We start from the raw sequence: 124334 nt of genomic DNA on the forward strand, positions 1-124334 counted from the left end.
GGGACTCCTGGGTTCTCTCCCTGGCCCTGGGAGGGAAGTGGGGTCTAGTGGGTTAGAGCAGAGGGAGCTGGGAGCCAGGACTCCTGGGTTCTCTCCTGGCTCTGGGCGGGGAGTGGGGTCTAGTGGGTTAGAGCAGGGGGGGCTGGGAGCCAGGACTCCTGGGTTCTCTCCTGGCTCTGGGCGGGGAGTGGGGTCTAGTGGGTTAGAGCAGGGGGGGCTGGGAGCCAGGACTCCTGGGTTCTCTCCTGGCTCTGGGCGGGGAGTGGGGTCTAGTGGGTTAGAGCAGAGGGGGCTGGGAGCCAGGACCCCTGGGTTCTCTCTTGGCTCTGGGAGGGGAGTGGATTCCTGTGGGTCAGAGTAGGACTCCTGGGTCCCATCCCTCGCTCCATGAAGGCGGTGTCCTGGGGGGCCTCACTCGGCTCCATGTCCCTCCCACGCAGGTTTGTGGGGGGCGGCGGCGAGAGCTGCAGCCTCATCGCCGAGGGGCTCAGCACGGCCCTGCAGCTCTTTGACGACTTCAAGAAGATGAGGGAGCAGATGTGAGTGTGGGGCAGAGGGGGGGAGCCCGGGATGGCGGACGGTGGGTGTTCCAGCTCTGGGGCTGGGGGCTCAGGGTGGGCAGCCCTGGGGCGCTGGATGGGGTCGGGTTCGGCGCTCCGGGCTGCGTTCCCCATGTGCTGCATGCTGGGAAGTGGAGGCTCCGTGGCATCTCCCCCTCCCTGTCGGTCTCTCCCCCTCCCCGCCCGCAGAGGCCAGACCCACAAGGTGTGCATCCTGATCTGCAACTCGCCCCCCTACCTGTTGCCAGCTGTGGAGAGCACCACCTACTCCGGCTACACCACCGAGAACCTGGTGCAGAAGATCGGAGAGGTGAGGGGGGCCCGGGAGCCTGGATTCTCCCCCAGCTCTGCGAGGGGAGGGGGTCTAGTGGTTAGAGCAGGGGGGCTGGGAGCCAGGACACCTGGGTTCTCTCCCCCAGCTCTGGAAGGGGGGTCTAGTAGTTGGGGGAGGGGAGGGGGTGGCGTGTCTGGGAACCAGGACGCCTGGGTTCTCTCCCCGTTCCTCGGCCTCCACTCACCCCGTCCCTCCCCTCCCCAGCGCGGGATCCACTTCTCCGTTGTGTCCCCCCGCAAGCTGCCGGCGCTGCGGGCGCTCTTCGACAAGGCCACGCCCGGCGGGATGCTGGAGGCCCAACCCAAAGACTTCAGCCAGGATCCCCGGCACATGATCCTCATCCGCGGCATGGTGCTGCCGGGTAAGGGGGTGGAGGGCGATGGAGGGGGGCTGGCGCCTTCACTCCCCACAGCTCCGCCGGGGGAGGACAGCGGGACCCCTCCCTACAGGTGGCCCTGGGGGGCAGAGGAGACGGCCTGGGGCGCGAGGAATGCAGGGCCGCGGAGCCGTGAGCAGGACGCCCGGGCGGGAGGGGGCAGAGAGGAGCCGCGATCCTGACGCCCTGTCTGGGCTGGAAACTAGGAATCTATAAGGCCCCAGAGGTCACACTGGGGGCATCCCTTCTCGGCAGGGGGTCTGAGGTCATGAAGGGGTCACCCCTTCCTGGTGGAGGGTCAAAGGTCATGCTGGGGTCACCACACCTGCCAATGGCTTAGGGGTCACGGCAGGGTCACCCCTTTCAGAGAGTGAGAGGTCATGCTGGGGGCTGTTCCTTCCCGGGTCACCCCACCAGGGGGTCAGAGGTCATGCCAGGGTCACCCGTTCCCAACAGAGGGTCGGAGGTCATGCTGGGGTCACCTCCTCCTGGCAGGGAGTCAGAGGTCCGCCTGAGGTCCCACCCAGGGGTTGGGGGCATTAGGTGGTGCCGGCCTCTCCTGGCTGCTGACCTGCCTCCCATCCCCCAGTAGGTGGCAGCGCAGCCTCTGGTGCCATCCAGCCCAAGCAGGTGGTGCCCCAACCGCAGCTCCCCACCGCGCCCCCGCAGCACCCGCCGGCCCCGCAGCAGCCCCTGCCGCCCGCCTCCCAGCCCTACCAGGTACGTCCCCCGGGGGGGGTCCCAGCCCTGCCGCCCGCCTCCCAGCCCTACCAGGTACGTCCCCCGGGGGGGTCCCAGCCCTGCCGCCCGCCTCCCGGCCCTACCGGGTACATCCCCACCAGGGGGGTCCCAGCCCTGCCGCCCGCCTCCCGGCCCTACCAGGTACGTCCCCCCAGGGGGGTCCCAGACCTGCCGCCCGCCTCCCGGCCCTACCGGGTACATCCCCACCAGGGGGGTCCCAGCCCTGCCGCCCGGCTCTACCGAGTACGTCCCCCAGGGTGGTCCCAGCCCTGCCACCCGCCTCCCGGCCCTACTGGGTACATCCCCCCCCCCCCCCCCCCCAGGGGGGCCCCAGCCCTGCCGCCTGCCTCCCGGCCCTGCCGGGTACGTCCCCAGCCCGGGTCACCTTTGCTTCGCCCTACATGTCCCCCAGCCCAGCTCCCTCAACGCCGCCCAGGCCGCAGCGCAGTCTGCCGTGGAGGCCGCCAAGAACCAGAAAGCGAGCATAGCCTCGCGCTGTGAGTGCTGGGGAAACCCGGGCGGGGGGGTGTGTGTGTGTGGAATTGGGAGCGGAGGGGGAATGGGGGTCTCACAATGGAGTGGGAGGTTGTGGAGCAGGTTCCTGGGGGTGAGGTCTCAAGGTGAGGCTTGGGGGGTCAGGGTGGAGGGGAGGGGTCTCGGGAGGGCCTGGGGAGAGGGGAGTGGTCTCGGGAGGGTCAGGGCGGAGGGGAGGGGTCTTGGGAGGGCCTGGGGAGAGGGGAGTGGTCTCAGGAGGGTCAGGGCGGAGGGGAGGGGTCTCGGGAGGGCCTGGTGGGAGGGGTGGGATCCTGACTGCTTTCCCCCTCCCCCTCACAGTCACCCCGCTGAACGCCTTGCCGACGCCCTTCAGCCAGGCACCCGCGCAGCCGCTCCCCACCGGCTCTGTCCCAGCCATGGCCCCCAAGCTGCCGCCCTCCTCCCAACCCAGCCTGGTCTCCACCGTCACCACCAACCCCAGTCTGCTGACCCAGCCGCCCGGCCAGCCCCCCCCGCAGCCTGGGGCCCCAGCCATGGTACGTGCAGCCCCGCGGGGCCTCTGTGAACTCTGCTCACCAGCCACGTTACCAGGTCACTGCTAGTTTGGATCTGACTGTGATGGGTCCCCCCCGGGGTGCCACCTGGAACTGGGGTACCCCCCCACCGACGCACCAGCCTGGGCTGCAAAGCCCTCCACGCCAGCACTTTTCCCCGCATTCGCACAGGTAGGGACCCCCCCAGCTGCAGGCTTTTCATCTTCCAGCGCTTGCTCGTGTCCACGAGGTGTGTGCACCGGTGCTGGAAGTCTGTCCCTCAGCCGTATCTGTAGGGGAGCGGCAGTGGCGCCCACATGACACGGTATAAGGGGCGCCGACGGCTCCCCCACCCTCACTTCCTTCTTGCCGGAAACTCGGACAGCGGGGAAGGAGGATGGGTCGTGGAATGGGCGTGAGCACCACATCCTTAGGGAACCGGTCACTGTCTTCTTCCAGCCCGGAGCCCCAGAGCAGAACCGAGATGACAGATCTTCATGTCCCGCAGAGCGAGACTTTTCGAACGATACCTCAGCAGACAGACTTGGCCCAAAACATCCCCTCGTTCCATGACCGTGGTGAATACAGGGTGCCGGGGTGTCACCCCCAAAAGACCCCGCTGCCAGCCCACCCTTTAGTATCTAACCGTAAAGGGTTTCATTAGAAAAGAAAGAAGAGAGGAGTTAGCGGTCAAAGCTCCGATCCGTACGCGTGGTGTCACGGAGTGCGGGGAGTCAGGGCCCTGCACCCCCCACTTCCTGCGATGCACCAGGACTCTCCGCCGGCCGGTGACACAGACGGTTTATTAGCCGACAGGAACAACCCAAACCAGAGCTTGTGGGTACAGAAACCAGGAGGACCCCTCACTCAGGCCCATCTTGGGGCGTGGGGAGCCCAGACCCCAGTTCTGGGCCTCCCCCTGTCTCCCCAGCCAGCTCCAAACTGACACCCCTCCAGCCCCTCCTCTGGCCTTTGTCTCTTTCCCGGGCCAGGAGGTCACCTGATCTCTTGGTTCTCGAACACCTTCTGTCGGCACCTTGCAGGGGAGGGGCCCAGGAGACAGTTCCTCTTCTGTCAGCAGATATCTGTGAAACCCAGTGGCAAAAAAAGTGTCTCATCCCCCTATAGAGCTGATCTATCACATATAGGATGACAACCTACTACCTCTGCCATCACTTACTCCATTAGCTCACGTGGCAGAAGTCTGTGCAGTGGAGCGGATCGTATTTAGCCGCTCAGCCCTTTCCCACTGATGTACCAGGGCGTATCTAGGGTGACTCTCTGCGCTCTTCTCACATCAATAGTCACAATATTATCAACGGTCAGTCATATTCCATACAGCGTCACGGCCTGTCCCCTCGGGGGGCGCCGGCTCCCACCCGGCCCCAGGGCAGGGACTGGCTGGCTCAGGGGGGCGGGGAATGGGGCATGGGGCCTTTCCCCTCTGGGGGGCACTGACTCCCATCTGGCCCCAGGGCAGGGACTGGCTGGCTCAGGGGGGTGGGGAATGGGGCACGGGGCCTTACTCCTCCAGGGGGCGCTGACTCCCACCCGGCCCCAGGGCGGGGACTGGCTGGCTCAGGGGGGTGGGGAATGGGGTGCAGGGCCTTTCCCCTCTGGGGGGCGCTGACTCCCACCCGGCCCCAGGGCGGGGACTGGCTGGCTCAGGGGGGTGGGGAATGGGGTGCAGGGCCTTTCCCCTCTAGGGGGCGCTGGCTGGCTCTGGGGATGGGGCCTGGGGCCTTTCCCCTCTTAGGGGTGCTGGTTCGGGGGGGGGGGGCTGGCTGCCTCTGGGGGGCAGGGAATGGGGCACAGGCTGGTTCGGGGGGCACCTGGGCTGGGTCTGACCGTGCTCTCCCTTCCCCAGCCTAGCAGCGTGGCCCCCAGCGGCGTGAGCGTGACCCCCCCGGCGGCCCCCCAGCTGCCCGGGCCCCAGCAGTCGGTCACCAACAAGGTGCTGGCCTGGAACGGCGTGCTGGAGTGGCAGGAGGTGAGAGCCCGCCCCTGGGGGGTGTGTGGGGGAGCCGTGACCCGGCCCCTCTGACCCCCCCCTTCCCCCCAATATCTGCAGAAGCCCAAACCGGCCTCAGTGGAGTCCAGCACCAAACTGACCCGGTCGCTGCCCTGCCAGGTGTACGTCAACCCCGGGGAGAACCTGTGAGTGCCGGGGGGGGCACGGGCAGAACCTGTGAGTGCTGGGTGGGGGGGGCCCGTGTCTGTGCTGGGGGGGTCGGTACCAGGGGGGTGTCTAGCTGGGCAGGGGGGGTCGGTGGCTGGGGTCTGTGCCTGGGGGAGTGTGGGGTACGGTTGGGGGTGTGGCTGGGGGGGGGGAACACCCGGGGGTGCCTTTCTCCAGTCACTGACTCCCTTCCCCCGCCCCCCCCCAGGAAAACGGACCAGTGGCCCCAGAAGTTGATCATGCAGCTCATCCCGCAGCAGTTGCTGGTAAGGGGGGGGCCGGGCTGGATCTTTAACCCCCCCCCCGCTGGCTGTGGGGGGGCCGGGCTGGGTCTCTAACCCCCCCTCTCCCCCGCTGGCTGTGGGGGGCTGGGCTGGGTCTCTAACCCCCCCTCTCCCCGCAGACTACGCTGGGCCCCCTGTTCCGCAATTCCCGCATGGTGCAATTCCACTTCACCAACAAGGACCTGGAGTCGCTCAAGGGGCTTTACCGCATCATGGGCAACGGCTTCGTAAGGCTGGAACCCCCCCACCTCCCCCGGGACCCCCCCACCCCCACCGCCTCATGGGCAACGGCTTCGTAAGGCTGGGACCCCCCCACTGCCCCCGGGACACCCCCACCCCCACCGCATCATGGGCAACGGCTTCGTAAGGCTGGGGCCCCCCTGGGATCCCCCCCCCCACCTCCCCTGGGACCCCCCCACCGCATCATGGGCAACGGCTTCGTAAGGCTGGGGCCCCCCTGGGATCCCCCCCACCTCCCCTGGGACATCCCCACCCCCACCGCATCATGGGCAACGGCTTCGTAAGGCTGGGGCCCCCCTGGGATCCCCCCCACCTCCCCCGGGACACCCCCACCGCATCATGGGCAACGGCTTCGTAAGGCCGGGGCCCCCCTGGGACCCTCCCCACCGCCCCCGGGACACCCTATCCCCACTGCAGGCTGGGGGGTGGGGTCTCTATGGGGGTGTGGCCTGAATCATTGCTGTGTGCCCTCCCCCCACACCATACTCTGCGAGGGGGCGCGGCCTGGCCTGGGGGCGGGGTCTGACATGGCTCTGCCCCAGCGGGCTGAGAGGGGGCGTGGCCTGTCCTGGGGGCGGGGTCTGACACTGGCTCCCCCCCCAGGCGGGCTGCGTGCACTTCCCCCACACGGCGCCCTGCGAGGTCCGGGTGCTGATGCTGCTCTACTCGTCCAAGAAGAAAATCTTCATGGGGCTGATTCCCTACGACCAGAGCGGCTTCGTCAACGGCATCCGCCAGGTCATCACCAACCACAAGCAGGTGCAGCAGCAGAAGATCGAGCAGCAGCGCAGCGTAAGGGACCCCCCGGTTGTGAACCCTGACCCCCATCCCCCTGTCCTGACCCCTGACCCCATCCCCCCGTCCCTGACCCCTGACCCCCATCCCCTCGTCCTCTCCACTGTCCCCCAACCCTTGAACCCCATCCCCCACCCTGTCCTTGACCCCTGACCCCCATCCCCCTGTCCTGACCCCTGAACCCCATCCCCTCTCCACTGTCCCCAACCCTTGAACCCCATCCCCCACCCTGTCCTTGACCCCTGTCCCCGTGACCCCTGAACCCTGTCCCCATGACCCCTGAACCCCATCCCCTCTGACCCTGAACCCTGCTCCCCCTCTCCTGAACCCCGCCCCCCCAACCCTTGACCCCCCCCCCCCCGCCCAGCCTGGGGTGCCCCCTTCCTGACCCCGACGCTCACCTGGCCTGGACCCAGCTTGCAGCATCTTGACCCACCAGGTCAACTTCAACCACATGTAGGGGACCCAGGTGCCCGCTCCCCTTCCAGGACCTGGCGGCGCTTCGCCCCCGACCCCTCCTCGTGACCTCAGACACAGCCTGGCCTGGATCGGCCCCCCCGCGACTCCTCCCGTCCCCCCTCCTGCTCTCCCAGCAGCTGGGGGGCTCCGTGCCAGTGCCCAACGCCAAGCCCTTGCTGGCCAAGCAGCCGGGGGCCCTGCCTGGGGCCCAGGGGGGGCAGTGTGCCGGGCTAGGGGGGCGCTGCCTGGGGCCCAGGGGGGCAGTGTGCCGGGCTAGGGGGGCGCTGTCTGGGGCCCAGGGGGGGCAGTGTGCCGGGCTAGGGGGGCGCTGTCTGGGGCCCAGGGGGGCAGTGTGCCGGGCTAGGGGGGCGCTGGGCATTAGGGGGGTGGCTGATCGTGATGGGGGTGGTTGGGGGGGCAGGAGGGTCCTGCCTGCTGACAGCCAGAGCCCTGGTAGGGTTTGGGGGTGCAGCCCCCCCACTGCCGTTCTCACCTGTCCCATCCCCCCCAGATGGCCGGCCAGCAGGTGAGCCCCGCCATGGCCCCGGTGCCCATCATGGACGACCAGCAGCGGCAGCAAAGTCTGGTGAGTTTCTGCGGGGGGGGTCCCTCTCTGTAGCACCCCCCCCCCGCTGGGGGATCTCCCCGTGGGTGGGACCCAGGGTGAGGGCGGGGGGGTTGCTCAGCCCTAGTGTGTGGCAGGAGGGGGGAGGACTCGGCGCCTCTGGGGGGGCTGGGAATTGGCTGACCCCTCCCCCCGCTCTCAGTTGCAGCTCCGGGCGCAGCAGCAGGCGGCAGCCACGCAGCAGCAGCAACAGGCGGCCCCAGCTGCCCCCCAGCCCCCCCCCGGCCCCTGGCCCCCCCCAGGCCGGGCCGCAGGCCACGCAGGGGGGGGCCCTGCTGCGACCCCAGAACCCCGGCGCCAACCCCCAGCTCCGCAGCCTTCTGCTCAGCCAGCAGCCGGTGAGTAACCCCCTGCAGCCCCCCCTCGACAGCCCCCCCATAGCACCCACCTCCTCCCTGGCAGCGCCCCCCCCCCGCAGCGCCCCCCCGCAGCCCCCCGAGACTGCCGGCATCCCGCCTTGGGAGCCAGGTCCCCCTTCCCCTTCCTGCTGTGTGTGTGTGTTGGGGGGGGCTTGAGGCTCCCGTACAGGGAGGGGTTCGGGGAGGGGCGCCCATGCAGCAGAGCGAGTGTGGGGGGGTGTCTCAGCTCCCCCCTAACAACCCCTCTCTGGTTTGTTCACAGCCCCAGCCCGGAGTCCCACAGTCCCAGCAGCCTTTGCACCACCTGCAGCAGGCGTCCCAAGGGCTGCTGCCCCATCAGGCCATGGGGCAGGCTATGGGGCAGCAGCCGCTGCAGCTCCCTGGCCAGCCCCTCATGCACCAGGCGCCCGGGCAGCAATGGCCGGGCCAGATGGCCCCGCGGGCCCCACTGCCAGGTAAGGGGGGGGAGCAGGGTCTGAACAACCCCCCCATCCTGCCCCAGCGCCGGGCGAGGGGTCCCCGTGTACCCAGCCCCCCCCATCCTGCCCCAGCGCGGGGCGAGGGGTCCCCGTGTACCCAGCCCCCCATCCTGCCCCAGCGCCGGGCGAGGGGTCCCCGTGTACCCAGCCCCCCCGCCGGGCAAAGGGTCCCCATGTACCCAGCCCCCCCATCCTGCCCCAGCACCAGGTGAAGGGTCCCCGTGTAACCAGCCCCCCCATCCTGCCCCAGCGCGGGGCGAGGGGTCCCCGTGTAACCAGCCCCCCCATCCTGCCCCAGTGTGGGGCGAGGGGTCCCCGTGTACCCAGCCCCCCCCCATCCTGCCCCAGCGCTGGGCAAGGGGTCCCCGTGTACCCAGCCCCTCCATCCTGCCCCAGCGCGGGGCGAGGGGTCCCCGTGTACCCAGCCCCCCATCCTGCCCCAGCACCAGGCGAGGGGTCCCCGTGTACCCCCCATCCTGCCCCAGCACTGGGCGAGGGGTTCCCGTGTACCCTGCCCCCCTGCACCCCCCCATCTTGCCCCCGTGCGGGGCGAGGGGTCCGTGTCCCCCAGCGCCAGGCGAGGGTTCCCCGTGTACCGTGCCCCCCCCCCAGCCCCAGCGCTGGGCAAGGGCTCCCCGTGAACCCCGACCCCCTCAGTGTCTCTCCTCTCCCCAGGTCAGATGCTGATGCCCCCGGGGCCCCGCGGCCCAGGCCCCCAGCCCGGCCTGCAGCAGGTGCAGCCGCCCAGTGTCATGGAAGACGACATCCTCATGGACCTGATCTGAGAGCAGCGCCCCCTGTCTGTGGGGGGGTGTCAGCACCTGTCAATAAACCTCCTGCTGTCCCCGCCCCCCTCTGCTGCCTGTGCTGTACCCCCCCCCCCCTCCCTTCCAGGGACGGAACCCAGGAGTCCTGGCTCCCTGCCCCTCTGGGAGGGGTTTGGCTGTTGCTCAGAGACCTGCCCCAGCTCCACACGACACCCCCACATCTGCCCTGGAGGGGCCACAGCACAACCGTGTCCTGCCCCTTTCACCACTGCAGGGCACTGTGTGGGGGAAGGGCACACAGCAGTGACTCAGGCCACGCCTCCAGAGAGACTCCACCCCCCCACAGGTGGGGGGGAGAGAGAGAGAGAAATGCTCAGGGAGCCCATCCCAGTACTGGGTGGTTCGGGGCTAGGGGGGGTCACAGCAGGAGAAATTCCTGCCCCAACCCTTCTGTCTTCTCCCATGAGCCAGGTCCTTTTCCACCCCCTGCATGGAGCAGGGCAAAGCCTACAGGGAAACTGAGGCACAGACCACCACCCCCGAACAGACACCAGGAGGCGTGGTCACTGCTCTCTCTTTATTGAGGTGCGGCTGCAGGGGCCGGCTCGGTCCCCCCGTGGCTGGGCCCAGCTCAGCCCTCGGAGAACTGGCGGTAAAGCGCCTCCTGGCGGGCGTCGGCAAAGCGCGGCACAAAGTGAACACGCAGGATCTGGGCAAAGCCCTCGCTCAGCGACGGCTCCACGAACTTACTCCTGGGGGGGAGAGGGAGGCAAGGGGTTAACGGGCAGAATCCCCCCCCCCCCCCCCCGTCCACTAGGGCCCCCCCACCCCCACACTCACTTGTAGCTGTTCAGCACGATGTCGGTGACGGAGACGTGGCCCGAGGCCGTCAGGTCCCGGAACTGGAACCAGAAACGAGCTCTTGTCACAGGGGACAGGGGCCCGGGGCCCATCCCCTCTCGGGGGCCCCGGCTCCCATCCGGCCCCGGGGCAGGGACTGGCTGGCTCAGGGGGGGGGCAGGGAATGGGGCCCGTCCCCTCTAGGGGGCGCTGCTCACCCGGTTGTTGTGCTTGGCCTGCTCCAGTGTGGCAGTGAAGAGGAAGCAGCGGCAGGGGACCCCGGCGTCCTGGGCACATTCAATGTACCTGAGAGGGAGGCAGAAAAGATGGGGGGAGGGGAAGACAGTAGTTCTCTCCCCGGCCCCCCCATGGGCCCTCCCCTACCTGCGGCGAGACTCGGGGTCGGGGTTGGTGTTGTCCACGGCTGCGCTCTTCCCCTGGCGCAGTGCCGCCGCCACCAGCGCCACACACTTCTGCCAGGAGCCCAGCGTGTCCTGGGGGGAGGAGGGAGGTTAATGGGGGGAGCCCAGCCCCTGCCGGCAAGGAGGGGTGCAGCCCCCCGGCCCCCCCTTACCCGGTTGGCGTAGGCATAGCCCGCCGGCACCAGCTGGCTCTTCAGGAAGGTCGACTTGCCTGCTGTGGGGAGGAGAAGGGGGGTGTCAGTGCTGGGGGCAGGGAGGAGGATCGGGGGGCATGTGGGGGGCGTCAGACTCACCTGCAGGGAAGCCCACGGCCACCACCAGCTCGGGCGTGGGGGACACCAGGGGAGCGTCGGGGGGGTCGTAGAGGTGCCCCTGGGGGTCCAGCTCCCGCTGCAGGGAGAGATTGGGCGGGTTAGACAGCCCCCACAGTGGGGGGGGGAAGGGGAGCCCCATGGGGTGTGAATGGGGGGGGCACTCACCGGGTCAAAGGGGGGCAGCTGATAGGGGGCGGGCGCCCAGCCCAGGAAAAACTCCTCAGGGGTGTAGAACGGCAACCCGGCAACCCGGCGTTCAGGGCAAACTGGGGGACAGGAGAGACTGTCAGAGGGGGGTTGGGAGAGCAGTGGTGAGGCGGCGGCTGGTGGGGGGTGGGGCAGGGACTGGGGGAGGGGAACGGGGTTGGGGCAGAGGGCACTAGAGTGGTGGGGGGACAACGGGGTGAGGGGAGCAGAGGGGGAGTTTGGGAGGATGGGGATATGGGAGTGTGGCAGGGAGCTGGGGGGCCGGCAGGGGGTGGGGATGTAGTGGGGGGCCGGCAGGGGGTACCAGGCGGTCGCTGCTGGAGAAATCCTTCTTCTTGTGCCCAGGAGCCCAATTGGGGGGCCGCCCGGCCGCGTCTGAAAGAGAACATGGGCAGGGTTAGAGGGAAGATCATCCCCGCTGCGCACCCAGCCCCCTCGACCAAGATATGGGGTTGACAGTGGCAACCCCCCCCCACTGCCCCCAAACCACCGCCAGGTGTGTGTGGGGGGGGTGACAAAGCGGGGATTGTCCTAGTGTTGTGCATGAACACGGTGTGTGCCTCAGTTTCCCTGTGCGCTGGGGGCGTAACGGGGGGCAGCACAGGGGGGGTCGTTGCTGCAGGGGACCCTGACGACGGCCTGGAGATGGGGGACCCAGCGACTGGTGCCTGGGAGGCCCCCCAGCTTGGGAGCAGCCGGGTCGGGCCAGGGGCCCTGCTGACTGGACCAAGGCCAAAGGGCGGTGTGGGGGAGGTGATGTAGGGGGCCCAGCTGGAAGGAGGGGGGGGACTGTGGGCAGGGGAGGATACGGGGCCCAGCTGGAAGGAGGGGGGGCTCTGGGGAGGGGATGTAGGGGGCCCGGCTAGAAGGAAGGGGGGCTGTGGGGTGGGGATATGGGGCTGCCCCTCCCTCACTCACCTCCCACGTAGACGCTGCTCTTCAGGGCCACAGACGCAGCACCGTTTGCCTGGGGAGGAGGGGGGTGGTGTCAGACCCATGGGGAGAAAGGGGGGGCTGGCCGAGGCCCCGCCCCCTGTCCCCACCCCCTCCCCTGCCCCCGACAGCAATTGCGGCCCCCGTGGACCCACGGCCGCCTGGCACTTGGCCGGGGTTGCATCTGCGCCGGCTGGTGCCTGGGGCGCCTCCCGGCACGGCCAGGCTCCCTCATGCCCACCTGGACTGCCAACCGTCTAATCACGCAAACCCAAAGCCCCCCGCCCTGCCACTTCCTTGAGACCCCGCCCCTGCCCCTGCCCTGAGGCCACGCCCCTGCCCCACCCCTTCCCCGAGACCCCAGCCCCTGCTCGCTCTCCCCCACCCTCACTCACTTTCACCAGGCTGGGGTTTGGGGTCAGGCTCTGGGAGGGAGTTTGGGTGCGGTGGCTGGGCTCTAGGCTAGGGCAGGGAGTTGGGGTGCAGGAGGGGGGTCAGCCCCCAAAAGCAACCAGTACCCCCCGCCCCAGCAGCAGCTCCTAGGTGGGGAGCCCAGGGGGTCTCCTCGCACTGCTGCCCACAGACACCGCCCCCGCAGCTCCCATTGGCAGCAGTTCCCAGCCAATGGGAGCTGCGGAGTCGGGGCTTGGGGTGAGGGCAGCGCATGGAGACCCCGTTCCAGCTGCATCCGGGAGAGGCGCGGAGCAAGGGCAGGCAGGGACGCACCTTAGCTCTGCTGCGAGGGGCCCCCAGGCCCTGGGTAATTACCCCCTTTGCCCCCCCCCGCCCCCTCCCCCACCCATACCTTCTCACACAGATACTCCCACATGCCCAGCAGCGGTTTACGGTAGATCCCGGTTCCAGTCGCCACGAGCACCTGGGGGCAGAATGGGGCAGGGGGGGGGGGTCACATTCTGGTCACCGCTCCCCCCATCCCCACCCCCACAATGGGGGACACCTCCTGAGACAGGAACGGAGCCCCCACCTGCCACCCCTCCCCATTGCGGGAGGTCACTCAGGGCATGGGGGGGCAGTTGAGGGGGGCCCTCCACAGGGGCTGCCGGGGGGGGGGGGCAAGTCCCCGGCCCCGCTTAGAGATTTCCCCTTGCCCCCAACCCCCCACGTTCCCCTGCCTCCCAACCCCCCATCGACACCGGGAGGGGCCCCAGGATTCGGCGCCTGCAGCCCCCCTACCTGCATGGGAACCCCCAGTCGCTCCACCACGGCCTCCGCCTTCGCCTTGAAGACCTCGGGGCGCACCCGCCCCCGGCTGATCCCCAGCTGGTTGGTGAAGACCACAATCTGGGGGGGGGGAGGGGGACACAGGTCAGGGGACAGTCAGAGTGGGGGGGGGGTTCCGGGGGGAGGGGGAAAACGAACCTTGTACCCCTCGTTCTGTAGCTGCTTCAGCTTCCGGGGCACCTCGGGGTACAAAATCCTGGGGGGAGACATAGGGGTTACCCCAAAACAATGCCCCCAATTCCCCCCCCGCCCCCCTCACGGCTTCCCCCAGCCCTGCCGGTGCCCCTCAGTCCCGCCCCGCAGCCCCTGCTAGCCCAGCCCTGCCGGTGCCCCTCACTCCCAACCCGCAGCCCCTGCTAGCCCAGCCCTGCCCCCTCCCAGCCCTGCCGGTGCCCCTCACTCCCGACCCGCAGCCCCTGCTAGCCCAGCCCTGCCGGTGCCCCTCACTCCTGACCCACAGCCCCTGCGCTCACCTCCAATCATCGGGGCTGGTGGGAAAAACCTTCCCAGACTTAGTCGTGATGATGGTTCCATCCAGGTCAAACCCAGCGACCTGCAGAGACAGCGAGGGGAACCGTCCCCCTGTCAGAGCAATGGACCCATCCGTCCCCCCCGTCAGAGCAATGGACCCACCTGCCACCCCACTGTTACAGCAATGGATCCATTCGCGCCCCCGCCCCCCCATCAGAGCAATGGACCCTCCCAGTGCCCTGCCACCCCCCCAATAATAGACCCATTTGCTGCCCAATAACTCCAGCCAGGTACCTTGGTGCTGGGCACCACACCCTCCTTGGTGAAGACCAGCAGTTTGCCATGCTCCTCCCAGGAGTCCCTGGGGTGGGGGGGCAGCCCCGAGGACCCCCCCTGGGGCAGGCGGGGTGCCCCACCCTTTGCCCGCTCAGCGCTGGCTGCTGTCTCCTGCAGCTGGCGCAGCTTCATGGCCACAGCAGAGTCCTCCTCCTCCCCCTCCTCCTCTGGGGGGCTGGGGGCCTTCGGCCTCTTGGGGGGCCGCCCCTCATCGCCCTCCTCCGGCAGGTGGCGCTTGGGGCTGAAGAAGTCCAGCAGGCTCCGGCGCGGGGAGTGGGGGGCCGGCAGGAAGCGCAGGGTGTAGGGGTAGCGCCCGTTCACCAGCCACAGCGTCTGCCCCTCCTGCAGCGTGCTGCTGTCGCCCGGCTGCAGCTGCAGCTCCTCCACCGACGTGGGGTTCACGCCCCGCTGCAAAACAGGGGGGCTGAGCACAGGAGAGGGGTCTCCCAAGAGCCACCCCGGCGCCCCACCCCAGGGGGCTGCATCTCGGTGCCGGGCGAGGGCTCCCCAGATACCCAGGCCCCGCACCCCACCCCAGGGGGGTGCATCTCCACAGCAGGTTTGGGCCCCCCGTGTACCCAGCCCCCCACCCCAGAGGAGCCAGCATCTCCGTGCGGGGCGAGGGGTCCCCGGGTCCCCAGCCCCAGCACAGCTTCCCGCTCACCTGCGTGACTCTCACCGCTTGGTGTTTGTAGTCAGCCAGTAACTCCACTGCAAGAAGGAGGGGGGAGAGGGGGCGATGAGTGAAGGGGAAACTGGAGCCCCCCCTTTGCCCCCTCCCCCCAATCCACCCCCCCCTCCCCGAGCCCAGTGACACAGGCAGGGCCCTGTCCTGGCAGAGCCCGTGGGGGTGGCTGGTCGGGGGAGCACCGGTTCCCACCTTGCGTCCGGGAGCACCTCTTATCCGCCACGCGGGTGCGGGGGCCCCTGCCCAGCACCACGGGGACCCCGTCGGGCAGCGCCACGGGCTCGTGCCGCCCGTCCCCGCTCACCAGCGAGCACTGCATGGCGCCGGCACCTGGGCATGGGACAAGGGGGGAGGGAGTCAGGGTCGGCTGCCCCCCCCCGGGCTGCGCCCCCCGCCCCCCATCGCTCCCCGGGCTGCGCCCCATCGCCCCCCGGGCTGCGCCCCCCCCATCACCCCCCCCCCGGCCCCGGCCTGCGCCCCCCGCCCCCCATCGCCCCCCCGGCCTGCGCCCCCCGCCCCCCCGGCCTGCGCCCCCCCCGGCCCCGGCCTGCGCCCCCCGCCCCCCATCGCCCCCCCGGCCTGCGCCCCCCCCCGGCCTGCGCCCCCCGCCCCCCATCGCCCCCCCGGCCTGCGCCCCCCCCGGCCCCGGGCTGCGCCCCCCGCCCCCCATCGCCCCCCGAGCTGCGCCCCCCCCATCGCCCCCCGCCCCCCGAGCTGCGCCCCCCCCATCACCCCCCGCCCCCCATCGCCCCTAGGCCTGCCCCCCATCGCCCCCCCGGCCCCGGGCTGCGCCCCCCCATCGCCCCCCCCGGACACCCCGGAAATGGCCCGTATCCGCACCCAGGGAGGGGGGCGGCCCCTGTTTCCAGGACAACCGCGGGGTGGGGGGGAGGGGCCAGCCCGGCTCCCCGGCCCGGGACCGTCTCAAAAACCTCGGGAACTTCCGGCGCAAGCGGCACTTCCGGCGGGGGCAACCGCCACTGCCGCCCGGCGCCGCGCGAGGGGGCCTCGCGCCGCGGGTTCCGCGGAACTTTGGTTCCTAGGCCGGGGAGGGGGCGGGGCTCCTCAGACGGGGGCGGGGCCTCCCCATCCATCCTACGTGACCCGCCCCCAAAAGGGGTCCAGGCCCCAGGGAGGATGGGAGTCCCGGGGACAGGTTTTAGTGGGGTGGGGCGGTAGAGTTGCAGGGTTCAGGGGTGCACATTTTGGGGTGCAGGCTGGGGGATGCAGTTTGAAGGGGGGTTGGATCTGGGGGTGCAACTTCTGGTTAAAGGTTGGGGGGGGCTGCCGTTCAGGGGGCTCTGATTGGGTGAGCAGGTTTTTTTGGGGGGGTGCAGCTTGAAGTGCCAGGTTATGGGGAGCAGTACGGGGGGGTCCCACACGCCCCCCCCCCAGCTTTTTGCCACCTGTAAGATCCCTTTGGGCAGCCAGACCCAGGCAGCAAGGGCAGGAGGCTGTCGAGTTTGAGGGGGGGACAAGGGGTAAAGCCAGCAGAGTGCAGAGGGGGGACACCTGGAGCCCCCACTGGCATCTGGCCACCCCAGGTGCAGAGTCACCCCACTCCATGTCTCCCCCATTCCCCCATGCTGGGTTCCCCGATTCTCCCTCCCCACATCCGGGCCTCTCTGTGCCCCCCATTACCCCATGCCAGGTCCCCCCATTCTCTCCCCATGGGGTGATGGGCAGAGCTGAGGTGCTTTCACGGACTCACAGATAGGGCCCACTCTTGGCCCCGTGCGGTCTGTGGGGGGGGAACTCAGGGCCCTGCACCCCCGGCTTCCTGTGATTCACCATGACGCTCAGCCAGCCAGTAAAGCAGAAGGTTTATTTGGATGACAGGAATACAGTCCAAGACAGGTCTTGCAGGCACAGACAGCAGGACCCCCCCAGTTAAGTCCAGCTTGGGGTCCCAGGGCATTCCAGCCCACCCCCCTTCGGGGGGTCAGAGCCATCTCTGTCTCCCAGCCATCTCTCCAGCTCGCTTCCAGCCCTCTGCCTTCAGCGACCCCTCCCACAGCCTTTGTCCAGTTTCCCGGGCTCAGGAGTCACCTGGCCTTCAACCCCTTCCTGGGTTCTCATGTTACACACTCAGGTATGCGCCTGGGGAAACTCCCATCCCCCAATGCAGACTATCCCAGCCCCACTCCCCTGTCAGCATTCACAGACCACAGTGAGAACAGGCCCAGTTCGTCACATCTCCCCCCTTCGAGACCGAACTGAGCAGGGTTACTTTAGCCAGTGACCTGGGGAAGTTCGAACCTACCCCCGTTCCCATGGATGCCCCCGCATCCCTCCCATTCCTTGGTGAGAATTACACCAGGCCCCTCCAGTTTCACGCCCCCCCTTAGGTCGGGGGTGCTTGATGGCACTCGCAGTTCGCATGTGGGAAGGTTTATGCGGCCTGTGCCCTTTTCCCACCCCCATACCTCTGGGGTTCCAACTGGGCTGTGGTCTTCTCCCAGCGCTCCAGTCTGGAGGTCTGTGCTTTGGGCTCTCTTGGTTCAGAGCCGCCCTTTTAACCTTGGCCACCCTCCGGAAAGGATCCTTTATGCTGGGCAAGGGTCCTAAAGCTGTTTTCCCCTTGTCCCAGGCCTTCCTCCCCCTCTGACAGGGGTCACAGGATCCGCAGTACTGTTGGACAGTAACAAAGACCCCAGGCCAGTAAAAGCTCCGTAGCAGCCTCTGCTGGGTACGCCAGGTTCCCTGGTGCCCTGAGAGGGGAATGTCATGGGCCCGGCACAGCAGCTGGCGGCGATACTTCTGGGGTACCACCAGCTGCCTCCTGATCCCCCCTGACTCCATTTTCCCTGGGGGAGCCCATTCTCGGTACAGGAACCCCTTCTTCCACAGGAACCTTTTCCGGCCACCTCGTCCCATGGTCTCTACCGCATTGAGGTCGGCCAGGTCCCTTATCTTCCGCAAGGAGGGATCTCTCTGTAACTCGGCCTGGAACTCAGCAGCTGGGACGGGGATGGCCACCTGCTCTTTCTCGCCCGCTGGGTCCGAAGCTGCAGCCTCCCTGAGCCGCGTCCCTGGGCGTTCCCTCCCCACCAGGTTAGGGTCCTGCGCCTCAGGCAAGGCACCCCCCCCAAGGCCAGGGCGCAGTGCCCCTCGCCGGCTCTGACTGCGGGTCACAACTAAGGCGGTCTGGGGGCTGCTTGGCCAGTCCTCTAGGTCCCCCCCCATCAACACCTCAGTGGGCAAATGGTAGTGCACTCCCACGTCCTTGGGGCCCTCCTTGGCCCCCCATTTCAGGTGTACCCTCGCTACGGGAACCTTGAATGGGGTCCCGCCCACCCCGGTCAGGGTCAGGAAGGTGTTGGGCACCACCCGATCTGGGGCCACCACCTCGGGCCGGGCCAGTGTCACCTCTGCGCCCGTGTCCCAGTATCCATAAACTTTCTTCCCATCCACCTCCAGGGGAACGAGGCACTCGCTCCGCAGGGACAGCCCCGCGCCAACCCTGTAAACGGAGAACTTTGAATCCGGAGCATCTGGCCCCCCAGAGAAGCTGGCCTGGGGCCCTTCTCTCTCTTGAGCAGTTGATAAGCTGCCAGCCCCTCTTGCGTTAGAAGCCTGCCCCTCGTCCGTCTGGGCCTCTACCAAGTTAACCCGGTGCGGGTTCGGTCTGCTCAGTCTGTCCTTGAGCTTGGGGCACTGGGCCCGAACGTGGCCTCTTCGGCCGCAGTAATAGCAGCTCATGTCCCGTGGGTCCCCTCGAGCTGGTCGGTTGTCCCTGACGCTGGGCATTCCCCGTGGGAGGGGGTTCCCCATATTCCCCCTTTGGGAGGTCCCAGGGTGACTCTCTCTCTGCATCGCGGCGGGCCTGTTCCTTTGGGGCTCCTCCCTGCCACCCCCTGACCGGCTCTTTACAAACTCATCAGCCAGCTGCCCTGCGTGTCGCGGGTTCTCTGGCTTTCTGTCCACCAACCACAGCCTCAGGTCGGATGGGCACCGCTCATACAGTTGCTCCAGTACCAGCAGTTTAATCAGGTCCTCCTTCGTCTGGGCCCCACCAGCCCACTTGCTGGCGTATCTTTCCATGCGGACGGCTAGTCGCAGATATGAGATCTCAGGGGTTTTATCTTGACTCCGGAACCTTTCCCGGTACATCTCAGGAGTCAGCCCAAACTCACGTAGCAGGGCCTTTTTGAATAGTTCGTAGTCCCCTTTCTCTGCCTCTCCCAGTTGGCGGTACAATGCCACAGCTTTGGGGTCCAGTAAGGGGGTAAGGACCCGGAGTCTGTCCGCGGGATCAACCCGGTGCAGCTCGCAGGCCGTCTCAAAGGCCTCCAGGAAGTCATCCATGTCCTCCCCCTCCTTGTATGGGGCCATGATGCACTTATCAAAGCTCCGTGCAGTCCTGGGTCCCCCCTCACTCACCGCAGCCGGGGGTTCGCTGCCCTTCAATCTCGCCAGTTCCAGGTCATGCTGACGCTGTCTCTCATTCTCCTGTCTCTGTCTCTCTTTCTCCTCCCGTTCATGCTGTCTCTGTCATTCACGATCCTCCAGCTCTCTCAGTTTTAGCTCTTTCTCCCATTCCAGCCAATTCCGCTCCACGGATGCCGAACGTCGCCGGGAGGATCTTCTGCTGGCCGGCGGGCTTCGCCGGGGGGATCCCCTGCTGGCCGGGGGGGTCACGGCGCCTTCGGTATTTGCTGGGCTCCTCCCCACCCTTCCCCTAGGCATAGGAAGGAGGGGTCTCGGGAAGCCCTCAGCAGCCGGCTGACCACTCCCAGCTGGGACAGACACTGGTGCCTGCGCTGCATTTGCCAGGCTGCTTCCCTGAGACACAGGGATCAGTTCATTCGCGCGATCTTCCGCCTCCAGCTGGGCAATGAGCTGTTCTTTGGTGAGCCTCCCAATGCGCAGCCGCCTCTGCTTGCACAGCTCCACCAGGTCGCTCTTGAGCCGCTTGGCATACATCTTCCTGCTGGCCACTCACCGGCCTGTGTGCTCACAGCTCCCCACAGTTCCCAGGGGGCCCCCTAGTGTGCCAGCCCTTCTCGAGGTCACCGCCTCTCTGCCAGGGTCGAGCTGCAGACTCCTCCGCCCCTGGGACCACTCGCTGCGATCCCCACGGGGGACCCTGTTGCTGCAAAAGTCCTTCTCGCTGGTCACACACTCCCAGGGGTAATAACCGTCTCTCTCCCACTCTTCAGCAGGCCTGGTCCCCGTCAATCCCCCTTCGTTTTACTCCTCCCCAGTCACTTACTGCAGGAAGCGCCGTCCACGGGGTGCAGTAGATCCCGCCGCTGCCACCAGTTGTCACGGAGTATTGGGGAACTCAGGGCCCTGCACCCCCGGCTTCCTGTGATTCACCATGACGCTCAGCCAGCCAGTAAAGCAGAAGGTTTATTTGGATGACAGGAATACAGTCCAAGACAGGTCTTGCAGGCACAGACAACAGGACCCCCTCAGTTAAGTCCAGCTTGGGGTCCCAGGGCATCCCAGCCCCCCCCCCCCTGGGAGGTCAGAGCAATCTCTGCCTCCCCACCATCTCTCCAGCTCGCTTCCAGCCCTCTGCCTTCAGCGACCCCTCCCACAGCCTTTGTCCAGTTTCCCGGGCTCAGGAGTCACCTGGCCTTCAACCCCTTCCTGGGTTCTCATGTTACACACTCAGGTATGCGCCTGGGGAAACTCCCATCCCCCAATGCAGACTATCCCAGCCCCACTCCCCTGTCAGCATTCACAGACCACAGTAAGAACAGTCCCAGTTCGTCACAGCCCCCCATTACCCCATGCCAGGTCCCCCCATTCTCTCCCCATGGGGTGATGGGCAGAGCTGAGGTGCTTTCACGGACTCACAGATAGGGCCCACTCTTGGCCCCGTGCGGTCTGTGGGGGGGTGCCCCTTTCAGTGCGACAGACCTCCAGGTTGGGGTCTCGGGTCACCGGTCGCTGGGGTATCCATCCTCCGAAAACAAGAAAAAAACAAGAAAATCCCCCACTTCGTCACAGGTGCTCAGCGGGGTGGGGGTTTAACGCTCTCACTCGGGTTCTTTGCTCCACAGACAATCTCAGAGGGGGGTGACACTGTGGCTGGGGTGGTGTGACGAAGTGGGGGATTTTCTTGTTTTCGGTGGGGTTTCAATGGTTTGCATGCAGAGGGGGTGGGACTCAGTTTCCCTGGGTGTTACTGGTTTAACGAGGTGAGGGGAGAGGGAGTGTGTTTTGCAGAGGACCAGAGAGAGGACGTGGGGACCCAGCCGATGGCCGGGAGGATGGATACCCCAGCGACCGGTGACCTGGTGACCCGGAGACCCAGCTGAGGAGACGCAGCCGGTTCTGGCCAGTGGGAGGACAATGGGCTGCAGAGTGAGGACCCAGTGACCTAACCAGCCGGTTCCAGCCAGAGGACAGAAGCGAGGAGAGGAGGCCCCGGTTTACAACCCTGTTTCCCTGGAGAGAAGACAATGGACAGAGGCGGGACCTGGAGCCAGTGATATCAGATGCCCAGCTGGGAAGCAGGGGTCTCTGGGCTGGAGAGGGGGAAAAGGCAGAGCCCACCTGGATGCAGAGAGACTGGGATGTGCTGGGCTGAGGGAGGCCAGGCCTGAGGTCCGAGAGTTTCCTGTGCTGGGTTCAACTCTCAATAAATCCTCCTGTTTCATGCTGGTTGAGAGTCGCTCCGGTCTAGAGAACAGGGTTGCATCAACCCCTTTGGGGGTGGAGGCTCGGGGGGTCCAGAGCGAGTGGACTCCCTGAGGGGGCCCACGGCAGAGACAGACGTGCTAAGGCTCAGAGAGGTGCGGCTCCAGGAGGTGGAGGGGCCTGACCCCGAGAGAGAGTGGACCCCCGAGAAGGGCTGTCTCACTAACAGGGGCACCCCCCACGGACCGCATGGGGCCAAGAGTGGGCACAATCTGTGAGTCCGTGACAGGTGGCCAGATGCCTGGGGGGACTCCAGGTGTTCCCCCTCTGCCTCCCGTTGGTTTTACCCCTTGTCCCGCCCTTGCTGCCTGGGTCCGTTCCCTGGATGCGGCGGCCCAAAGCTGTCTCCTTACGGGCAGCAAAATGGTGGGGGGGGGCATGTGGGACCCCCCCCCATACTGCACCCCATAACCCGCCACTCCAAGCTGGGATGAAGTGGGTTTTTTCCCTTTGTTCTATTATCCATGAGCCTCACTGTTTTGCATGAATACGCTGTGTGCCTCAGTTTCCCTGTGTATCGCACCAGTGCCTAGGCGGTGGGAGAAGGGTGTGGGACATTGGCTGAGACCCTGGGGGCAGGTGGGGCACCTCCAGCTGCCTGCCCAGTAGGCGATGGCCCACCCCTTTCATAACCTGAGACCCAGGAGGGGGATGCGACCAGGAAGCGAGACGCAATCTCCTGTTTGGGACTCAGAGGGGGGGAGCACCAGGCCTGGGGTCCCCCCAAGATGGACTTTGCTGAATGATCCTGATCTCGGTGCTCACCAGCTCTGCCCTACGCTGCGTTCCTGTCGGCGAATAACCTTGCTGTGTTACCCGCTGGCTGGGAGTCCCGGCTGGCTGCAGAGTGTGGGGGGGGGGGTAGGGCCCCTCTGGCTTCCCCAGGGGTCCCATCCAGGCAGCGCACAGTGAGGACAGGGGGGCTGAATGCTCCCAGGTTAGACCCAGGAAGGCAACAGCCGAGGAGGCTCCTTGCCCTGGACAGCGAGCCCTGAGGGGAGTCACGCTACCCCAGAGTCCTGGCTGGCTGTGACGAACTGGGCCTGTTCTCACTGTGGTCTGTGAATGCTGACAGGGGAGTGGGGCTGGGATAGTCTGCATTGGAGGATGGGATCTGCCCGAGGGCGCATACCTGAGTGTGTAACATGAGAACCCAGGAAGGGGTTGAAGGCCAGGTGACTCCTGAGCCCGGGAAACTGAACAAAGGCTGTGGGAGGGGTCGCTGAGGGCAGAGTGCTGGAAGCAGGCTGGAGAGATGGCTGGGAGACAGAGATGGCTCTGACCCCCCCCAAAGGGGGGTGGGCTGGAATGCCCTGGGACCCCAAGCTGGACTTAACTGAGGGGGTCCTGTTGTCTGTGCCTGCAAGACCTGTCTTGGACTGTATTCCTGTCATCCAAATAAACCTTCTGCTTTACTGGCTGGCTGAGAGTCATGGTGAATCGCAGGAAGCCGGGGTTGCAGGGCCCTGAGCCCCCCAATACTCCGCGACACTGGCTTCATACAGAACAGCTCCAGAGCACTGGCTGGATGACCCCGTGACAGCTGGTGGGAGCGGTGGGATCCGCACCCTGTGGACGGTTAGTTGCTGAGGGCGTCGGGCAGGGCCGGTGCTACCATTTAGGCAAACTAGGCGGTTGCCTAGGGCGCCGAGATTTGGGAGCGCCAAAAAGCAGTGCCCCCAATTCTTTTTTACATCGTTCCTATGCCCCCTCCCCGAGCGCGCAGTCGCCGCTCCACTTCTCCCGCCTCCCAGGCTTGCAGCGCCAATCAGCTGTTTGGCACCGCAAGCCTGGGAGGGGAGGAGAATTAGAGCGGGGGCGGCGTGCTCGGGGAGGAGGCAGAGCAGAGGTGAGCTGGGGTGGGGAGCTGCTGCGGGGGGGGGGGCGCGCCTCAGGGCGGGGGGGCGCAAGGTGGAAGTTTCGCCTAGGGCGCAAAACCCTTGCACCGGCCCTGGCGCCGGGATGCTCAGCAGTAAGGGACCAAGGGGAATGAAAGGGAACAGCAGACAAATGGCCCATCACCAGCTCGGTAAGAAGCCCCTGGCAGACCTGTGCTGAGAGCGACGGCTCCTCCCGCAGTTGGAGGAAGACGATCGCTCCAAGCAGCCAGCTCCTGACCCAAGTGGGGCCGCGGGAGGGTCGGGGAGCAGCCGGGCAGCCCCGGGACCCAGCAGGGGGTTTCCAGCGGGTTCCCCGTCGGGGAAGCTGAGACGGATGGAATTGGAGCAGAGACTGAGCGAGCTGGAGAGACAGGGGAAGCAGGAGGCGGAGCCGGGGAAGCACGAGGCAGAGAAATTAAACAGAAGTTAAAAGGTACAGTGATTAAAGTGAAATCCCTGCAAGCTGCATGGGCGCTTTTTAAAGACACCGTAATAGAGGCCCAACTTCAATGTAGACCCCAAATGAAGAAACACAGTAAAAGAACTAAAAAAGAGCCACCGTGGCTTAACAACCATGTAAAAGAAGCAGTGAGAGATAAAAAGACTTCCTTGAAAAAGTGGAAGTCAAATCCTAGTGAGGTAAATAGAAAGGAGCATAAACACGGCCAGATTAAGTGCAAGAATGTAATAAGAAAAGCCCGAGAGGAGTTTGAAGACCGGCTAGCCAAAAACTCCAAAGGTAAAAACAAAATGTTTAAGTACATCAGAAGCAGGAAGCTGCTAAACAACCCGTGGGGCCCCTGGCCGACCTGGATACAAACGGAGGCTTAACGACGATAAAGTCATTGCGGAGAAACGAAATGAATTCTTTGCTTCAGTCTTCACGGCTAAGGACGTGAGGGAGATTCCCAAACCTGAGCCGTCCTTTGTAGGTGACAAATCTGAGGAACTGTCACGGATTGAAGTGTCACTACAGGAGGTTTTGGAATTAATTGATAAACTTCACAGTAACACGTCACCGGGCCCAGATGGCATTGACCCACGAGTTCTGAAAGAACTCCAATGTGAAATTGCGGCACTATTACCTACGGTTAGTAACCTGTCCTTTAAATCAGCTTCGGTACCCAACGACTGGAAGAGAGCGAATGTAACACCAATATTTAAAAAGGGCCCTAGAGGTGATCCCGGCAATTACAGACCGGTAAGTCTAACGTCAGTACCAGGCAAATTAGTCGAAACAATAGTAAAGAATAAAATTGTCAGACACAGAAGAACATAACTTGTTGGGCAAAAGTCAACATGGTTTCTGAAAAGGGAAATTGTGTCTATTAGAGTTCTTTGAAGGGGTCAACAAACATGTGGACAAGGGGGATCCAGTGGACGTAGTGTACTTAGATTTCCAGAAGGCCTTCGACAAGGTCCCTCAGCAAAAGCTCTTACGTAAATTAAACTCTCATGGGAGAAGAGGGAAGATCCTTTCATGGATTGAGAACTGGTTAAAAGACCGGGAACAAAGGGTAGGAATAAATGGTAAATTCTCCGAATGGAGAGGGGTAACTAGTGGTGTTCCCCAAGGGTCAGTCCTCGGACCAATCCTATTCAACTTATTCATAAATGATCTGGAGAAAGGGGTAAAACATGAGGTGGCAAAGTTTGCAGATGATACTAAACTGCTCAAGATAGTTAAGACCAAAGCAGACTGTGAAGAACTTCAAAAAGATCTCACCAAACTAAGTGATTGGGCAACAAAATGGCAAATGAAATTTAATGTGGATAAATGTAAAGTAATGCACATTGGAAAAAATAACCCCAACTATACATACAATATGCTAATTTAGCTACAACTAATCAGGAAAAAGATCTTGGCGTCATCGTGGATAGTTCTCTGAAGACGTCCACGCAGTGAGCAGCGGCGGTCAAAAAAGCAAACAGGATGTTAGGAATCATTAAAAAGGGGATAGAGAATAAGACGGAGAATATCTTATTGCCCTTATATAAATCCATGGTGCCCACATCTTGAATACTGCGTACAGATGTGGTCTCCTCATCTCAAAAAAGATATACTGGCACTGGAAAAGGTTCAGAGAAGGGCAACTAAAATGATTAGGGGTTTGGAACGGGTCCCATATGAGGAGAGATTAAAGAGGCTAGGACTTTTCAGCTTGGAAAAGAGGAGACTAAGGGGGGATATGATAGAGGTATATAAAATTATGAGTGATGTGGAGAAAGTAGATAAGGAAAAGTTATTTACTTATTCCCATAATACAAGAACTAGGGGTCACCAAATGAAATTAATAGGCAGCAGGTTTCAAACAAATAAAAGGAAGTTCTTCTTCACACAGCGCCCAGTTAACCTGTGGAACTCCTTGCCTGAGGAGGTTGTGAAGGCTAGGACTCTCACAGGGTTTAAAAGAGAACTGGATAAAATCATGGAGGTTAAGTCCATTAATGGCTATTAGCCAGGCTGGGTAAGGAATGGTGTCCCCAGACTCTGTTTGTCAGAGGGTGGAGATGGATGGCAGGAGAGAGATCACTTGATCATTGTCTGTTAGGTTCACTCCCTGTGGGGCACCTGGCATTGGCCACTGTCGGTCGACAGGACACTGGGCTGGTTGGATCTTTGGTCTGACCCAGTACGGCCGTTCTCATGTTATGTTCTTATGTTCAGGAGGCAGAGCCTGGGAAGCAGGAGGCGGAGCCAGGGGAGCAGGAGGCGGAGCCTAGGAAGCAAGACCTGGCGATAGCCGAAGCCCACAGGGAAGTTCCCAGCCCTGCGAGGAACCTTCCTACTAATTTGCTGCCCCCCTTTCAGGGCGGGGGGATATCGACGCCTACCTCACAGCCTTCAATCGGCACCAGCTCGCCCCTGCAGACCGGCTCCGGCGTCTCCTCCCCTTCCTAGCCCCCAGGCCCGTCCAGCTGCTCAGCCGGACAGGCGGGGTGCACGCAGGGGCTACGATGTGTTCAAAGGGGCCCTGCTGCGGGAGCTGGCGCCGAGCCCCGAGGGCCACCGGCAGAGGTTCCGGGGCCTGCAGAAGACCCTGGGGGTGACTTACCTGGAGCTGGCCACCCGGCTGGGGCGATACATCCGCAAGTGGGCGAGCGGGGCCGCGACCCGGGAGGAGATTGTTACCCGACAGTGGGCCAGCTAGTGAGCTTAGGGAGGACGAATGACCCAGCAGAGTTTGGCAGAAAGCAGCACGTTTTTTATATTGATAGCGAAGCTCAAAAGAAGGGGGCGAGAGGGGGTCACACTCACATACTCACGCTCCCAGGACAGGCCCGGCACCGGAGAGGTCAGGAAGTGCCCCCCAGCGCAGCGATGGACGGGGCGAGGAAGGTAAAAATTCCCGAGGCGCGATGGAACGCAACGCGGTGAACCACTGGCCGGGCGGGCCGGTCCCGCTTGTGGGGAGGGGAGCCCAGAGCCAGGGCTCCGGTCCTCCCCCTGAGCCCCAAACCAGCCGAGACTGACTCGCTTCCAGCTGCCTGGCCCCTGTCCTCCTCCGGCCTTTGTCTATAGCATTGGTGCAGGCAGCCGGATCAGCCCCCGCAAACGTCACACCCCTTTATTCCTACCACCTAGAGCTGGGTGCAATACACAGGGAAACTGAGGCACGCACAGCATTCATGCAAAACAGTAAGACTCACATAGGCTCACATCCTACATCACGGGACCTCCTTGGGGACCCCCACTTCGCTGAAAACGGTCAGCAGCGCGTCTGCCACGGGGTCGGCCTCGGGAGAGGACAAGGCCACCGCCTCGGGGAAATCTACCCTCACCGGGATGTATTTTTGCCCTGTCCGAGTTGCCTTGCTGAGGGGCCCCACTATGCCCACGGCCACCTTCTGGAAAGGCTCTTCTCTGATGGGCAAAGGTCTCAAAGCCGCTTTCCCTTGTCCCGGGCCGTCCCCACCCGCTGGCAGGGGTCGCGTCAAAGACCCCGGGCCGGGAAAAGTTCTTCTGCAGCCTCTGGCTGGGCGCCGGATGCCCTGGCGTCCGAGAGAGGGGCATCGTGGGCCGGGTACTGTCGCCTGCGGCGGTACCTCTGGGGGACGACCAGCTGCCTCCAGATCCCCCACGACTCGACTTCCCCTGGGGGAGCCCATTCCCGGTACAGGAATCTCTCCCGGCGGCCTTCCCCCCGGGGTTTCACCGCGACAAGTTCCCTCAGCTTCTCCACGGAGGGATCCTTCCGCGGCTCGGCCTGGGGACCTGCTCCCGCTCAGTGACTGGGTCTGAGGCCGCAGCCCCGCCAAGTCCTGTCCCCAGTGGCTCCTTTCCCGCTGGGGTAGGGACCGGCGCCCCCGGCAGGGCACTGCCCCCGGTGTCAGGGCACTGCCCCCTTCGCCGGCTCTGGCTACGGGTCATGACTAGGGCGCTCTGGGGACCACCCGGCCAATCCGCCAGGTCACCCCCCATCAGCAACTCAGTGGGCAAATGATGGTGCACCCCCACATCCTTGGGGTCCTCCTTGATCCCCATTGCAGATGTACCCTCACCACGGGTACCTTAAACGGGGGCCCGCACTCGCCCATCAGGGTCAGGTAGGTGTTGTGCACCACCTGGTCTGGGGCCACCACCTCGGGCCGGGCCAGCGTCACCTCTGCGCCCGTATCCCAGTATCCATTGACCTTCCTCCCATCCACCTCCAGGGGAACGAGGCACTCGGTCCTCAGGGCCCGCCCCGTGCCCGCCCTGTAGACTGAGAACTTTGAATCCAGAGCGGGGCTCCTGGGGCAGCCAGAGGGTCCTGCCCCCCAACTCCGCAGTCAGCCGTGACTCTCAGCCGGCCGGGAACACAGAAGGTTTATTAGCCGACGGGATCACAGCGTAGGGCAGAGTTTGTTAGCACAGAAATCAGTGACTTTCAGCCAAGTCCCGCTTGGGCGTCCTGGGCCAGACGCCCTGGACTCCCCCTTTTCCAGTCCCCCCACGAAGACTCCCAGCCTCCAGCCTCCCCACCTCCGACACCCCCTATTGCCCCTCCTCCTTCTCTTTGTCTCTCTTCCCAGGCAAAGAGTCACCTAGTCCCATCCCCGTCCTGGGTCTCAGGTTAGGGCCATAACCTAGGTGCAGGCGGCTGGAGCCGCGAGGGTGTTAGCCGAAGTCCCACACCCCCTATTCCCGCCACCGAGGCACTGGTGCAGCACACAGGGAAACTGAGGCACGCACCGTATTAGTCTAGGACAGTAAGACTCACATGCAACATAACAAGATGAATAAAACCCCACTTGGTCACCAGGGGACCCGCTGGGGGGGTGCCCTGAGATTCCCCCCCCCCCCCGCGAGTCTGTGGCATCCGGACACCTGGGTTCACAGCAGGGATCTCCTGAACTCCAGCCCCCCAGGACAGTCTGTGGTGCCCGGACGCCTGGGTTCGCAGCTGGGTGTCCATTCTCCGCAGCCGACGTCCTCGCTCGCTGGGGTTGGGGGGGGTCAGTCTGGGAGCGACAGACAGATTCAGGACAGGCAGCTGCAATACTAGGGCAAGCTGGGGGGGGGGCGCAGCCCCCCACAGCCACCAGCCAGCCCCAGTGCGCAAGGGGGGGTAATTAACTCCTTCATTACCCCCCCTCCCCAGTGAGCTCTGGCCTGTTTCTTGGGGGAGGGGGTGGAATCCGGGAGCTCCACGCGGGGGGAGGACAGCTGGGGGGCTCCAGCATCGGGGGAGGGGCCCCATAAGGACTATGAGGGGGGAGAAGGAGCGATTGGGGGTCAAGGAAAGGGGTTCCCATGAGGAGAGTGGGGGCAGTGCAGGGGGGAGGGAGGGGGCACCCTATGTGGGGGAGCCCAGGGCAATGGGGGGTGGTTAGTGGTGGGGAGCAGAGGGAACTAGGGGGGATACAAGGGCAGGGGTGTGGATGGGGGGGTCACTCACCCTTTTTGAGCCTGGGGGGGGCGGGGCGGTTCTTCCCCAGGTCGCTCTGAGCCAGGGTGTCCATCATCCAGCATAGGGCGCTGGTGCACTTCTCCATCTGGGGGGGAGCGGGGCAGGCGCTGAGGACCCCACAGCCCCTCCCCCCAGGTCCCCCGCCTCAGCCATCCCCCCCTTCCTCTGGACCCCTCAGCCCCCCTCTGGCACCCCCATTGCCCCTCCTGATCCCCCACCCTGCCTCTGCCATCCCCCCAAGATTCCCCCGTCTTTGTACCCCACGTGCCCCCATCCCCTGCCCCCCTGCCCCCCCACCCCCTACCTGGGTCTTTAGCCGTCCGACCTCGGCCAATTGCTTCAAGGCCTGGTTGACCCTGAAAGGGGAAGGAGACGGGGGTCACTGGGGGGGCTCCCCTGATTCACCCTCTGATCCCCAGGTGACCCCCCAACTCCAATGCTCCCCCTCCCTGCACCCCTCCATACTCACCCTGCCCCCCACAGACTCACCGCTCCCTCCCTGAACCCCTGAACCCCCATACTCCTCCCCCTGCACCCCCATACACCCCTCTTCTCCAGGGCCCCCCTCACTTCTGAGACGTCCGCCGGAGCCGCTCGGTGTCGCTGTTCCGTTTCTGGCGGCCCAGGGCTACCAGGTGATTCTCCTTCTGCACAGCCTCCCAGGTGAGCAGCCGGGCGTCCTGCTCCGGGGGCAGGTCCCGAGCTGGGGACCCAGGCGTCCGGGGGTGGAGGGAGCTGACATGTGAAAAGCAGGCGGGGGCCAGCAGGCCCGAGGCGCGGGAAGAGGGGCGGAGGCCAGGTCCAGCCCCACATGAACTTGGTGACCCTCCCTGGCCCCGCTCCCCACCCCCACACTACTGCTCTGACCCCTCCCCGACCCCTGCAAAGAGCGACCCCCAGATCTGCCCCCCCCTTAGCCCCCAGCACTGCCCCCTCTCTCCAAGCCCTTCTCCCTTGTCCCTGCCCCACAGAGCACTGCCCCTGGTCCTGCCCCACCCCTGCAAGGAGCGACCCCCAGATCTGCTCCCCCCAGCCCTGCCCCCTCCCCCCAAACCCTTGTCCTTGCCCCCAGAGCACTGCCCCTGGTCGAGGCCCCCCTCCCCCTCACCGAAGTGGCGGCTCTTGGCAGAGCCCCCCCGGGCCCGGTAGCGCAGCAGCTGTCGCACGTGGCTGATGATGATGAAGGGGGGGGCCAGCGCCGGCCGGTTGTGGTACTCCAGGATCAGGCTGTAACGCTGCGACTTCCAGTAGGTGTCGCTGTTGCCCTGCACCTCAGCAAAGGTGTAACTGGGGGGGGGAGGGGGTTGTCAGATAGGCGGGGGGCAAAGGGACAGCCCCACCCCCACCAGGTCCTCGCACGCTCATCAGCTCACCCTCTGCACACGCTAGTGCACTGGGGTCTTGCACACTCCGTAGTGCATCCTCCGCGTGTGCTAATACACTGGGGCCTTGCACGCTCATCATCTGACCCTCTGCACGCGCTAGTGCACTGGGGTATTGCACACTCATCAGCTCACCCTCTGCATGCACTAGTGCACCACAGCCTCACACGCTGGTCAACTCTGCCTCTGCACACATGCGTGCATTGGAACCTTGCACACTCGTCAGCTCACCTTCTGCACGTCTTAGTGCACCAGGACCTGGCACACTCGTAAGCTCACCCTCTGCACATGTTAGTGCACTGGGGCCTTGCACGCTTATCAGCTCACCGTCTGCACACGCTCGTGTACTGAGCCTTGCAAGCTTGTCAGTTTGCCCTCTGCAAGTGCTTGTGCACGAGGCCCACACACAACTCATCAGCTCACCTGCTGAACACGCCAGTGCACCAAGGCCTTGCACACACATCATCTCCCCCTCTGCACTCACTTGTGCACTGGGGCCTTGCACACTCATTAACTTTCCACCCACATGTTCTAGTGCACTGGCATATCAACTCACTAGTCACTCGTTCTCCTTGCACTAATGCCTGGCACCTCCTATGCTCGCCACACGCACTCATGCACCCAGGACCGGCTCCAGCGTTTTTGCCGCCCCAAGCGGCCGGGGGGAAAAAAAAGCCACGATCGGCGGCACTTCGGCGGCAGCTCTACCGCCGCCGCTTCCTTCTTCTGCAGCAATTCGGCGGCAAGTCCTTCCCTCCGAGAGGGACTGAGAGACCCGCCGCCAGATTGTCACCGAAGAGCCGGACGTGCCACCCCAAGCACCTGCCTGCTGAGCCGGCCCTGCATGCACCTGACCCTTTGCACGTGTCTTAACGTACGGCCCACGTGCCCCGATGCACCCTGCCCCTTGCACGCTCACCACGGGGCCCCGCTGGGCGGTACCTGAACATGGCGATGAGCAGGTTGAGAAGCAGGATGTTGGCGACGAGGAGGAAGATGACGAGGAGAACCAGCACCAGCCAGTTGGCGTAGGTGTTCGTGCAGGGCTTGGCTTCCTCCATCAGGATCGCCACCGGGTCGTCCGTGCAGTTCGACGCCGCGATCAGCGCCGCTGGGGTGGGGGGGTGAGATCCGTCAGCCAGACCATCCCCTGCTGTGGGGCCAGATTGGAGCCGGCGCCCCCTGGAGGGGACAGGCCCCGGGCCCCATTCCCTGTCCCCCTGAGCCAGTCCAGCCCGTGCCCTGGGGCCAGATGGCAGCAGGTGCCCCTTAGAGGGGAGAGGCCCCGTGCCCCCTTCCCCACCCCCCTGAGCCAGCCGGTCCCTGTCTGGGGCCGGATGGGAGCTGGCGCCCCCTAGAGGGGAAAAGCCCCGTGCCCCATTCCCTGCCCCCCTGAGCCAGCCAGTCCCTGCCCTGGGGCCGGATGGCAGCAGGTGCCCCCTGGAGGGGAAAGGCCCCGTGCTCCCCACTCCCCACCCCCTTAGCTAGCCAGTCCCTGCCCTGGGGCCAGTGGGGAGCTGGCACCCCCTAGAGGGGACAGGCCCCGTGTCCCATTCCCTGCCCCCCTGAGCCAGCCAGTCCCTGCCCTGGGGCTGGATGGGAGCTGGTGCCCCCTAGAGGGGACAGGCCCCGGGCCTCATTCCCTGCTCCCCTGAGCCAGCCAGTCCCCGCCCCGGGGCCGGGGGAGAGCCGTGCCCCGCACCATCGATCTCGTTGAGCGGGATCTGGCCGAAGATCTGCAGGTAGGGCCGGTAGAAGATGCGGCGGAAGATCCAGGCCAGGCGCTGGTCACTGGGGTGCAGCAGCCCCTCGGTCGTCACCCCGTAGGCCACCAGCCAGACGGCCAGGAAGAAGAGGAAGAAGAAGACGTCCTTCATCTGTTGGGGGTGGGAGCATGAGCCCCTGGGATGGGACCTCCCAACCCTCTCCTGGTCAGAGCCCCTTCACTGCCCCCCATAACCCTCATGAGCCGCCCATATCCCCCTCCTGGTCAGACCCCCCACTGCCCCCCATAACCTCCATGGGGCCTCCACATTCCCCTGCTGGTCAGACCCTGTGACAAAGTGGGAATGTTCTTAATGTTTTCTCTGAATACTGGGTGGGTGCCTCAGTTTCCCCTATGCAGTTCTCAAGTGTCTAGGTGGTGGGATAAGGGGGTGTGATGTGATGCTGTCTGCACAGAGAATGGCCGACACCCTGTCTCCTGGCAACTAATGGCCTGGGCCCCTTCCCTGCAAAGGTGCCAACTGAAGGTGTTGGAGAACAGAGATCAGGTGACCTCCTGGCCCGGGAAAGAGACAAAGGCCAAAGGAGGGGCTGGGGGGGGTGTCAGTTTGGAGCTGGCTGGGGAAATGGGGGGGGGCCAGATGGGCTCTGGCCTCCCTGCCCCAAGATGGAGCTGACTTAGGGGTCCTGGTCTCTGTACCCACAAGCTCTGGTTTGGGCTGTTCCTGTCGGCTAATAAACCTTCTGTGTTCCCGGCCGGCTGAGAGTCACGTCTGACTGCGGAGTTGAGGGGCAGGACCCTCTGGCTGCCCCAGGACCCCCCCCCGGACGGACTCGCTGCGGGAGGCGCACGGGGGGACGGGGATGCTGAATGCTCCGGGCTCAGCCCCAGGAAGGTGAAGCCGTGTGAGCTTCTTGCCCGGGGACAGTCTGCTCCGAGAGACGAGGCTCCCCCCAGAGTCCTGCCTGGCTTCGTAGGGAGCGGTTCCCAAGCATCGCCCAGTGACTCCGTGACAGACCTCCCACTGTCCCCCATAGGGCCCCCACATCCCCCTCCTGGTCAGACCCCCCACTGCCCCCCATAACCGCCATGGGGTCCCCATATCCCCCTCACGGTGAGACCCCCCTCCAAAGCCACCCCACGGGGCCCCCACATCCCCTTCCTGGTCAGACCCCCTCACTGCCCCCCATAACCTCCATGATCCCCCCATATCCCCCTCCTGGTCAGAGCCCTCCACTGTCCCCCTCAACACAAGAATCCCCCCAAACCCCACCCAGCCCCCCCTTTCCATCCCTCCCTCACCCCCCGGACCCCCCGCTCACCATCTTGCCCACGATGATCATCTTGGGGCCCAGTTGCTTGTTGACGGCGAAGATGTGGATGAGACGCAGGGTGAAGACCATGAAGTCCAGGCAGAGCACGGTGCGCCCCGACGCGTAGGTCCTGGGGAACATCCTGGGGGGGGGGAGTGAGGTGAGGGGGGGTCCAATCCCCCAGCACAGCCGGGAGCTGCCCCCAATCCCCTCCCCAAAGCACAGCCAGGGACCCCGGCTCAGTTGGGGGGTGATTCTGGGCCGAGGAGGGAATGGGTCAGGGAGTCCCCAACCCGCTCCCGACTCACAGCTGGGGCCGTGAGATGTGACTCTGTGCTGGGGGGGGGGGGGGGGGGCACAGAGCCAAGGCTGGTGGGGTGGGGGCAAAGGAAGGGGGGCAGCGGCACCGGGCCCGGGCAGAGGGCATGGGGGAATGGGAATCTGGGGGCACCATGCCCAGGCATGCGGGGACAGGAGGCTGGGAGCCATGCCCAGGCAGGGGGATGGAAGGATGGAGGCTGGGGGCACCATGCCCAGGCAGGGCGGACGGAGGGATGTGAGGCTGGGGGCGCCAGGGGCTGGGGGACCCGTGCCCAGGCATGCGGGGACAGGAGGCTGGGAGCCATGCTCAGGCAGGGGGGACGGAGGGACGGGAAGCTGGGGGCCACGCCCAGGCAGGGGGGACAGAGGGACGGGAAGCTGGGGGCCACGCCCAGGCAGGGGGGACAGAGGGACGGGAGTCTGGGGGCCACACCCAGGCAGGGGGGACAGAGGGACAGGAGGCTGGGGGCCACATCCAGGCAGGGGGGACAGAGGGACGGGAGACTGGGGGCCACGCCCAGGCAGGGGGGACAGAGGGACAGGAGGCTGGGGGCCACATCCAGGCAGGGGGGACAGAGGGACGGGAAGCTGGGGGCCATGCCCAGGCGCGCCGGGGGTCTCACCGGCAGACGGCCCCCAGCAGGAAGAGCCCCAGGGCGGTCAGGTCGAACTGGTTCCAGGGGTCCTGCAGGTAGGCGCGGACGCGCTGGGCCAGCGCCCGGCGCCCGGTGAAGCAGCCCTGCCGCAGCTCCTCGCACAGCAGGGTGAAGACCCAGGCGTAGAGCAGCACCTCGGAGGCGCGGGGGCCGTCGGGCGGGGGGGGCGCGAAGTCCAGCAGCAGCACGTAGGAGAAGAGCAGGAGGAAGAGCAGGTACATCACCACGTTGCCCAGGAAGGCCGTCACCGGAGCCCCCCAGAACCAGCGCCAGCGCCCCCAGGCCCAGCCCGGCCGCGGGGGGGAGCTCGGTGAGCACGCCGACCTGCGGGGAGCGGGGGTCAGATCTCGACATGGGGGAACTCTGGCTTGTGTGGGCTCAGATCTCAGCATGGTGGGGGGGGTCTCTGACCGGTGCAGGGGAGGAGGTCAGATCTCAGCATGGGGGGGTCCTCTGGCTTGTGGGGGGTCAGATCTCAGCATGGGAGGGGTTCAGCCATGGGCGGGTCTTGCAGGGTGGAAGGGGTCAGAGCTCAGCATGGGAGGGGTTCAGCCATGGGCGGGTCTTGCAGGGTGGAAGGGGTCAGAGCTCAGCATGGGGGGTGACACCCTTGCACCCCAATATTCACCACGGTCATGGAATGAGGGTATGTTTTGCGCCACGCCTGCCCTGTGAGGTATCATTCTGTGACGAAGTGGGGAGTTTTCTTGTTTTCTGTGGAGTTTCAATGGTTTGCATGCGGAGGGGGTGGGACTCAGTTTCCCTGGGTGTTACTGGTTTAACGCGGTGAGGGGAGAGGGAGTGTGTTTTGCAGAGGACCGGAGAGAGGACGTGGGGACCCAGCCGATGGCCGGGAGGATGGATACCCCAGCGACCGGTGACCTGGCGACCTGGTGACCCAGAGGCCCAGCTGAGGAGACGCAGCCGGTTCTGGCCAGTGGGAGGACAATGGGCTGCAGAGTGAGGACCCAGTGACCTGACCAGCCGGTTCCAGCCAGAGGACAGAAGCGAGGAGAGGAGGCCCCGGTTTATGACCCTGTTTCCCTGGAGAGAAGACAATGGACAGAGGCGGGACCTGGGGCTGGTGATCTCAGATGCCCAGCTGCGAACAGGGGGGCTCGGGGCTGGAGAGAGGGAGCAGGCAGAGCCCACCTGGGTGCAGGGGAGACTGGGGTGTGCTGGGCTGAGGGAGGCCAGGCCTGAGGCCCTGAGAGTTTCTTGTGCTACCTTGTGTATGAAAACCGGGGGAAACCAAGGCAGCTTTTGCCGTCAGAATCTGCCAGCCTGTTTGTTGCTTCGGGTGAGAATTTGCTCCTTCATCTCCTGCCTAGCTAGTGTGCGAAGCTGAGTTTGCGGTTTTCTTTATTTGCAACGTGATCTGCTCAGATCTGTTTCCTGTCCCTTCGAATCACTTAAAATCTGTCTTTTGTAGTTACTCACCGCGGTTTGTGTTTTGTCTAAAGCCAGTGGGTGGCAGTGATCCCCGGGGGCAGAAAGCTGTGTCTATCCCGCCCCACACTGAGCGAGGGGGCGAATTTCAGGAGCTTACGCTGTGCTGCGCAAGACAAGGTCACTTTGGGTTTACACACCAGAGGGGGGTGCGGGCCTCAGGACCTGGGAGGGGCCTCAGCGGAGCCTGATCGCGGCATGTGTGTGTGTAGCCGCACTGGGGGTGTCCCGACCTGTGTGTGCTGGCCGTAGGGTGACCAGACAACAAGGGTGAAAAATCGGGACGGGGGTGGGGGGTAATAGGAGCCTATATAAGAAAAAGACCCAAAAATCGGGACTGTCCCTATAAAATCGGGACATCTGGTCACCCTAGCTGGCCGGGGGGTAGGACCGGGAGCGGGTCGGCAGCTTGTCACAGCAGCCCAAGGCGAGAGGGAGCCCGGGCTGGTGCCAGGTGGGCTCAGTGATACCCCAGGTCCAAGTGGCGCCCCGGGGGGAACCCGTCACGGGGGGTTCGGCCATAGGGGGGAGGGCTCTGGCTTGTGGGGGGCTCAGATCTCAGCATGGGGGGGTCACAGCCATTGCAGGGTCTCTGGCTTGCAGGGGGGAGGGGTTAGCGGGGGCAGGGCCATGGGGGTGCAGGGGACAGATTAGGGGCTGATGGGGGAATAGATGTTAGCACCAGGGGGCAAATGGAGGGGGTGGAACAGATTTAGGGGAGGGATTCTGACTTGCGTGTGGGGGGCTAGATCTGGGGGGCAGGATGGAGGGGGGTGACCTTGCAAAGGGGGCAGGGGCAGGACCCCTCAGCACCATGGGATCCAATGTATGGGGCACCCCGCCCTCCTCTTCCCCCCCGGCTGCCCCCCTTACCCCATCAGGATCTCCTCCATGGGGCATTTCCTGTCAGCGTCCAGGTTCTCCAGCTCCAGGCTGTGGGGCTTCTCCTGCTCCAGATCCTCCCTGTGACGAAGTGGGGGGGGTTCTTGTTTTCGGTGGGGTTTCAATGGTTTGCATGCAGAGGGGGTGGGACTCAGTTTCCCTGGGTGTTACTGGTTTAACGCGGTGAGGGGAGAGGGAGTGTGTTTTGCAGAGGACCGGAGAAAGGACGTGGGGACCCAGCCGATGGCCGGGAGGATGGATACCCCAGCGACCGGTGACCTGGTGACCCAGAGGCCCAGCTGAGGAGACGCAGCCGGTTCTGGCCAGTGGGTGGACAATGGGCTGCAGAGTGAGGACCCAGTGACCTAACCAGCCGGTTCCAGCCAGAGGACAGACGCGAGGAGAGGAGGCCCCGGTTTACGACCCTGTTTCCCTGGAGAGAAGACAATGGACAGAGGCGGGGTCTGGGGCCGGTGATCTCAGATGCCCAGCTGGGAGCAGGGGGGCTCGGGGCTGGAGAGGGGGAGCAGGCAGAGCCCACCTGGGTGCAGGGAGACTGGGATGTGCTGGGCTGAGGGAGGCCAGGCCTGAGGCCCTGAGAGTTTCCTGTGCTGGGTTCAACTCTCAATAAACCCTCCTGTTTTATGCTGGCTGAGAGTCACTCTGGTCTAGAGAACAGGGTTGCATCAACCCCTTCGGGGGTGGAGGCCCGGGGGGTCCAGAGCGAGGAGACTCCCTGAGGGGGCCCACGGCAAGAGACAGACGTGCTAAGGCTCAGAGAGGTGCGGCTCCAGGAGGTGGAGGGGCCTGACCCCGAGAGAGAGTGGACCCCCGAGAGGGACTGTCGCACTGGAAGGGGCACCCCCCACGGACCGCATGGGGCCAAGAGTGGGCACGATCTGTGAGTCTGTGACACTCCCCCATCAGCCTGGGGGGTGGGGGGAGAGGGAGACTGAGTTTGGGTCCCCGGTGCTGCGAGCTTCCCCCAGCAGTGCCCCCTACGTAGCTGACCCCCTCCCCAGGGCTCCCGGCACCCACCTGAAGGTGATGAGGTGGGTGAAGATGAGGGGGGGACAGAAGAAGGTGAGAAGGAGTTTCCAGACAGGCGTGGACCTTTCCATCTCGCCCCACCAGTTCTGGGTCAGCAGCGCCTGTGGGCAGCCGGAGGGGGGAGGGGTTAGTGCTGGGAGGGGTCACTTCTCCCCCCGCCCCCAGGTCCCCCCTCCAATTCTTCTTCCTCCCCCCCATACCCCTCCACACTCGCCCCCCCTCGTATACACCCCCTCATACACCCTGCCCACACTCGCTCCCCCGCACTCACCCGCCCCCGTACCCATCTTCCGTACCTCTCGTACTCCCCCCACACTCACCCCCCCCCCATACCTCCTTCGTACCTGCACCCCGTCGTGGGCGAAGAAGCATCGGGCCTCGGCCAGCCAGGCGAGCTGCAGGCAGGTGGCGCCACCCCATAGGCGGGAGCGACGCACGAGGAGCTGGGAGGCCCGAGACTCGCAGTTCCCGTAGCACTCGCCGAACACGCCTGGGGGGCGGGGGGAGGTTAATGCAGACGCCCCTGGGATCTCCCAGCCCCCCCGGCTGCCCCCTGCACCCCCAGTACTGCCCCTGCACCCCTATCCCCCCGGAGCGCTCCCAGGCCCCCGGCTGCCCCTGCATTGCCATCCCCCCTGCACCCCCCGTACCATCCCCTGCACGCCCATCCCCCCGTACTGCCCCCTGGACCTCCATCCCACCTGCACCCCCATCCCCCCGTACCGCCCCCTTGACTCCCATCTCCCCGTACTGCCCCCTGCATGCCCATCCCACCTGCACCCCCATGGCCCCTGCATCCCCATCCCCCCCATACCACTCCCTGCACCCCCGGACGGCCCCCTGCACCCCCATCCCCCCATACCGCTCCCAGCCCCCATGGCTGCCCCCTGCATCGCCATTCCCCCTGCATCGCCATTCCCCCTGCACCCTCCATACCATCCCCTGCACCCCCATCCCCCTGTACCGCCCCCTTGACACCCATCTCCCCGTACTGCCCCCTGCATGCCCATCCCACCTCCACCCCCATGCCACCTGCATTCCCATTCCCCCGTACCGCTCCCTGCAACCCATTCCCCCATACCGCCCCCTGAACCCTCACCCCGCCCTGCCCCCCGTCTCTGCCCCCCTCACCGATGGCCAGGGTCTCGAACTTCATGGCCAGCTCCTTTATGTCCGCCGCCTCCTGCTCGTCCAACTCTTGGTGGGAGAGTTCCCGCAGGATCCGCGCCCCCACCAGCGCCCCCATCACCGCGTCTGGGGCCTGTGGAACAGAGGGTTAGAGAGAGACACCCCCTGAGACCCCCAGATATGCGCCCCCACCAGCGCCCCCCCACACCCTGTTCCTCCTTCCTCTGGGGGTCTCCCCCTCCACCCAGCATTCCCCAGCTCCCCACCCCCCAGGGGTCTCCCCCCGCACCCCCGGGCCCTCCTCACCATCTCCCAGCAGTACGTGGCCATCTCGCCCCGGTTCAGCAGCACGGCCCAGATGAAGAGGTGGGTCCAGGGGTTCTGGGGGCGACCGCCGAGGTTGGTGGGGTCCCCGTCCAGCAGGAGACCCTTCTTCTGGAAGGGGGAGGAAAGGGGGGAGGGTCAGAGCCATGTGGATGGGGAGACCCCTGCTGGCAGCCCCCCATCTTCCCCCACCTCCCCCTGAAACCCTCAGGGTCCCATCCCGGCCTCCTGCCCCCTATGGTCCCCCTGGGACATTCTGAGTGTGAGATAATATCTCACGGAAAGGGGACAGGGCCGGAAGGAGGTTTCAGTCACTCCCAGCCGGGTTCGGAAGAACTGGGACTGACCAGAGCTTGGGGATGCAGTCGGCTTTGTTCAGAGCAAGGGGGGCTGTTTGCTCAGGGCTCGGGGGGTCAGCAAACCAGGGTTGTCTATTGCTACAGCTTTGCGTCCAAGTTCGGAACAGGAGTCGGAGGATTTAGGAAGACACTTGAGGGAACTGGTATTATTGTCTCTCTGGCTCTTGGCAGGATGTGGTAACCGCAGCTGAGCTGTTCAGTGGGTAAATGACCCTGTGCTAATTCCAGGATGTTTGGGAGAGGGTAAGTGAAGCCGCTTGTATTCTCGGGCCGAAAGGCTGCAGGAAATGTATAAAAACCCGGGACACGATCCTGCTTCATCTCAGATCCGCTTTGGATTTCCAGAGGGGGGAACCCTGAGCCAGAAGGATCGAGATCCCCAGTCGCTGGCCGGAGTCGTCCCGAATACGGACATTGGACCGTAACCGATGGACTGTTTCTAAAAGGACTTTTGGCGACTCCGAGCTCCTCTCTGCCCTGTACCTGAACCTCAAGAATTGAATTCAATCTGTCTCTACAGTGAGCGTTTAGCCAACGCGCCCTCGCTTTTCTTTTTTAATACATGTTAGTTTAGTTAATAAGGCTTCGCTATCAGCGTGTATTTGGGATACGGTCTAAGTTTTATATTGACCTGGTGTTTCCTCTGAATACTGTGTGGGTGCCTCAGTTTCCCCTATGCATTTCTTAAGTCTCTAGGGGGTGTGATTGTTGCAGAGCAAAGGGCCAGTGTGAATAAATGGCCGACACTCTGTCTCCTGGCAACTAATGGCCGGGGCCCTTCCCCCCTGCAAGGGGATGCTAAAGGTGTTGGAGAATAAAGAGATCAGGTGACCTCCTGGCCCGGGAAAGGAACAAAGCAGAGAGGAGGGGCTGGAGGGGGGTTGAGTTTGGGGCTGGCTGGGGACGTGGAGTGAGGTGCAGACGGGGGTGTCTGGCTCACTGCCCCCCAAAATGGACCCGGCTGAGGGGTCCTGGTCTCTGTACCTACAAGCTCTGTTTTAGACCGTGTCCCTGTCGTCTAATAAACCTCTGTGTTACTGGCTGGGAGTTGGGGGGCAGGACCCTGTGGCTTCCCCAGGACCCCCCCACGGGCGGACTCGCTGCGGGAAGCGCATGGGGGGACGGAGATGCTGAATGCTCCGGGCTCAGCCCCAGGAAGGTGAAGCCGTGTGAACTCCTTGCCCGGGGACAGTCTGCTCTGAGAGACGAGGCTCCCACCAAGTCCTGCCTGGCTTCGTAGGGAGCAGTTCCCGAGCGTCACCCGGGGACTCCGTGACAACTGGGTGTATGGCGGGTCCTTTGGGATCAGAAGAACCTTTTCTTTTATAGGATGAGAGAAGATTTTCAGTCAGCATCATCCAATCTGACGTGTGTCTGGACGGAGGCCGGGCGCTTGAAGGGAACTGCAGGGTTTGGGTTTCTGAGGAACCGGGGAGGTGATGCGGAGGCTGTTTGGGGCTGGTGGGTGAATCTAAGTATTGGAAGATCCACCAGCGTTTGGGGTTTGTCTGCCCCGTTCTGTTTGCAGTTCACCCTGATTGAGTGACCTCAGCTGGTTCCCACGGGCAGCACCGTCACCCCCATACACACATATCCCTGCCCCATTGTGCCCCCCATCTCATTGCACCCACATACCCCAGCCCCCCATCATACCTCGGCCCCCTTGGGTCCCCGGCCTGCCCCCACCAAGTAACCTGGTCCCCCCAGGTACCCCAGGCCCCCCTGTGCACTCCCTCCTCCCACTTCCCTGCCCTCTTTGCCTTCCCAGCCAGCCCCCCAGACCCCTGTTCTCCCCTCCTCCCATGTCCCTGCCCCCCTTGACCCCCACATACCCCAGCCCCCTTGGAGTCCAGGGGGCACAGCTCAGCATAGAAGGGGTCGCAGATGCAGACGTCGCCAAGCATTTCACGGAGCAGACAGTTCACCTGGGTCAAGTGCCAGTCGGGGGGGCGCTCCACAGGCTGGTAGTGGGGGGACTCAGCCCCACCCTGGCGCCGCTCCAGCAGCTGGTGCAGCAGCGAGGCCTCGGGGACCTCCCGGTACAGCTCCGCCAGGCGCTCCCAGGTCAGGAACTCGCCCAGGTCCAGCCCGTTCTCCACGAACAGACGCACCAGGGCCGGGCGGTCCCCCAGCAGCGCGTCCCGCATGGGCTCCTCCAGCTGGAAGGGCTGAGGGGCGGGGGGGAGAGAACCCAGGTTAGTACCTGCCCTGTGAGCACCAGCCCCCCCAGGAGCCCCCGAGGACCCTCGACCCCCCCAGAGTGTCCCCCCCACCTCTGTGCTGGCTCCCCACCTCCCATCTCAGCTCCCCATGGGGGTCCCTCCTCCCCCTGCCCCCCAGAGCTACCCTCTGCTCCTCCCCTGGGGTCCCCCCTCCCCCTGCTCCTCCCTCCGGGGTCCCCTCCCTGCCCCCCCTCACCTCCCACTGGATGTCTCCACGGAAGAGCTCAGAGCTGGCGAAGTCCACATGGTTCCAGGCCACAGCCAGACGCAGCTCATCCAGGTACCGGGTGGCCTCACCAGTCAGGTGACCGCCTGTGGAGGGGAGGGGGATGGCTGGGGTAGCTGTGTGACTCAGTTTCCCCACCCAGGCAGCTAGGGGAACCAGAGGGGGGGATGGCTGGGGTAGCTGTGTGACTTGGTTTCCCCACCCAGGCAGCTAGGGGAACCGGGGGGGGGGGGGATGGGGGTGATAGCTGTGTGACTTGGTTTCCAGAGCTGGGCAGCCTGGGGGCAGTGGGCAGGGCTCAGCCCAAAGGCAGGCCATGTCATCAATGCGGATTGAATGCGTCCACACGGGGCTCAGTGGGTAGCCAGTGATCTGCGCTGAATCCGAGCTGGGGTCTCTGGTGTGACGGGCCGACCCAGGGGACTCCCCCTCCCCCAGACCAGGAGGACAGTCGCTAGGCCCAGCTGCTGGGGGGGGCAGCCAGCCCCATAACCATGATGACTTGGGGGGGGGAGCGAGGGGCAGGAGGTCGGCAGCGGGGCAGGGTGAGGAGATCCCAGGGGGAAAGAGCATGGGGGGACTCCATAGGGGACTGGGGGGGTCTTACCTCTGACCAGGGCTTTGAGCAGCACCGTCTCAAACTCCTCCAGCCCCTCCTCGTCCGAATAGACAGTGACCAGGTCCCGCAGTGCCAGGATCCGCTCCACCTAGGGGGGCAGGTCCGACACCCCGTGACCCCCCCGAACCCCTGCACCCCCCTCCCCGCAGTGCCAGGATCCGCTCCACCTGGGGGGGCAGGTCCGGCACCCTGTGACCCCCCCGAACCCCTGCACCCCTCTCCCCACAGCGCCAGGATCCGCTCCACCTGGGGGGGCAGGTCCGGCACCCTGTGACCCCCCCAAACCCCTGCACCCCTCTCCCCACAGCGCCAGGATCCGCTCCACCTGGGGGGGCAGGTCCGGCACCCTGTGACCCCCCCGAACCCCTGCACCCCTCTCCCCACAGCGCCAGGATCCGCTCCACCTCGGGGGGCAGGTCCGGCACCCTGTGACCCCCCCGAACCCCTACACCCCTCTCCCCACAGCGCCAGGATCCGCTCCACCTGGGGGGGCAGGTCCGGCACCCTGTGACCCCCCCCAAACCCCTGCACCCTCCTCCCCCCAGCACCAGGATCCGCTCCACCTGGGGAGGCAGGTCCGACACCCCGTGACCCCCCCGAACCCCTGCACCCCCCTCCCCGCAGCACCAAGATCCATTCCACCTGGGGGGGCAGGTCCGACACCCCGTGACCCCCCTGCACCCTCCTCCCCCCAGCGCCAGGCTCCGTTCCACCCTGAATGCCTGGATCCCCTTGCGGGGGGGGGGGGGGGGCTGAGGGGTCAGTCCCTTGAGCTCCGCCCCCTCCCCGGACGCCTGGGTCCCCGCGGGGGCTGCGGTACCTGCTTGGCCAGGCCTGGCACGTCGGCGGGTGGGAAGCGTCCCTGCAGCTTCTCCTGGATCAGTGCCTGGCTCACCTGGTCCGGCTGCGCGTCCTGCAGGATCTGGGCCAGGCAGTCGGCCGCCCCCCCGGACCCCCCCACCAGCAAGCAGGGGATGTTCGCCTCGGTGGCCTCCCGCACGCGCTGGAGGGGGGAGAGGGGGGTCAGCGGAGGGGCAGGGTGTCTCCCTCCCCCTCCACAGCCATCAAACCCCCCATGTCCCTCTCCCACACCCTGACCCCCATCCCCCGCGTCCCCCATGCCCATCCCCTCCCCCGGACCCCCAGCCCCCTTGCAGTCCCCCCCTTACTGTGACCATGGAGGCGTCGCCCCCAATGACCATGACCAGCACGGGAATATCGATGCTGCCGCCGGTTCCTGCAAGAGAAGGGGGGGGGGGGTCAGTGCCGGGGGGGCCGGAGGAGTGGGGGGATGACGATGCATCCCCAGGGAATAGCCAAAAACTAGTGTGTCGGCAGAGGCTAGTCTAGTGGGTGGAGCGCCGGGCCCGGGCCCAGGACGCCTGGGTTCTCTCCCCATCCTGGGACCAGGACGCCTGGGTTCTCTCGGGGTGGGGGAGACCATGACCAGCTCAGGGGCTCTCGTCCTGGGGAGGGAAGAGGGCAGCCTGGGGGGGCACTCAGAACTTAGGAGGCAAGTAATGGGGGGGAGGGCAGATGTGGTTAAGGGCGCAGGAAAGACGACTAACCCTGGTAACCATGGTTGTGGTGTGTGTGTGTGTAAAACCAGGGTAACCCTGATGCGGGGGGTAACCATGATAACCTGGCCAGGGAGTAACCAGGATAACCTGGCCAGGGTGCTGTGACCGTGGTAATCGGGCTCGGGGGTAACTGTGTAACTGGGCCAGGGGGTAACTGTGGTAACCGGGCCAGAGTGTGTGTGACCGTAGTAACCTGGGCGGGGGTGTGGCGGGGTAGCTATGCTGGGGGCTAAACATGATAACCAGGATTGAGGATAACTGCGGTAACCTGGCCAGGGGTGTGCGACCATGGTAACCAGGCTGGGTGGTAACCGTGGTAATCGGGCCAGGGTACCTGGGCCAGGGGTAACCGGGCTGGGGGCAACCGGGCTGGGGGTTAATCTTGGTAAGCTGGCTGGGGGGTAACCAGGCTGGGTGTGTGTGACCATGGTAACCGGGCTGGTTGTGTGTGACCGGGGTAACCTGGCTGTGGGGTAACTGTGGTAACCAGTCCAGGGGGTAACTGTGATAACCTGGCTGGGGGGTAACCTAGCCAGGGGTGTGTGACCATGGTAACCGGGCCGGGGGTATGGCGGGGTAGTAATGCCTGGGGCTAACCATGGTAACCAGGCCGGAGGATAACTGGGGTAACCTGGCCAGGGGTGTGTGACCAAGGTAACCAGGCTGGGGATAACCGGGGTAATCGGGCTGAGGGGTAACCAGGGTAACCAGGCTGGGGTAATCGTGATAATCGGGCCAGGGTACCTGGGGTAATCGGCCTGGGTTCTCTCCCCACCCCTGGGACCAGGACGCCTGGGTTCTTTCGGGCTGGGGGAAACCGAGGTAACCGGCCGTGGGTAACTGGAGTAACCGGGCTGGGGGAACCAGGCCAGGGGGTAACCATGGTAAGCTGGCTGGGGGGTTGTGACGAAGTGGGACTGTTTTTAATGTTTCCTACTGTGTGTGTGCCTCAGTTTCCCCTTTGCATTTCTTAAGTCTCTAGGGGGTGGGTTAAAGGGCAGTGTGCATAAATCACCAACACTCTGTCTCCCTGGCAACAAATGGCCGGGGCCCCTTCCCCCCTGCAAGGAAATAGCTAAAGGTGAACAAAGAGATCAGGTGACCTCCTGGCCCAGGAAAGAGACAAAGGCCCGAGAGGAGGGGCTGGAGGGGGTTTCAGTTTGGGGCTGGCTGGGGACGAGGAGTGAAGTGCAGACGTGGGTGTCTGGCTCGCTGGGCCCCAGAATGGACCCGGCCGAGGGGTCCCGTTCGCCGCTGGCCCTACAAGCTCTGTTTTAGACCATGTCCCTGTCATCTAATAAACCTCTGTGTTACTGGCTGGCTGAGAGTCACGTCTGACTGCGAAGTGGGGGTGCAGGACTCTCTGGCTTCCCCAGGACCCTGCCGGGGCAGACTCGCTGTGGGAAGCACACGGAGGGGCATATGCTGAATGCTCCCAGGAGAGACCCAGGAGGTGAAGCCATGTGAGCTTCTTGCCCTGAAGACGGTCTGCTCCGAGGGAGAGGAGGCTCCCCAAAGTCCTGACTGGTTTTGGGGGGAGTAGTTCCAGGTCATCGCTCGGGGACTCCATGACGGGGTAACCAGGCCAGGTGTGTGTGACCATGGTAACCGGGCTGTGGGGTAACCATGGTAACCAGGCCGGAGGATAACTGGGGTAACCTGGCCAGAGGTGTGTAACTGTGGTAATCGGGACAGGGGTAAACATGGTAACCAGGATGGGTGTGTGTGACCATAGTAACCGGGATGCAGGGGATGTGACCATGGTAACCAGGCTGGGGTTAACCAGCGTAACCATGCAAGGGTAACCGGGGTAACCAGGCCAGGGATAACCGGGCCGGGGTACTCACTGCCAGCGCCCACCCTCTGCTGGGCGATGTGTTTCTCCAGGTGGGCGCGGAAGCGGCTTTCGCCCCCCGGGCGCCCCCGGGAGCCGTCGTCCACCAGGAAGAAGAGCGAGTGGTTATTGTCCAGGGAGCGGGCGGTGTCTGCGGCGGCGACCCGGGCGTAGCGGGCAGGGAACGAGCCCTGGAGGGGGAGAGCGGGTGAGCCTGGTGACCGGCCAGACCCCCCCGAGACACACCCCAGCACCCAACCCAACCCCCCCAGAGACCCTCCAGCCCCCAGCCCAGCCCAGCCCCCACAGAGACCCCTCCCTGGTACCCAGACTGGTGCCCCACCCAGGCCCCCCAGGAGAGCCCCCAGCGGCCCATGCGCTGCCTCCAGAGAGACACCCCCCCACACACACACGTACCTTGGGATTGACGAGGGCCTCGCGGTTGGCGACGACGCCCCAGGGCACGATGCCCATGGCCACCACGCGGGCACAGGGGCTGGTGCTGGCCGTGGCGTGGTCCCGGACGGCCTCCCCGACGTATCGCCCAATCCCGGCCTGCAGCCCCCCGGTCATGATCCATGCACCTGGGGGGTGGGGCAGGGACTGTGGCACAGACTGAGAGTGTAACACGCCCCTCCCAGTGCCCCCCCAGTTCCCCCGTACTCCCATCTCCCCTCCCCCCGTGTCACACCCAGTTCCTGAATGGGACACGGGCACAGACTTGACCCAGCCCTCAGGCCTGGGGGCATGTGTGTGCCGGCCCGCGGCCACACCTTGGGGTGCAACGTCGCACTCAGCCACCGTGCATGGATGTGTGTGTGGGTGTCAGCGCAGGGCAGCGTGTGCTTGGCGGGATCTCGCTGGGCGCATTCACTGGTGTAGCTGCCTCGGGACTTGCATGGGGCAGGGCTTCCCCGTGAGTGGAAAAGGGCGTGTCCTTTTGTACCCACGCATGGGAGAGCACAGAGCGCACCGGCATTTGCACGAATGCAGTGTTTGCACAGTGTTTGCACAGAGCGCACTGGTGTTTGCACAGAGCGTACCGGCGTTTGCACGGAGCATGGCAGTATTTGCACGGAGCACACTGGCGTTTACACAGAGCACACCAGCATTTGCACACGCGAGTGCATTGCACACGCAGCTTTCCATCGTTGCTCAGCCCAGGAGAGGGAGGGGGGCCCACCTGTGCTTTGTGCCGCCTTCACCAGCCCCTTACGCAGCAGGTCCCGGAGCCAGGCCCGGACGGGGGCCTCCCCGTCACCCCCGACGACCGACACCACCAGGTTGGGAGGGGAGATTTTCCAGTGTTCGGTCACCAGGTTGTAGGCGAGCTCAGGGTCCGAGGAGTCCGACAGGCGGATGAACTGGCCGGGGGCAGTGAGGAACAGGTCAGGTGGTGCCCCTCACTCCCGACACACAGCCCCTGGCCAGCCCCTCCCACCCCCCAGCTCTGCCGGTGCCCCTCACTCCCGATCCGCAGACCCTGCTAGCCCAGCCCCGCCCCAGCTCTGCCGGTGCCCCTCACTCCTGATCCGCAGACCCCTGCTAGCCCAGCCCTGGGCTCCCCGCCAGCTCTGCCGGTGCCCCTCACTCCCGATCCGCAGCCCCTGCTAGCCCAGCCCCGCCCCAGCTCTGCCGGTGCCCCTCACTCCCGACATGCAGCCCCTCACCTTGCTGGGTTTGCCACCAGCCCCCACGAACTCCAGCTCCCCGAAGGCGTCCGTGGGCCCCTCCATGGTGTGCTGGGCCGAGTCCCATTTGCTGACGGCCATGACGAAGGCATGCTCGGCCCGGGGCCTCCCGCACTGGCACTGAGGGGGGGCGCTGAGGAGGAGATGGTGGTCATGCGGGGGCTGAGATGTCACAGGGGCCTGCACTAGTGGGGTTGGGGAGGAGACCGGGTCACGGGGGTGCTGGGGAGGCACTGGGAGGAGAACCAGGGGTGTTGGGGGGCAGGGACAGGGTCACTGGGACACTGGGCGGGGAGAAAGGGGTCACAGTGGGGCAGGGGGGTCACGGAGGGGGGCTGCTGCCTGTGATGAGACACCCCACCTCACATGGCAATAATACCTGGGGTGCGGGGGGGGGGAGGGGCCCCTGGTGGGGCACTGGGGGAGCAGCCTCAGGGCATCCCCGATGGGGGGGGGGCAGTACCTCACTCACCCTGTGTCCAGTGGATCCTCAATGTAGGTCATGCAGGTTTTCTTCTTGAAGTGTTGGAGGATCCAGGCCTGGAGTGGGGGGGAAGTGGGGTGGAGGTGCCAGGTCAGGGTCTGAGAAAGGAGAACCCCCCCCAAGCCCCAGAGCCCCCAGGCCCCTCCCAATCCTGGAGAGGGGACTCTCAGAACCCCCCAACATCCAGTGTCCCGCTAATTCCCAGAGCCCCCCCAGAGAAGGGCCCCTCAGAACCCCCCAACCCCTTCAGAGCCCCCCCACCCTGGAGATGCACCCTACCCCCAGGAAGCTCGGTGTCTGGATGCCCCGTGCTGCTCGCCCCCCCCCCCCCCCAGGTCTGGTGCCCATCCCAGCCCTGGGGCAGGGGGGCCCATACCTGATCTCGCTGTTTGACGCCGCCCATGGTGCCAGGCTAGGCTGAGGCCGTCGGACCCGGTGCCCGCAGCGTCTGGCTGAGCAGGGCCCTGGAGCCCTGGGAACCCTGCATCTCACCTGTCAAAGGGGAGTCCAACACTCTCCGGCACCGTGGCCCCACCCAGCCAGAAACCAGCCCAACTGGATTCAAGACACCCACATATATGGGTCATCCCCAGTCAATCTGGATTCACTGCTGACTACAGCAGTGTCAGGGCGAGGTTCTGATCTCAGCTCCACCGGGATGAATCCGGAGTCACTCCTGTTTGCAATGGGTGTAGATAAATCTCTGATAATTTTCATATGACTTTACATTGTGCCTCTTCATATAACCTTGTGGTGGGTCTACCCACGTGTGACCTCTGTTTTCATGGGACTTTGTATCAAAGCCTCATTTAGAAACTTTGCATTGCCCTTGGTATAATATTATAGCCCCTAAGGATAGAATAAGATAGAAGAAAAATTTCTTTTTACTAGCAGTAGAACAAGAGCTCTCTCTCCCCCCCCCCCCCCCACTCTTAATCAATTGCCCTGTTGAATGAATGAGGTGTGGATGAGCAAGGCATGGAAGGCAGCACCTCCAGACAGCCTCAACTGTTGGAGAGGGGCTGGGAGCCAGACCCAAGGACAATAAAACGTGTCAAGTGGGCTCATTAAAGACGGCCTCGGGGGTTAGAAGCAAGCACCTTCTTTTGGAAACCCCCTCTTTGCAGCATTGGGACAACACTCAAAAGAAAGCAGCACAAAGGACCAATGGACACAGACACAGAGTTTGAATCTGGTCTAGATTTGCATAAGAGGAAAGCTGCTATAAAAGTGAGGTGTCTTGCAGAGGACCCCGGGTCTCCTCTTGTCAACATGGGAGCATCGATCCGGATCGGCAGAAGCCCGGCTTCACCCCTCCCCCATCTAACTCACCTGGCCAGTGAAGTTAAGGGGAGCAACTAATTGGTAACAACAAGACGGAGTGTGTTTGTGTGTATGTGTGTGTGTGAGTGTAATATATTATATGCATATAATACAGGGTTAATGAATACATGTATCACTAATAAATGTGGCGTTTTGCCTTATTCCCCCTGAAAAGATCCTGTGCAGTACTTTAAGTACAACATTTTGGTGGAGAATGCGAAAGGGGGAGCAAGCATAGAATCCACAGTTATTATCAAACTGGTGTGCACACCGCCAGCTTTAGCAAGCCTGGCACTAGAGGGAAAAGAGCGTAAACTTTCAGTTAATTAACCAAACTCTGAAGGATATAGGAGTTTAGGTTTAAATTGTGTTCATGACTGAGCTAAAGAGGAGAACTTAGTGTTTCTCACTCTGATCCGGGGAAGGATTAACCAAACTCTGAAGGATATAGGAGTTTAGGTTTAAATTGTGTTGTAGAGGTACATACACCCTCAGCCGTAGGAAGGCTGAGCTAAAGAGGAGAACTTAGTGTTTCTCACTCTGATCCGGGGAAGGATCTAATCCGGGGAAGGATTTGTATAATTGGTGTATGAACCCTTGGTGGTAGCAGACCGAGTAATACAGAGGGAAGCTTAGCGTCTCTCCCTCTGGCCCAGAGTGGGTTAAAAACATAAAATGCAGATCTTGTTCTGTTAAACCAAACTCTGAAGGATATAGGAGTTTGGGCAATGTAGTGTGGTTTATGTTTGTTTGTTTTGTTTTGTGTTTTTTTGTGTGTAAGTAATATTGTGGTAATTTCACAATTTTGAAGAAAATGTTTAAGGAATGGGACCAGGAAGGGTGGGGGCTAGTTGGAAAGCCCACCCTCCTTGCTAAATTGGTAGTGGAACAAGGCTTGTGCCCATGGAAAGGAACTGTTTATTGGAAAAAGCAGGATCGGGCCCAGGCAAGCAACAGATAGAGAAACTGAAAACAGGTTGGGTACAGAGAGTTAAAACAGCACTCTCAAATCTTACAGCAGCAATAACATCAGGAGAAGAAACATTTGAGACCCCAGAAGGGGGCAGACCTTTGGGACCCCTCTGGAGATTGGGACGGGGGATATTTGGGATATTTGGGTAAATTCCTCCTCCCAGGGCCAAAATGCCATTGAAACAGTTAACAACAGTGCCTGCTTCTGCCTCAGATCTCCAGGCCATGGCAAATGGCTGGAGATTTTAAAACAGAAATTTTTTTTCTAGATGGAGTGTTAACCCCCTTTTACTGAGAGAAAGGGAGGATTTACACTCACAAGAAATGCACCACTTAATTAGCATTTATGCAGCCCCAAGTACCAAACACACTGTGGCAGAGACCAAGCAGGTTCTGCCAGGGTGAAAGCACTGTGCTAATTTGTTTCCAAGCTTCTATCTTTCAGGCTCTGAACCGGAACATCAGGAGAGCTGGTACCAGCTGAAGAGTTATAAAATACCATGGTTCTAGTGTCATGACAAAGTCTGTGTTCAGTGTTCTGTGTTGCATGTTCTGTGTCTGTCTCTAGTGGTGTCCTGTGTTAGCATTGGGTCCAGAGAGAGAGGGGATACTACACTACACAGGGCAAATGTCTTTTCCTCTCTCTACTTCCCCCATCTCCATCCAACTTATCAATCACCCCTTGTGTCCAAAAAACTTTGGTTCCCAATGCATCAGGTTTATTTTTTGTTAGGTTCTCTAATAGTCATTTTGTTGTTAATTTTTGTTATTAATACATTTGTATTGTTAGTTACATTTGCTTGTATTATTATTAATTCCACACTTTCCTCTTGAACTCTCTCTTCAAAGTTCTTTTCAACTTTCCCTTACGGTACTTGTTGACTATCGGTCTCGTGCCGGTATTTAGCCTTAGATGGAGTTTACCACCAGCTTTGGGCTGCATTCCCAAGCAACCCGACTCCAAGAAGACCCGGTCCCGGCGCGCCGGGGGCCGCTACCAGCCTCACACCGTCCACGGGCTGTGCCTCGATCAGAAGGACTTGGGCCCCCGAGAGCGGCACCGGGGAGTGGGTCTTGATACAAAGTCCCATGAAAACAGAGGTCACACATGGGTAGACCCACCACAAGGTTATATGAAGAGGCACAATGTAAAGTCATATGAAAATTATCAGAGATTGATCTACATTGTCCCCCTTTTGACCTCTCAAGAACAATTCTTGAGTGGTCACCATATAAATCTTTTGTATTTGTTGCAAACAAACCAAACAATTATAACCAGGTGAATATAACTAAAACCATTACAATTGACTAAACACCAGATATAACATAAACACAAATGCAAACAATTATAATTATAATAATTGGAAATACAACAAAACCATTACCATTACAATAATTGGGTACATTGACAAACAAAATGAGGCCCAAGTTTGATGCTGCAATACCCATCAAACAATAAAAGTTACTGAGGTCAGGACCTTCTTAAGCACACACAACAAATAAGATTTTGTAGGAGTACCACAGTTGTTATGCAAGGTTAAGCTGATTTGGACTTAAACTAACATTCAGTTGCTAAAATGTTGTAGAATTTCCTGTTTTTAACAGTTGTTCTCAGACGTTTCTGGGGACCTGAAAGATGGGGCCATACAATTATGGGCCAAGGTCTTACAGGTTATGGGGGCCCAAGAACTACCCTTCAGGGCTTGGGGAAGTAGAACCAGAGTGCATAGAGGAAAGTGTGGAATTAATAATAATACAAGCAAATGTAACTAACAATACAAATGTATTAATAACAAAAATTAACAACAAAATGACTATTAGAGAACCTAACAAAAAATAAACCTGATGCATTGGGAACCAAAGTTTTTTTGGACATGTGTGACCTCTGTTTTCATGGGACTTTGTATCAAAGCTCATTTAGAAACTTTGCATTGCCCTTGGTATAATATTATAGCCCCTAAGGATAGAATAAGATAGAAGAAAAATTTCTTTTTGCTAGCAGTAGAACAAGAGCTCTCCCCCCCCCCCACTCTTAATCAATTGCCTGTTGAATGAATGAGGTGTGGATGAGCAAGGCATGGAAGGCAGCACCTCCAGACAGCCTCAACTGTTGGAGAGGGGCTGGGAGCCAGACCCAAGAACAATAAAACGTGTCAAGTGGGCTCGTTAAAAACAAGCAGACATACCGACGGCCTCGGGGGTTAGAAGCAAGCACCTTCTTTTGGAAACACCCTCTTTGCAGCATTGGACAACACTCAAAAGAAAGCAGCACAAAGGACCAATGGACACAGACACAGAGTTTGAATCTGGTCTAGATTTGCATAAGAGAAAAGCTGCTATAAAAGTGAGGTGTCTTGCAGAGGACCCCGGGTCTCGTCTTGTCAACATGGGAGCATCGATCCGGATCGGCAGAAGCCCAGCTCCACCCCCTCCCCCATCTAACTCACCTGGCCAGTGAAGTTAAGGGGAGCAACTAATTGGTGGCCTTTTTGGCCACAGTGGTAGCAGCCCATGTCCCATGGGTCCCCCCGAGTGGGTCGGATGGTCCCTGACGCCGGATGTTCCCCTTTGATGGGGTTTTTCTGTATTTTCCCACGGGGAGGTCCCATGGTGACTCTCTCTCTGCGTTGTGGTGGGACTGTTCCTTTGGGACTCCTCCCTGTTATCTCCTGACCGGCTCTTTACAAACTCATCGGCCAGCCGGCCTGCATGTCGCGGGTTCTCTGGCTTTCTGTCCACCAACCACAGCCTCAGGTCAGATGGGCACCGCTCATACAGTTGCTCCAGTACCAGCAGTTTGACCAGGTCCTCCTTCGTCTGGGCCCCATCAGCCCACTTGCTGGCGTATCCTTCCATGCGGACGGCTAGTTGCAGATATGAGATCTCAGGGGTTTTATCCTGACTCCGGAACCTTTCCCGGTACATCGCAGGAGTCAGCCCAAACTCACGTAGCAGGGCCTTTTTGAATAGTTCGTAGTCCCCTTTCTCTGCCTCTTCCAGTTGGCGGTACAATGCCACGGCTTTGGGGTCCAGTAAGGGGGTAAGGACCCGGAGTCTGTCCGCGGGATCAACCCGGTGCAGCTCGCAGGCCGTCTCAAAGGCCTCCAGGAAGTCATCCATGTCCTCCCCCTCCTTGTATGGGGCCATGATGCACTTATCAAAGCTCCGTGCAGTCCTGGGTCCCCCCTCACTCACCGCAGCCGGGGGTTCGCTGCCCTTCAATCTCGCCAGTTCCAGGTCATGCTGACGCTGTCTCTCATTCTCCTGTCTCTGTCTCTCTTTCTCCTCCCGTTCATGCTGACGCTGTCTCTGTTGTTCACGATCCTCCAGCTCTCTCAGTTTTAGCTCTTTCTCCCATTCCAGCCAATTCTGCTCCACGGATGCCAAACGTCGCCGGGAGGATCCCCTGCTGGCCGGGGGGGTCACGGCACCCTCGGTATTTGCTGGGCTCCTCCCCACCCTTCCCCTAGGCATAGGAAGGAGGGGTTTCGGGAAGCCCTCAGCAGCCGGCTGACCACTCCAGCTGGGACAGACACTGGTGCCTGCGCTGCATTTGCCAGGCTGCTTCCCTGAGACACAGGGAGCAGTTCATTTGCGCGATCTTCCGCCTCCAGCCGGGCAATGAGCTGTTCTTTGGTGAGCCTCCCAATGCGCAGCCCCCTCTGCTTGCACAGCTCCACCAGGTCGCTCTTAAGCCGCTTGGCATACATCTTCCTGCGGGCCACTCACCGGCCTGTGTGCTCAGAGCTCCCCACAGTTCCCAGGGGGACCCTAGTGTGCCAGCCCTTCTCGAGGTCACCGCCTCTCTGCCAGGGTCGAGCTGCAGACTCCTCCGCCCCTGGGACCACTCGCTGCGATCCCCCCGGGGGACTCTGTTACTGCAAAAGTCCTTCTCGCTGGTCACACACTCCCAGGGGTAATAACCGTCTCTCTCTCACTCTTCAGCATGCCTGGTCCCCGTCAATCCCCCTTCGTTTTACTGCTCCCCAGTCACTTACTGCAGGAAGCGCCGTCCACGAGGTGCAGTAGATCCCACCGCTCCCACCAGTTGTCACGGAGTATTGGGGGACTCAGGGCCTTGCACCCCCGGCCTCCTGCGATTCACCATGACTCTCAGCCAGCCAGTAAAGCAGAAGGTTTATTTGGATGACAGGAATACAGTCCAAGACAGGTCTTGCAGGCACAGACAACAGGGACCCCCTCAGTTAAGTCCAGCTTGGGGTCCCAGGGCATTCCAGCCCACCCCCCTTCGGGGGGGGGGTCAGAGCCATCTCTGTCTTCCAGCCATCTCTCCAGCTCGCTTCCAGCACTCTGCCTTCAGCGACCCCTCCCACAGCCTTTGTTCAGTTTCCCGGGCTCAGGAGTCACCTGGCCTTCAACCCCTTCCTGGGTTCTCATGTTACACACTCAGGTATGCGCCCTCGGGCAGATCCCATCCTCCAATGCAGACTATCCCCTGTCAGCATTCACAGACCATAGTGAGAAGAGGCCCAGTTCGTCACATCTCTCCCCCCTTCGAGACCGAACTGAGCAGGGTCACTTTAGCCAGTGACCCGGGGAAGTTCGAACCTACCCCCGTTCCCATGGATGCCCCCGCATCCCTCCCATTCCTTGGTGAGAATTACACCAGGCCCCTCCAGTTTCACGCCCCCCCCTTAGGTCGGGGTGCTTGATGGCACTCGCAGTTCGCATGTGGGAAGGTTTATGCGGCCTGTGCCCTTTCCCCACCCCCATACCTCTGGGGCTCCAACTGGGCTGTGGTCTTCTCCCAGCGCTCCAGTCTGGAGGTCTGTGCTTTGGGCTCTCTTGGTTTAGAGCCGCCCTTTTTACCTTGGCCACCCTCCGGAAAGGCTCCTCTATGCTGGGCAAGGGTCCTAAAGCTGTTTTCCCCTTGTCCCAGGCCTTCCTCCCCCTCTGACAGGGGTCACAGGATCCGCAGTACTGTCGGACAGTAACAAAGACCCCAGGCCAGTAAAAGCTCCGTAGCAGCCTCTGCTGGGTACGCCAGGTTCCCTGGTGCCCTGAGAGGGGAATGTCATGGGCCCGGCACAGCAGCTGGCAGCGATACTTCTGGGGTACCACCAGCTGCCTCCTGATCTCCCCGACTCCATTTTCCCTGGGGGAGCCCATTCTCGGTACAGGAACCCCTTCTCCCACAGGAACCTTTTCCGGCCACCTCGTCCCATGGTCTGTACCGCATTGAGGTCGGCCAGGTCCCTTATCTTCCGCAAGGAGGGATCTTTCTGCACCTCGGCCTGGAACTCAGCAGCTGGGACAGGGATGGCCACCTGCTCTTTCTCGCCCGCTGGGCCTGAAGCTGCAGCCTCCCTGAGCCGTGTCCCTGGGCGTTCCCTCCCCACCAGGTTAGGGTCCTGCGCCTCAGGCAAGGCACCCCCCCCCAAGGCCAGGGCGCAGTGCCCCTCGCCGGCTCTGACTGCGGGTCACAACCAGTGCCCTTTGGGGATTGCTTGGCCAGTTCTCCAGGTCCCCCCCCATCAATACCTCAGTGGGCAAATGCGGGTGTACCCCCACATCCTTGGGGCCCTCCTTGGCCCCCCACTTCAGGTGTACCCTTGCCACGGGCACTTTGACTGGTGTTCCGCCCACCCGCGTCAGGGTCAGGTAGGTGTTGGGCACCACCTGATCTGGGGCCACCACCTCGGGCCGGGCCAGTGTCACCTCTGTGCCCGTGTCCCAGTATCCATAAACTTTCTTCCCATCCACCTCCAGGGGAACAAGGCACTCGCTCCGCAGGGACAGCCCCGCGCCAACCCTGTAAACGGAGAACTTTGAATCCGGAGCATCTGGCCCCCCAGAGAAGCTGGCCGGGGGCCCTTCTCTCTCTTGAGCAGTTGATAAGCTGCCAGCCCCTCTTGCGTGGGAAGCCTGCCCCTCGTCCGTCTGGGCCTCTACCAAGTTAACCCGGTGCGGGTTCGGTCTGCTCAGTCTGTCCTTGAGCTTGGGGCACTGGGCCCGAACGTGGCCTCTTCGGCCGCAGTAATAGCAGCTCATGTCCCGTGGGTCCCCTCGAGCCGGTCGGTTGTCCCTGACGCTGGGCATTCCCCGTGGGAGGGGATTCCCCATATTCCCCCTTTGGGAGGTCCCAGGGTGACTCTCTCTCGGCATCGCGGCGGGCCTGTTCCTTTGGGGCTCCTCCCTGCCACCCCCTGACCGGCTCTTTACAAACTCATCGGCCAGCTGCCCTGCGTGTCGCGGGTTCTCTGGCTTTCTGTCCACCAACCACAGCCTCAGGTCGGATGGGCACCGCTCATACAGTTGCTCCAGTACCAGCAGGTTAATCAGGTCCTCCTTCGTCTGGGCCCCATCAGCCCACTTGCTGGCGTATCTTTCCATGCGGACGGCTAGTTGCAGATATGAGATCTCAGGGGTTTTATCCTGACTCCGGAACCTTTCCCGGTACATCTCAGGAGTCAGCCCAAACTCACGTAGCAGGGCCTTTTTGAATACTTTGTAGTCCCCTTTCTCTGCCTCTTCCAGTTGGCGGTACAATGCCACGGCTTTGGGGTCCAGTAAGGGGGTAAGGACCTGGAGTCTGTCCGCGGGATCAACCCGGTGCAGCTCGCAGGCCGTCTCAAAGGCCTCCAGGAAGTCATCCATGTCCTCCCCCTCCTTGTGTGGGGCCAGGATGCACTTATCAAAGCTCCGTGCAGTCCTGGGTCCCCCCTCACTCACCGCAGCCGGGGGTTCGCTGCCCTTCAATCTTACCAGTTCCAGTTCATGCTGACGCTGTCTCTCTTCATGCTGTCTCTGTCTCTCTTCATGCTGTCTCTGTCTCTCTTTCTCCTCCCGTTCATGCTGTCTCTGTCTCTCTTTCTCCTCCCGTTCATGCTGTCTCTGTCGTTCACGATCCTCCAGCTCCCTCAGTTTTAGCTCTTTCTCCCATTCCAGCCAATTCCGCTCCACAGATGCCGAACGTCGCCGGGAGGATCCTCTGCTGGCCGGCGAGCTTCGCCGGGAGGATCCCCTGCTGGCCGGGGGGGTCACGGCGCCCTCGGTATTTGCTGGGCTCCTCCCCACCCTTCCCCTAGGCATAGGAAGGAGGGGTCTCGGGAAGCCCTCAGCAGCCGGCTGACCACTCCCAGCTGGGACAGACACTGGTGCCTGCGCTGCATTTGCCAGGCTGCTTCCCTGAGACACAGGGATCAGTTCATTCGCGCGATCTTCCGCCTCCAGCCGGGCAATGAGCTGTTCTTTGGTGAGCCTCCCAATGCGCAGCCGCCTCTGCTTGCACAGCTCCACCAGGTCGCTCTTAAGCCGCTTGGCATACATCTTCCTGCTGGCCACTCACCGGCCTGTGTGCTCACCGCTCCCCACAGTTCCCAGGGGGACCCCTAGTGTGCCAGCCCTTCTCGAGGTCACCACCTCTCTGCCAGGGTCGAGCTGCAGACTCCTCCGCCCCTGGGACCACTCGCTGCGATCCCCCCAGGGGACCCTGTTACCGCAAAAGTCCTTCTCGCTGGTCAAACACTCCCAGGGGTAATAACCGTCGATCTCTCACTCTTCAGCACGCCTGGTCCCCGTCAATCCCCCTTCATTTTACTGCTCCCCAGTCACTTACTGCAGGAAGCGCCGTCCACGGGGTGCAGTAGATCCCACCGCTGCCACCAGTTGTCACGGAGTATTGGGGGACTCAGGGCCCTGCACCCCCGGCTTCCTGCGATTCACCATGACTCTCAGCCAGCCAGTAAAGCAGAAGGTTTATTTGGATGACAGGAATACAGTCCAAGACAGGTCTTGCAGGCACAGACAACAGGATACCTCTCAGTTAGGTCCAGCTTGGGGTCCCAGGGCATCCCAGCCCACCCCCCTTTGGGGCGTCAGAGCCATCTCTGCCTCCCAGCCATCTCTCCAGCTCGCTTCCAGCACTCTCCCTCAGCGACCCCTCCCACAGCCTTTGTTCAGTTTCCCGGGCCAAGGTGTCACCTGGCCTCCAACCCCTTCCTGGGTTCTCATGTTACACGCTCAGGTATTCGCCTTCGGGCAGACACGCATCCCCCAATGCAGACTATCCTAGCCACACTCCCCTGTCAGCATTCACAGACCACAGTAAGAACAGGCCCAGTTCGTCACAGGTGCAGATGGGGGTGTCTGGCTCACTGCCCCCCAAAATGGACCCGACTGAGGGGTCCTGGTCTCTGTACCTACAAGCTGTTTTAGACCGTGTCCCTGTCATCTAATAAACCTCTGTGTTACTGGCTGGCTGAGAGTCACGTCTGCCTGTGGAGTTGGGGTGCAGGACCCTGTGGCTTCCCCAGGACCCCGCCTGGGCGGACTCGCTGGGGGAAGCGCACGGAGGGGCAGAGGATGCTGAATGCTCCGGGGTCAGCCCCAGGAAGGTGAAGCCGTGTGAGCTCCTTGCCCGGGGACAGTCTGCTCCGAGAGAGGAGACTTCACCAGAGTCCTGCCTGGCTTCGTAGGGAGCAGTTCCCTGTGTATTATACACACACACACACACACACACAGTATAAGTTTTAAACAAACAATTTAATACTGGTACACAGTGATCATGTTGATGGTGAAGCTTGGCTGAGGTGGAGGAGTCAGAAGGTGGGATATTTCCCTTACTGCTAAATGATGAACTGGCAATTGGCTGAGCCCTCAAGGGTTAACTCTCTCCCTCTACAAGGCGGCAGGAATGGAGGGAGAGATGCGCATTAAGTGCACTGCCTTGTTCATCAGATCAGCTTGTTGAGACCGCAAAGCCCTGTCATGTGTCCCCCCTGCTCTACGGAAGATGGGGTAAGTGGGGTGCAAGAGTGGGGGGGGGGACACCCTGACATTAGCTCCCCTCTTCTCTCCCCCCCCCCCCCAGCAAGCAGGAATCTCTGGGAACAGCTCCAAGGCAGAGGGCAGGAGCAGCACATGGCAGTGGGGGGAGGGACAGCTGCTGCACAGGGAACTTAGGGGAGCGGGGAGCTAATATGGGGGAGCTGCTAGGGGGGCTGCCGGTCCACCCTGGTTCCAAGCCCCCACCAGCTCGCTGCGACGGGCTGCTCTTCCTGCAAGCCGTGGACAAAGCAGGCGGCTGCCAAACGACGTTAGAAGGGAGCCTTGCGCAACTTTAAACGAGCCCGTTCCCTAATTGACCAGCAGCGAAACACCGTTAACCGGGACGACTTTAAGTGAGGAGTTACTGTAGTTTGTAAAGCCAGAGCCGCAATCCAAGATGGAGCCTGAGCTGCCATCTTGTGACCGCCATCTTGTTGTTTACTGTTATCATGGCCCAGCCAAAACTGGATCCCACTGGTTTTTCCCGCCACTGGCCCCTCCAAGGACAATTTTACCTCAGACAGTTTCCCGCCTTTGCTGCATATTTTCCCGCCACTCACGGCATAAAGGGGCTGAACTCACCGACGGGCGGCGCAGTCCAGCCCGGTGACTGTGCGTGCGCAGGTCACAGCACCGTGCACCGCGGGAGGGCACCGGCACGGAGACGTTCCATTGTACCCGCTCCTGTTTCTGGGCACAACATCCCAGAGGGTGTCGTGCCGCTTCGTCCCCCCTGAGACATCCAGCGAGGGGCTCCCCAGCGCTCCTCCTCCGCGGCTTCCCGTTACCCAGCAGGTGCAGGCCCTGGACTTCGCCGCTGCCCCCGCCGTGCTGACCACACAGGGAGAGAAATGGGGTTCTCTCCATTGTATTATGGGCCCGAGCTTCACGTTTCACTTTATCGAGGGACCGTTGATTCACAATGACCCCTTCCCTGATTTGTAAATGTAAATGTATCCCCCATCACAGAGCGGGGGGGAGTCAGGGCCCTGCACCCCCCACTTCCTGCGATGCACCGGGACTCTCCGCCGGCCGGGAACACAGGTGGTTTATTAGCCGACAGGAACACAGTCCAACACAGAGCTTGTGAGTACAGACAACAGGACCCCTCAGTCTGGTCCATCTTGGGGGGCAGGGAGCTTAGACCCCAGCCCTGGGGCTCCCTCCATTTCCCCAGCCAGCTCCAAACTGACACCCCCCCAGCCCCTCCGCTGGCCTTTGTCTCTCTCCCGGGCCAGGAGGCCCCTGATCTCTTTGTTCTCCACCTTCAGTTGGCACCTTGCGGGGGGGGGGGGGGGGCAGGCCATCAGGAGCCAGGGTGTCGGCCCTTCTCTGTGCAGACCCCATCACACCAGCTCTCTAGGGTTCTGCAACAATCACCCCCTTATCCCCCCACCTAATAATAAAATAAGGAGATATTGTATCTCCTAGAACTGGGAGTGACCTTGAAAGGTCATCAAGTCCAGCCCCCTGCCTTCACTAGCAGGACCAAGCACTGATTTCTGTCCCAGATCCCTAAGTGGCCCCCTCAAGGATTGAACTCACAACCCTGGCTTTAGCAGACCAATGCACAAACCACTGAGCTACCCCTCCTACTTAGATAGTTGAGAACTGCATAGGGGAAACTGAGGCACCCACCCAGTATTCAGAGACAACATTAAGAACATTCCCACTTCGTCACAGCCCCCAATACACGTCCCCTGTTGTTTTTATCTTCACCTATTGACAGTTTTTATTATTTGCGCTGCACGTAGGGAAGGAGACCTGCACCCCAGTCCACCGGTGACAGACACGGCAGAGGGCGGCTCTGCTCTTCTGAGGAAAAGGGGCTTGTTTTACATCTCAATGATCGATTTAGAGTTACCTTGGCTCCCCTTTGAGGTAACAACGCCCTCAGTTCAGACAGGCTGGTTGGAGGTTAGTTTGTTCATTTCCCGGGTGTCCTTCGACTCTCTCCCATGTAACCAGTCACTGGCTTTTCCTTCCCTCCAGCGTTCCCCTCTGTGTGGGCTCTTCATTTAATCGTGTTTCTGGCATTTTGGGATCTGGCAAGATATGGGTCCAGGGGGATCCTTCACAGCGGCTGGCCCTTTGGGGAGCGGTCTCCTAACCCCAGGACTGTACATATGCAGAGAATTCAGCTCCCTTTTTGGGGGTCACCCTGTGTTTCCCCCTCCCAGCACTGAGTCCTTCCCTGCCCCCTTTTCGTAGAGGGCTGTGATCTGTGCCCTGTGGGCGAGGGGTGTTTACCCTTTGATCAGACGCACCTTTTCCCAGCACCTTTCCCATAACTGCTCCCTGTGTGTCAGGGGCCTGAGAGCTGGAGCCGAGCAGAGCCCCCAGCACGACCAGGCAGGAGAAGATGGAGTCCCGGGGGAACGGATGCGGGGTTCGGGTCCAGGCATCGGAACACACTGGAACCCAGGTCGGGGTTTTTGTCGAGTAACCGCAGTGGTGGAAGGGAGAACACTAGATTGGTTTATGGGTAAACTGATGACTCCAGGGTTTTCTTTGGGCTAGACAATAGGCGCTGATCACGCTTGGCTATGGGTGGGGCTTCTTCCAGGGGGCTCACAATGCTTCAGTGGTTTGGATCCCAAGCAAGGATTCGTTACTAGAATTGGGCTGAGAACTGCTGAGCGGGGAGGGGTGGGCAGGCCTGGGTCGTTAACATCTGGAGCAGAGATCCCCCATGATGCAGTGCTTCCCAGCTGTTCTGGTCCCAGAGATCAGTGCGGTTCTTGCCGTGGGATCTCTGGGCTCTGTTCTGTAGCTAACGGAGATGCCTCCTTGTCCCATCTTCGATGCAGATGAGGCCAGGGGAGTTGCCTTAACCCTGTCTCCCTTGTCAGGCGGGGTCTAGGTGTGTGTGTGTGTCCGTCCCCCTTCACTGCTCTCTGCGAGTCTTTTCTCTGATCGGTTTTGGCAGAGGCGGGGGGGGGGGGCTTTCATGAGTCAGACAGGCTGGATACTGCACCCTGGTTCCCCAAAAACACAGAGCTGACTGGTATCAGGGGTCCCAGGGGGATGGGCCCACCCCAGGGGTGCAAATGGGGAGTCCCCCAGGGCCCCCCCAAAAGGGGGAGTGGGAAAACCCCCTCCCGAGGGGGGCGGCTGACTGCCCGCCCCCAGGGAACCGGAGATGTAATTACTGCGTCCGGAGGGGCCACAGGCGGGCCTGGTGCATGAACGAGCCGAACCCCCAGAGGATGAGCTGGGTGGGAGCCCAGCCGGGGGGGGACCCAGATGGGGGGCACAGAGCCCCAGGTGTGCGGGGAGGATGGGGGGACCCACATGGGGGGCACAGAGCCCCAGGTGTGGGGGGAGGATGGGGGAACCCGGCATCGGGGGCACACCTGGTCCCTGGCACGAGGGAGGGATTAAGGGGGTTTCAGGGAGTCCCTGGGATAGAGGAGGGTCGGGAGGGGGCACCCAGAGAGTTGCGGGGCGGGGATGAGCTCAGGCAACAGAAGCGCCGATGCACGTGGCCCTGCCCAGTTTAGGGGGCAGGTCTAGGGGTCCAGTATTTAGGGGGCAGCTTTGGGGGTGTTGATTTGGGGGGGCAGGTCTAGGGGTGCCTGTTGTGGGGAAAGAGGCAGACAACTCTTCCTCCTCCTGGATGGAAATGTAGGGGGACGGGGAGTCGGTCCTAGAGAGGACCGCCCCCCCCCCATCCATGCATACTCGGACTCCTGGGTTCCTGGCCCTGGGGGGCGGGGAGGGACACACACACATTCCTCCTTAGTCCCTCTGCTGTGTGCAGGGGAGGGGCATGGAACCCTAGATGGGGAGGGGGGTCCCCATGTATCGCCCCTGCAATGTCCCTGATACCCCACCCCACTCAACCTGAGCTGGCCCGTTCCCCACATCCACCTCCCCTCCCTCCCTGCCCCCATTTCCCCCCAAATCCCCTCCACGCCCCCCCAGTTCTCCCCACAATCCCTCCCCGCCCACCTGGTCCCTCCCACACCCCCGCCCCGCCCCGGCTCTCACTTTCCACAATGATCCATTTTTATTTAATAGAATAACAATAATTAATGTAACAAATTAACTAAGAGCAAACTAAGATTTCTCTCCCCCACCCCCCAAGAGTCTGTGGCATCCGGACACCTGGGTACACAGCAGGGGTCTCCTGAACTCCAGCCCCCCAGGACAGTCCATGGTGCCCGGACGCCTGGGTTCACAGCAGTGGATGTCGTAGACTCCAGCCCCCCCAGGACAGTCTGCGGTGCCTGGACACCTGGGTTCACAGCGGGGTGTGTGGGGGGGAGTCCATGGTGCCCGGACGCCTGAGTTTGCAGCGGTGGGTGTCATAGACTCCAGCCCCCCAGGAAAGTCTGTGGTGCCCGGACGCCTGGGTTCGCAGCGGTGGGTGTCATAGACTCCAGCCCCCCAGGAAAGTCTGTGGTGCCCGGACGCCTGGGTTCGCAGCTGGGTGTCCATTCTCCGCAGCCAACGTCCTCGCTCGCTGGGGTGTGGGGGGGTCAGTCTGGGGGCGACAGACAGATCAGGACAGGCAGCTGTAATGCCAGGGCAAGCCGGGAGGGGGGGGGGCGCAGCCACCAGCCAGCCCCAGTGTAAGTGGGGGGAATTAACTCCTTCATTACCCCCCCCCCAGTGGGCTCTGGCCTGTTTCTCGGGGGAGGGGGTGGAATCCGGGAGCTCCATGTGGGGGGAGGACAGCTGGGGGGGCTCCAGCATCGGGGGAGGGGCCCCATAAGGACTATTGGGGGGGAGAGAAGGAGCGATTGGGGGTCAAGGAAAGGGGTTCCCATGAGGAGAGTGGGGGCAGTGCAGGGGGGAGGGAGGGGGCACCCTATGGAGGGGAGCCCAGGGCAATGGGGGGTGGTTAGAGGTGGGGAGCAGGGGGAACTAGGGGGGATACAAGGGCAGGGGTGTGGATGGGGGGGGTCACTCACCCTTTTTGAGCCTGGGGGGGGCGGGGCGGTTCTTCCCCAGGTCGCTCTGAGCCAGGGTGTCCATCATCCAGCAGAGGGCGCTGGTGCACTTCTCCATCTGGGGGGGGAGCGGGGCAGGCGCTGAGGACCCCGCAGCCCCTCCCCCCAGGTTCCCCCACCTCAGCCATCCCCCCCTTCCTCTGGACCCCTCAGCCCCCCTCTGGCACCCCCATTGCCCCTCCTGACCCCCCCGCACGACCCCTCCTGATCCCCCACCCTGCCTCTGCCATCCCCCCAAGATACCCCCGTCTTTGTACCCCACGTGTCCCCCCATCTCCTGCCCCCCCCTCGTACCTGGGTCTCCAGGGTCTTCAGCCGTCGCTCCTGCTCCCGGACCTCAGCCAGTTGCTTCAAGGCCTGGTCAACCCTGAGGGGGGAAGGAGCCGGGGGTTCACTTGGGGGGCCCCCCGATTCACCCCCTGATCCCCAGGTGCCCCCCCAACTCCAATGCTCCCCCTCCCTGTGCCCCCACCCCTCCATACTCACCCCACCCCCCACAGACTCACTGCTCCCTCCCTGAACCCCCGACCCCCCATACTCACCCCACCCCCTGCACCCCCATACACCCCTCTTCTCCAGGGCCCCCCTCACTTCTGAGACGTCCGCCGGAGCCGCTCGGTGTCGCTGTCCCGTTTCTGGCGGCCCAGGGCTACCAGGTGATTCTCCTTCTGCACGGCCTCCCAGGTGAGCAGCCGGGCGTCCTGCTCCGGGGGCAGGTCCCGAGCTGGGGACCCAGGCGTCCGGGGGAACGGGGAGGGGAAAGGAAGACACGTGAAAAGCAGGCGGGGGGGCACCAGGATTTGGGGGGCGGCAATTCTGCGGCGGGGGGTCCTTCCGCACTCCGGGTCTTCGGCAGCAATTCTGCGGCGGGTCCTTCACTCGCTCCGGGACCCGCCGCCGAAGTGCCCCGAAGACCGGGAGCGCGGAAGGACCCCCCCCCCGCCGCAGAATTGCCGACGACGACCGGGACCACGGCAGGACCCCCGCCTAGGGCGCCAAAAACCCTGGCGCCGCTCCTGGGTGGGGAGAGGGGCGGGGGCCAGGGCCAGCGCCACATCAACCTGGTGACCCCCCCAGCCCTGCTCCCCACCCCCCTGGATCTGCCCCCCGCACTACCGCTCTACTCCCTCCCCCACCCCTGAAAAGAGCAACCCTCAGATCTGCCTCCCCTTCCCCCCTCACCGCTCCCCAGCACTGCCCCTGGTCCTGCCCCACCCATGCAAGGAGTGACCCCCAGATCTGCCCCCCCAGCCCTTGTCCCTGCCCCCCAGAGCACTGCCCCTGGTCCTGCCCCACCCCTGCAAGGAGCGACCCCCAGATCTGCCCCCCCAGCCCTTGTCCCTGCCCCCCAGAGCACTGCCCCTGGTCCTGCCCCACCCCTGCAAGGAGCGACCCCCAGATCTGCCCCCCCAGCCCTTGTCCCTGCCCCCCAGAGCACTGCCCCTGGTCCTGCCCCACCCCTGCAAGGAGCGACCCCCAGATCTGCCCCCCCAGCCCTTGTCCCTGCCCCCAGAGCACTGCCCCTGGTCGAGGCCCCCCCCAGCCACTCACCGAAGTGACGGCTCTTGGCAGAGCCCCCCCGGGCCCGGTAGCGCAGCAGCTGGCGCACGTGGCTGATGATGATGAAGGGGGGGGCCAGCGCCGGCCGGTTGTGGTACTCCAGGATCAGGCTGTAACGCTGCGACTTCCAGTAGGTGTCGCTGTTGCCCTGTACCTTGGCAAAGGTGTAACTGGGGGGGGGAGGGGGCTGTCAGCCAGGCGGGGGGCAAAGGGACAGCCCCACCAGGCCCTCGCACGCTCATCAGCTCACCCTCTGCACACGCTAGTGCACCGGGGTCTTGCACACTTAATAGTGCATCCTCCGTGTGTGCTAATACACTGGGGCCTTGCACGCTCATCATCTGACCCTCTGCATGTGCTAGTGCACTGGGGCCTAGCACACTCATCAGCTCCCCCTCTGCATGCACTAGTGCACCAGGGCCTCACACGCAGGTCAGTTCTGCCTCTGCACATGTGCGTGCATTGGAACCTTGCACGCTCGTCAGCTCACCCTCTGCCCATGCTAGTGCACCAGGGCCTTGCATGCTCACCAGCTAGCTCTCTGCATATGCTAGTGCACCAAGGCCTTGCACACTCATCTCCCCCTCCACACTCACTTGTGCACTGGGGCCTTGCACACTCATCAACTCTCCATCCACCTGTTCTAGTGCACTGGCACATCAACTCACTATTCACTCATTCTTCTTGCACTAGTGCCCGGCGCTTCCCATGCTCGCCATACGCACTCATTCACCCTGCCCCTTGCACGCTCACCAGCTCACCGCTCACCACGGGGCCTCGCTGGGCGGTACCTGAACATGGCGATGAGCAGGTTGAGAAGCAGGATGTTGGCGACGAGGAGGAAGATGACGAGGAGAACCAGCACCAGCCAGTTGGCGTAGGTGTTCGTGCAGGGCTTGGCTTCCTCCATCAGGATCGCCACCGGGTCGTCCGTGCAGTTCGACGCCGCGATCAGCGCCGCTGGGGTGGGGGGGTGAGATCCGTCAGCCAGACCATCCCCTGCTGTGGGGCCAGATTGGAGCCGGCGCCCCCTGGAGGGGACAGGCCCCGGGCCCCATTCCCTGTCCCCCTGAGCCAGTCCAGCCCGTGCCCTGGGGCCAGATGGCAGCAGGTGCCCCTTAGAGGGGAGAGGCCCCGTGCCCCCTTCCCCACCCCCCTGAGCCAGCCGGTCCCTGTCTGGGGCCGGATGGGAGCTGGCGCCCCCTAGAGGGGAAAAGCCCCGTGCCCCATTCCCTGCCCCCCTGAGCCAGCCAGTCCCCGCCCCGGGGCCGGGGGAGAGCCGCGCCCCGCACCATCGATCTCGTCGAGCGGGATCTGGCCGAAGATCTGCAGGTAGGGCCGGTAGAAGACGCGGCGGAAGATCCAGGCCAGGCGCTGGTCACTGGGGTGCAGCAGCCCCTCGGTCGTCACCCCATAGGCCACCAGCCAGACGGCCAGGAAGAAGAGGAAGAGGAAGACGTCCTTCATCTGTTGGGGGGGGGGAGCATGAGCCCCTGGGATGGGACCCCCCAACCCCCTCCTGGTCAGAGCTCCTTCACTGCCCCCCATAACCCACATGATCCCCCCATAACCCCCTCCTGGTCAGACCCCCCACTGCCCCCCATAACCCACATGATCACCCCATATCCCCCTCTTGGTCAGAGCCCTCCACTGTCCCCCTCAACACAAGAATCCCCCCAAACCCCACCCAGCCCCCCCCTTTCCATCCCTCCCTCACCCCCCGGACCCCCCGCTCACCATCTTGCCCACGATGATCATCTTGGGGCCCAGTTGCTTGTTGACGGCGAAGATGTGGATGAGACGCAGGGTGAAGACCATGAAGTCCAGGCAGAGCACGGTGCGCCCCGACGCGTAGGTCCTGGGGAACATCCTGGGGGGGGGGGGGGAGAGTGAGGTGAGGGGGGGTCCAATTCCCCAGCACAGCCGGGAGCTGCCCCCAATCCCCTCCCCAAAGCACAGCCAGGGACCCCAGCTCAGTCGGGGGGTGATTCTGGGCCGAGGAGGGAATGGGTCAGGGAGTCCCCAACCCGCTCCCCACTCACAGCTGGGGCCGTGAGATGTGACTCTGTGCTGGGGGGGGGGGCACGGAGCCAAGGCTGGTGGGGTGGGGGCAAAGGGAGGGGGGCAGCGGCACCGGGCCCGGGCAGAGGGCATGGGGGGATGGGACGCTGGGGGGCCACGCCCAGGCAGGGGGGACGGAGGGACGGGAAGCTGGGGGCATTGTGCCCAGGCAGGGGGGCCGTGAAGCTGGGGGCACCATGCCCAGGCAGGGGGGACAGAGGGACGGGAAGCTGGGGGCACCATGCCCAGGCAGGGGGGACGGAGGGACGGGAAGCTGGGGGCCACGCTCAGGCAGGGGGGACGGAGGGATGGGAAGCTGGGGGCACTGTGCCCAGGCAGGGGGGACAGAAGGATGGAGGCTGGGGGCACCATGCCCAGGCAGGGCAGACGGAGGGACGTGAGGCTGGGGGTGCCAGGGGCTGGGGGCACCGTACCCAGGCATGCGGGGACAGGAGGCTGGGGCCACGCCCAGGCATGCAGGGATGGGAGTATGGGGGCCACGCCCAGGCGCGCCGGGGGTCTCACCGGCAGACGGCCCCCAGCAGGAAGAGCCCCAGGGCGGTCAGGTCGAACTGGTTCCAGGGGTCCTGCAGGTAGGCGCGGACGCGCTGGGCCAGCGCCCGGCGCCCGGTGAAGCAGCCCTGCCGCAGCTCCTCGCACAGCAGGGTGAAGACCCAGGCGTAGAGCAGCACCTCGGAGGCGCAGGGGCCGTCGGGCGGGGGGGGGCGCGAAGTCCAGCAGCAGCACGTAGGAGAAGAGCAGGAGGAAGAGCAGGTACATCACCACGTTGCCCAGGAAGGCCGTCGCCGGAGCCCCCCAGAACCGGCGCCAGCGCCAGAGCCAGGCCCGGCCCGGCCGCGGGGGGGAGCTCAGCGAGGACACGGACCTGTGGGGAGCAGGGTCAGATCTCAGCATGGGGGGGGTGTCTGGCTTGGGGGGGTCAGATCTCAGCATTGGGGCAGGCACAGCCATGGGGGTCTCTGACTGGTGCAGGGGAGGGGTTAGATCTCAGCATGGGGGGGGGGGTGACACCCTGGCACCCCAATATTCACCACGGTCATGGAATGAGGATGTGTTTTGCGCCAAGTCGGCCGTGTGAGGTTGTGACAAAGTGGGGGATTTTCTTGTTTTTTCCTTGGTTTTCCAATGGTTTGCAGGGCGAGGGGGTGGGACTCGGTGTCCCTGGGTGTTGCTGGTTTAACGAGGGGAGAGGGAGTTTGTGGGTACACAGGACCGGAGAGGGAACTTGGGATCCTGGCCAATGGCCTGGAGAATGGAGACCCCAGCGGCTGGTGACCCGGTGACCCAGCTCAGGAGTCGCAGCCGGTTCTGGCCAGTGGGGGGACAATGCGCTGCGGAGACAGGACCCCGGTGTCCGGACCAGCCGGTTGCAGCCAGAGGGGCCAGAGGACGGAAGAGGGGAGAGGAGGCCCAGGCGACCCGGTTTACAACCCTGTTTCCCTGGAGAGAAGACAATGGACAGAGGTGGGGCTGGGGGCCAGGGGTATCAGATGCCCAGCTGGGAGCAGGGGGGCTGGGGCTGGAGAGGGGGAGCAGGCAGAGCCCACCTGGGTGCAGGGAGACTGGGATGTGCTGGGCTGAGGGAGGCCAGGCCTGAGGCCCTGAGAGTTTCCTGTGCTGTGTTCAATGCTCAATAAACCCTCCTGTGTTACACTGGCTGAGAGTCGCTCCGGGCTAGAGAACAGGTGTCACGGAGTTTGGGGGAGTCAGGGCCCTGCACCCCCGGCTTCCTGCGATTCACTGGGACTCTCAGGCAGCCAGTAACACAGAAGGTTTATTTAGCCGACAGGAACACAGTTCAAGGCAGGTCTTGCAGGTACAGACCACAGGACCCCTCAGTCAGGTCCATCTTGGGGGGCCAGGGGAGGCCAGGAGGTCTGTCTGGCCTCCCCTCCATTCCCCCAGCCAGCTCCAAACTGAAAACTCTCCAGCCCCTCCTCTGCCTTTGTCTCTTTCCCGGGCCAGGTCACCTGATCTCTTTGTTCTCCAACACCTTCAGTTGGCACCTTGCAGGGGAGGGGCCCAGGCCATCAGTTGCCAGGAGACACTGGCCCCCTAGGGCTCTGCAACAATCACCCCCCCCCAGACACTCGAGAAATGCATAGGGGAAACTGAGGCACCCATGCAGTATTCAGAGAAAACATTAAGAACATTCCCACTTCGTCACAACAGGGTGGCACTATTCCCTCTGGGACTGGAGGCCCGGGGGGTCTGGAGCGAGTGGATTCCCCGAGGGGCCCCACGGCGAGAGACAGGTGTGCTAAGGCTCAGAGAGGTGCGGCTCCAGGAGGTGCAGGGGCCTGACCCCCGAGAGAGAGTGGACCCCCAAGAAAGGCTGTCTCACTGAAGGGCGTTTCCCCTACGGACCGCACGGGGCCAAGAGTGGGCACAATCTGTGAGTCCATAACAACGGTATCATCTCGATCTGCTGGACACGAATATCTCGTTGGCTGGTAGGTGCTGCCGTCGCATGGGAAGTTATGAAGTTTGCTAAGTGTGACGACATGGGAATGTTCTTAGTGTTTTCTCTGAATACTGGGTGTGTGCCTCAGTTTCCCCTATGCAGTTCTCAAGTATCTAGGTGGGGGGAAAGGGGGGTGTGATTGTTGCAGATCCCGAGAGGGCCAGTGTGATGCCCGACACCCTGTCTCCTGGCAACTGATGGCCTGGGCTCCTCCCCTGCAAGGTGCCAACTGAAGGTGTTGGAGAACAAAGAGATCAGGTGACCTCCTGGCCCGGGAAAGAGACAAAGGCCAGAGGAGGGGCTGGGGGTGGGTGGGTGTCAGTTTGGAGCTGGCTGGGGAAATGGACCTACCCCCCAAGATGGGCCAGACTCAGGGGTCCTAGTCTCTGTACCCACAAGCTCTGGTTTGGGCTGTTCCTGTCGGCTAATAAACCGTCTATGTTCCCGGCCGGCTGAGAGTCACGTCTGACTGCAGAGTTGGGGGGCAGGACCCTCTGGCTCCCCAGAATCCCCCCCCCGATGGACTCGCTGCGGGAGGCGCACGGGGGGACGGGGATGCTGAATGCTCCGGGCTCAGCCCCAGGACAGTGGATTCTGACTTGCAGAGGGGGCTAGATGTGGGGGGCAGCATGGAGGGGGGATGACCTTGCAGAGGGCTCTGATCTGGGAGGGGGCAGGTTCAGGACCCCTCAGCACCATGGGATGCAATGTATGGGGCACGCTGCCCGCCCCCCCCGCAGGCTGCCCCCCTTACCCCGTCAGGATCTCCTCCATGGGGCATTTCCCCTCAGTGTCCAGGTTCTCCAGCTCCAGGCCGTGGGGCTTCTCCTGCTCCAGATCCTCCTCCATCGCCCTGGGGGGTGGGGGAGGGGGAGAGGGAGACTGAGTTTCAGTCCCTGGTGCTGCGAGCTTTCCCCCAACAGTGCCCCAGCTGGGGTCACCGATGCTGCGAGCTTCCCCCCAGCAGTGCCCCCAAACTGGGGACCTCGGTGCTGCGAGCTCCCCCCCAGCAGTGTTCCCAGCTGGGAACCCTGATGCTGCGAGCTTCCCCCCAGCAGTGCCCCCTTACGTAGCTGACCCCCTCCCCAGGGCCCCCGGCACCCACCTGAAGGTGATGAGGTGGGTGAAAATGAGGGGGGGGCAGAAGAAGGTGAGGAGGAGTTTCCAGACGGGCGTGGACCTTTCCATCTCGCCCCACCAGTTCTGGGTCAGCAGCGCCTGTGGGCAACCGGGGTGGGGGAGGGGTTAGTGCTGGGAGGGGTCACTTCTCACCCCTCCCCCAGGTCCCCCCTCCAATTCTTCTTCCTCCCCCCATACTCCCACACTCGCCCCCCCGTACCCGCCCCCCCCCTCGTACCCCTCCCGTACCTGCACCCCGTCGTGGGCGAAGAAGCACCGGGCCTCGGCCAGCCAGGCGAGCTGCAGGCAGGTGGCGCCGCCCCAGAGGCGGGAGCGACGCACGAGGAGCTGGGAGGCCCGAGACTCGCAGTTCCCGTAGCACTCACCGAACACGCCTGGGGGGCGGGGGGGGGGTTAATGCCGACGCCTCCGGGATCTCCCAGCCCCCCCCCGGCTACCCCCTGCACCCCCAGCCCCCCGGAACTCCCAGTACCGCCCCCTGCACCCCCCCGTACTGCCCCCTGCACCTCCCGTACTGTTCCCTGCACCCCCAGACGGCCCCCTGCACCCCCAGTACTGCACCCCATCCCCCAGTACCACTCCCTGCACCCATTTACCACCCCCTGCATTCCCATCCCCGTACTGCCCCCTGAACCCCCTGTGACGAACTGGGACTGTTCTTGCTGGGGTGTGTGAATGCTGACAGGGGAGTGTGACTAGGATGGTCTGCATCGGGGGATGGGAGCCGGCCCAAGGGAACATACCTGAGCTTGTAACATGAGAACCCAGGAGGGGGTTGGAGGTCAGATGACTCCGGGGCCCGGGAAACTGAACAAAGGCTGTGGGAGGGGTCGCTGAAGGCAGAGTGCTGGAAGCAGGCTGGAAGGAGGCTGGAGAGATGGCTGGGAGGCAGAGATGGCTCTGACCCCCCAAAGGGGGGGGCTGGGATGCCCTGGGACCCCAAGCTGGACCTAACTGAGGGGGGCCCTGTTGTCTGTGCCTGCAAGACCTGTCTTGGACTGTGTTCCTGTCATCCAAATAAACCTTCTGCTTTACTGGCTGGCTGAGAGTCATGGTGAATCGCAGGAAGCCGGGGGTGCAGGGCCCTGAGTTCCCCAATACTCCGTGACAACTGGTGGCAGCGGTGGGATCTACTGCACCCCGTGGACGGCGCTTCCTGCAGTAAGTGACTGGGGAGCAGTAAAACGAAGGGGGATTGACGGGGACCAGGCCTGCTGAAGAGTGGGAGAGAGACGGTTATTACCCCTGGGAGTGTGTGACCAGCGAGAAGGACTTTTGCAGTAACAGGGTCCCCCGTGGGATCACAGCGAGTGGTCCCAGGGGCGGAGGAGTCTGCAGCTCGACCCTGGCAGAGAGGTGGTGACCTCGAGAAGGGCTGGCACACTAGGGGGCCCCCTGCAAACTGTGGGGAGCTGTGAGCACACAGGCCGGTGAGTGGCCAGCAGGAAGATGTATGCCAAGCGGCTTAAGAGCGACCTGGTGGAGCTGTGCAAGCAGAGGCGGCTGCGCATTGGGAGGCTCACCAAAGAACAGCTCATCGCCCAGCTGGAGGCGGAAGATCGCGCGAATGAACTGATCCCTGTGTCTCAGGGAAGCAGCCTGGCAAATGCAGCGCAGGCACCAATGTCTGTCCCAGCTGGGAGTGGTCAGCCGGCTGCTGAGGGCTTCCCGAGACCCCTCCTTCCTATGCCTAGGGGAAGGGTGGGGAGGAGCCCAGCAAATACCGAAGGCGCCGTGATCCCCCCGGCCAGCAGGGGGTCCCCCCGGCGAAGCCCGCCGGCCAGCAGAGGAGCCTCCCGGCGACGTTCGGCATCCGGGGAGCGGAATTGGCTGGAATGGGAGAAAGAGCTAAAACTGAGAGAGCTGGAGGATCGTGAACAACAGAGACAGCATGAAGAGAGACAGCATCAGCGTGAAGAGAGACAGCGTCAGCATGAACGGGAGGAGAAAGAGAGACAGCATCAGCGTGAACGGGAGGAGAATGAGAGACAAAGACAGCATGAAGAGAGACAGAGACAGGAGAATGAGAGACAGCGTCAGCATGAACTGGAACTGGCGAGACTGAGGGGCAGCGAACCCCCGGCTGCGGTGAGTGAGGGGGGACCCAGGACTGCACGGAGCTTTGATAAGTGCATCATGGCCCCATACAAGGAGGGGGAGGACATGGATGACTTCCTGGAGGCCTTTGAGACGGCCTGCGAGCTGCACCGGGTTGATCCCGCGGACAGACTCCGGGTCCTTACCCCCTTACTGGACCCCAAATCCGTGGCATTGTACCGCCAACTGGGAGAGGCAGAGAAAGGGGACTACGAACTATTCAAAAAGGCCCTGCTACGTGAGTTTGGGCTGACTCCTGAGATGTACCGGGGAAGGTTCCGGAGTCAAGATAAAACCCCTGAGATCTCATATCTGCAACTAGCCGTCCGCATGGAAAGATACGCCAGCAAGTGGGCTGGTGGGGCCCAGACGAAGGAGGACCTGATTAAACTGCTGGTACTGGAGCAACTGTATGAGCGGTGCCCATCCGACCTGAGGCTGTGGTTGGTGGACAGAAAGCCAGAGAACCCGCGACACGCCGGGCAGCTGGCTGATGAGTTTGTAAAGAGCCGGTCAGGGGGTGGCAGGGAGGAGCCCCAAAGGAACGGGCCCGCCGTGATGCAGAGAGAGAGTCACCCTGGGACCTCCCAAAGAGGGAATATGGGGAATCCCCTCCCACGGGGAATGCCCAGCGTCAGGGACAACCGACCGGCTCGAGGGGACCCACGGGACATGAGCTGCTATTACTGCGGCCGAAGAGGCCACGTTCGGGCCCAGTGCCCCAAGCTCAAGGACAGACTGAGCAGACCGAACCCGCATAGGGTTAACTTGGTAGAGGCCCAGATGGACGAGGGGCAGGCTTCTCACGCAAGAGGGGCTGGCAGCTTATCAACTGCTCAAGAGAGAGAAGGGCCCCAGGCCAGCTCCTCTAGGGGGCTGGATGCCCCAGACTCAGGGTTTTTGGTTTATACGGTGGGCGCGGGGCTGTCCCTCCGGAGAGAGTACCTTGTTCCCCTGGAGGTGGATGGGAGGAAGGTCAATGGATACTGGGATACGGGCGCAGAGGTGACGCTGGCCCGGCCCGAGGTGGTGGCCCCAGATCAGGTGGTGCCCAACTCCTACCTGACCCTGACGGGGGTGGGCGGAACACCAGTCAAAGTGCCCGTGGCAAGGGTACACCTGAAGTGGGGGGCCAAGGAGGGCCCCAAGGATGTGGGGGTACACCCGTATCTGCCCACTGAGGTATTGATGGGGGGGGACCTGGAGAACTGGCCAAGCAACCCCCAAAAGGCACTGGTTGTGACCCGCAGTCAGAGCCGGCGAGGGGCCCTGCGCCCTGGCCTTGGGGGGGGTGCCTTGCCTGAGGCGCAGGACCCTAACCTGGTGGGGAGGGAACGCCCAGGGACGCGGCTCAGGGAGGCTGCAGCTTCGGACCCAGCGGGCGAGAAAGAGCAGGTGGCCATCCCTGTCCCAGCTGCTGAGTTCCAGGCCGAGTTACAGAGAGACCCCTCCTTGCGGAAGATAAGGGACCTGGCCAGGGACCTGGCCGACCTCAATGCGGTACAGACCATGGAACGAGGTGGCCGGAAAAGGTTCCTGTGGGAGAAGGGGTTCCTGTACCGAGAATGGGCTCCCCCAGGGAAAATGGAGTCAGGGGGGATCAGGAGGCAGCTGGTGGTACCCCAGAAGTATCGCCGCCAGCTGCTGTGCCGGGCCCATGACATTCCCCTCTCAGGGCACCAGGGAACCTGGCGTACCCAGCAGAGGCTGCTACGGAGCTTTTACTGGCCTGGGGTCTTTGTTACTGTCCGACAGTACTGCGGATCCTGTGACCCCTGTCAGAGGGGGAGGAAGGCCTGGGACAAGGGGAAAAGAGCTTTAGGACCCTTGCCCAGTGTCACGGAGTATTGGGGGACTCAGGGCCCTGCACCCCCGGCTTCCTGCGATTCACCATGACTCTCAGCCAGCCAGTAAAGCAGAAGGTTTATTTGGATGACAGGAATACAGTCCAAGACAGGTCTTGCAGGCACAGACAACAGGACCCCCCCAGTTAAGTCCAGCTTGGGGTCCCAGGGCATTCCAGCCCGCCCCCCTTCGGGGGGTGTCAGAGCCATCTCTGTCTCCCAGCCATCTCTCCAGCTCGCTTCCAGCACTCTCCCTTCAGCGACCCCTCCCACAGCCTTTGTCCAGTTTCCCGGGCTCAGGAGTCACCTGGCCTTCAACCCCTTCCTGGGTTCTCATGTTACACTCCCAGGAATGCGCCCCCGGGCCGATCCCATCCTCCAATGCAGACTATCCCAGCACACTCCCCTGTCAGCATTCACAGACCACAGTGAGAACAGGCCCAGTTCGTCACATCTCTCCCCCCTTCGAGACCGAACTGAGCAGGGTCACTTTAGCCAGTGACCCGGGGAAGTTCGAACCTACCCCCGTTCCCATGGATGCCCCGCATCCCTCCCATTCCTTGGTGAGAATTACACCAGGCCCCTCCAGTTTCACGCCCCCCCCTTAGGTTGGGGTGCTTGATGGCACTCGCAGTTCGCATGTGGGAAGGTTTATGCGGCCTGTGCCCTTTTCCCACCCCCATACCTCTGGGGCTCCAACTGGGCTGTGGTCTTCTCCCAGCGCTCCAGTCTGGAGGTCTGTGCTTTGGGCTCTCTTGGTTCAGAGCCGCCCTTTTTACCTTGGCCACCCTCCGGAAAGGCTCCTCTATGCTGGGCAAGGGTCCTAAAGCTGTTTTCCCCTTGTCCCAGGCCTTCCTCCCCCTCTGACAGGGGTCACAGGATCCGCAGTACTGTCGGACAGTAACAAAGACCCCAGGCCAGTAAAAGCTCCGTAGCAGCCTCTGCTGGGTCCGCCAGGTTCCCTGGTGCCCTGCGAGGGGAATGTCATGGGCCCGGCACAGCAGCTGGCGGCGATACTTCTGGGGTACCACCAGCTGCCTCCTGCTCCCCCCTGACTCCATTTTCCCTGCGGGAGCCCATTCTCGGTACAGGAACCCCTTCTCCCACAGGAACCTTTTCCGGCCACCTCGTCCCATGGTCTGTACCGCATTGAGGTCGGCCAGGTCCCTTATCTTCCGCAAGGAGGGATCTCTCTGTAACTCGGCCTGGAACTCAGCAGCTGGGACGGGGATGGCCACCTGCTCTTTCTCGCCCGCTGGGTCCGAAGCTGCAGCCTCCCTGAGCCGCGTCCCTGGGCGTTCCCTCCCCACCAGGTTAGGGTCCTGCGCCTCAGGCAAGGCACCCCCCCCAAGGCCAGGGCGCAGTGCCCCTCGCCGCTCTGACCGCGGGTCACAACTAGGCGGTCTGGGGGCTGCTTGGCCAGTCCTCTAGGTCCCCCCCCATCAACACCTCAGTGGGCAAATGGTGGTGCACTCTCCACGTCCTTGGGGCCCTCCTTGGCCCCCCATTTCAGGTGTACCCTCGCTACGGGAACCTTGAATGGGGTCCCGCCCACCCGGTCAGGGTCAGGAGGTGTTGGCACCACCCGATCTGGGGCCACCACCTCGGGCCGGGCCAGTGTCACCTCTGCGCCCGTGTCCAGTAACCATAAACTTTCTTCCCATCCACCTCCAGGGGAACAAGGCACTCGCTCCGCAGGGACAGCCCCGCGCCAACCCTGTAAACGGAGAACTTTGAATCCGGAGCATCTGGCCCTCCAGAGAAGCTGGCCGGGGGCCCTTCTCTCTCTTGAGCAGTTGATAAGCTGCCAGCCCCTCTTGCGTGGGAAGCCTGCCCCTCGTCCGTCTGGGCCTCTACCAAGTTAACCCGGTGCGGGTTCGGTCTGCTCAGTCTGTCCTTGAGCTTGGGGCACTGGGCCCGAACGTGGCCTCTTCGGCCGCAGTAATAGCAGCTCAGGTCCCGTGGGTCCCCTCGAGCCGGTCGGTTGTCCCTGATGCTGGGCCTTCCCCGTGGGAGGGATTCCCATATTCCCCCTTTGGGAGGTCCCAGGGTGACTCTCTCTCTGCATCGCGGCGGGCCTGTTCCTTTGGGGCTCCTCCCTGCCACCCCTGACCGGCTCTTTACAAACTCATCAGCCAGCTGCCCGGCGTGTCGCGGGTTCTCTGGCTTTCTGTCCACCAACCACAGCCTCAGGTCGGATGGGCACCGCCCATACAGTTGCTCCAGTACCAGCAGTTTAATCAGGTCCTCCTTCGTCTGGGCCCCACCAGCCCACTTGCTGGCGTATCTTTCCATGCGGACGGCTAGTTGCAAATAGGAGATCTCAGGGGTTTTATCTTGACTCCGGAACCTTTCCCGGTACATCTCAGGAGTCAGCCCAAACTCTCGTAGCAGGGCCTTTTTGAATAGTTCGTAGTCCCCTTTCTCTGCCTCTCCCAGTTGGCGGTACAATGCCACGGATTTGGGGTCCAGTAAGGGGGTAAGGACCCGGAGTCTGTCCCGCGGGGGTCCACCCGGTGCAGCTCGCAGGCCGTCTCAAAGGCCTCCAGGAAGTCATCCATGTCCTCCCCTCCTTGTATGGGGCCATGATGCACTTATCAAAGCCCCGTGCAGTCCTGGTCCCCCCTCACTCACCGCAGCCGGGGGTTCGCTGCCCTTCAATCTCGCCAGTTCCAGTTCATGCTGACGCTGTCTCTCTTTCTCCTCCCGTTCACGCTGATGCTGTCTCTCATTCTCCTCCCGTTCATGCTGTCTCTGTCTCTCTTCACGCTGATGCTGTCTCTCTTTCTCCTCCCGTTCACGCTGATGCTGTCCTCTCTTTCTCCTCCCGTTCATGCTGTCTCTGTCGTTCACGATCCTCCAGCTCTCTCAGTTTTAGCTCTTTCTCCCATTCCAGCCAATTCCGCTCCACGGATGCCGAACGTCGCCGGGAGGATCCTCTGCTGGCCGGCGGGCTTCGCCGGGGGGACCCCCTGCTGGCCGGGGGGGTCACGGCGCCTTCGGTATTTGCTGGGCTCCTCCCCACCCTTCCCCTAGGCATAGGAAGGAGGGGTCTCGGGAAGCCCTCAGCAGCCGGCTGACCACTCCCAGCTGGGACAGACACTGGTGCCTGCGCTGCATTTGCCAGGCTGCTTCCCTGAGACACAGGGATCAGTTCATTCGCGCGATCTTCCGCCTCCAGCTGGGCAATGAGCTGTTCTTTGGTGAGCCTCCCAACGCGCAGCCGCCTCTGCTTGCACAGCTCCACCAGGTCGCTCTTAAGCCGCTTGGCATACATCTTCCTGCTGGCCACTCACCGGCCTGTGTGCTCACAGCTCCCCACAGTTCCCAGGGGGCCCCCTAGTGTGCCAGCCCTTCTCGAGGTCACCGCCTCTCAGCCCGGGTCGAGCTGCAGACTCCTCCGCCCCTGGGACCACTCGCTGCGATCCCCCGGGGGACCCTGTTACTGCAAAAGTCCTTCTCGCTGGTCACACACTCCCAGGGGTAATAACCGTCTCTCTCTCACTCTTCAGCACGCCTGGTCCCCGTCAATCCCCCTTTGTTTTACTGCTCCCCAGTCACTACTGCAGGAAGCGCCGTTCCACGGGGTGCAGTAGATCCCACCGCTGCCACCAGTTGTCACGGAGTATTGGGGGACTCAGGGCCCTGCACCCCCGGCTTCCTGCGATTCACCATGACTCTCAGCCAGCCAGTAAAGCAGAAGGTTTATTTGGATGACAGGAATACAGTCCAAGACAGGTCTTGCAGGCACAGACAACAGGACCCCCCCAGTTAAGTCCAGCTTGGGGTCCCAGGGCATTCCAGCCGCCCCCCTTCGGGGGGTGTCAGAGCCATCTCTGTCTCCCAGCCATCTCTCAGCTCGCTTCCAGCACTCTCCCTTCAGCGACCCCTCCACAGCCTTTGTCCAGTTTCCCGGGCTCAGGAGTCACCTGGCCTTCAACCCCTTCCTGGGTTCTCATGTTACACTCCCAGGAATGCGCCCCCGGGCCGATCCCATCCTCCAATGCAGACTATCCCAGCACACTCCCCTGTCAGCATTCACAGACCACAGTAAGAACAGTCCCAGTTCGTCACACCCAGCATAAAGGATCCTTTCCAGAGGGTGGCCAAGGTTAAAAGGGCGGCTCTAAACCAAGAGAGCCCAAAGCACAGACCTCCAGACTGGAGCGCTGGGAGAAGACCACAGCCCAGTTGGAACCCCAGAGGTATGGGGGTGGGAAAAGGGCACAGGCCGCATAAACCTTCCCACATGCGAACTGCGAGTGCCATCAAGCACCCCCGACCTAAGGGGGGGCGTGGAACGGAAGGGGCCTGGTGTAATTCTCACCAAGGAACTGGAGGGATGCGGGGGCATCCATGGGAACGGGGGTAGGTTCGAACTTCCCCGGGTCACTGGCTAAAGTGACCCTGCTCAGTTCGGTCTCGAAGGGGGGAGAGATGTGACGAACTGGGACTGTTCTTGCTGGGGTGTGTGAATGCTGACAGGGGAGTGTGACTAGGATGGTCTGCATCGGGGGATGGGAGCCGGCCCAAGGGAACATACCTGAGCTTGTAACATGAGAACCCAGGAGGGGGTTGGAGGTCAGATGACTCCGGGGCCCGGGAAACTGAACAAAGGCTGTGGGAGGGGTCGCTGAAGGCAGAGTGCTGGAAGCAGGCTGGAAGGAGGCTGGAGAGGTGGCTGGGAGGCAGAGATGGCTCTGACCCCCCAAAGGGGGGGGCTGGGATGCCCTGGGACCCCAAGCTGGACCTAACTGAGGGGGGCCCTGTTGTCTGTGCCTGCAAGACCTGTCTTGGACTGTGTTCCTGTCATCCAAATAAACCTTCTGCTTTACTGGCTGGCTGAGAGTCATGGTGAATCGCAGGAAGCCGGGGGTGCAGGGCCCTGAGTTCCCCAATACTCCGTGACACCCCCATCCCCCTGTATGGCCCCCTGAACTCCCATTCCCCCGTGCCACTCCCTGCACCCCCACCCCGCCCTGCCCCTCTGCTCCCCTCACCGATGGCCAGGGTCTCGAACTTCATGGCCAGCTCCTTCATGTCCGCCGCCTCCTGCGCGTCCGACTCTTGGTGGGAGAGTTTCCCGCAGGATCCGCGCCCCCACCAGCGCCCCCCCCACCGCGTCCGGGGCCTGTGGGGGACGAGGTTAGAGAGAGACACCCCCCGGAGACCCCCAGATCCATGCCCCCACCAGTGCCTCCCCCCCGCCCTGTTCCCCCTTCCCCCGGGGGTCTCCCCCCCCAGCTCCTCGCCCCCCGGACCCCCCTCACCATCTCCCAGCAGTACGTGGCCATCTCGCCCCGGTTCAGCAGCACGGCCCAGATGAAGAGGTCGGCCCAGGGGTTTCGGGTGCGCTGGCCATGGTAGGGGGAGCCCCCGTCCGGCAGGGGACCCTTCTTCTGGAAGGGGGAGGAAAGGGGGGAGGGTCAGAGCCATGTGGATGGGGAGACCCCTGCTGGCAACCCCCCATCTTCCTCCACCTCCCCCTGAAATCCTCAGGGTCCCATCCCGGCCTCCTGCCCCTTATGGTTCCCCCCCCCACATACCCCTGCCCCATTGTGCCCCCATCTCATTGCATCCACATACCCCAGCCCTCCTGTGACGAAGTGGGGTTTTATTCGTCTCGTTATGTTGCATGTGAGTCTTACTGCCCTACACGAACACTGTGTGTGCCTCAGTTTCTCTGTGTGCTGCACCAATACCCAAAACCAGGGTCTGCCCCCCCCAAGAGGGACCAGACTGAGGGGTCCTGGTCTCTGTACCCACAAGCTCTGGTTTGGGCTGTTCCTGTCAGCTAATAAACCTTCTGTGTTCCCAGCCGGCTGAGAGTCACGTCTTACTGCGGAGTTTGGGGGCAGGACCCTCTGACTCCCCCAGGACACCCCCCCCCGGGCGAACTCGCTGCGGGAGGCGCACGGGGGGACGGGGATGCTGAATGCTCCGGGCTCAGCCCCAGGAAGGTGAAGCCGTGTGAGCTTCTTGCCCGGGGACAGTCTGCTCCGAGAGAGGAGGCTCCCCCCGAGTCCTGCCTGGCTTCGTAGGGAGCAGTTCAGAGCGTCGCCCCGTGACTCCGGGACACCCCATCATACCTCAGCTCCCTTGGGTCCCCGGCCCGCCCCCACTAAGTAAACCGGCCCCCGTGTACCCCCTCCTCCCATGTCCCTGACCAGCCGCCCACATACCCCAGGCCCCCTGTACATCCCCTCCTCCCACTTCCCTGCCCCCTTGCCCCCTGGCCAGCCCCCCACGCCCTCCATGCTCCCCTCCTCCCATGTCCCTGTGCCCCTTGGCCCCCCACATACCCCAGCCCCCTTGGAGTCCAGGGGGCGCAGCCTGGCGTAGAAAGGGGCGCAGACGTCGCCCAGCAGTTCACGGAGCAGACGGGCCACCTGGGTCAAGGGGCAGTCAGGGGGGCGCTCCACAGGCTGGTAGTGGGGGGGCTCGGCCCCCCCCTGGCGCCGCTCCAGCAGCTGGTGCAGCAGCGAGGCCTCGGGGACCTCCCGGTACAGCTCCGCCAGGGCGCCCCCAGGTCAGGAACTCGCCCAGGTCCAGCCCGTTCTCCACGAACAGACGTACCAGGGCCGGGCGATCCCCCAGCAGCGCGTCCCTCATGGGCTCCTCCAGCTGGAAGGGCTGAGGGGCGGGGGGGAGAGAACCCAGGTTAGTACCTGCCCTGTGAGCACCAGCCCCCCCAGGAGCCCCCGAGGACCCTCGACCCCCCAGAGTCTCCCCCCTACCTCTGTGCTGGCTCCCCACCTCCCCTCTCAGCTCCCCATGGGGGTCCCTCCTCCCCCTGTCCCTCAGAGCTCCCCTCTGCTCCTCCCCTGGGGTCCCCCCTCCCCTGCTCCTCCCTCCGGGGTCCCCTCCCTGCCCCCCCCTCACCTCCCACTGGATGTCTCCACGGAAGAGCTCGGAGCTGGCGATGTCCACGCGGTTCCAGGCCACAGCCAGACGCAGCTCATCCAGATACTGGGTGGCCTCACCAGTCAGGTGACCGCCTGTGGAGGGGCAGGTGGTGGGGGCTGGCTGTGATAGCTGTGTGACTCTGTTTCCCCACCCAGGCAGCTTGGGGAACCAGAGGGGGGATGGCGGTGATAGCTGTGTGACTCGGTTTCCCGAGCCAGGCAGCCTGGGGGTGGTGGGGAGGGCTCAGCCCAAAGACAGGCCGTGTCAATGCGGATTGAATGCGTCCATACGGGCCGATCCACTCTGAATCCGGGCTGGGGTCTCTGGTGTGACGGGCCGACTCAGGGGGCTCCCCCTCCCCCAGACCAGGAGGACAGTTGCCGGGGGGTGCAGCCAGCCCCATAACTGTGATGACTCGGGGGTGGGGGGCAGGAGGCCAGCAGCGGGGGAGGGGGAGAGCCCAGGGGAAAGAGCATGGGGGGGCTGGAGGGGTCTCACCTCTGACCAGGGCTTTGAGCAGCACCGTCTCAAACTCCTCCAGCCCCTCCTCGTCCGAATAGACAGTGACCAGGTCCCGCAGCGCCAGGATCCCCTCCACCTTGGGGGACAGGTCCGGCACCCCGTGACCCCCCCGAACCCCTGCACCCCCCTCCCCGCAGTGCCAGGATCCGCTCCACCTGGGGGGCAGATCCAGCACCCCATGACCCCCCCAAACCCCTGCACCCCCCTCCCCACAGTGCCAGGATCCCCTCCACCTTGGGGGGCAGGTCCGGCACCCCGTGACCCCCCCGAACCCCTGCACCCCCCTCCCCGCAGTGCCAGGATCAGCTCCACCTGGGGGGCAGGTCCAGCACCCCGTGACCCCCCCAAACCCCTGCACCCCCCTCCCCACAGTGCCAGGATCCCCTCCACCTTGGGGGGCAGGTCCAGCACCCCGTGACCCCCCCAAACCACTGCACCCCCCTCCCCGCAGTGCCAGGATCCGTTCCACCTTGGGGGACAGGTCTGACACCCCATGACCCCCCCAAAATCCTGCACCCCCCTCCCCGCAGCACCAAGATCCATTCCACCTGGGGGGGCAGGTCCGACACCCCGTGACCCCCCTGCACCCTCCTCCCCCCAGCGCCAGGCTCCGTTCCACCCTGAATGCCTGGATCCCCTTGCGGAGGGGGGGGGGGGGCTGAGGGGTCAGTCCCTTGAGCTCCGCCCCCTCCCCGGACGCCTGGGTCCCCGCGGGGGCTGCGGTACCTGCTTGGCCAGGCCTGGCACGTCGGCGGGCGGGAAGCGTCCCTGCAGCTTCTCCTGGATCAGCGCCTGGCTCGCCTGGTCCGGCTGCGCGTCCTGCAGGATCTGGGCCAGGCAGTCGGCCGCCCCCCCAGACCCCCCCACCAGCAGACAGGGGATGTTCGCCTCGGCGGCCTCCCGCACGCGCTGGAGTGGGGAGAGGGGGGTCAGCGGAGGGGCAGGGTGTTTCCCTCCCCCTCCACAGCCATCAAACCCCCCATGTCCCTCTCCCACACCCTGACCCCCATCCCCCGCGTCCCCCCTCCACCCCCCCCATGCCCATCCCCTCCCCCGGACCCCCAGCCCCCCTGCTGTCCCCCCCTTACCGTGACCATGGAGGCGTCGCCCCCGATGACCATGACCAGCACGGGAATCTCGATGCTGCTGGTTCCTGCAAGACAAGGCGGGGGGGGGGGGTGTCAGTGCCAGGGGGGCCGGAGGAGGGGGGGTTGACGATGCAGCCCCAGGGAATAGCCAAAAACTAGTGTGTCGGCAGAGGCTAGTCTAGTGGGTGGAGCCCTGGGCCTGGAACCAGGACGCCTGGGTTCTCTCCCCACCCTGGGACCAGGACACCTGGGTTCTCTCCCCACTGCTCGGCCCGGGATCAGGACGACTGGGTTCTCTCCCCACCCCTGGGACCAGGACGCCTGGGTTCTCTCCCCACTGCTCGGCCCGGGACCAGGACGACTGGGTTCTCTCCCCACCCTTGGGACCAGGACGCCTGGGTTCTCTCCCCACTGCTCGGCCCGGCACCAGGATGACTGGGTTCTCTCCCCACCCCTGGGACCAGGACGCCTGGGTTCTCTCCCCACTGCTCGGCCCGGCACCAGGATGACTGGGTTCTCTCCCCACCCCTGGGACCAGGACACCTGGGTTCTCTCTGTGTGAAGGAGACCATGACCAGCTCAGGGGATCTTGCGCCGGGGAGGGAATGGGGCAGCCTGAGGGGGGACACTCAGAACTTAGGGGGCGAGAGGAGGGGGAACCAGGAATAATGGGGGGTGGGGGGGAGGGCAGATGTGGTTAAGGGCACAGGAAAGGCTACTAACCCTGGTAACCATGGCTGTGGTGTGTATGTAACCATGGTAGCCATGGTGGTGTGTGTGTGTTTGTGTAAAACCAGGGTAACCCTGGTGAGGGGGGATAACCATGGTAACCTGGCCAGGGAGTAACCAGGATAACCTGGCCAGGGGGCTGGGGGGTAACCGTGTAACTGGGCCGGGGAATGTGGCCATGGTAACTGGGCCAGGGTGTGTTTGGCCGTGGCAACTAGGCCGGGGGATAACTGTGGTAAGCTGGCTGGGGGATAACCTGGCCAGGGTGTGTAACCATGATAACCAGCCGGGGGTGTGGTGGGGTAGCCACGCCGGGGACTAAACATGGTAACCAGGCTGGAGGATAACTCTGGTAACCTGGCCAGGGGTGTGTGACCATGGTGATCGGGACGGGGGTAACTGTGGTAACCAGGCCGTGGGTGTGTGACTGTGGTAACTGGGCCGGGGGTGTGTGACCGTGGTGATCGGGACAGGGGTAACTGTGGTAACCAGGCTGTGGGTGTGTGACTGTGGTAACTGGGCCGGGGGTGTGTGACCGGGGTAACCGGGCTGGGGGGTGTGACGGAGCAGGGCGTGGGGCGGAGTGGGGTGGATTGACCTGGGGATGTCGCAGGGGAGTTGTACTGGGACTGTCTGCATGGGGGATGGGATAGCAGGGGGTGACTTCACTTGAGGGGCGATACCTGAGCCTGGAGGGGGCTGGGGCCGGGTGACACCTTCTGCCCGGGAAAGTGGACAAAGGCTGGAGGAGGAGCCGGGGGGAGACGTCTGGAGGGGGTTTTAGTTTTGAGTGGGCTGGGGAAGAGGAGGGAGCCCCCAAGTTTGGGGTCTAAGCTCCCTGCCTCCCCCCCCAAGATGGACCTGACTGAGGGGTCCTCTTGTCTGTACCCACAAGCTCTGGTTTGGACTGTGTTCCTGTCGGCTAATAAACCTTCTGTGTTACCGGCCGGCTGAGAGTCCCGGTGAATCGCAGGAAACGGGGGGTGCAGGGCCCTGACTCCCCCACACTCCATGACACGGGGTAACCATGGTAACCTGGCTAGGGGGTAACCTGGGGGTAAGCCGGGGGTGTGGCAGGATAACCAGGCCAGGGGTGTTTGACCGGGGTAACCAGGCTGGGGGGGTGTGACTGTGGTAACTGGGCCCAGGGTAACCAGGCGAGGGTAACCCGGGTAACCAGGCCGGGGATAACCGGGCCGGGGTACTCACCGCCAGCGCCCACCCTCTGCTGGGCGATGTGTTTCTCCAGGTGGGCGCGGAAGCGGCTTTCGCCCCCCGGGCGCCCCCGGGAGCCGTCGTCCACCAGGAAGAAGAGCGAGTGGTTATTGTCCAGGGGGCGGGCGGTGCCCGCGGCAGGGACCCGGGCGTAGCGGGCAGGGAATGAGCCCTGGAGGGGGAGAGCGGGTGAGCCTGGTGACCGGCCAGACCCCCCCGAGACACACCCCAGCACCCAACCCAACCCCCCAGAGACCCTCCAGCCCCCAGCCCAGCCCCCACAGAGACCCCTCCCTGGTACCCAGACTGGTGCCCCATGCAGGCCCCCCAGGAGAGCCCCCAGCGGCCCATGCGCTGCCTCCAGAGAGACACCTCCCCACACACACACGTACCTTGGGATTGACGAGGGCCTCGCGGTTGGCGACAATTCCCCAGGGCGCGATGCCCATGGCCACCACGCGGGCGCAGGGGCTGGTGCTGGCCGTGGCGTGGTCCCGGACGGCCTCCCCGACGTATCGCCCAATCCCAGCCTGCAGCCCCCCGGTCATGATCCACGCACCTGGGGGGTGGGGCAGGGACCGTGGCACAGGCTGAGAGTGTAACACGCCCCTCCCAGTGCCCTCCCAGCCCCCCCGTACTCCAATCTCCCCTCCCCCCGTGTCACACCCAGAGCCTGAATGAGACACGGGCACAGACTTAACCCAGCCCTCAGGCCTGGGGGCGTGTGCGTGCCGGCCCATGGCCACACCTGAGGGTGCAACGTCGCACTCGGCCGCCGAGCGTGGATGTGTGTGTGGGTGTCAGCGCCGAGTCCGGGCACCAGCGCATTCACCGGCGCAGCTGCCTCGGGACATGTGCACGGGGCAGGGCTTTCCCGCGAGTGGGTCAGGGCATGTCCTTTTGCACCCACAGGTGTGAGAGCACAGAGCGCACCGGCATTTGCACGGAGCACACCGGTGTTTGCACGGAGCATGGTAGTGTTTGCACAAAGTACAGCAGCATTTGCACGGAGCATGCTGGTGTTTGCATGGAGCATGGCGGCATTTTCATGCAGTGCACTGGTGTTTTCACGGAGTATGGCAGTGTTTGCACGAAGCACAGCAGCATTTGCACGGAGCGTGCTGATGTTTGCACGGCGCATGGAGGCATTTGCACAGAGCGCGCCAGCGTTTGCATGGAGTATGGCAGTGTTTGCATGGTGCACACTGGCGTTTGCACAGAGCACACCAGCGTTTGCACACGCGAGTGCATTGCACACGCAGCTTTCCACCGCTGCTCAGCCCAGGAGAGGGAGGGGGGCCCACCTGTGCTTTGTGCCGCCTTCACCAGCCCCTTACGCAGCAGGTCCCGGAGCCAGGCCCGGACGGGGGCCTCCCCGTCACCCCCGACGACCGACACCACCAGGTTGGGAGGGGAGATTTTCCAGTGTTCGGTCACCAGGTTGTAGGCGAGCTCAGGGTCCGAGGAGTCCGACAGGCGGATGAACTGGCCGGGGGCAGTGAGGAACAGGTCAGGTGGTGCCCCTCACTCCCGACACACAGCCCCTGGCCAGCCCCTCCCACCCCGCAGCTCCACCGGTGCCCCTCACTCCCGACACGCAGCCCCTCACCTTGCTGGGTTTGCCACCAGCCCCCACGAACTCCAGCTCCCCGAAGGCGTCCGTTGGCCCCTCTGTGGTGTGCTGGGCCGAGTCCCATTTGCTGACGATGGCTGTGCCGAAGGCGTCTTCCACGGCCACAGAGACGTGCTCGGCCCGGGGGCTCCCGCACTGGCACTGAAGGGGGGCGCTGGATAGGAGATGGGGATCATGGGGGGGCTGAGGGTGGCACTGGAAGAGGGGGTGCAGGGGGCAAGGTACAGGGTCACTGGGACACTGGGGGGAGCAGAGGGTCACTGTGGGGCAGAGGGGTCACAGGGGGCTGCACTGGAGGGACTGGGGAGGAGACAGGGTCATGGGGGTGCTGGGGGACACTGGGAGAAGAACCGGGGTACTGGGGGACAGGGTCACTGGGGGGAGGAAGGGGTCACTGGGGCAGAGGGGTCACAGGGGGGGCTGCTGCCTGTGATGAGACACCCCGGCCTGCACATGGCAATAATACCTGGGGTGCAGGGGGAGGAGGGGCCCCGCATGGGGCACTGGGGGAGCAGCCTCAGGGCATCCCCGATGGGGGGGGACCCCACTCACCCCGCGTCCCGTGGAGCCTCAATATAGGTTGTGCAGGTTTTCTTCTTGAAGCGTTTGGGGATCCAGGCCTGGAGTGGGGGTGGTAGGAGCCAGGTCACGGTCTGAGAAAGGGGAACCCCCCCAAGTCCCAATCCCCAGAGCCCCCCCAATCCTGGAGAGGGGATCCTCAGAGCCCCCCCAGAGCCTCCCTAGAGAAGGACCACTCAGAGCCCCCCCACACCCCAGAGAGTGGACTCTCAGAGCCCCCCAACCTCCAGTGCTCCCCTAACCCCCAGAGCCCCCCCACCCTGAAGAGGGGACCCTCAGAACCCCCCCACCCCTGGAGAAAGGGGGCTGTCTCCTTCCCCCACCAGTGCACCCTACCCCCAGGAAGCTCGGTGTCTGGATGCCCCATGCTGCCCGCCCCGCCCCCTCCGGCTGGTGCCCGTCCCAGCCCTGGGGCAGGGGGCACCATACCTGATCTCGCTGTTTGATGCTGCCCATGGTGCCAGGCTAGGCTGGGGCCGTCGGACCCGGTGCCCGCAGCGTCTGGCTGAGCAGGGCCCTGGAGCCCTGGGAACCCGGCGTCTCACCTGGCAAAGGTGAGTCCAACCCTCTCCGGCGCCGTGGCCCCACCCAGCCAGAAACCAGCCCGACCGGCTCCGAGACACCCACATGTGTGTGGAGGGGGTGGCCGGCTGCCAGGCCACCCCCAGTCAATCTGGAGTCACCACTGACTACAGCAGTGTCAGGGCGAGGTTCTGATCTCAGCTCCACCGGGGTCAATCCAGAGTCACTCCTGTTTGCAATGGGGTCAGGACTGGATTCTGATCTCAGCACCTGGGGTCAATCCGGAGTCACGCCTCTTTGCAATGGGGTCAGGGCCAGATTTTGCTCTCAGTGCCTGGGGTCAATCTGGAGTCACTCCTGTTTGCAATGGAGTCAGGACTGGATTCTGATCTCAGCTCCCTGAGGGAGGGGAGGGGGGGTTGTTCAATCTGGAGGGCCCCCTCCCCACCCTGCACTGGGGCAGGGCCGGCTCAGGCCACCTTGGAGGGGGGCCCCACCCTGGAGCAGAGTTCACAGCCAGGACGCCCTGAGCAAACAGCAGATGTATCCACACCACACCCTTTATCCAGCCTGGGAGGGGCAGGGAGGGAACCGGCCGGAGGGGGGGGTGAAGCCTCTGAGCCAAGGCCCCCCCGGGGGGGGGAAATCGGAAGCCCCCCTCCTGCCTCCCCCCACACTCTCCCAGGCACCAAACCCCTGTTTGCTTCCCCCCCCAGCGTGAGGGTGGCTTGCATTAGTGTGTCCCCTCAAAGCTGGGCCCCTCCCCCCTCAGGACATTGCATTTATGGGGGGCTGCCTATGGGGGCCCCTAAAGTCTCCCCACCCCAGCAGCTGTGTCTCCTGCATAGGAGCTTCATAACAGAGCGACTGGGAGCCCGGACTCCTGGGTTCTGCCCTGGCTCGGAAGGGGAGTGGGGTCTAGTGGCTAGAGCAGATTGGGAGTGGGGGGGCTGGGAGCCAGGACTCCTGGGTTCTCTCCCTGGCTCTGGGAAGAGAGTGGGATCTAGTGGCTAGAGCAGGGTGGGGGGGCTGGGAGCCAGGACTCCTGGGTTCTCTCCCTGGCTCTGGGAGGAGAGTGGGGGCTGGGAGAGAAGGTGGGGGTCATGCATGGGGCATTCAGTGCCCGGCTGGCCCAGCCCCCTGGATGGATGCCCGTGGCCGGGAATGGGACACCCGACTTGGCCCCCCGCCCGGCAGCCGGGTATTTATAGACACGCTCTCCCCGCCCCCGCTCGCTGTCCTCCTCGGGTCCCATCAGCGCATTCCTGCCCCGAACGCTGCAGCCCCCTTTCTCCCCCTCCACGCCTCAGGTCACAGAGAGCGGGGAAGAGAACCCAGGCGTCCTGGCTCCCAGCCCTGCCCCCGCTACAGGACCCATAGCCCGAGCTAGGTGACCCAGCTGCCGTGGGGGGGGCTATTTATAGCCTGTTCGGAGGGAGGGGGGCATCTTGTATAAGGGCAGCGAGGGGCCCGCGGGGGCCGGGCCAGGCCGCCATTGGCTGGGGGGTTGGGGGGGAAGCCGGGCAGCTGGGGCCGTCACTCAGAGGAGCCCGGGGCATCCGCGGCTCCACCGCTGCTCGGCTCTGTCCTGCGCCCCCATGGCCCCCCCCATGGCCTGGCTCCTGGTGGGCTTGCTCTGCGCCCTGCAGCCCCCCGGGGCCCACGGCGACCATCGCCACGGCGACGTGGAACCCCACCAGCCGGCCCAGGGGCAGCCGCATCACCACGACGACCCTAGCCCCGGCCACCATCGCCACGGCGATGTGGAACCCCACCAGCCGGCCCAGGGGCAGCCACATCGACCTGACGACCCTGGCCCCAGCGACGGGGAGCCCCGGGGGCACCCCCATCACCACGGCCAGGAGGAGCCGCCCCACGGTCGCCACGGCGACATGGCGCACCCCCAGCAGGCCGAGGGGCAGCCGCCTCCCGAGGCCCCTGGCCACCACCATCGCCACGGCGACGTAGAGCCCCAGGGGCAGCCCCATTTCCACAGTGACGGCCACCATCACCACGGCGATGAGGAGGAGCAGCCCCATGAGGCAGAAGATGTCCCCAGGCCCCGTCGCCACGCCAACGAGGAAGAAGATGCCCCAGGGCCCCGTCGCCACGCCGACGAGGAAGAAGATGCCCCCAGGCGCCATCGCCATGACGCTGAGGAGGATGAGGACGAGGCCCGTGGGCGCCCCCAGCCCGAGGAGGAGGAGGAAGACGAGGATGGCCGTCCCGGGCAGAGCGAGGAGTCGGACGAGTCCGAGGAGGAAGGGGACGAGTCTGAGGAGGATGGGGATGAGTCCGAGGAGAGGGTCCTGAGAAAGCCCCACAGGGAGGAGAGACGGGGCAGGGCGCGCCAGGGGGAGGAAGATGATGGTGAGCGCAGCCCCTGCACCTGGGGGAAGGGGGGCTTGGATCATGCAGGGGCAGCACAGAAGGGCATTGGGAGGGGAAGGAGAGACTTGGGGGGGCATAGTAGGGGGCCCAGGCAGTTGATCACCTCAAGGCTGTGGGCCTACCGGAGTGGGGGGGGGGGGTAAGGGGGTCGGTCCTGGGACACGCCTGCCAAGGCCAATGTGCCAGCCCCACGGCTGCTGTGCTGTGGGGAGAAAAAGAGGGGGAGAGAACCCAGGAGTCCTGGCTCCCAGCCCCCCCTGCTGTAATCCACCAGACCCCACTCCCCTCCCTGGGCCGGGGATGGAACCCAGGTGTCCGGACAGTATCTGTGTCTGTCCTTGCAGAGGGGGAGGAAGATGAAGAGGAGGAGGAGGAGGAAGAGGATGGCTACCAGCCGGGCTCCGTGTGCCAATACTGCGCCTTCTGCAAGGTAACCCCCCCATGCGAGGTTACAGGCTGTGTGCGGGGGGGGGGGGGGGGGCTGGGAGTCAGGACTCCTGGGTTCTATCCCTGGCTCTGGGAGGGGAGTGGGTTGTCATGGAGTGTGAGGGAGTTGGGGCCCTGCACCCCCAACTCCTGCGATGCACCGGGACTCTAAGCCGGCCAGTAACACAGAAGGTTTATTAGCTGACAGGAACACAGTCTAAACAGAGCTTGTGGGTACAGAAATCAGGACCCTTCTGTCAGGTCCATCTTGGGGGGTGGGGAGCCCAGACCCTGGTTCTGGGCCTCCCTCTGTCTCCCCAGCCGGCTCCCCTCCTCCAGCCTTTGTCCAATTTCCCTGGCAGAAGCTGTCACCTGGCCGCAGTATCATCCCTCAATGAAGTCACCCCCTTATTTCCCATCCCCATCTAGTATCGGTGCAGTACCCGGGGAAACTGAGGCACGCCCTGTGTTAGCAGAAGATAGTAAACTAGTAAAACTCCCCTGCACCATTCCCAGGTTAATACTCCCAACTGCGTCACATCTCTCCCCCCTTCAAGACTGAACGGAGCGGGGTCACCCTCTGGGACAACGCATCAGCTATCCTGCTAGCACTCCCCTTCCCATGGACCACCGCCATCTCGTAATCCTGCAGGAGCAAGCTCCATCTCAGGAGCTTGGCGTTGGCTCCTTTCATCGGGTGTAGCCAGGTCAGGGGAGTGGTCGGTGTACACGGTGAAGTGTCGCCCAAAGAAATAGGGCTGGAGTTTCTTAAGGGCCCACACCATGGCCAGGCATTCCTTCTCGATGGCCGCATGGTTCTGCTCCTGAGGTAACAACTTCTTGCTCAGGTACACAATGGGGTGTCTCTCCCCCTTTTCATCAGCCTGCATTAACACCGCCCCCAGCCCCGTGTCTGAGGCGTCGGCGAACACCATCAAGGGCTTGTCAAAGTCTGGGGTTACGAGAACTGGGCCACTGACCAGAGCCTCCTTCAATGCACAGGGAGCCCTTTGGCACGGCTCGGTCCAGACCACCTTCTTGCACAGCCCAGTGATGGGGGCAGCTATGGTGCTAAAGTGGGGCACAAACCTTCGATAGTACCCCGCCATCCCAATAAAGGCCTGGCCCTGCTTTTTGGTCTGGGGAGCGGGCCAGTCTCTGATCACCTCCACTTTGGCTGGTTCCGGCTTTAGGCAGTCGCTCCCCACCTGGTGGCCCAGGTACGATACTTCAGCCATCCCCACCTTGCACTTCTCCGGTTTTACGGTCAGCCCAGCCTTCTGGAGTCGGTCCAGCACTTGTCTAACCTGGGACACGTGGTCCTCCCAGGTCTGGCTAAAGACACAGATGTCATCGATATACGCCACGGCAAAACTCTCCATCCCCCTCAGTAGCTGATCCACCAGGCGCTGGAAGGTGGCCGGCGCCCCCTTGAGGCCGAAAGGCAGGGCCAGGAACTCAGAGCCCCAGAGGGGTGATAAAGGCGGATTTCAGCCTGGCATCTGCATCCAGTGGCACTTGCAAGTAGCCCTTTGTAAGATCCATGGTGGTAAGGTACCGAGCACCTCCCAGCTTGTCTAGGAGCTCGTCAGGCCTGGGCATGGGGTAGACTCAGACACGGTGATGGCATTGAGCTTCTGATAGTCCACACAGAACCGGATCGACCCGTCCTTTTTGGGGCCAGCAGCACCGGCAAGGCCCAAGGACTGGAGGACGGCTGGATCACCCCCAAAGCCAGCGTGTCACTGACCTCTCTTTCCAGGTCCTGAGCAGTTTTCCCTGTGACTCGGAAGGGGGAGCATCTTATAGGCGGGTGCGATCCTGTCTGCCCCCGGTGGACAGTCAGATTAGAGAGTCCAGGCTGGACAGAGAACAGCTGTCGGTACAAATGCAGCACCCCTCTGATCTCACCTTGCTGGGCAGGGGTCAGCCGATCCGAGAGGGGAATTGTTTCCAGGGTAGAGCCAGCTCTTGTCCCAGGGAATAGATCTACTAATGGGTCATCCCCCTGCTCCCCCCAATGCCCACACACGGATTCATCATATTGACATGGTATACGCGGTGGCGGTGTGCCCGGTTCGACAGCTCCACCACATAGTTTACCTCATTTAGTTGCTTGACAACCTTGAACGGGCCTTCCCAGGCGGCCTGGAGTTTGTTCAGTTCCAGATATGTGTCCTCAGGGGTTTTACGCAGACTCCGGAACTTTTTCCGGTACGCCTCGGGAGTCAGCCCCAACCCGCGGAGCAGGGCCTGTTTGAACAGTTCATAGTCCTCTGTCTCCGCCCCTTCTAGTCGGCTGTACAGCCCCACAGCTTTGGGGTTCAGTAAGGGGGTGAGAAACCAGAACCTGCCAGCAGGGTCAATCCTGTGCAGCTCGCAGGCCTTCTCAAAGGCCATCAGGAATTCACCTATGTGCTGCCTTTCCTCACACGGGGACAGGATGCGCTGATCAAAGCCCCAGGCAGTCCTGGGTCCCCCTCGCTCACCGCAGCGGGGGGCTCTCTGCGCCTCAGCCTCGCCAGCTCATGCTGCCGCTGTTTCTCCTCATCCTCCCGCTCCTTCTCCTCATCCTCCCACTCTTCCAGTTTTATCTCCCTCTCCCATTCCAGCCGCCTCAGCTCCAGCAACGGGGAGCTTGGTCGTGAGGATCCCCTGCTGGCCACGGGGGTCACGGTGCCCCCGGGGTTCGTCTCACTCCTTCCAGCCCCGCCCCAGCCATAGATCGGAGGGGCCTCGGGGTGCCCTTGGCATCAGTCCGACCCCTCCCAGCCGGGACAGACGCCGGTGCCGCGGGGCTGCTTCCCTCTGGGGCAGGGCTCAGCTCCTCCGAGCGATCCTCTTCCTCCTCCTCCCCCTTAAGGCGATGGAGATACATCTCCCTGCTGGCCACTCGCAGGCCTGGCTGCTCTCAGCTCCCCATGGTTTCCAGGAAGACCCCGACCGTGCCACCCTTCTCCAGGTCACCCCCTCTCTGCCAGGGTCAAGCCGCAGACTCCTCTGCCCCTGGCACCGCTCGCCAGGGGACCCCGTTCCTGCAACAGCCCTTCTCGCTGGTCACCCACTGCCAGGGGTTAAGCCTAGCTCCTCTCTGAGCCTTCAGCAGGCCTGGGCCTCGTCAATCCCCCTTCGTTTTACTGCTCCCCAGTCACTCACTGCAGGATGCTCGGTCCATAGGGTGCAGCACATCCCACCTCTGCCACCAGTTGTCACGGAGTGGGGGAGTCATGGCCCTGCACCCCCACTTCCTGCGATGCGCCGGGACTCTCAGCCGGCCGGGAACACAGGTGGTTTATTAGCCGACAGGAACACAGTCCAAACCAGAGCTTGTAGGTACAGAAACCAGGAACCTCAGTCCGGTCCCTCTTGGGGGGTGGGGAGCCCAGACCCCGGTTCTGGGCCTCTCCCCGTCTCCCCAGCCAGCTCCAAACTGAAAACCTCTCCAGCCGCCTCCCCCTGGCTCCTCCTCCAGCCTTTGTTCAGTTTCCTGGGCAGGTGTCACCTGGCCCCAGCCCTCTCCTGCTGGCCATCAGGTATCACCCCTCAGTGAAGTCACCCCCTTGTTTCCCATCCCCATCTGGTATTGGTGCAGCACCCCAGGGAAACTGAGGCACGCCCTGTGTTAGCAGAAGACAGTAAACTAGTAAAACTCCCCTGCACCATTCCCAGATTAATACTCCCTACTCCATCACAGTGGGGTCTAGTGGTTAGAGGGGGGGGGGCTGGGAGCCAGGACTCCTGGGTTCTCTCCCCTGGCTCATGGGGGGTGCGGGGCTGGCTTGTGGTCCTAGCCCTGACATGCTCCCCCCCTCTGGTGGTTCGTTCCAGCACTGCGGGGAATGTGAGAAGTGCCCGTGCAAGGAGGGCGACACCAGCGAGCACTGCGAGTCCTGCCAGGTAGGGGCTGTGAGCTTCCCCCCAGCAGTTCCCCTGGCTGTAGAACCCAGCACTGCGAGCTTCCCCATAGCAGTGCCCCAGCTAGGGAGCCTGGTGTTGCGACCTTTCCCCCAGCAGTGCCCCTGGCTGGAGAACCCAGTGCTGTGAGCTTCCCTGGAGCAGTGCCCCAGCTGAAGATCCTGGTGCTGCGAGCTTCCCCACAGCAGTGTCCCCAGTGCTGCAAACTTCCCTGGAGCAGTGCCCCTGGCTGGAGAACCCAGCGCTATGAGCTCCCCCACGGCAGTGCCACCAGGCAGGTACGCCAGCACTGTGAGCTTCCCCAGAGCAGTGCCCCAGTTGGGGAGCATCACAGGGAGTCCGGTGCTGCGAGCGTCCCCCTAGCAGTGCCCCTGGCAGGGGACCCCAGCTCTGCGAACTTCCCCACGGCAGTGCCACCAGCACTGCAAGCTTTCCCATAGCAGTGTCCCCGGGCAGGGATCCTGGTGCTGCAAGCTTCCCCACAGCAGTGCCCTGGCAGTAATTAACTTCTCTCTCTCCTCCCCCCACACCGCCAGTACTGCCAGTTCTGCTACGTGTGCCCTCTCCTCTGTGAGACGGGCTGCCAGCCAGGTGAGTGCCCCCTGCGCTCAGCCCCTGGTGGGAGGGGGTCCTGGGGAGGGCATGGGGGGGAGCTCACCTGACCCCTCTGTGCTTCTGATTTGCAGGGGGCATCATGGACCAGCTCTCTGGGGCCTTGGTCCAGTAAGTAATCCCCCCCCGGAGCCAGGGGGCCCCCTTCTGGGGGGGAGGGTACAAGCTGTTGGGCTTCAGCTTGGGAAGAGGGCTGGGCTGGGGGGGGAGGGATGTGACCCCCCAGTTCTGGTGGAGTCACAGTGTAACCCTTTGGGGGGCAGAACCCCAGTTCCAGGGGGAGGGGGCTGTGGGGTCACCAGGAGTTTATCCCTTTGGGGGGCAGGACCCCAGTTCCAGGGGGAGGGGGTTGGGGAGTCACCAGGAGTTTATCCCTTTGGGGGCCAGGACCCACACTTCCTGGGGAAGGGGGGGTCACCAGGAGTTTAACCCTTCCCTCTCCTCCCCAGGTCTGTCTCATCCATCTTCGAACATCAGGAGCAGTGAAAGGCTCGTGGGGAGAATAATTTTTTTTTGGGGGTAGGGGAAGAACCTGGCTGAACTCTGACCCTTAGGGGTAAAAGGGGGCCAAGGAGCAGGTGGCCCCCCCAGGGGAGGGGATACACGAGCCCCACAACTCTCACTGCGCTGCCCCATCTCACCCCCCCAGTGCCGAGTTACAAGGCCCAGAGGGGGGGGTCACCCCCTTTAGGTGGGGGGGGCCCAGCCCCACTCAGAGGGCAATGGGGGGGAGCCACTGAGCTGCAGCGCCCCCCCCAGCCAGGCATCATGCAACTTCCCCCCACTTACCTCCTTTGATGCTCCCATCTCATTCCCCCTGACACTGCCCTGCTCCCCCCATAAGTGCCCCCCCAGCATGAGCTGTGGGACCCCCCCAGCGCCCCCCCCCACATTGTACATTTTGGTCTTTGGTGCTTGTTTCCCTGTGAATAAAACTGGCCCCCTTCCCCCCCACCTGAGATTTTTTTTTTTTCCAGGAGGGGGGAAGGAGTTATAGCACCCCCACCCGGTAGCTGGGTCTGGGCTCCCCACAAGCAGCCACCTCTGGGGTGGGGCGCAGGGCTGGGTATATGGATCCCTTGCACGGGCGGACACGTAGCCCCTCTCGGGGGGGGGCCTGGGTTTTGGGGACCCCCTGCCCGGCGCTGGGATGTGGCCCCTCTCGGGGGGGGGGCTGGGTTTTGGGGGCCCCCTGCCCGGCGCTGGACAAATGAAGCCGTTTTGTTTTTTTCATAAACATTTTTCTTTTTTTAAACGTTTTCCAGCCCCCGTGGGGGAGGGGGGGGACCGGCTGTCACAGCCCCCCCCCCAGCATTTTTTTTTTTTTTTTACATTTTTTTTGTAAAGTTTTTCCTCCGTTTTTTCCCCTCATGCAACCCCCCTGCCCCCCCAAATAAAAACAGGGCCCCCAAAATAAACTTAAATTAACCTGGAGGGGGGCCTTAAACGAAGGTTCGTTAAACGGCAGCAAAAGTCATTTCCACCAGCAGCCACGCCACAGATATGCACAGAAAATACAACTCTTATGGTACAGCGCCCGGGCCAGAGCCCCCCCCCCGGGCCAGGACCCCCCCAGGGCCAGGACCCCCCCAGGGCCGACCCTCCCCAGGTCAGAGCCCCCTGGGCCCAGCCCCCAGGCTAGCACCCTCAGTGTCCCCCCTCCAGGGTTTGATTCCCCCCCCCCGAGCCCAGCCCCCTCCGTGACAGTCTGGGGGGGGGGGGGGAGAGGATCCCCCCCCCCAACAGAGCAGCCTTTGTTTCAAGCTGCTGCTCCCCCCGCTGTGGGGCGGGGTTGTCTGCCCTTTAGGGAGGGAAGGGCAACCCCCAGCCTGGGGAAAGCAAGGGGGTAGCCCAGCTCAGGGGGGCAGGAAGCAGCCCACAGGGTGATGGCATTTGGGGGGGTCAAATGGGGCCCCCCACTTTTAGCAGCAGATTCCCAGCACAGAGTTACCCTTTGAGGGCCTGGGGTGAGGCGAGGACACAGGATGCCACCGGAGGGGGGAGGGGGCAGATACCAGACTTGGGGGCTACAAATCCAGAGGGGAGGGGAGATGGGGGGGGCTCAGGCTGGGGGGCTCTAGGCCAGGTGTGGAGGGGGGCTACAAGGCTGGGGGGGGCCTTTAACCCCATTCACATTCTTGCCCCCCGCCCTTGACAGAACAATAACAAAAACTCCAAACAGACAGGTGTATGGGGGGGGTCATGCCCCGGATTCCCCCTTCCCGGGGGGGGGCTCGGCCCCCCGGTCCCTCCTCAGTGTCCACAGGGCCGGGGGTGTCCCCCACCCACAGCAGCAGCAACGCCCCCTGCAGGCGGTGGCGGGAGTGGTTTTTGGGGGGAGGGGACAGACGCAGGCCCCTCCCCTCGTCGTGGGGAGGGGGGGCAGAACCCCCCCCTCCAGCAGCAGTGTCCGTCCATGGGTCCCTGGCGCCTGGGGTGGAAAGCAGAGAATGAGACTGGATCCCCCCCCAGACGCCCCCCCCAGGCTCCCAGCAGGCCCCCGCGCCGCACTCACCCGGCGCTAGCAGGAATAGGTTCGCACCGAGACGCCGTCGCCCCGTTGGCTGGCCAGGGAATTTCCTTGGGGGGGACGGACAAGGAGAGGTCAGAGGTCACACAGCCCCCCCCACACACACACATACCCCACCGCTGGGACCATCAGGGCACAAGCACCGGAAATCCTACAGTGGAACTAAGCCCGCGCTGCGAGCTTCCCCACAGCAGTGTCCCCAGCCAGGACATGACCCCCTTCCCCCACAGTGCTGCGAGCTTCCCCACAGCAGTGCCAACAGCCAGGACACGCCCCCCAGTGCTGCGAGCTTCCCCACAGCAGTGCCAACAGCCATGATATGCCCCCCATCCCCCACAATGCTGCGAGCTTCCCCACAGCAGTGCCCTCTGCCCCATACCAGTGCTTCTCCCGCCCCCCAGGGCAGTGCCGTGCCCGTACCTTCGGGCTGCACCTTGCGGAGCTGCACGCTGGGGGGCGCCATGGCGGTGGCGCGGAAGGTGGGGGGCAGCATCTCGGCCGAGTCGGGGCTCACCCCCCGCAGGTCCTTCTCCCGGAACATCTTCCGCCACGACGGGGAGCGGCTGAAGGTCTTGGTGCTGTCCTGGGGGGTCAGAGGTCACAGAGCTGGGGGGGGGGCTGGGCACCCCCCTCCCGCCCCTGAAACACGTGGCCTGGGCGGAGGGAGGGGATGATTCCTGGGGGGGCCATGGCCTGGCAGGGGGGTTGTGTGGAGCACCAGTTCTGTGGGGTCAGGGATGGCGGGGAGGGGGGCTGCACATGGACAGGCGGGGGGGGGACACCCCCCCCCCGGGGAGGAACATTCCTGGGAGTGGGGGGGAGGGGGGACTTCTGACCTCATCCAGCCTCCGGTCCGTTCCCATAGCGATGAGATTCCCAAATTCCGTCTCCAGGATTTGCCGCGCCTGAGCCCAGAGAGAAAGGGGGGGGTGTCAGGTGTGATCGGGGCCCCCCCCCAATATCCCTATCAGGCCTTGCACCCCCTCTGAGACCCCAGATCAAAACCTGGGCTGCCCTTGAACATGGGAACCCCCCAGCCCCCCTTCCTGCCCTGCCCCCAGCTCTCCCCACCCTCCTTCTCTTCCCCCCTGGTTCCCGCGCCCCTCTGCTCCCCAGCCCCCATTCCTCCTGCCTGCCCCCTCTCTGCTCTCCGGCCCCCTCCCCAGGCCCACCCAGCCCCCATCCCTCCTGGCCCTCCCCCCCACCTCCCGCCTGCCCCCTCTCCGCTCCCCAGCCCCCTTCCCCTCCCTCGCCCCAGCCCTCCCCCCCACCTCCTGCCCACCCAATCTCTGCTCTCCTGCCCCCTCCCGTCTCCAGGTCCACCCAGCCCCCAGCCCCTCCCCCCCCACTTCCTGTCCCAGCCCAGCTCTGCTCCTCTGGCCCCCGGCCGACCTGGGTGTTCTGCGTGGGGATCTGCAGGAGCAGGGCCAGGTCGTTGCAGTCGAAGGCGTCGTCCAGGGCCAGCAGCGCCCCGTGCACCCCGCTCTCCGCCAGGTTGTTGGCGAATTCCTTCAGCCCGATCAGCTGCACCCAGCACATCACCCGCTCGTTGGACCAGACCATCACGTCTGTGGGGGGGAGGGTGGAGGGTCACACGGGCCCCCTCACTCCCGACCCGCAGCCCCCTGCCCTCCCGCCAGCCCTGCCAGTGCCCCTCACTCCCGACCCGCAGCCCCCTGCCCTCCCGCCAGCCCTGCCAGTGCCCCTCACTCCCGACCCGCAGCCCCCTGCCCTCCCGCCAGCCCTGCCGGTGCCCCTCACTCCCGACCCGCAGCCCCCTGCCAGCCCGGCCCTGCCCCCTCCCAGCCCTGCCGGTGCCCCTCACTCCCGACCCGCAGCCCCTGCCAGCCCAGCCCTGCCCCCCAGCCCTGCCGGTGCCCCTCACTCCCGACCCGCAGCCCCCTGCCCTCCCGCCAGCCCTGCAAGTGCCCCTCACTCCCGACTCGCAGCCCCCTGCCCTCCCGCCAACCCTGCCGGTGCCCCTCACTCCCGACCCGCAGCCCCCTGCCCTCCCGCCAGCCCTGCCGGTGCCCCTCACTCCCGACCCGCAGCCCCCTGCCCTCCCGCCAGCCCTGCCGGTGCCCCTCACTCCCGACCCGCAGCCCCCTGCCAGCCCGGCCCTGCCCCCTCCCAGCCCTGCCGGTGCCCCTCACTCCCGACCCGCAGCCCCTGCCAGCCCAGCCCTGCCCCCCAGCCCTGCCGGTGCCCCTCACTCCCGACCCGCAGCCCCTGCCAGCCCAGCCCTGCCCCCCAGCCCTGCCGGTGCCCCTCACTCCCGACCCGCAGCCCCTGCCAGCCCAGCCCTGCCCCCCAGCCCTGCCGGTGCCCCTCACTCCCGACCCGCAGCCCCTGCTGTCTGGGGGGGGCTCGGTACCTTTGATCTGGTTCTGACTTTCCTCCCGTCGCTGCTCCAGCTCCTTGCGGTCGTAGTTGAGGCGTTTCAAGCACATGATCCCGTAGTGAAGACTCACCCTGTGGGGGGAGGGGAGGGGGACAGGGGAGTTTGGAGGTGGGGAGCCCCCCCCTTCCCTGCAATCCCCATGCAGCCACTGACAGCCACACCCCTGGGGGTGATGGGACGGTTGCCCAATCCCCTCCCCCAGGCCTAAGGGAGCACCCCCAGCCCTCCCGGGCTTCGCTCAGCAGGGCAGGGGGGGTCCCCCGAGGGTTCGGGGGGGGGGAAGTGGGGGGGGGGTGGCCGGGGGTGGGGGGTGGATCAGGAGTTTGGGGAGCTGGAGCTGGGTTGGGGGGGGAAGAACAGGGGCCCCGTCTCTCACCGATGGAGGCTGGGTGCTCTGGGCAGCAGGGGAGGGGCAGCGAGGGAGAAGTGGGGGGCCCCGTCTCTCCCTGGGGGAAGTGGGGGGTGGGGGAGCAGCAGGGGGAAGGGGCAGCGAGGGGGACGTGGGGGAGGGGCCCGATCTCTCACCGGTGGAAGTGGGGGGAGGGGGAGCAGCAGGGGGAAGGGGCAGCGAGGGGGACGTGGGGGAGGGGCCCGATCTCTCACCGGTGGAAGTGGGGGGAGGGGGAGCAGCAGGGGGAAGGGGCAGCGAGGGGGACGTGGGGGAGGGGCCCGATCTCTCACCGGTGGAAGCGGGGGGAGGGGGAGCAGCGGGGGGGAGGGCCCGGGGGACCCCGTCTCTCACCGGTGGAAACTGTCGACCATCTTGAGCTGGCCCCGCAGCTCCTTCTTGTTGAGGTGGTCGAGCATGCGGGCGTCCACCAGCGACTCCATGAAGTAGCTGCGATACTGGGGCAGGCCCAGGCTGGGCAGCCAGTCGTTCCCCACCCACTCGTGGTTCATGTCGCCGTAGGCCAGGATCTGCCGGGGGGGGGGGGGGGGACACGTCAGCGACTGACCCCTCGCTCACCCCGCTGCCCTTTGACCCGACCTGCGACCCCCGCTGCCCTTTGACCCCACTGCCCTTTGACCCAACCCGCGACCCCCGCTGCCCTTTGACCCCACGGCCCTTTGACCCAACCCACGACCCCGCTGCCCTTTGACCTGGCCCATGACCTTTGTCCATCCCGCTCTGCCCTGGTGACTCCACTGCCCTGACTACTGACCCATACTGGGACCGCTCTGCCTCATGACCCTACAACCTCCCGACCCCTCTGCCCGTTGACCCCTGACCCTGTGACCTCCCTGCCTGTCCCGATCTTTGACCCTCGCCTGCCCCATGACCTCCCTGCCCTTTGACTCCTGACCCACATCGTGACCTCCCTGTCCCATGACCCCACTGCCCGTTGATCTCTGACCTCACACTGTGACCTCCCTGCCCTGTCCCTCGCAACACCCAAACTCTCGCCCTGACCTCACTGCCCTTTAACCCCTGACCCTGTGACCTCCCTGCCCCACCACCCCACTGTCCTTTGACCCCTGCCCCCAGTGTGACCTCCCTGCCCCACCTCTCACCCACCTCAGTGCCCTTTGACTCCTGACCCCATTTTGACCTCTCACCTGCCCTGCAACCCCTGACCTTTTGCCCACCCCATGACCTCCCCATCCTATGACCTGCAACCCCTTACTCAGACTGTGGCCTGCCCTATGACCTCTAACCTCTCACCCCTACGCTGTGACCCTGGCACAACCCCCACCTTTCCCCTCCACTCCCCCCAATCTCCGAACATCCCTGACTTCTGACCCCGCTGCCCAGTGACCCACAGCTGCCCCTGCCCCACGACCCCTGCCATGCCCCCTCTGACCCCTGTGCCCCCTCCGACCCTCCCCCACCACCGCAGAGGGAATAAGCCAATACCCACAATGCACTGCAAGAATCACAGCTACCACCACAGATTGCAGGGAGGACCCATGTGCTACCACAAAAAAACACCCCCGTGGAACAGGGCCAGTGGGACAGTCCATCCCTCCTTCCCCCCTCCCAAAACAGGGACAATGGCACAGTCCATCCCTCCTTCCTCCCCCCCAAATAGGGCCAATAGAACAGTCCATCCCTCCTCCCCCCTCCCAAAGAGGGCCAGTGGGACAGTCCATCCCTCCTCACTCCCCCCCCCCCCAACAGGATCAGTGGGACAATTCATCCCTCCTTCCAACAGGGACAGAAGAACAATGCATCCCTCCTTCCCCCCTCCCCGCAGTGGGATAATCCATCCCTTCTTCCGCCCCCCCCTCCAAAAAAAACAGGGACAATGGCACAGTCCATCCCTCCTTCCTACCCCCTCCAAACCAGGATAGTAGAACAGTCCGTCCCCCCCCAAACAGGGACAGTCCATCCCACCTCCCCCCCAAAACAGGGAGAGTGGGACAGTCCATCCCGCCTCCTCTCCCCCTTCCCGAAACAGGGACAGTGGGATAGCTTGTGTGTGTGTGTGTGTGTGTGTCCGTGTGTGTGTGTCCGCCCACACGCCTAGCACTGGGCCCCGCCCTTGCCTCGGCCCCGCCCTGCCCCTGCCACTCCCCCAGCCAGGTCGAAAATACAGCACCTGTCCGCCCACCCCGTTCGTGCGAGAGGGGTGGTGGTGGTGGCGGCGTCGCACGAGAGCGAGCAGACGTGCGAGACGTATATAAAAGAACGGGAGGTCAGGGCGACGGGGCAAGCAATTGCACTACTCCCCCCGCCAAGGAAAACGTTCGTGCCAGAACCGGCCCGTTCCATGACAACGGGCTACAGGAAACGCAGGGCAGATTTAAAACGTGGTAAACCAACGGCCACGCCCACCCCTGCCTAGGCCACGCCCACCCCTGCCTAGGCCACGCCCTCACAGTCCGTACTCCTGCCCGGCAGTCCCGCCCCCCTACCTGCTCCCAGCTGATCTCCTTGCTCTCCTGGGCGGGGCACAGCGGGAAGGAAGGTGGAGAGAGCGGTTAGTGCCCGGGCCGCGCACCCCAGAGCTGGGCGCCTCCAGCCCCGGAGGGTCAGCAACGCCCCTCCCCCCGCCTCCGTGTCTCCCCCCGCCCCGCCGTGCACGACTCTCACTCACCAGCTTGGTTGTGGCCGTGAGCGACTCCACCTCCTCGTGCGTCATCCACACGTTGCTCGTGGACTGGGGGGGGGGCACGAGGGTGCAGGACATGGGGGCAGGGGGAGAGAGACAGAGATTTCACCATTAAATCACTTTAGGAGGGGACCTGTCCCAGCCTCTTGGGGCAAGGACACCGAGCAGGAGCCGGTGGGCACCAGGGCTGAGGGGCCATGGGGGGGGCCGTACCAGGGAGGCTGTGGGGACCTAAGGGGGACTGGGGAGCCGGGGGGACCCAAGAGGGGCTGGGGACGTATTGTGTGGCAGCGGGCGCCAGGGGGCACCTGAGAGGGACCTGGGGCTGTACCGTTCAGGTGCTGGCGGGGGGAGCGGGGAGGACTCCGGGGGGCCATACCATGCGGGTGCTGGCAGGGGGACCAGGGGAGGGATCCCAGGGGGGCCGTACCATGCAGGTGCTGGCGGGGGGACCGGGGGCACCATACCATGCGGATGCTGGCGGGGGGACCGAGGGGGACCTGGGGGGGGGGGGGTCCCATGCGGGTGCTGGCGGGGGGGACGGCCGTATCGTGCAGGTGCCGGCGGAGGGGGGGGGGGGGGGGAGGGCGTACCGTCCGGGTGCTGGCGGGGGGACCGGGAGGGGGGGGGGGGCGTACCGTCCGGGTGCTGGCGGGGGGACCGGGGGGGGGGGCGTACCGTCCGGGTGCTGGCGGGGGGACGGCCGTATCGTGCAGGTGCCGGCGGAGGGGGGGGGGGGAGGCGTACCGTCCGGGTGGCTGGCGGGGGGGGGAGGGGGGAGGCGTACCGTCCGGGTGCTGGCGGGGGGGGGGAGGGGGAGGCGTACCGTCCGGGTGCTGGCGGGGGGACCGGGGGCACCATACCATGCGGATGCTGGCGGGGGGACCTCGGGGGACCTCGGGGGGGGGGGGCGTCCCATGCGGGTGCTGGCGGGGGGACGGCCGTATCGCGCAGGTGCCGGCGGAGGGGGGGGGGGGAGGCGTACCGTCCGGGTGCTGGCGGGGGGACCGGGGGGGGGAGGCGTACCGTCCGGGTGCTGGCAGGGGGGGGGGGCGTCCCATGCGGGTGCTGGCGGGGGGGACCGGGGGGGGAGGCGTACCGTCCGGGTGCTGGCGGGCGCCGAGGGGCTGGGTGAGCGACACCATCTCCTGGATAGCCAGGCGCAGCTTAAGCCGGTGCAGGGGGTTGCTGATGCCGATCTCCCGCTGGATCTCCGTGTCCGACAGGTTGGCCATGATGGCCCCGCTCTTCACGTTGGCCGGCAGGCGGCCACGTACCAGGCCGGCATCCCCACCCACAGCTGTCGGGGCAGGGGGGTTAGAGCGCCTGGGGCGTGCCCGCGAGCCCCCCCAATTCAGCCCCCCGGACGCCTGGGTTCCAACCTCGCAGCCCCCCTCCACTTCCCCCCGGACACCTGGGTTCCTACCCACTGTCTCTGCCTGGGGTCCAACCTCATGTCCCCCCCTCACTTCTCCCGGACGCCTGGGTTCCATCCCTACCACCTCCACCTGGGTTCCAACCCTGCGCCCCCCCCTCACTTCTCCCCCAGACGCCTGGGCTCCAACCCCCTCCCCCGCCCCCAGGATGCCTGGGTCCCCCGGCCCCCCTCGCGATGCCGTCACCTCCAGCCAGGACACGACGGTGGGTCCGTCCCAGGCGGCGAAGGGCAGGCCCTGGCGACAGGCCTCCTCCAGCAGCTCGTGCCTAGGGGGCGGGAGTGGGGGGGGTGAGACTGAGGGGACCCCCCCCCACCCCCGCCCGCCATCCCCCGCCCATAGCTCCCTGCCCCTCCCCCACTCACTTCTTCTTATTCCGTCGGTCCTTGTCCACCGGCCCAGCCAGCTTGGAGAGACCCAGGGGGTCCGCGGGGGACGTCTCGTCCGACGGGGTCCCGGCTGGGGGGGGGGGGAAAACAGGTGAGAGTCTCCCCCCACACGCCCATTGCTGGCCAGCCCCCCCACCCCCAGCCAGGGAGCCCGGATGCCTGGGTTCTCTCCGCGGCTCTGGGAGGGGAGCGGTGTCTACTGGTTAGAGCAGGGGGGCTGCGAACCAGGACTCCTGGGTTCTCTCCGTGGCTCTGGGAGGGGAGCGGTGTCTACTGGTTAGAGCAGGGGGGGGGCTGGGAGCCAGGACTCCTGGGTTCTCTCCGCGGCTCTGGGAGGGGAGCGGTGTCTACTGGTTAGAGCAGGTGAGGCTGGGAGCCAGGACTCCTGGGTTCTCTCCGCGGCTCTGGGAGGGGAGCGGTGTCTACTGGTTAGAGCAGGGGGGCTGGGAACCAGGACTCCTGGGTTCTCTCCGCGGCTCTGGGAGGGGGAGCGGTGTCTACTGGTTAGAGCAGGGGGGGTTGGAAGCCAGGACTCCTGGGTTCTCTCCCCGGCTCTGGGAGGGGAGCGGTGTCTACTGGTTAGAGCAGGGGGGCTGGGAACCAGGACTCCTGGGTTCTCTCCGCAGCTCTGGGAGGGGAGCGGTGTCTACTGGTTAGAGCAGGGGGGTTGGAAGCCAGGACTCCTGGGTTCTCTCCCCGGCTCTGGGAGGGGGAGCGGTGTCTACTGGTTAGAGCAGGGGGGTTGGAAGCCAGGACTCCTGGGTTCTCTCCCCGGCCTCTGGGAGGAGAGCGGTGTCTACTGGTTAGAGCAGGGGGGCTGGAAGCCAGGACTCCTGGGTTCTCTCCCCGGCTCTGGGAGGGGAGCGGTGTCTACTGGTTAGAGCAGGGGGGGTTGGAAGCCAGGACTCCTGGATTCTCTCCGTGGCTCCGGGAGGGGAGCGGTGTCCTACTGGTTAGAGCAGGGGGGCTGGGAGCCAGGACTCCTGGGTTCTCTCCCCGGCTCTGGGAGGAGCGAGTGGGTCGCAGCAGGGTGTGGGAGGGGATCCTGGGGCCCCGGACACCTGGGTCCCACCGGGAGGACACCTACGCAGGGAGGGGGGAGTCCCGGCCTGGGGGGCCCAGCCGTCCCTTCTCCTTCTTCCCGAAGAGGCGCCCGATGGACGACTTGATGCTTTTCTTCTTGGTGGATTTGTGCAGCGAATCCTGGCTGCTGTTGGCGCCGTCGGAGCCCAGCCTGGGGGGTGGGGGGAATAATACAGGCTAACGGTGCCCCCTTAACCCCCCTTCCCCTGGGTCACAAACCCTGCCCCGGGGCCGCTGCCCCCAATCCCTCCTCTCCCCCCGGGGTCGCTGCTCCCCGACTTCCCCATCCCAGCTCCCCCCATATCCCCATCCCCCCCCACGCCCAGTGCCCTCCAACCCCTTCCCCCACTGGGTCACTACCCCCCCCAACCGCCCCACCCCCTGGCTCACCCTGCCCTCAGGTCTCGGCCATCCTCTAGGGCTCCGGCCTGCAGCGCCAGGGCCTGGCTCACCCGCTCCAGCCGGCGGTGCGGGGGGTGGCGGGGGGCGGCGTCTCACAGGGCACCAGGGCCTTCTCCTCCGCCCCCCACGCCCCTCCTCCTTGGGCACGTGGTTCTGGGGGGGAAGCACAGGGCACTGCCTTAGGGAAGCGCGCAGCACCGAGGTCCCGTCCCGCGGTGGGAACGCTGCTGGGGAGGGAGAAGCTCGCAGCGTGGAGGTGGGGGGACCCTGCTGTAGGGAAGTTCACAGTGCTGCGGTGGGGACACACCCCACTCGGGGGGGGGGGGAGCTGGCAGTGCCTGGGGGGGCAGGACACCCCACTGGGGAGAGGGAGCTGGCAGCGCCCCGGGGGGGTTGGGGACTGCTGGGGGGGGGAGCAGGACACCCCGCTGGGGAGGGGGAGCTGGCGGTGCCTGGGGGGGGGGGATGACTGCTGGGGGGGGGCAGGACACCCCGCTGGGGGGGGGGAGCTGGCGGCGCCTGGGGGGGACAACTGCTGGGGGGGGCAGGACACCCCGCTGGGGGGGGGAGCTGGCGGCGCCCGGGGGGGGAACCGATACTCACCATCCTGTCTCCCTCGCGGGCGGGGCTGTGGGGCGCCAGGCGGGGGGTGGAGTGCCCGCTGCTGGGGGGCGAGGGGCTGGCCAGGGTGGAGCTGGTGACGGACGGGGGGATGGAGGCGCCGGCCCGGTACCGGCCCAGGGACCCGTCCAGCGCCGAACCGCTGACCCGGCTCTCAATCTCCTCGGCCCGCAGCTCCGTGCACTCCTTCTCCTCCTGGATCAGCCTGGGGGGGGGGGGGACAGCCGTGAAGGGGGGGACAGCCGCAGGGGCCCCAGGGGATCCCTCGGCTGTGGGGTGGTTATGGGAGATGGAGAAGCTGCTGAGGGGGTCCCCAGGGGTGATGTGATGTGAGGGGGTCCCCAAGGGGTGCAGAGGGGGACCCTGGGGCATTAGGTGGGTCCTGGGGGGTTCAGAGGGGATCTCCAGGGTGCTGTGAGGGTCCTGGGGGGTCCCTGGGGCGGTAGGGGGGGTCCCAGGGGGTTCAGAGGGGGTCCTGAGGTGGTGAGTCCCAGGGGCTGCAGGTTCAGGGGATCACAGGGGGGAGTTCAGGGGGGTCCCAGGGGCTTCGGGGGGTCCCAAGGGGGTCTCACTTGATCTCCTTGTTGATGGCCTCGAGCTGCTCCTGTAACATGATGGCCAGCGTCTGCACGTCCGTCTGCCCGCTGGGCGAGAGCAGGTCGGCCGAGCCGAAGAGGGGGTCGCGCTCCTCCTCGTCCGACCCGTCCAGCCCCCCCTCGAAGGGCTGGGCCAGCCCCCCTGCTTGCTGCGCCCGCTCCCACTCCTGGGGGGCCTGCGGGAGGGGGGAGGGGAGAGTGAGATGGGGCAGACCCCCAAACTTCCCCCCATAGCACAGCCCCCCCACAACTGCCCCGCCCCCCCCCACAGCACATGCCCCACCCCACCACTGCCCCGCCCCCCTGCAGCACAGGGCTCCCCCATTCCTGGGGGCCACCAGGGGTGGGGGGTGATCTCAGCCCTGCCCCTAGCACCCCTCCAGCCCTGCCCCCCATCCCGATAGCAAGAGATGGCGAAGTACTCACCAGGGGTGGGGGCAGATCCGGGGCGGGGGAGATAAAGCACACAGTTAGTAGCAGCCAGAAACCTGCCCCCCGAGCCAGTCCCCCGCCCCACCCCGCCCCATCACCTTAGTGGCTTCATCCTTGACGGCCCAGCGCCCCTTCTTGTGCCTGCGGGGGGCGCCGGCGTAGGGGTCTGCGGGCAGGGCGGGGCCCTGGGAGTAGCGCAGCTCCAGGGCGCTGCCCGGCAGGGACCTGTGGGAACAGTACTGTGTTCGGGACACTGGCGCCTGCCTCAGTTTCCCCACCTGCTGCGTGAACCGCCCAGCTGGGGGTTGGGGGAGGGGACACAGTGGGGGCTGGGGAACAGACGGGGGAGGAGTTTGCTGCGAGGGGTAACATCAGGGTTCTTTTTTTTTCCCAATTTGGATCCATTCCAGTTTTCACAGAGATGGGAAAAGATGGGCGGATAAGTCAGACAATTAACGGCAGACAATTAAAACCGGTTTGGACGCCAGCCGTCCCCATCGCACGTCGGGGAAAGATCCTCCAGCCCAAGCAACATGTTGGCCGCCCGCCCTCCCCTTCTGTCTCTTCAGGGGTTAAGGAAAAATCCCAGGGTTTTCCCCAAGATCTATTATTCAAGGGAGATTTTAACGGATTTTCCCCTGAATTTTCGACTGCTCGAGCGCGTGCGACAATGTTGATTCTGTTAGGAAAAGCCCGTTCTGTTTGGTAGCTGCCGTCATGTGAACAGTGACGTCGGTAACCACGAGATGCTCTGTTAGCGTACGGCGCTGGAGCGGAAGACACAGATGGGTTGATGCGCACGTACAGCTAATGTACAGCGTAAAACTGCTTTTCACGGCTTTCGCTTTTCTCTTTACTCCTGGGGGAATTCTGCGCCGCTGCACGCGTGCAGAATGAATGAATTGCGCATAGTTTTAATTTTTTTGCGCAAAAAAAAAGCTTCGGCTGAAAAGTGGCTGCAGTTCCGCCTTTTCGCCACCAGAGGGCGATAGAACAAAGCCGCAGCTCCCGGCCAGCTAGGGAAGAGAAAGAGCCGGCCGAGCCTTCTTCGCAGTGCCTGTCGGGCCAGGTTAGGAGACAGACAACGTGGGGCTGCTGGCGGGGGGTCAGACGGAGCCCATAAGGGCTAGTGGGAGAGGAGAGGACAGACTGGGGCAGGGGCTGAATGGGAGTGGAGGCGCAGGGCCACAGAGGGGAGGGAGACGCAGGGCCACATGGGGACGGGGGCAGTGGATGTGGAGGGACACGTGTCTGACTGAATGGGAGAGGCTAGGGGCCAGCCAGGGTCTGCTTGGGGGAAGCTCCCGAACAAACCCTCCCTGTCCCCCCAAAATAACCTGTTCTATACTGTTCACACCCAGGCCCCTTCCCAGCCATTTACTTCCCTCTCCCTCAGCTCCTCCGTTAGCCGACTCCCCCCAGCCTTTCACTGCTTCTCGCGAAATACGGTTCTGTATTGTAGTTTCAATGAATTATTGCTCAGAGTTTTGAATTAATACGCCTAGTAAGAAATCTATTTGTCAAAAAACATTTTCTGAATCTTTTTTGTCGTCTGTATTGTTACAGACATACTTGCTGACGGGGATTTTGAAATAAACGACCAAAAATAATTGAAACGGGTGTGATTCTATTGTGTTATTCTGACAAATAAAATGTGCAGAATTTTAAACTATTGTGCGCAGAATTTTTAATTTTTTGGCGCAGAATTCCCCCGGAGTATCTCTTTGGGCTGCCTTCGCTCCCCCCTAATATCCCTGATATTTATCCAGAAAACTGCACCCGTATTTTTAATTTTTGTAGCAAACACAAATCAATTCCCAGAAAATCTTTAAACAAAACGGCCTGAGCTGTAGCTAGTGACAAGCTAGATTTGAAAGTAAATTTCAATTTAAAATGCACCAAACCAGCATTTTCTTTTTTTTTTTTTAAATTAGCAAAATAAAACCGCGCCGGACACATTAATAATAAAGTTTGCCGAGACCCGTTTTGCTTGTGAAACCAGCTGAACTGAACACTTATTAATTAGTCAGCCGTGACCCGTGAATTCAACGTCCCGCGTTTGGAACGAGCGGATCTCATTCCCTCGCCGGGTTTTTGGGCAGAGATCAGAAGAGGAAAACCAGGTCTTCTGCTTTTCCAAACCCCCATCGGTTTCCTGACTTAGGCTGAGCTGGGCACTGAAGGGACCTAGCCAAATAAACTGAACCGAGGGGAATTTTCTCCCCCGGGCGGCTTTAACCCCTCTCCAAACTCCGCACTGGCTTCCGGCCAAACTCGGCCGCAAACTTCCTGCTCTGCGGCTTTCGCTCGTCTCAATGGTTCCAACCGGCATCGATAAGCCTGGATTTGGTTTCTTTTCTAAATCATCCATTTTTGTCCACCCTGCCCTCCCCCACCCAGGAAACCAACGCCCCCTGAGGAGACACTCCCCACCAGAACCCCTCCCTTCCCTCCCACCCCCCTCAGGTGCCCCCTCCTCCACTTTAACCCTGCCAGTAACCCCCCCGCCCGGGTCTGCCAGGGACCAGGAGCCGGGCACGGTATCAACCCAGTACCTGGAGTAGGAGGAGACGGGTCGGCCCCGCAGCTGGTCGATTTCCATCTGCATCCGTTCCATCTCTGCCAGCAGCTGATCCTGGGGGGATGTGTGTGTGGGGGTCAGTGCAGCAGAGCCCCCCAGCCTGGGATCCCCACTCTGCCCACATGGCAAGCATCCCCCTGCTCCCCCCAGCACAGCCAGCTCCGCCCAGCCCCCACCCCGAGCTCCCCCCATCCCCGTACCTTGTTCAAGAGCAGCTCGTCCTGCAGCTTCTTCATGTCGGCGATTTCCTCGCTCAGCGTGTTCTGGGGGGCAGACGGGGTGAGACCACAGACCCCAACGGAGCCCCCCCCCACAGACCCCAGATCCCCCCCCGCCCTGCCGGTGCCCCTCACTCCCGACCCACAGCCCCTGCTAGCGCAGCCCTTGGGTCCCCCCAGCCCTGCCGGTGCCCCTCACTCCCGACCCACAGCCCCCTGCTAGCCCAGCCCTGGGCTCCCCCCAGCCCTGCCGGTGCCCCTCACTCCCGACCTGCAGCCCCTGCTAGCGCAGCCCTTGGGTCCGCCCCAGCCCTGCCGGTGCCCCTCACTCCCGACCCGCAGCCCCTGCTAGCCCAGCCCTGCCCCCCGCAGCCCTGCCGGTGCCCCTCACTCCCGACCCGCAGCCCCTGCTAGCCCAGCCCTGCCCCCCCAGCCCTGCCGGTGCCCCTCACTCCCGACCCGCAGCCCCTGCTAGCCCAGCCCTGCCGGAGCCCCTCACTCCCGACCCGCAGCCCCACCTTCTCCTCCAGGGCTCCCATTCGCTCCTTGAGGTGCAGCTGCAGCCGCTCGTTGGACTCCGACAGCAGCTTGTCGACCGTCTCCGAGAGCCGCTTGTTGTGTTCGTCGTTCATCTTCTCCCGCTGCCGCGCCTGGGGGGGGCGAGGGGGGATCACGGGAGCCCCCCTCATATCCCCTTGTGCCCCCCCATCCCCCAGCGCCCCCACTACACCCCCGTGCAGCCCCCCTCCCTGTGCCCCTCCTGCCTCAGTGCCCCAGGGTCCCCCCCCATATTCCAAGCCCTGCCCAGAGCTGGGGACAGTCTCACCCCCACCTCCCGTGAACACCTGCCCCATTGTCAGACAGTCCCTGCCCCCCACGGACACAGAGCACCCCCAGGGTCCGTCTCCCCCACTTGGGGACCAACCCCCAGAGGTCCCCCCATCTTAACCCCCCCCCATGCCCGCACCCAAGACACTCAGGGAGGGGAACTCCTCCCCCCACCCCATCCCCTCCAAACTCCCGGGGATAGGGGAGGCCCAGCAGAGCCAGGCCGAGAACCCAGGAGTCCGGAGACGCCCCCCGGCCCCCTCCTCACCCGCTGCAGCTCCTGGTTCTTCTCCTCCAGCTGTGCCTCCAGCTGGCGCAGACGCTCCTCGAAATTCCCGTGGCGCTCCTCGGCCTGGGGGGGGGACGGGTGTCAGCCACGCAGCCCCCCCCCCCGCCGGGATGAGCTGTCATCCGGGCCCCCACCCTACCCGACCACGGGGTGGGTTCATCCCCCCCCGCCACAGCCCCCAGCCTCCTGACCCCCCCAACACTGCCACGACCCCCCAGGGCCGCGTGTCCCCTCCCCTGCCACAGCCCCCCACCCTCCTGACCCCCCCAACACTGCCACGACCCCCCCCCAGGGCCACGTGTCCCCTCCCCTGCCACTGCCCCCCAGCCTCCTGACCCCCCCAACACTGCCACGACCCCCCCCGCCAGGGCCGCGTGCCCCCTCCCCCGCCACAGCCCCCCACCCTCCTGACCCCCCCAACACTGCGACGACCCCCCAGGGCCGCGTGTCCCCTCCCCCGCCACTGCCCCCCAGCCTCCTGACCCCCCCAACACTGCCACGACCCCCCCCCAGGGCCGCGTGTCCCCTCCCCTGCCACTGCCCCCCAGCCTCCTGACCCCCCCAACACTGCCACGACCCCCCAGGGCTGCGTGTCCCCTCCCCCGCCACAGCCCCCAGCCTCCTGACCCCCCCAACACTGCCATGACCCCCCAGGGCCGCGTGACCCCTCCCCCGCCACAGCCCCTAGCCTCCTGGCCCCCCCAACACTGCCACGACCCCCCAGAGCCGCGTGTCCCCTCCCCCGCCACAGCCCCCCACCCTCCTGGCCCCCCCAACACTGCCACAACCCTCCAGAGCCACATGCCCCATCCCCCACCACTGCCCCCCCACCTTGCTGAGGGCGGCCACGCGCTGGGCCAGTTGGGCTTCGATCTCGGGCAGCGTCTCGGCCCTTTGCAGCGTCTGCTGGAGTTTGGCCTTGGCGTCCTCCAGCCACTCCTGCAGCTGGCGCCCCTTCTCCTCGCTCTGGGGGGGCACCGAGAGTCAGAGACCCCCCCCACAACCCCCGATCCCCCTTCTCCTCGCTCTGGGGGGCCACTGAGAGTCAGAGACCCCCCACAACCCTCCCACCCCCTTCTCCTCGCTCTGGAGGGGCACCGAGAGTCAGAGACCCCCCCACAACCCCCACCCCCCTTCTCCTCGCTCTGGGGGGGCACCGAGAGTCAGAGACCCCCCCACAACCCCCACCCCCCTTCTCCTTGCTCTGGGGGGGCACCGAGAGTCAGAGACCCCCCCACAACCCCCCACCCCCCTTCTCCTCGCTCTGGGGGGGCACCGAGAGTCAGAGACCCCCCCTCGGCCCCTTCTCACTCGGTGGGGGGGCACCAAGAGTCAGAGACCCCCCCCACAGCCCTCCCACCCCCGTTCTCCTCGCTCTGGGGCGGCACCGAGAGTCAGAGACCCCCCCTCGGCCCCTTCTCACTCGGGGGGGGCACAGAGAGTCAGAGACCCCCCCACAACCCCCCACCCCCCTTCTCCTCGCTCTGGGGGGGCACCGAGAGTCAGAGACCCCCCCACAGCCCTCCCACCCCCTTCTCCTCGCTCTGGGGGGGCACCGAGAGTTAGAGACCCCCCCACAGCCCTCCCACGCCCTTCTCCTCACTCTGGGGGGGCACCAAGAGTCAGAGACCCCCCCTCGGCCCCTTCTCACTCGGGGGGGGGCACAGAGAGTCAGAGACCCCCCCACAACCCCCCACCCCCTTCTCCTCGCTTTGGGGGGGCACCGAGTGTCATATACCCCCCCACAGCCCTCCCACCCCCCTCTCCTCGCTCTGGGGGGGCACCGAGAGTTAGAGACCCCCCCACAGCCCTCCCACGCCCTTCTCCTCACTCTGGGGGGGCACCGAGAGTCAAAGACCCCCCACAGCCCTCCCACCCCCCTTCTCCTCGCTCTGGGGGGGCACCGAGAGTCAGAGACCCCCCCTCGGCCCCTTCTCACTGGGGGGGGGGGCACCGAGAGTCAGAGACCCCCCCACAGCCCCCCCCTTTAGTCCAACCCTAAGAACTTCTGCTCGTGGGGGCGGGGGGGGCAGGCATCTGGCGGTACAACGACCCCTTCCAGAGCACATGGGGGGGGAGTCCCGGGGGAGTCCCAGGGGGTTCTGGGGGCAGCGGGGGGCGCGGGGGGGGCTCTGACCTGGCGGGACGGTGACCCCTTGCAGGGCACATTTGGAGGGTCCTGGGGGGGCTCTGACCTGGCAGTACGGCGACCCCTTGGGGGGCTCCCGGGGGGGCTCTGACCTGGCGGTACAGTGACTCCTTGGGGGCACATTGGGGGGGTTCCGGGGGGGCTCTGACCTGGCGGGACGGCGACCCCTTGGGGGCACATTGGGGGGGGGTCCCGGGGGGGCTCTGACCTGGCGAGACGGCGACCCCTTGGGGGCACATTGGGGGGTCCCGGGGGGGCTCTGACCTGGCGGGACGGCGACCCCTTGGGGGCACATTGGGGGGTCCCGGGGGGGCTCTGACCTGGCGGGACGGCGACCCCTTGGGGGCACATTGGGGGGGGGTCCCGGGGGGGGCTCTGACCTGGCGGTACAGCGACCCCTTGGGGGCACACTGGGGGGGTCCCGGGGGGGGCTCTGACCTGGCGGTACAGCGACTCCTTGCAGGCCAGCTCGCTCTCCAGCTTGTCGTTGGCGTCATGCAGGGACGTGGCCTCGCGCTGGGCGCTCAGGTACCGTTTCTCCAGCGTGGTGATTCGCTCCTCCATGTCCTCCCGCTGCGCCAGCGCCTGGGGTGGGGGCAGGCCGGTGGGGGTGGGGTCTGACAGACGCCCCCCTCCCCCGCCGGGACCGGTCACAGCCCCCCTGCCCCCGAGCCAGGGCCGGCCCCGATGCCCCAGGATGGCTCTAGGGGGTCCAGTGGCTTAAGGGGACCCTGCCTTGGGGGAGGGGAGGAACCTGGGGGCTCTCGGGCCCGGGGGGGGGGGCTCACCTCCTTGAGGTCGCGCTGCAGCTTGACGTTGCCCTCCTGGGCCTTGGCCAGGTCGCGCCGGGCGCCGGCCAGCTCCTCCTCCAGCTCCGCCAGTTGCCGGCACAGGAGCCGGAGCCGCTCCCGCAGCTGCGCCAGCTCCTCCCGCTGGCGCTCGAGCAGCTCCTCCGGCTCCGGCGCCCGCCCCGCCCGCCCCTCGGGGGGCCCCGCCCCGTTCGCCGCCGCCGCCTGGGGGGGGAGAGATGTCAAGGACGCGGGGCCCCCCAAAGGACTCCAGAGCCCCCCAACAGGTCCCAGCGCCCCCAATATCTCCAGCCCCCCAAGGCCCCCCATTGAGCTCCAGTCCCCCCAGAGATCCCCCGTCCAGCCCCAGAGCCCCCCAATACTGCCCAATGAGCCCCAGCCCAGCCAGAGCCCCCCAGCCCCCCCACCTTCCCCTTTTCAGCGCCAGAACGCCCCCCCCCACCGTTCCCCCAGCCCCTCTCACACAGGTCAGCGTGTCCCCCTCCTTCGGCACGTCCTGGAGGCCGGACCGGCGCCGGGCGAGCTGCTCCCGCAAGGACAGGGACTGGGGGGGGAGATGTCAGAGCTGTGAGCTTCCCCGGCAGCAATGCCACACCCCTCCCCCAACCCGGGGGACTCCTGTGAGCTTCCCCGCAGCAGTGCCCTGGGCTGGGAGTGGGGCCCCCCCCAGGTGCCTGTACCTCTTGGTTGGACATTTCCAGCTCCTCCTCCAGCACCGCAACCCGCTCCAGGGCCACCCGCAGCCGCTCCCGGACCTGCAAAAGGGGGGGGGGGAGAGTGGGAGTGATCAGCCCAGCTCCCCCCACACCAAACCAACTCCCTACCCCCAACCAGGTCCCCCCACACCCCAGAGCCCAACCCCGCAGGTTCCTCCCCACACCCAGAGCCCCCCACTTCCAGAGCCCAACTCCCCCCACCCCCCCAGCTCCCCCTCCACACCCAGAGCCCGACCCCCCAGCCAGCCCCCCCCCCCAAGAGCAACTCCCCACACACACCCAGAGCCCCACCCCCCCAACCAGGCCCCCCCACATACCCCAGAGGTCCCCCAGAGCCTGACCCCCCAAAAGCCAGTCCCTGCCCCCCCCCCATAGCCTCCCCAGCCAGCCCCCCCCCCACACACACACCTTTTCATCCAGCGCCTTGTGGTGCTCGAAGAGGGACTTCAGAGCCTTCAGCACCTCGACCTCGCTGGAGACGCCGGCCGGGGACTGGGCCTGGCGCTTCACCACCGTCATGCGGAGCGACCGCTCGTGCCGCGACACCAGGCACTCCAGGTGCTCCAGCAGCAACTGCGGGGGGAGGTGAGGGATGGACGGACAGACAGACCCCCCCCTGCATTGCCTCGCCCTCTGGCCACAGCACGGACAGACAGACCCCCCCCATCGCCTCCCCCCCGGCCACAGCACGGACAGACAGACCCCCCCATCGCCTCCCCCCCGGCCACAGCACGGACAGACAGACCCCCCCATTCCTCCCCCCGGCCACAGCACGGACAGACAGACCCCCCCCATTCCTCCCCCCGGCCACAGCACGGACAGACAGACCCCCCCATCGCCTCCCCCCCGGCCACAGCATGGACAGACAGACCCCCCCATTCCTCCCCCCGGCCGCAGCACGGACAGACAGACCCCCCCATCGCCTCCCCCCCGGCCACAGCACGGACAGACAGACCCCCCCACCCCATTCCTCCCCCCGGCCACAGCACGGACAGACAGACCCCCCCCCATTCCTCCCCCCGGCCACAGCACGGACAGACAGACCCCCCCATTCCTCCCTCCCGGCCACAGCACGGACAGACAGACCCCCCACCCCATTCCTCCCCCCGGCCACAGCACGGACAGACAGACCCCCCCATCGCCTCCCCCTCGGCCACAGCATGGACAGACAGACCCCCCCACCCCATTCCTCCCCCCGGCCACAGCACGGACAGACAGACCCCCCCATTCCTCCCCCCGGCCACAGCACGGACAGACAGACCCCCCCCATCGCCTCCCCCCCGGCCACAGCATGGACAGACAGACCCCCCCATTCCTCCCCCCGGCCGCAGCACGGACAGACAGACCCCCCCATTCCTCCCTCCCGGCCGCAGCACGGACAGACAGACCCCCCCATTCCTCCCTCCCGGCCGCAGCACGGACAGACAGACCCCCCACTCCATTCCTCCCCCCGGCCACAGCACGGACAGACAGACCCCCCACTCCATTCCTCCCCCCGGCCACAGCACGGACAGACAGACCCCCCCATTCCTCCCCCCGGCCACAGCACGGACAGACAGAACCCCCCCATTCCTCCCTCCTGGCTGCAGCACGGACAGACGGACACCTCCACACACACGCCTCCCCCCTGGCCGCAGCACGGACAGACCAATCCCCCCCATTCCCCGCCCCCCGGCCACAGCATGGACAGACGGACACCCCCACACACACGCCTCCCCCCCAGCCGCAGCACAGACAGACGGACCCCCCCCATACACGCCTCCCCCCCAGCCGCAGCACCGACAGACGGACACCCCCCCACATTCCTCCCCCCCGCCGCAGCACGGATAGACGGACACTCCCACACACGCCTCCCCCCCCCCGGCTGCAGCATGGACAGACGGGCACCTCCCCCCCCCCGGCCACAGCACGGACAGACACCCCCACACACACGCCTCCCCCCCGGCCACAGCACAGACGGACAGACAGACACCCCAAAACGCCTCCCCCCCAGCAGCAGTATGGACAGACACTCCCCCCCGTCCCCCGGAATCAGCCACAGAGGAACAGACACAGACCCCCCCCCACTCCAGAAAGGCACACGGGGACGGACAGACGGACCCCGGTCAGGGGGACCCCTCACCCGCGTGTTGTTGCGCTCGGCTTTCAGCTCCAAAATCTCCTCCTCCCGCTCCAGCAACTGCTCCCGGCAGGCGTTCAGCTCCTTGGTCAGCGCCGCAAACTCCTGGGGGGGGACGGGGGGGGGGGACAGACACACACACCCCCGCAGTTAAAAGCGGCTTGGCAAAATTCCAGCTGCACTTTATCCCGGGCCCACAGGGAGCCTCCCGCCCGCCCCGTCCCCACTGGGAATCCCCCCCAACCCCGCCTCTGCGCCCGCCTCCCCCCCCCCCCCAGCACAGCCCCTGCCTCGTCCCCGGGCCCAGGAATCTGATCAGCCCCATAACTGTGGGGAACAGTTCAGGGACCGAGGTGGTTGGCGGGGGGGGGGGGGAAGAAGGATCCCGCAAGTGCGTGCGCGGGCGGGATCCCGCAGGTCTCGAACCCAGCTCCACCCCGACACGCCCATCCTCCTCCAGCTCCCGGTCGTCCCCCCCCGGAGACAACTCGCCAGCTTCCTTTAACGACCCGTCGCCTCGTTTGCTACAGAACCGGATTGAGATGGGAGGTGCGACGGAGCTGGGACAAGCGACCGCACCCCTGGGATCAGGAGTCACCTGGAGGGTGCCGGCATGGGGGGCACACGGGATCAGCTACCGCCAGACCCTCCCAGGGCCGGCAAGGCAGACCCGGGCGCCCAAGGGACCGTTGGAGGCTCGGCTGATGTGGCCGAGGAGTTTGCGAGTGGACGGGTCGGATCTAAAGCCAGGGGGAAAACGGACACTCGCCGCGTTCCCGCGGATCCTCGGCGTCCCACCGGCAGAGACAGAACCAGCTGATGCCAAGCCAGGAGAATCAGAGGAAATGGAGCCGCCCCGGCAGGGACCCGCGGCGAATACTGCCCTGATATTCACCCAGCCAGGCCTGCGGGCGGATCAGAGCAGGTGACAGACGGAGAACGGCGCTGAGGACCCGCGGTGGCCGGTGTCAGTAGGTCCTGATGCCGTTTGGCCGAGCGGCCGCCCCGGCCACTTCCCAACGTAGCCCCGGGGATGCGTTACGGGATGGCTCGGCCCGGCCTGCTGCGGCCTAGCACAAGGTCACCCCTGTTTCTTCTGACCCCCCCGAGCAGCTCGTTCCACGTCAGGACAGTCCGAGAGAGACCAAAATCAACTCACCGGGGCCTTTACGCTGAATTCGGAAAACGCGCCTGCTTTCAAACCCTCAAAGCCAACTCGTCACCGAAACAGCCCTCGACGGGGCCCAGGGTCTTACCGACCCCAAAGATTTAGAGAACCCGCCCAAGGCCGGAGCAGCGACCCCTTCGGCGCGCCGCGTTCTTCCCACGGGTCAGCTTTGTCAGCTCCGCCGTCCCGGAGTGAGATGTGCCCAAGCCGCCACCTGCTCGTGAACTTAGCGACACCGTCCGACGGGGTTTCTTCTCTTTAACCTGGTCTACGCCCGCCCCTGGGAGTGACCCCTTAGCGGGCTGGGCCCCACGGACCCACACAGTCCCACCGGGACAGGCCCGTCGGCACCAGCGCCCCCCCATCTCTTTCTGCGGCTCCCTGCAGTCCAGATAGACCCTGCGCCAGGCTCCCGGGGGAATTCACAGCAGCACCGGTGGCCTTTGCTGAACAAGGTGCCCGCGGATGAGTCCCCCGAGCACAGACTCGGCCTGGCCACGGGTTGGCACCGGGAGGCAGAGTCTGACCCGTGATCCAGCACCGTGATGGGCCAGGCCAAGCTGGGACGGCCTCCGGGTCCCTCTCTGTCCCCGCCTTTGTCTGCCAGGTCCGGGCGCCTCCGAAATGGGCGCCCCGCATCCAGTCCCCGAGCCCCGGTTCTCCAGCTCCGTTCCCAGGTCCTGGGTGCATCTCTGTCTCGCTGGCCCCTGTTGGTTTGGATTTGAGCCACCCCGCCGGCCTGTGTTAACCCTTTTGCACCCCGCTTGGGGGGGGGGGGGAATGGCAACGCAACATAACACATGGAGGGAAACTGAGGCACGCCTAGGTGTCACACAAACATTACAGGAAACTGCTGATTCGTCACAGCCTCTCCTCCACGGGCCGCTCTCAGCCCAGTGGCCAGCGGAGCGCGGGAGCAGCTCCACCGCCTGCCAGTCCTCACAACACGACACAGCTGCCGCCTCCCTGGCTGTCCCCCCACCAGCGTGACCCCACAGGGCTCAAACTTGCTCTCATCCAATGGCTGTTTCTGGCTTCCAGGTCGCTAACCACTAGACCCTGCCGCTTACGTCCCGGCCCCGACAACGGTGAAGGGGGGCGGAGCTGTGGAGTCGCTGGCACGGCTGGGGGGGACAGGGCGGCATTACCGCCCAAGCTCTGACCGCATCTGCCCTAGTGCAGACACGATTCTGCCGCCGCGGGAGCTTGCCCAGCTAGTGGGCGGGGCTGGTCTACGCTGCGCCAGTCAACCTCTGCCGGTGTCCCTCCCTCCCGCCCCGCAGCCCCCCGCCGGGTCCTGACCTGGGGCAGGGCGATGCTCAGCTGTCTCTGCAGCGACTCCTTCTCGTGGGCCAGCTCGCGGAGCCGGAGCTGGGCCGTGCCCAGGCTGTCCTGCGTGTCCCGCAGCGTCTCCAGCAGCCGCTCCCCGCTCCGTCAGCATGTTGACCATCAGCTGCTCGAAGTTGGCGTCCTCCGGCCCGTAGGCCGAGCCCCGGCGGCTGTCCTCGCTGATGGTGGGCATCACTTCGCACATCATCCTGCCGGGGGGGGCGGGGCAGGCCCCGGGGGGCGCCGCGGGGGGGGGTGGGCGGGGGGCTCAGTGCCCCGACCTACCGGGGGTGGGAGCGATGGAGAGAGAAAGAATGAGACAGAACTCGGATGCCTGGGTTCTATCTCAGCGCTGGGAGGGGAGTGGGGCCTAGTGGTTAGAGCTGGAAGGGGGGGGGGGCGCTGGGAGCCAGGACACCTGGGTTCTCTCCCTGGCTCTGGGAGGGGAGGGGGGGTCTGGCGGGTTAGAGCCGGGGCTGACAGCCAGGACGCCTGGGTTCTCTCCCCGGCTCTGAGGGGGGGGGGGGTCTAGTGGTTAGAGCAAGGGGGGCTGGGAGCCAGGACTCCTGGATTCACTCCCTAGGTTTGGGTGGGCTTAGCGGGGGAGGGGGGGGCTTACTAAAAAAAAACACATTAATTTAAAACTATCAGAAACTCCCATAACTCGCCCAACATCCCACTGTGGGTTTTTGTGCAGCAATGAGGCCGGCTCTGCCCCCCCCCCCCCCAAACACCTTGGGTGGGGGGAGGTTCATTACAGGGAGTAAAAGCTGGGCCCCTCCCCCAACAGCTGGTGACAACCCCCATGTGGGGGGGGGGTTATAAACCCCTTCCTGCCCCAGCCCCCCAGGGCAGGAGCTGGGGACACCCTGGGCCCATCCTGCCCAGTATCTCTCCCCCCCCCCCCCCCCCCCCGAGACCTGGGGAACACGCACCAGGTGCAACCATGGCCCCCCCCCCGCCCCCCCCAGTGCAGCAGAACAGACACACACAGCGGCAGAGCTGTCAGCAAAGCCAGACGTCGGCTTCTGCCTGCCAGGAGCAGGACTCGCTTCCCCACGCAACACACGGTGTCACCCGCTCCCGACACAACGTGACACACAGCCACGGTGCAACACCCGTCCACAACGCAACACACACGGCGTCACCCGCTCCCGACACAACGTGACACACAGCCATGGTGCAACACCCGTCCACAACGCAACACACACGGTGTCACCCGCTCCCGACACAACGCGACACTGGGCCGTGCACACAGCATCACACATTCCCGATGCAACGCAACACATAGCCACGGTGCAACACCCGTCCACAACGCAACACACACGGCGTCACCCGCTCCCGACACAATGTGACACACAGCCACGGTGCAACACCCGTCCACAATGCAACACACACGGCGTCACCCGCTTCCGTCACAATGTGACACACAGCCATGGTGCAACACCCGTCCACAACGCAACACACACGGTGTCACCCGCTCCCGACACAACACGACACTGGGCCATGCACACAGCATCACACATTCCCGATGCAACGCAACACACAGCCAGAGTGCAACACTTGTCCATAATGCAACAGTGCAACACACAGAGACACACACACACAGTAGCAGACACAACACCACATGCTACACACACAATGCAACACCCACCCACAATGCAACAGTGCAAAGAAACACATACAGCACCACCCGCTCCTGACACAACATGACACACAGCCACAGTGCAACACCCGTCCACAATGCAACAGTGTGACAGTGCAACACTGGGCCATGCACACAGCACCCAGCCACTCCCGACACAACGTGACACACAGCGCTACGAACGCACAACGCAACACTGGGCCATGCACACAGCCTCACATGCTCCCAAAAGGCAACACACAGTCAGAGTGCAACACCCATCCATTATGCAACAGTGTGACACACACACACACTGTAACAGACACCACCACAGGCTACAGACACAATGCAACACCCACCCACAATGCAACAGCGCAACGCAACACACACAGCATCACCTGCTCCCGACACACAGCCACGATGCAACATCCCTGCCTGCAATGCAACAGCACAACACAGCCAGTGTCACACACACACACACCCCTCAACTTACAGCACAATGCGCTACCGACACAATGCAACACCCACCCCCAATGCAACAGTGCAACACAACACACACTATCGACAATGCAACACCCAGGCCCAGTGCAACTGGGGGTAGTGCTACACACACGGCAACACACAGCGCAACATGCTACCAACACAACGCAACAGTGCAACACACAAACAGGCTGCAACACCCGGGCAAAATGCAATAACCCAACACACATACACACACAGAGCCCCTCCCCCCAGGCGCAGGCCCTGCAGACACGTCGTCTGGGATATTTATAGACAGCGACAGGACTGGTGCCCCCCCCGCTCCCACGCACAGACACACTCAGACGGTACCTGTGCACAGACACGCCAACACACGCCCCGACACGCCAACACACGCCCGCCTCTCACGGGCCCTCATGCCAACCCCCACGGCCCTGACCCAGGGAAACCGCATCAGCTTCCTCAGGGAGGGGGTCCAGGTGCCCTCTCCCCACTGGCCTCAACACACGTGTGTTGGCATGTGCGGTCATGTGCTCGCAACACACCAGCTGGGCTCGCATGGAGCAGCCCGGCCCAGGTGGCACCGACGGCGCCCGGCTGGTCGCACGGCCGGAGCAGCTCGCACGGGCAGCGCACACACGTGTTAGGGCCCAGCTGGGCCAGACCCTGCAGCCCCGTCATGCACCCACCCAACTGGGCGGGTGTCAGGTGGTTTGTGCCCCACGGACTGGGGGACTGCTGCCCCCCCCACGGAGTCTTTCCCACTGAGTTCTGGGATGGATCGGGGGGGGGGGGAGCTCTGACCCACCAGAGTGAAGAGAAAAAGTGGGGGGCTCTCCCTGCCCGCCAGGAAGACAACGTAGTTGGGGGAAGGGACGGAAGAGCTGTCCAGCCCCCCCCCCCTTATCCCCATGGTCCAGCTGCCCTGCCCCCCTGCCCATGGATTTTGGAGGACTCCTG

At 64.2% G+C, this 124334-nt stretch overlaps 7 protein-coding genes across 7 annotated transcripts in view; 3 read left to right on the top strand and 4 right to left on the bottom strand.

Moving 5' to 3' along the window:
* The window catches only part of MED25 (mediator complex subunit 25), an 11589-nt gene extending 2281 nt beyond the window's left edge, over positions 1 to 9308 (top strand). The window contains 16 exon segments of the mRNA XM_065571053.1: positions 441 to 539; positions 750 to 870; positions 1099 to 1255; positions 1860 to 2044; positions 2424 to 2508; positions 2846 to 3042; positions 4907 to 5029; positions 5111 to 5196; positions 5427 to 5484; positions 5622 to 5729; positions 6346 to 6534; positions 7508 to 7582; positions 7764 to 7846; positions 7848 to 7959; positions 8243 to 8435; positions 9135 to 9308. Of these exon segments, the coding sequence (XP_065427125.1) occupies positions 441 to 539; positions 750 to 870; positions 1099 to 1255; positions 1860 to 2044; positions 2424 to 2508; positions 2846 to 3042; positions 4907 to 5029; positions 5111 to 5196; positions 5427 to 5484; positions 5622 to 5729; positions 6346 to 6534; positions 7508 to 7582; positions 7764 to 7846; positions 7848 to 7959; positions 8243 to 8435; positions 9135 to 9244 (1981 nt within the window). The 3' untranslated portion in view covers positions 9245 to 9308.
* A 481-nt stretch (positions 9309 to 9789) lies between these two features.
* On the bottom strand, positions 9790 to 15675 carry PNKP (polynucleotide kinase 3'-phosphatase). The gene is given in 18 exon segments (XM_065571062.1): positions 9790 to 9978; positions 10067 to 10128; positions 10285 to 10372; positions 10451 to 10560; positions 10641 to 10702; positions 10782 to 10878; positions 10968 to 11048; positions 11051 to 11068; positions 11314 to 11384; positions 11928 to 11976; positions 12748 to 12819; positions 13137 to 13244; positions 13323 to 13380; positions 13658 to 13737; positions 13950 to 14399; positions 14656 to 14702; positions 14872 to 15009; positions 15520 to 15675. Coding segments are annotated over 17 exon segments (1701 nt in total). The 5' UTR covers positions 14999 to 15009; positions 15520 to 15675; the 3' UTR covers positions 9790 to 9857.
* A 7959-nt stretch (positions 15676 to 23634) lies between these two features.
* LOC101945681 (transient receptor potential cation channel subfamily M member 4-like) lies at positions 23635 to 48409 on the bottom strand. The gene is made up of 24 exons (XM_065571051.1): positions 48342 to 48409; positions 47849 to 48002; positions 47362 to 47542; positions 46596 to 46762; positions 46192 to 46369; positions 43934 to 44001; positions 43585 to 43767; positions 42753 to 42852; positions 42116 to 42231; positions 41530 to 41865; positions 39321 to 39449; positions 39018 to 39147; positions 38231 to 38376; positions 37875 to 37987; positions 36828 to 36917; positions 34473 to 34829; positions 33538 to 33670; positions 32192 to 32366; positions 31432 to 31600; positions 30216 to 30394; positions 29678 to 29810; positions 29412 to 29463; positions 29096 to 29192; positions 23635 to 28658 (listed from the first exon to the last, which is right to left on the bottom strand). Exons 1-24 carry the CDS (start codon positions 48371 to 48373, stop codon positions 28654 to 28656), a joined length of 3423 nt encoding a protein of 1140 aa, XP_065427123.1. The 5' UTR covers positions 48374 to 48409; the 3' UTR covers positions 23635 to 28653.
* Positions 48410 to 63438: 15029 nt separating this feature from the next.
* TRPM4 (transient receptor potential cation channel subfamily M member 4) lies at positions 63439 to 89019 on the bottom strand. Its single transcript, XM_065571050.1, is given in 28 exon segments — positions 63439 to 63927; positions 64358 to 64454; positions 64691 to 64763; positions 64988 to 65120; positions 65948 to 66126; positions 66748 to 66916; positions 67249 to 67423; positions 67694 to 67826; positions 68543 to 68739; positions 68741 to 68903; positions 71257 to 71355; positions 71608 to 71720; positions 71871 to 72016; positions 80584 to 80665; positions 80667 to 80714; positions 80854 to 80982; positions 81886 to 82101; positions 82103 to 82216; positions 82466 to 82581; positions 82988 to 83087; positions 83738 to 83920; positions 84100 to 84164; positions 86038 to 86215; positions 86436 to 86602; positions 87348 to 87528; positions 87653 to 87830; positions 88229 to 88296; positions 88685 to 89019. Coding segments are annotated over 28 exon segments (3534 nt in total). The 5' UTR covers positions 88712 to 89019; the 3' UTR covers positions 63439 to 63922.
* Positions 89020 to 90025: 1006 nt separating this feature from the next.
* Positions 90026 to 97075, top strand: LOC101949711 (sarcoplasmic reticulum histidine-rich calcium-binding protein). The gene is made up of 6 exons (XM_005285736.4): positions 90026 to 91147; positions 91513 to 91598; positions 95423 to 95491; positions 96046 to 96100; positions 96196 to 96232; positions 96571 to 97075. The coding sequence occupies exons 1-6, from the start codon at positions 90376 to 90378 to the stop codon at positions 96605 to 96607; spliced, it is 1056 nt and encodes a 351-aa protein (XP_005285793.2). The 5' UTR covers positions 90026 to 90375; the 3' UTR covers positions 96608 to 97075.
* Positions 97076 to 98232: 1157 nt separating this feature from the next.
* Positions 98233 to 121562, bottom strand: PPFIA3 (PTPRF interacting protein alpha 3). Its single transcript, XM_065571113.1, is given in 33 exon segments — positions 98233 to 98552; positions 98637 to 98701; positions 99072 to 99234; positions 99488 to 99556; positions 100044 to 100219; positions 101026 to 101123; positions 101795 to 101970; positions 103909 to 103935; positions 104091 to 104153; positions 105205 to 105234; positions 105236 to 105363; positions 105366 to 105405; positions 105728 to 105809; positions 105907 to 106000; positions 106992 to 107140; positions 107392 to 107531; positions 107533 to 107568; positions 108019 to 108241; positions 108609 to 108799; positions 109163 to 109289; positions 111620 to 111699; positions 111846 to 111908; positions 112382 to 112513; positions 112960 to 113043; positions 113812 to 113946; positions 115568 to 115714; positions 115918 to 116142; positions 116402 to 116482; positions 116619 to 116693; positions 117063 to 117227; positions 118777 to 118878; positions 121244 to 121366; positions 121368 to 121562. Coding segments are annotated over 32 exon segments (3594 nt in total). The 5' UTR covers positions 121479 to 121562; the 3' UTR covers positions 98233 to 98552; positions 98637 to 98642.
* A 2340-nt stretch (positions 121563 to 123902) lies between these two features.
* SPIB (Spi-B transcription factor) overlaps positions 123903 to 124334 on the top strand; it is a 7933-nt gene continuing 7501 nt past the window's right edge. Inside the window, 1 exon segment of the mRNA XM_065570985.1 lies at positions 123903 to 123974. Within this exon segment, the coding sequence (XP_065427057.1) occupies positions 123903 to 123974 (72 nt within the window).

Source organism: Chrysemys picta, chromosome 17 (assembly GCF_011386835.1).
Source record: "Chrysemys picta bellii isolate R12L10 chromosome 17, ASM1138683v2, whole genome shotgun sequence".
Taxonomy (NCBI): domain Eukaryota; kingdom Metazoa; phylum Chordata; order Testudines; family Emydidae; genus Chrysemys; species Chrysemys picta.

What these genes read in the sequence shown, in the direction of transcription:
- LOC101949711 (XM_005285736.4), top strand. Translation starts at nt 90,376, where the DNA reads ATGGCCCCCCCCATGGCCTGGCTCCTGGTGGGCTTGCTCTGCGCCCTG. An exon ending in CCAGGGGGAGGAAGATGATG is followed by an intron (nt 91,148 to 91,512) that starts GTGAGCGCAGCC and finishes CTGTCCTTGCAG; the next exon opens with AGGGGGAGGAAGATGAAGAG. An exon ending in CTCTCTGGGGCCTTGGTCCA is followed by an intron (nt 96,233 to 96,570) that starts GTAAGTAATCCC and finishes TCTCCTCCCCAG; the next exon opens with GTCTGTCTCATCCATCTTCG.
- LOC101945681 (XM_065571051.1), bottom strand. Translation starts at nt 48,373, where the DNA reads ATGACCTACATTGAGGATCCACTGGACACAGG. An exon ending in GCGACGCCTCCATGGTCACA is followed by an intron (nt 43,768 to 43,933) that starts GTAAGGGGGGGA and finishes TCCCCCCTCCAG; the next exon opens with CGCGTGCGGGAGGCCACCGA. An exon ending in CCACGTACTGCTGGGAGATG is followed by an intron (nt 39,148 to 39,320) that starts GTGAGGAGGGCC and finishes TCTGTTCCACAG; the next exon opens with GCCCCAGACGCGGTGATGGG.